General features: G+C 47.1%; 2 protein-coding genes across 3 annotated transcripts; one reads left to right on the top strand and one right to left on the bottom strand.

The window, feature by feature from the left end:
• Positions 1-1649: 1649 nt before the first annotated feature.
• FNTA (farnesyltransferase, CAAX box, subunit alpha) lies at positions 1650-43045 on the bottom strand. Its single transcript, XM_073598064.1, has 9 exons — positions 42781-43045; positions 38223-38308; positions 25795-25909; positions 22294-22398; positions 16820-16946; positions 11595-11743; positions 7606-7668; positions 6032-6203; positions 1650-2682 (listed from the first exon to the last, which is right to left on the bottom strand). Exons 1-9 carry the CDS (start codon positions 42936-42938, stop codon positions 2542-2544), a joined length of 1116 nt encoding a protein of 371 aa, XP_073454165.1. The 5' UTR covers positions 42939-43045; the 3' UTR covers positions 1650-2541.
• On the top strand, positions 32225-73211 carry LOC141107380 (thymosin beta-10-like). Of its 2 annotated transcripts, none has more exons than XM_073598086.1 (3): positions 32225-32377; positions 72807-72921; positions 73016-73211. In XM_073598086.1, the coding sequence occupies exons 2-3, from the start codon at positions 72822-72824 to the stop codon at positions 73045-73047; spliced, it is 132 nt and encodes a 43-aa protein (XP_073454187.1). In that variant the 5' UTR covers positions 32225-32377; positions 72807-72821; the 3' UTR covers positions 73048-73211. The 2 variants fall into 2 exon arrangements, with proteins under 2 accessions (XP_073454187.1, XP_073454179.1); XM_073598078.1 differs by lacking the exon at positions 32225-32377 and adding an exon at positions 72033-72192.
• The last annotated feature ends 46460 nt before the right edge of the window (positions 73212-119671 follow it).

Below are 119671 nucleotides of genomic sequence, written 5' to 3'. Positions count from 1 at the left end.
TCAATGGGCTGAAGTAGGAACAAAAGGTTTTGTTGTTATCTGTTTGTGGCCTTCCAATGCCTCTTACTGCGATAGCCAGCTATAAGTGAGGGTAGTGGCAAGATTTTTGCAATCACATGGGTGTGTGTATTGGTCCAGCAACGCACCAGCACCTTTGTAGCCATTGTGCTACCTGCTGGGTGTTTGGTGTGTCCTGTACCTTTAAGAAGGGGTGGGCTCCCTTCAGTCCACCTGCCCTCACTTATCCATTAGAATGCATGTGCCTCCACTGTGGGGACACCCAAATTTTAGTGTTAGGACCACAGATTACAGGGTGCGGTGACGTGGCTCTGTGGCTTACGCATGCGTTTGCAAATGCGTGCGGACTGAACCCCTGTTTTTAACGCATACTGTTAGACAGGTCAATTGGTTGTCTGCGAGCTGGTGGTAAGTAGGCTTGGAATTTTTTCCTGGGCATTCCCCAGGTTTTGTTGTTATCTAGGAACAAAAGTCAGACCAATGTAGTGCAGGGAGCATTTTCAAAGTCAGACCACTTAAGATGGCTCCCATAGGGAAATTCCGGGTGGGGGCAGCCCTAGCAACCAGTTGCGGCAATGTAGTTAGTAGGGTGGCTGTGTCCACGTTTCCACACGTCATGTAGGACTGGGAAAAAAATCGATTTGAATCGAGTTGAGAGGTCAAATCGATTCAAAATTTAAGCAGATCGTTTTTTTTTTAGATTTTTTTTTTTTTTCACCAGGACCGGTGCTGACACCGCACCGGTCCTGAGGAGCTGCGGGCAGGAGTTTTTAGGCGAGGCCTAGTATAAGTATAAATAATTTTTATATATGCTCTTTATGGTATATGGCCCTTTATGAGGCGTAGTTTTTGATATACAGTACTTAGATTACTTTTATCGGACACTTATATCTCACTGCTATTTTTATCACTCCTATTTTTATCACTTCGATTGTGCTCATTTTGTTTATTTTTGTTTATTTTACAAACACTTATGTATGCATGGTTTCTGCACCATTAGGGGTAATTTTCACATATATACAGTTACATGTGGTATGTACACTTTCACCTGACTTACCCTTACCTGTTAGCCAGTAGGTAGCGCCACTCACCCCATATTTGCATATCATTAATCCTTTTTAGTTTCTTTTTAGGGACCGATTAGGGGAGGCTGCAACCTGATAGTATATTGCTATTATCCTGAGCACAAGCCTTTCTCTATTTTGTACCGGCCAACATTTGACCCGTGTGTACAGGTCCTCGTTTGACAGAAGCTGACCTCACAAATCGGCTTCTGTCAAATGAGCGTGCTGGAAAACCAGCAGGCGATCAGTGCTCACAGGCATGGGTTGAAAGCGCTGACCAGTGTGTTTTGGCGAGGGGACAGTCCCCCTGTCAGAACACAATAGCACAGCAGGGAGATTGCTGTACTAACAATCACATCGTTATTACAGGGACCTCCTTGCAAGCTGCTCGTTTTTTTTTTTCGTTCAGCCTGCTGGGTTGAACGAAAAATAACTTACCATTTGTACCAGACTTTAAACCGATCAATGTCAAAAGGCCCTAAAGCTGCTACCGAGATAACAAAAATTTGAGAGAAAGCGGCATAGATACACAACCGATGGACACAAATAAGTTTATCACAAGACCCAAAATTTTATAATTTAGTTTATTGCAAGAAAATGGCTACATCTTCTTCAACAAATCATTGCAGCGTCTTAATAAAATATTTAGCATCTGTTAAGTACAAGTGGTAGGAGTTCATGTAAGAAGAAACATAACATGAACATACAATAAGTGATTTAGGTTTTTGCTCCAAAAGCCAATGCAGCAACAATTAGGGTTTAGAACAACATCACAACCTGAAAAGAACCAGTCACTTCTGAAAAAAAGACTCCTTACATGGTGAAATTATTATAAGTTTCAGAAACCCAACCAACAGCAGGCGAAGTTTAACTTCAGCCAGGAAAGCTGGAACATTAGAACCACTCCTTCTCCAGCTGACAATGCTCTCTCGCTACAAGTGGCATCATGCTTAATTAATACTAATATGTTACAGGTTGAATCTGCATGCCCTTCACTTATACGATTTCTTCTCATGCCACTGAAAATTATTACTACCTAGCAAAAAAGGGAGGATGACATTTGGTTCTGCTGACCTAAATCAGATTGGATGGAAATCCCGAAACTGAGATAGCTTGTCTGTGCTGTAAAATACACAAAAGACAGGGCTTGGTTTTTTCAGCAAGCCTGTGTAAATTAGCCCCAAAAATAATAGGGAGCTTTGAAACATGCACTTCGCACACTACTATGACTTGAACAGTTAAATTTTCACTTTAAGGGGCTTTAAATACCTTTAGTATTATACCAATATTCTGAGTTTAAATGACTGGTACTCTTTAGGCAACTGAAAGGGTACACATGATGAGTTGGTTATCCTTAAAATTAAAGTCAGTGTATTACAGTATTAATAATAACATCATTTTTCTCTAAGTGAAAAATTGTTAAATACACCATTAAATATGGAGCTACAGTATGTTATAGTTATTGTCCATTATTATCTGCTTGACTAATTTCTTCCTTTTCAGAAATCTTTGAACCATACTTCATCTGTAGTGAGCGTCCAAGATAGCGCCAGTATTCTTTTCTAATTGTATCTTTTTCTGTGGCAAGAAGTTCACAAAGCTGAAAAAGGAGAGACAAAAGCACGTAAAGTGGTTGTAATACATTCTCTGCATTAAGGTAAAAAAACAACCTGTCCCTGTCAGCTCCCCTCTGAAATACTTACCTGATCCAGACCTTGATCCAACACTGCCTGTCTGCAGCAGCAGCAATGCTGTTCTTCCCCCTTTTCTCACAGGAGGCTCAACAGCAGCAGCTGCTGTCAATCAAATCCTATGAACAGAGAGGGGGTGGGGCTGAGTCATGCTGTGTGCATTGATAGATGCACACAGTGCGGCTTGGGAGCAATCACTCAGAGAAAAAGGAAAGAGTCCAGAAGAGGAGGATTGGGGATGCTCTGGGCAAAACTATTGCACACAGCACACAAGTATGTAATGTTTATTAATTATTTTAGAAAAAAAAAAAAAAATTAACTTCTACAATCACTTCTTCCATCAGATGAATTAATTAAAAACACAACCTAATAGAATCCAATGACTCCAGACAAAAACATTTAAATATTTCTGGCTTACCAAGCTGGAGTGTCTGTAACCATAAATAGCCAAATTTTGGGCATTTCAAGAGAAAACAGTCACCATGGTAATGACTGCATACACAAAACACGTCAAGACTTAAATCGGAAAAGAAAACCTTAATTAAAAAGGAAAGAATTGGTTTGTTTAGTTCAAGAATTGCAGTTCTTCCATGGATGATAGCTTTGAGAAGTTCTCTGAAGACTGCTTTTGTAAAAACAGGGTCTTGATGGATATGGAGTTCCGCTTTCCCTTTTTTGCTGTACTACTAGTTTGAGGCTGTTTGGCAACAATTCTTATTCGTGTTCAGCGGCTCCATTTTATTCCACTTTAGTTTTTGGCCACCATTTTTTTTTGCTAGGGAAATTGTGCCATGCCTTTCTAATGCAATCATAACTTTGGAAAGACTGTTGCTCTTTTAAACGCCAAACAATATGGCTATTATGATTGCAGACACTTACTGACCACTCATACCAACCACAATGGGGGAATTTACTAATGTTAGAGTAGAGAGAATTTGCAGCATCTGAAGCTGTAACTAGCTTTTAATTGCATTTTGATCAGTTAAAGCGGAGCTCCACCCAAAAGGGGAAGTTCCGCATGTTCGCACCCCCACATTTGGGAATTTTTTCAGGGGGGGGGGTTTAACAGGAACCCGCTCCCACTTCCTGGCAAGGCGACCTGCGTCATGTCCGACCACACCCCCCCCACCGCCTTCTGGGACCTGTGTCCCAAAAGATGACAGGACCATTCAGAAAGCACAGCGCGACTCACACATGCGTAGTAGGAAACCGACAGAAAACAGCCTGCAGGTTCACAGCTGGTTTCCCTTACTTGCAATGCCGGTGCCTGCACCTGAAGTCGATGGATGAATCTGCTTGGGTGCTGACATCGCGGGATTCCTGGATAGGCAAGTGTCCTTACAGTATTTGTAGCTGCTGACTTTTAATTTTTCTTTTCCAGAGACTGAAACTCCGCTTTAAGGTTTTAAAATTGTAGATCTGGAACAGTAAGCGTTAGGGGCCGCCCAGAAGGTACTGGTCCGGTTTATCCTCTGTTTTTATGCAAAAAAAAGAAATTGCCATCCGTTGGAAGAAATCAGAGCCCCCCCTTAAGCATTGCCCATGTATAAACTTACCTATACTGCCAGAGGTTGTCCAAAACAATTTGATAGAATATGGTCGGAATGGACTTCTAAGGTTTTGGGGGAGATTAAAGTTTAACAAGGCTGGGAGGTACACCCCCCATGAGCTTACAGATAGGTGACCCGTGTTATATCCTCCTTTATGTTTGCATTATTCTGCATTTTGATTGGATTGGGAGGTTTCTTGTCAAAAGCCCTAATTACCAGCTGTTTTGTTACCATGGTGTTATCTGGTAATTGTTTATTCTCTGGGTATACAGATATGTCCTTCTGTCTATATTATTGTCATTTGATATTTCAAACTTAAATGTTATATACCCATTCTTTGTCATGTTTTTAATGCTTATTTGAAAACTAATAAAATACCTTAAAAAAAAAAAATAAACCCCCCTCCTGCCGATACCAATTTTCAGCTTTCAGCGCTGTCGCACTTTGAATGACAATTGCGCGGTCATGCTACACTGTACTCAAATGAAATTTTTATCATTTTTTTCACACAAATGGAGCTTTCTTTTGGTGGTATTTAATCACCACTTGGGTTTTTATTTTTTGCAAAAAAAAAAAACATGTTTCATAGTTTGTTATAAAATTTTGCAAATGGTAATTTTTCTCCTTCATTGATATCCGCTGATGAGGCTGCACCGATGGGCAAAGATAAGGCGGCCCTAATGGGCACTGATGGGTGGCACCGATACGTGGCATTGATAGGCAACACTGGTGATGACGCACTGATTGGCGATTTATAGGAGGCACTGTGGGCACTGGTAGGTGATGCTGGTGACCGATGCGAGAAGGACCGATGTCCCTCTCGCAGCCGCCAGCGTGAGGAGGAGAAATAGCCAATTATCGGCTCTGTTTACATCACATGATCAGCTGTCATTGGCTGACAGCTGATCATGTGGTAAGGGGTCGGGATCGACCCCTTACTCCGATCTGTGATCGGCCGAGTCTCAGACTCGCCGCTCAATCGTCCACAGATGCCCTTCCGGCAAATTAAGTCCGCGCTGCAGCCGTCTTACAACTATAGCGCGGACAGGCAAGAGGTTAAGCTCTATAATACTTGCGTTCACACTATTGTGTTCACCTCTGCACATAACAAATAAAATTCCCACCAGGAGAGTGGGACCTCCCCCTCCAATAATGGTCACTGCACGAATGCAGACCCAGGGACCCAAGCACAGAAATCTCACCAATATATTTCCAGGGAAATATCCAACATCTACAATAAGCTAAAATATACTTTTTCTACTGAATATATTTTGCTGTGCAAGCTTTTTGAAAGTTTTTCCAAAAGCTTACACCTCAAAATATATTCAGTTATCCACATTAAAGATATTCCCTACATTTTTACTTTCCTACTACTACCCATGACCAACATGGTACAATACTATACTCCATGCTACATAGAAAGGTTTGCCTGTTTCAGTGTGATGATTTACAGTGCTATAAAGAATAGAAGGGATACAAGATTACATGACATTGCTGGGGGACAAGCTGATCGAATAAGCAGAAAATTACATTGCTGGGGGAATGCCAAACCATACCAACTGATCTTCAGTGGTCTAGCCTGTGGCAGGCAGTCAGAAAATAAGCTCTTCATTATGGCATAGTATTAGGCAGCTAGAGTGACAGCATGTGCTAGCATAATCAGGCTGTATGTACTCTAAATGTACCTCATTACAATACAATAACTAACCTCTAGCGCTTTCTTCAGTGTATCCTCAGGATCTTTACATTTCTTTTCCAACAGGTCATCGAACAAGTCCACTAAAAAGGCAATGAGAAATGGGGAGCTGTGTGTTTGCTGTATGCTCTGGATTTGCTCAAGAAGGTTTGGGTAGTCAGACATGCCACGGTCTTGTAATATGCTAGTGGGAATAGAACATAAAAACAGATGATATTTTGTTTCAAAAGATTTTATAATTGGTAAACAAACTGAATGCGCATGGACTTACTTCATAAGGCAGCGAAAAATGACATGCTTTAAGTGCAGTAGCCCATTGCAACTAATCAGATTTCACCCTTTACTTACCAATTTAACTGTGAAAAGCAACTGATAATTGTTTTTGGGGGGGGGGGGGGGGATTCATTGTAGCCTTACTAAAAAAGAAAGAAAATAGATTTCTTCCGGGGAAGGGGGGATTTCGAAATTGCTCAGATGAGTAATCTTTTCCATCATGCCTGCCACCAATTATCTCCATCCAAAACAGTTATAAATGTTGGATGGAAGGCTTTTCTCTGAACAAAATTTTTATTTTCCAAACATTTTTCTTAAGGTTATAAACCATACAATACAGTATAGAAAAGTACCGATACATGGTAACCTTATTGACATACATCATTGGTCGTTAAGGAACCGGTATAAAACGCAAATTTTTGGCTATAACTAGAATTCTGAAGAATAGAGGATACATCCTCCGTAGAGGAACTGCATAACCGGGGGCGCTCTCATCCAAGACGAGGGGTCATCTTAGCCATGAATCGATCATGGTAGCTGGTCGTTGTGTTTGAATGCACAGCCCGCAAACAGGGAGGGGGACCAATGGTGGCTGACCAGTAGCCCTACATCATTCCTCAAACTACCAAAGGGTTTAATAAGTAGGGAAAAAAAAAAAAAAAAGAAGGGGGAAGAAAAAGGTGAAAGGGATGAAGGAGGAAGAAAGGGAAAGACAGCAACATCTCCTGGGGCACTAAGAGGTTAGCCTCAGATCTGACGACACTGTCCCTGTCAGGTAGGTGATCCAGGGGGGTCCAAGAGTTTTTTGCTTGTCCTGCAGAGTGGCATTCGTTTATCATCATCTAGGACAATATGTTCTTTAAGAGATCAAAAGATAGCACCGGGGGTTTCCAGGATCTTGCAATAGTTACTCTGAACACAATTTTTAATATTGCAACTGTATTAGGGTTTTTTGTATATTAGATTTATGATATTAAAGCAGTTGTAAAGGATGACTTTTTCTTTTTTTAACTAAACGAATAAAAACTTAGTATACTTACCTGCTCTGTGCAATGGTATTGAACAGAGTGGCCCCAAACCTCCACTTCTGGGCTCCCTCGCCAGCAAGTGAGGACTCAAGTATTTTGGGGGTCCATACAAATACTGAGACATTTTTTACCCTAACACAGGGGATGCATTCAGGTAAAAAATGTCTTGCCTTTACAACTGATGTAAAGCAGATACAATTTGTCGCTGCACAAAAGCAGATCACAGCTGCAAAAATTCTGCTGACATATTAGGTAGTTTTATATTTAAAAATACATTGATCTCACCCTCGAAGATAGTTCCATGCACTTTCATTGTGTGGAGCAACCTTGATCATCTCTATAGCATATCTGGGAAAAAAAAAAAAAAAATGTGATTAGGAAGTTGTAGCATAATGTGTGCTTTACAAAACAATTAACTAAAGAAAAAAATAGCTATAATACAGAAAACAAACTAAATGAATTATACAAGTATTGACAAGTCAGAGTTCATCTGTTAATATCACATTTAAAAGTTAGTCTGTCTACAAAACACCTTCAAACTGATGCAACTGGTAAGTCTCATGAATCCTCAATACACGGTTTACACAGGTCTCAAACAGTTTTGTGATTTATAGCTAGATTTCTGCACTCACCAGATTTAGTAGCTCAGTGGCAGAGCATATATTGGCCACAAAGCTCCTAGCAGGAGTGGGGTTTAGCTTTAAAATTAGAGAAGTTAAAGAGGAGTTCCAGTCAAAAAAAAAAAATTAAAAGTCAGTAGCTACAAATACTGCAGCTGCCGACTTTTAATTGGACACTTACCTGTCCCAGCAATGCGGGGGATCGAAGCCCCGCTCATCTCCCCCTCCGTTCAGCGGCGCCGGCATTCCAACTGTGGGCGCCGGGCTGTGGCTTCACAGCCTGGCACCCACTGCTCATGCGCGAGCGGCGCTGTGTGCCGTGATTGGCCGCTCAGTCACCTGGGACCTGTAATGGGTCCCAGATGATTGACAGGAGGGAGGGAGCAGAGCCAAGCCCTTCCTGTGCCGAGGGGGAAGTGATGTCACCAGCCCAGGCACTGGAAGAGGCAGACTAAGAGGAACCCCCTAGCAACAGGCATTTAGAGGTAAGTAAAAAAATAAATAAATAAATAAAAAAAATATACAAATTTTTTTTTGTATTTTTTTTAGGATTTTTCATGTAGTTTTGTTTTTTTGGGTGGAACCGCACTTTAAGGTCTGTGTAGACCTGGGTGACACAAAACCACCTGGAAGGACCTGGAAGGCCCATTCACACTTGGCTGCTCTGAAAACAGACAGAATGGCATGTTTTTGCCCGCGTTTTCAAAAACATGGCAAAATGCACAAAGTGTTTGCACTACCACTATTTCTTAATGGCATCCCAAATGTGGTGCAATTTTGCTGCATGGCAAAATATGCGGTGAAAAAATGCATTACACTCCATGCCCGAAAAGGTTCTGGGGCTTATTTTAGGGCAGCCTATTCAAGGGAATAGGCTGCCTCATATGTGACCAGCAGAAATGGGGGAAAACTGCATATGAGAAAAAAAAAACAAACAAACAAAAAGAACACAAACTGTGAGCAGGAACGCGCATTTCCACTATGCGAAATGTGAATGTGGCATTAAATACATGCAGCCACCTTTTACTCCTTGTCCTCCAACAATATTGCTAATTGGGATATTTTCTTCATAGAACATTTTAATTTTAAAGTGTTACTAAACCCAGGATCCTGCTTTCACTATATCTGGTCTCCCACAGTACACAGAACATGGAAATGCAATCGTTTTAGTAAATAAAAATGGCTAAATACCTTTTATCATCATCAGTTAGAGCAGTCTTGTGACTTCTATCAGTGTCCAGCAGAGCACTGGTTAAAGCTTGTAGGGGGAGATTTCTCTCTCTCCTGATTGTCCTATGAGGCTGCAGAACCCCCGACCCTCTGTCTGGACAGTGCTGATTGGCCCTGTGCTGACCATATGCACTCTCCCAAGAAAAAAAAAAAAAAAACTCTAGCAATACACACCAAACTGAGCAAGTGTAGCTTGCCTCCAAGGCTCTGTTCTATCAGGAGATGGATTGGGGACTGTGGAAGAAGGGGAGGATCAGAGAAGACAGGATCAAACAACCTTTCTATACAATGCAGAGAATTAACACCTTAGGTTCCATAGTGAGTATAATAAGCATGCTTGATTGCATATAGAGGCTGAATTTAGGGTTGTGGGTTTAGTAACACTCTAATGGTGCTCGACACTTTTCCCTAGACCAGGGGTGTCCAGCCTGCGGCCCACTGGCTGCATGCAGCCCAAGACAGCTATGAATGTGGCCCAACACAAAATTGTAAACCTACTTAAAAATTTTTTTTTTGGTAAAAAATGCATTTACACTTAGCGAACACATGCGGCTGAAGAAAACTGAGTGTGTCTGTTTACTGGAATTTTATGTTTCATCTTCCCAAAGAAAACGACCCACTCTTCACAATCACGCCTTATTCTTGTCATCATTTAACAGACGCCTATATTTGTGAGCAACAAGGATGAAGCACACAAAGGGCAAAACCTGAACCAAAATATCCAATGAGCACCTTGAGAATTCATTGAGAATAGCTACTAGATCCATCAAATCAGATATTGATGTGTTAAGTTTAACAAAAACCGTGTCAAATATCGCACTCGTTTTATGTTGCTATCTTTTACGTTTATAATAAAAAAAATACTAACAAAAATTAAGTTTTATTACTTGGATAGGTACATTATCTATATCAGTGGTTGTTAACTTGCGATCTGCCCAACTTTTTCTGCTCATCAGCTATCCTTATTGTTCGTGGATTTTATGTGTGACCCAATACAATTCCTCTTATTCCAATGTGGTCCAGGAAGGTTAAAAGGTTGGACACCTCAGATATAAAACATGGGTGCATTCCCTTGTTAGCACTGATGCTGTTACTTTATGCTCATTTTAATTCTAAGAAGAACTCTTTTGGATTGAAAAAAAAAAAAGTGTTCAACACTTCAATTTTACATAGGTGATTTAACAAGATTGTGTTAATTTCTAAGAATAAAAGCCGCTTACAGGTATGAATTGTAATTGCCTGCCCAAATCTGCAGCAGCCTTTAGCATTCTCTGCTTTGCCGGAATGCCGTGCCACCAAGCAAAGCTTCAGCATGATCCCATAGTGCTGAAGCTTGCCTACCCTCTCCTATTTCCCAGGCATTTCTTTTGGCTGATGAGGCAGCCCATCAGATATGGACCCACAGGAAGGCATGGGGAGAGAGCTTGGTGTAAAGCTCTGACACAACCCAAAAGTGTTGGAGCTTGGCCCAATCAGAACTGCCCAGCAAAGCAGAGGACATTTAGGCCAACTAAGGAAGTGTGCATGACAAGCTGACAATGCTACTGCTAGCCGCGAGGCAGTGGCTTAGGTTTGGAAGTCTACAACATTAGTGCATTTCCTGGCAGGATCTCCTGAAAGAAAAACTTTGCAATAGATTCACAAAAATGAGTTGGTTAAAGTATAACTAAAAAGGCAATTTTTTTTTTTTTTTTTTAGTTTTGGACAGAGTGGAGAGGGATTAATACACCAGTTTTTATCTCTTGCTCCTGTTAGGGAGACTCCCCCCCTCTCTATTTGTCCCATTTATCATGATCATCAAAAGTGAAAGTAAAAAGAAAATCCTACATTTTGGGTTGTCCCCATAACAGTAATAGAGAGGAATTCTTCTAATAGGGACACTTGTTCTGGTGACCCCAATGTATCCCCTTAATTTGCAGGCATTTCCTCTCATTTCCTGTTTTGGATATGGGACTAGAAGTGAAGGCAAATCTCCCAATTTTGGACACAAATTGCAAAAAATAAACACTGACAGGGGTTATAACGCTCCCCTAATCTATACAGGATTAAAAAAAAAAAAAAAAACACACACACACCACAAAACTTTTGCCTACAGTGTGTGTGTGTGTGTATAATATATATATATATATATATATATATATATATATATATATATATATATATATATATATATATATATATATATATACACATACACACACACACACATATATATATATATACACACACACACACACACAGTGTGGTATAGGTGCCGAAAATCCTGAAAACTAAATTTTGGGTTTATATAAAAATGTTAAATAAATCCCTACTAAGCTGTATAACTGGGTGGCTACTATTATTTTATTATCATTGCACCAAGAATTAGGAGAGGCAATATTATTGTTAATTAATAACGCAAGGTGTAATTATGCAAACACTTACTGGACTTCCCGCTCTAGAATTTGGGGATTGCTGTATCCTGATGTGTTAGAAATAATAAAGTATCTTTGGTTCCAAGCAGAATTGTTTCGCAAGTCTCTTGCCAACAGCAGATCAACATACTGTAACTCGCCATCCCACAAATTAAACTCCTGAAAAGATATTAACATGAGTAAACCAAACAAGATAAAGCAAATGGAAAATTAGAATGTATTATACTATCAAACAAAATCATAAAACAGCACACAAAAAGGTCAGAATCTACAGCATTAATTCATATACAATATATAATATCCAAACTTGAAACTGTGCTTTGATGGCAATACGATCCACAATAAAAAGGGATCAAGTAGCAGCTCTGCTGCGAGATATCTTCCACAGAACACAGAGCCACTCTATAAAACAGTGATAATTAAACATAAATCAGAATTAATCAATACAATAATAATGTAAACAACATACAATCTATTGTATAACACCTGTGCACAATTAAAGCCTCATACACACAATTAGATTTTCTGCAGATTTTGGTCTTCAGAGTTTACCAAAACCATGTAGTGCAAGGCCCTGCCTGATTGCATACAAATTGAAACCCTTATGCCCCGTACACACGGTCGGACATTGATCGGATCATTCCGACAACAAAATCCTAGGATGTTGGCTCAAACTTGTCTTGCATACACACGGTCACACAAAGTTGTGGGAAAATCCGATCGTTCCGAACGTGGTGACGTAAAACACGTATGTCGGGACTCTAAACAGGGCAGTAGCCAATAGCTTTCATCTATTTATTCTGAGCATGCGTGGCACTTTGTGCGTCGGATTTGTGTACACACGATCGGAAATTCCGACAACGGATTTTGTTGTTGGAAAATTTTACAGCCTGCTCTCAAACTTTGTGTGTCAGAAAATCCGATGGAAAATGTGTGATGAAGCCTACACACGGTCGGAATTTCCGACAACAAGGTCCTATCACACATTTTCCATCGGAAAATCCGACCGTGTGTACGGGGCATTAAGGTTTGATCTCATATTATATGACAAAAATCTGCAGAAAATCTAATAGTGTCCAATTCCGGCCATACACTATACGAAAGAAATCGTCCGAAATTCGGTCATTTGGCCAGTTCGTTTTTCGGCAAGTTAATGGGCACAAAATCGATAATCGTTGGGACGTTTTTGAGCCAAAAAAATGAAGGACAAGTTTGGAAATTTTCTGCCAAACGCATGATAAATTGAAAGGTTAATGCGTTTCCCGTCCGAACTGTTTGCACTAGGTTTATGTAAAAAAAAAAAAAAAAAAAAAAAGAAGAACAAAAAATGGATTTATCGGTCATTACATGATGGCACTATCATTTGCTCTCACGGCAGAATGTCCGTTTTTCAAAAATGGGCTCGGCCGATTTTTCGTATAGTGTATGGCCAGCATAAGTCTGAGTGCAAAAGCAGAAATAAAAAGCAAAGAAGTATCCAAAAATTTAGAAACGGAAATATAAAAATAGGAAAATATGAAGTTTGTGAAGATTAGAAGTGATCCTCTTCAGGAATGTCCAATGTCACGTGTGATGAAACGAGAAGGGCGGAGCGACGTGCTGACATCATTGCGTGTTCCAGGAAGCGCAGGACTTTTTTTGCTATTAGCTGGCCGGTGAATTTTAACTAAGCAATTTATAGTACTTCTTGATGCAAGTGCAACTTTTACCTTTCAATAAAGCATTTAGAAGGGTTTTACACTATATGGAGCTTCTTCTTCCATGTTTTAATTACGGTCTTATTGGGATGCCTTTAAGGTGAGCAGTACAGGCCATATCCTTTAACCTCAAGTGGATCTTGTAGGAGAGCCTTGGGAATACTCTGGCCAGGGTGTTTGGCCTCATGCCCATATGACCTCTTTTATTAGAGGGTCCACTAAATTTGGCAAGCCTGAATTTTTACACAATCTGGGAAACCTGAATGGTGGTGGATGCTCACTACCTATATAATTTAATTTGAACATTCCTGAAGAGGATCACTTCTAATCTTCAAACCTAATATTTTGCTATTTTTATATGTCTATTTTTCAATTTTTGTATACTTTTTCATGCACTTTATTGCTGCTTTTGCACAGGTGTTACACAATAGATCATATGTTGTTTACATTATCATTGCATTACTCGATTAATTCCAATTTGTATGTTTAACTATCACAGTTTTATAGCGCAGCTCTTTTTGATGTACAGTATATGACCAACAGTTAGTGAAGGAACACATAAGTAAATTCAAAGTATATTTTATTACACATAGAAACCAAATATTTTTAGCAAAGACCTACAGTCAGTGAACAGAGGATTTGTGTTATCTTGAGTTACAGTGCACTGCTCTTTGCCTTTATTAAAACAGAATTACAGAATTAAAAGGAAATACCAGCTACAGTGAGGTAAAAAAGGTATTTGTTCCCCTGCTGATTTTGTACGTTTGCCCACTGACAAATTATCAGTCTATAATTTTAATGGTTAGTTTATTTTAACAGTGAGAGACAGAATAACAAAAAAAATCCAGAAAACACATTTCAAAAAAGTTAGAAATTGATTTTTAATTTTAAAAATTAGTGAAATAAGTATTTGACCCCTTCGCAAAACATAACTTAGTACTTGGTGGCAAAACCCTTGTTGGCAATCACAGAGATCAGAAGTTTCTTGTGACCAGGTTTGCGCACATCTCAGGAGGAATTTTGTCCCACTCATCTTTGCAGATCCTCTCCAAGTCATTAAGGTTTTGAGGCCGACGTTTGGTAACTCAAATCTTCAGCTCCCTCCACATATTTTCTATGGGATTAAGGTCTGGAGACTAGCTAGACCACTCCAGGACCTTAATGTGTTTCTTCTTGAGCCACTCCTTTGTTGCCTTGGCCGTGTGTTTTGGGTCAATGTCATACTGGATGACCCATCCACAACCCAATTTCAATGCCCTGGCTGAGGGAAAGAGGTTCTCACCCAAGATTTTAAGGTACATTGCCCCATCCATTGTCTCTTTGATGCGGTGACGTCCTGTCCCCTTAGCAGAAAAACACTCCTAAAGCATAATGTTTTCACCTCCATGTTTGACAGTGGGGAAGATGTTCTTGGTGTCATAGGCAGCATTCCTACTCCTCCAAACACCTTGAGTTAATGCCAAAGAGCTTGATTTTGGTCTCATCTGACCACAACACTTTCACCCAGTTCTCCTCTGAATCATTCAGATGTTCATTAGCAAACTTCAGCTGCTTGGCGATAGTCTTGTAGCCCATTCCAGCCTTGTGCAGGTTTACAATCTTGTGCACGACATCCTTGGATAGCTCTTTGGTCTTCGCCATGATGGAGAGAATGGAATCGGATTGATTGCTTCTGTGGACAGGTGTCTTTTATATAGGTAAAAAGCTGAGACTAGGAGCACTCCCTTTAAGAGAGTGCTCCTAATACCTGTATAGAAGACAATTGGGAGCCAGAAATCTTTGTGATTGATAGGAGATCAAATACTTATTTCACTCATTAAAATGCAAATCAATTTATAACTTTTTTGAAATGCGTTTTTCTGGCTATTTTTTGGTGTTATTCTGTCTCTCACTGTTAACCACTTAAAGACCAGCCTTGTTTTGGATTTTAGGTGTTTACATGTTTAAAACAGTTTTTTTTGCTAGAAAATTACTTAGAACCCCCAAACATTATATATTGTTTTTTTTCTAACACCCTAAAGAATAAAATGGCGGTCATTGCAATACTTTTTTTTTTTGCACCGTATTTGCGCAGCGGTCTTATAAGCGCACTTTTGGAAAAAAATCACTTTTTTGAATAAAAAAATTAGACAACAGTAAAGTTAGCCCAATTTTTTTTTTATATTGTGAAATATAACATTACGCCAAGTAAATTGATACCCAACATGTCATGCTTCAAAATTGCACCCGCTCGTGGAATGGCGTCAAACTTTTACCCTTAAAAATCTCCATAGGCAACGTTTAAAAATTTTTACAGGTTGCATGTTTTGCATTACAGAGGAGGTCTAGGGCTAGAATTATTGCTCTCGCTCTACCGGTCGCGGCGACACCTCACGTGTGGTTTGACCACCGTTTTCATATGCGGGCGCTACTCACGTATGTGTTCGCTTCTGCGCGCGAGCTCGTCGGGACAGGGCGCTTTAAAAAAAAAAATTTTTTTTTTTTCTTATTTATTTTACTTTATTTATTTTTTTTCACCGTTTTTTAAAAAAAAAAAAAATTTAATCACTTTTATTCCTATTACAAGGAATGTAAACATCCCTTGTAATAGAAAAAAGCATGACAGGTCCTCTTAAATCAAAAAGTCAAAAAGTCCTCAGATCTCATATTTAGACTTTAATGCAAAAAAAAAAAATAATAGGTAATTTAAAAAAAATGTGCCTTTAAGAGAAGTGGGTGGAGCTGACTTAATGACGTCGCTCCGGCCGTCCTATGGTATGGAGACGGGTGGGCGCCATCTTAGCCTCACTCGTCTCCATACTGAGGAAGTGAGAGGACCCGGCACCTCTCCCACCGCCGATAACGGTGATCTCGCGGCGATCCCGCCGCAGAGACCACCATTATCGTGTACAGAACCGCCGGCCCTAAAGATGGATACCTCGGTTGTGGCAGCAGCTGCTGCCGTTACCAAGATATCCATCTTTAAAAGTAATGACGTATATATACAGTGGCCGGTCGGTAAGTGGTTAAAATAAACCTACCATTAAAATTATAGACTGATCGTTTCTTTGTCAGTGGGCAAATGTACAAAATCAGCAGAGGATCAAAAACTTCTTTCCCCCCTCACTGTAAAATGTTGTCACATAATAAAAATGTCAGGAATACCAATTTGTAAGGAACTTAAGTAAATTAAGCCATAAGGAAACAAAGATACTCCGCCAACCAGGGACACGGTTGTATTATTTTTATTAGTAGCTATCATTCTCCTCCTTTTAACCAGTCTGTTCTAAAGCTATAGCAAAGAAAGTTTCACACAAGGACTAATTCCTGAATTATTGATTATTAATTAATGCCTGAACAGGTCACCTAACACCCAAGCATAAAGTGTATTCTAATTTATATGGCACTTTGAAGTTCAAGAAATGAATGGGTAAACCTATACTTAATGACTTTAATTTATCTGTTACACATCTTTGCTATAGCTTAAAAAAAAAAAAAAAAAAACTTTTTTACACAGAACTCTACAAGTAAAGAGTTGTACTCATAAGAATGGAAATACCTGAATAACCCACTGCCTGTGCTGCCATGCATGGTAGTTTTTAGCATCCTGGTTTAAGATGTCTGCAATAAACTCAAGCTCTTCTGTTGGATCCTTGAGCAACTCAACCAGCACTCTCCTGTGGTGCCTAACGAGTAAAATATTTAGCATTAGAATTCCTATGGCTTCATTTGTCAACACATGCAAAGTTGTGATGTGCAGTAACCACAGGTCACTGAGAAAAAAAAAAACATCCATTTCATTGCAATGGTTCACGAGGGTTTGTTTTCTTTGTCCTGTGTCATCAAGCACAAAAAAAAAAAAAAAAACAAAAAAAAAAAAACAAAGTCAAAATGATACAAAAGTATTACTTAAAAAGCATAAATCCAAACCTTTTTTCTCTAGTTCTGGAAAGACTTGAGTTCCCCTGGATCAACTGTGGGTATAGGATTGTGCAGGGGTAGGCAACATTTTGAGCACAGTGTGCCAAAAAATGTTTTCAAAGAAATGGAGTGTGCCGATTTTCTCAATCACGAAAAGGATTTTTTATAAAGTAAATGCTTTAAAGTACTACAATAGTAGTGAGAAATTAACATTCTGCACTCTCACACCTCAGATCCGCCCCAATTCCTGCACCTTCACACCTACGATTAGCTCCAATTCCTGCACCTTCACACCTCAGATCAGCCCCAATGACCTGCTCATCTGCCCCACCACTGTAACCCCCTGAACATCTGCCCCACCACTGTAACCCCCTGAACATCTGCCCCACCACTGTAACCCCATGTTCTTCTGTCTCACGGCTGAACCATCTTCTAAACTGTCCTAACACTGAGCTTATCTGCTCATCTGCCCCACCACTGTAACCCCCTTTCTCATCTGCCCCACCACTCCACTGTACCTCCTGCCCATCTGTCCCACCTCTGTTCCCCCTGCTCTTCTGCCCCACCACTGTAACCCCCTTTCTCCTCTGCACATCTGCCCCACTTCTGTACCCCCCTGCTCCTCTGCCCCACCCCTGTAACACCAGTGTACCTCCTTTCTCCTCTGCCCCGCCACTGTATCTGCCCCACCTCTGTACCCCCTGCTCATCTGCCCCACCTCTGTAACCCCCTGCTCATCTGTTCCACCAATGCACTTCCTTCCACATCTGCCCCACTGCTGTATCCCCTTGCTCTTCTGTCACACCGCTGAACCCCCTTCTCATCTGCCTCAACAGTGAACCCCCCTGCTCATCTGCCCCATCACTATACCCCCCTGCTTTTCTGTCCCACTGCTGAACCCCATTCTCATCCCTCCCACCACTGTACCTCCTGCACATCTGCCCCACCACTGTAACCCCCCCTGCTCATCTGCCCCACCACTGTAACTCCCCCGCTCATCTGCCCCATCAATGTACCTCCCTGCACATCTGCTCTACCACCATATCCCCATGCTCTTCTGTCTCACTACTGAATCACCTCCTCATCTGTCCTAACACTGAACCCATCTGCTCATCTGCCCCACCAATGTACCTCCTGCATATCTGTCTCACCTCTGTTCCCCCTGCTCTCCTGCCCCACCACTGTAACCCCCTGCTCATCTGTCTCACCAATACACCTCCTTTCACATCTTCCCCACTGCTCTACCCCCCAGCTTCTCTGTCCCAGCATTAAACCCCCTTCTCATCTGGCCCAAGACTGAACTCCCCTACTCATCTGCCCCACCGCTGTACACCCCCTGAACCCCAGCTGCTCATTTTCCCCACCGCTGTCTCCTCCTGCTCATTTGCTCCACCGCTGTAGCCTCTTCTCATCTATGATATGCAGAGTGGTGAAAGGAAGCAGAGATGAGACACATCTACCTGTCCTGGCACACTCATCCTGCTGATCCAACTTTTGCATCCAGTATGTGATGTCACATACAAGCATCTGTAATGGATGCGCAATGATGAGCTCAGGTCAGGGGCATTTTCTGAACGCAGTGGGCCTGTGTGCAGGATCATAAGTTGGACCCCCGCAGCTGAGGAAAAGTGTGGCGCGAAGCGCCGCAGCAAAAGTTGGGTGTGATTTTCATTGCACTGAATACTAACTGTGGCTTAAAGGGACACAGAGTGCCGGGGTTCAGTAGTAAGTGACGCAAAGGTTCAGGAATAATTTCATCAAACTTCCCAGAAGCTCAACAGTAATTACACAAACTGTCACCTGATTGAGAAAACCCCAATCACAGTGAAATCCCTTCTTTCTGAGATTGGTAATGGCAACCAAGCGAATCATCTTCCTCCAGGTGATGGATGGTGCTAGCAGAACTGTGATTGGTTTAGCAGTGGCCAATGACAGTCCTCCTCCTAGAAACAGGGATCGTACCCAGTCTCTTCCCCATCACAAAAGCCAATTATCGCAGCTACAGCAAAGTTAGAGAACCAAACAACGTTTCCCATCTTTTGCAATGTGTGGGGGCACAGTGCCTCCCCTTCAGTGCAGGTGTGGCGTGGGGAATTCTGAAACTGAAATGCATTAGTGTCTCACTGACACTTCCCTGCGCTGTTCTGCTGATAGGGAGGGAGTCGAGTGCTGGCGAAAGTATTCAAGTGTATTCAAGGATTGTGTATACAGAGTTTTTTTTATTTGTGTTTTTCTATTGGTTGATGTAGATGACATTGTGTCTTTTTTCAACCAGACTAAACTATGTAACTATAAAAGAACAGACTGTCAGATTTTAATGATCTGTGTGACCAATGGAGAGAGCCAATCACAGCATCTATAATGAGGACCACTGTCACCAGGAGAGAAAATTAGATGAATTCAAGATTTTACAGCGGTCATCAGAACAGAAAGTGATGGGGGGGGGGTTCAGTAAGAGGAGCTACAAAAAGGTGTCATTTCCCTTTAATTTAAATAGTTTTCCATTCACATAATGCATCTGTATGGACAGGTAGTGCAAAGAAAAATCCCAGCAGGGAAACAGACCACAATAAAATGCCGGCAGAGGCTCTAACCCTTCCCTACACTATACAAAAAAATAAAAAATAAAAATTTAAAACTGCAATATTTATGTTTGGGCTAAACTAAAAGCAAACAGCTGAAACCACCACTGAAATATATTCACCCTCTTAAATGGTTGTAAAGGCTGAAAGTTTTTTTAACTTCATATTTTCTATGCATGAATTTAAATAACCATCAGGGTGCAGCTCACCCTAATACTTACCCAATGCCCAATCTCGATCCAGTGATCTGGACGAGAGCCAAGGCTCTCCCGGTACTTTTCCTCCCGATTGGCGAAGATGCAGCAGAAGCCACTGGCTCCCACTGCAGTCAATCATAGCCAGTGAGGCTAGAGCAGGAGGTGGAGCTTAGCCCCACTTTCTGTCTTATGGACACAGAGCCGGCTCGCTATGTAGGCACCTGGCAAGCGGGAGAGGCCCAGAGCGCCAGGAGGATCGTGGTGGCTCTGTGCAAGACCACTGCGCAGAGCAGGCAAGTATAACATGTTTATTATTTTTTTTTTGTTTGTTTAAATCCTTTACAATCGCTTTAACTGCAAAAAGATTTGTAATTTTTTTGCCAGCCCTGTAATTCAAGCACCCCTGTAATACATGCCCATTTTCCCATGCTTTCTCTCTTCAAAAACACTGCAAGTACAGAAAAATATTTATTGATTGCCCAGTAATCCAGTGAGTTTCTAACTTGCTGTTTGAGCCGATAACACAATGGGGTTATTTACTAAAGGAAATTTACTGTAAAGTACAACATCTGGTACAGCAGTGCATGGTAGCCATTCAGCTTTCAACTTCAGCTTGTTCAATGAAGCTTGGGGGGGGGGGGAGGGGACACCACAAAAACCTGGAAGCTGATTGGATACTATGCAGCGATTCACAGGGTTTTGCACTCTCCAGTTTTAGTAAATCAACTTCTATGCCTCTGCTGCCCTAAAGTTCCAAGCAGTGTTTTCAACCCGGCCTTAGTTCTCATCTGCTGGGCTACAGAACACACCCACCTTTCCTCATTCCCATATCATATGGAAAGGGAAGGAGGGATTCTAAAGTCCAGCAGGAGAGAACCAGGTAAAGGCTTACAATATTGCTTCAGTTTTTAGTCTAGCAGAAGTAACCTGTCACCAGGGGCGGATCCAGAGTCTAATCTCGGGAGGGGCACTGCCACAATTTTTGCGGTCAATTTGTCGAGGCAATGGCTGGTGTTGGCGCTTCAATAATCACGGCACAATGGTTAATATGATTTCAGGATGATTGAAGCGCATTACTTCTATTATTGCATTGTAATATAGTTCAACTCACCACAATGCAGATGGGGATTGTCACTTGCCACAGTTGCCTGTCACCAGATGCAGATTGCCACTGACAGTGTCCCTGTTGTTCGAGAGTGAGGGCGGCAGTAAGAGATTATGTCATCTCTCTGCTGCCCGCACCTGCACAATAATGGCAGTCTTCTTTTAGATGCAGATTTGCAGTGATGCAGGGGGGGGGCGGTGAGAGACAGTGGCGTCTCCAGCTTTCATATTTAGGGGGAGGGGGGCACCGGGACAAAAAGTAGGGGGGCCCCAACTATATAGTGCAAAATTATTTTATATATATATATATATATATATATATATATATATATATATATATATATATATATATATATATATTTATTATGTATGTATATATTTATTTATTACACACACACACACACACACACACACACACAAATACAGTGTCTTGAAAAAGTATTGGTGGTTGCAGCCAGGTGGAGGGGAGGACAGGGTGGGAGCAGCCATTGATAAGGTCCTGTACCTCTATAAAAGCCTGCCCCCCCCCCCATCCCCCCACCTGGAGGCAAGTTCTTACCTTGGGGGATATATAGTAAAATCACTGCCACTTTCTCTCCGGCTCCCTCCACCTGACAGCCTCGTGGTCCCTCTTCTCCTCTCACGGTCCTCCTCTCCCCTCCTCCCGCTCGGCATGTTGGGGGCTGCAGTGCACTCTCAGGGAATCGTCCTGGGCCTGCTGGTATCCAGGACTACATGTCCCATAATCCTGTTGTTGTTGGTTTCCCAGCCATTGGCCCCGAATGTAGCCAATAGGAGCGGGCATTGCTGGGTTAATGAGAGCTGCTTGGCTCAGGAAGGAGGAGGAGGAGGAGAAGGAGGGGTGGAAATCACCCGCAGTTGCTGCTCTGCCTGTGTCCCTTTACAGAGCCTGTCAGTTTTGGCACCGCTACCCTGTGTACTGATGGGGGGGGGGGGGATGGGGGGATGGGGGGTGTTTGTGGGCATCAGCACAGCCTGATCACAATTGACCCGTTGCCACGCCGCCCTGATCCACCCCTACCTGTCACCAGCTCAAACAAAAGTTAGGAGCACACAGGGGAAAATGTGCACATCTCACAGGATGTACCAAATATGTTTATTTTTTATTTGTTTGCCTAGACATACACCAGGGTCAACAAAAGTTTTTTTTAAAACCATCCGTGCACTGTACACTAAGGGAGGTCATAGTTATACGCTTTCATTCTTACCAGACTTGGTAATTTTTTGGCTGGTCTTCAATAATTGCTGAGATATAGTTCATTTCCTCACGCAGATCCTTCTTCAATGACTGCAATAGTACTCTTCTGTAATGCCTAAAACAGGAATGGCGGAGGCATTTTTATTAGTTCATGTTAAGTTTTGCATTGAGTCAATACAAAAAAAGCTTGAGAGATTTACATGAGAGAATAGAAGGCATACAGCAGCATAACACTATAATTTTCACAGTTTCCCATAGTCACAGAGGATTTATTCTATTATATCTTAGAAACAGAAAAGTGACGGCAGACAAAAATAAAAGTAATCCATAGTGTCTGCTCGTTTTTTTTTTTGTTAACTTTTTTTTCTCAGTATAGATCTAGGTTTGTCCCAAGCATGTCTGAAGCCATTTACTGTTGACCGACTCACAACCTCTGCTAGAAGTTTATTCCAAGCATCAACTACCCTTTCAGTAAAATAATAATTTCTGAGATGAGTTTGGAATTTTCCTCCAGTTAGCTAGAGGCTATGTCCCTGTGTTCTTGATATTGGTTTCATATTGAAAAAAACTGCCCCCCTGAACCTTATTTACCCACTTGATGTATTTAACCACTACCGGACCGCCGAACGCTGATATACGTCCTTACTTTGAGGACGGATATCGTTGTTATGGCAGCAGATAGCTGCCATAACCCCGGTATCCTCATGTTCAGCCGGCGGTCCGCTACAAGATAAAAGTGGTCTCTGTAGTGGAGGCGATCCGGTCCTTCTCCTAGCTAAACGTGGAGACAAGTGAGGGGAAGATGGCCCACACCCATCTCCATGACTTTGCAGGGCAGAAGCGACGTCAAAACGTTACTTCCGCCCATAGCTCTTAAAGTGGTTGTAAACCCATTACAACCACTTTAACCTACAGGTAAGCCTAGATTAAGGCTTACCTGTAGGTGCAAGAAATATCTCCCAAACCTAAAAGGTTTGGGAGATATTTGCAGAAATAGCGGCACCAATGTCAACAGCGCATGCGCCGTTGACATTGGGTGCAGGCGCACTGAGCGTAGCGTTTCTAACGGCGATCATACCATTAGTGGCGGCACCAGCGCACATTTCGCAGGAGTGACGCCATCGTGGCTTCGGCCAGTCACAGTGCCGGAGCCGCGATACCCGGGAGTCACTCCTCCGGGATAGATGGCGGCGTCGTCGTAGGAGGCAAACGAGGGCCGAGGCGGGGGCTTCGATCTCAGGTAAGTAATTTATTATGAGCTAGTATGCTTTGCAAACTAGCTCATTATGCCTTTGTCTTGCAGGGTGTATTTTTTTTTTTTTTTATCAGAGGCTTTACTTCCTCTTTAAAAGGGCCATTTTTTTTTTTTTAAATCATTTTTTTTTTTTTTTTTTTTAATTATTTGTATTGCATTAAAGTGTAAATATGAGATCCGAGGTCTTTTTGACCCCAGATCTCATATTTAAGAGGTCCTGTCATGCTTTTTTTATATTACAAGGGATGTTTACATTCCTTGTAATAGGAATAAAAGTGACACTTTTTTTTAAACTGTAAAAAAAATAAAAAATGGTAAAATAAATAAATAGTTTTTTTTTTTTTAACGCACCCCGTCCCGCCGAGCTCGCGTGTAGAAGTGAACGCATACGTGAGTAGCGCCCACATATGAAAACGGTGTTCAAACCACACGTGAGGTATCACTGCTATCGGTAGAGCGAGAGCAATAATTCTAGCCCTAGACCTCCTCTATAACTCAAAACATGAAACGTGTAGAATTTAACCGCTTCCCGATCACCACACGCCGATGTACGTCGGCAGAATGGCATGGGTGCGCAAAAGGGCGTACCCGTACATCCCTTAATGCCGGACTAGCAGGTGCGTGTGCCCGCTGCACACCATGGGAGCGTGCCCACGGGCTCGATGTCTGCAGGTGACCCGTGATCAGCGACGAGGAGAGGCAGAACGGGGAAATGCCATATAAACAAGGCATTTCCCTTTTCTGCTTAGTGACATGTTAGGGATCTACTGCTCCCTGTCATGAGCCCATCCCCCTACAGTTAGAACACGCTGAGGGAACACATTTAACCCCTTGATCACCCCCTAGTGTTTAAGCCCTTCCCTGCCAGTGACAATTTACTCAGTAATCAGTGGCTATTTTTAGCCCTGATCGCTGTATAAGTGTCAAAAGTGTCCGATCTGTCCGCTGCAATGTCGCAGTCCGATAAAAAAAAAAAAAAAATATAAATAAAAATGCCATAAATCTATCCCCTATTTTGTAGAGGCTATAACTTTTGCAAAAAGCAATAAATATAAAAGTTTGTGTTTATTTTTACCAAAAATATGTAGAAGAATATATATTGGCCTAAACCGAGAGATAAAAAAAAAAAAAAAAAAATTTCTATTTTTTTGGGGATATTTATTATAGCAAAACTTAAAAAATATTGCTTTTTTTTTTCAAAATTGTTAGTCTTTGTTTATAGCGCAAAAAATAAAAAAAAATGCAGAGATGATCAAATACCACCAAAAGAAAGCTCTATTTGTGGGAGAAAAAGGACGTCAATCTTGTTTGAGTACAGCATTGCACGACCGCGCAATTGTCAGTTAAAAAGACGCAGTGCCAAATCACAAAAAATGCTCTGGTCATTAAGGGGGTAAAATCTTCGGGGCTGAACGCTGCCTATGGAGATTTTTAAGGGTAAAAGTTTGTCGCCATTCCACGAGCGGGCGCAATTTTGACGCGTAACATGTTGGGTATCAATTTACTCGGCGTAACATTTTTCACAATATAAGAAAAAAAAAATTGAGCTAACTTTACTATTGTCTTATTTAATTCGAAAAAGTGTATTTTTTCAAAAAAAGTGCGCTTGTAAGACCGCTGCGCAAATACGATGTGACAAAGTATTGCAATGATCGCCATTTTATTCTCTAGGTGGTTATAAAAAAAAAAAAAAATGTATAATGTTTGGGGGTTCTAAGTAATTTTCTAGCAAAAAAAAAAAAAAAACCCCAAAAAAACTGTTTTTAACTTGTAAACAACACATCTAAAAAAGAGGCCTGGTCCTTAAGTGGTTAAAGGGTTTCAATCAGGTCTCCCCTTTCCCTTCCAACCCCAGACTGTACATATTAAGTTCCTAAAGAAGTCTCTCTTTTATCCCCCACACCTTTCACCATTTTTGTTACCGGCCTGTGGACTTACTCTAGCTTGTCAATTTATTTGTGTAAGTGAAGTCTCCAGAACTCGACAAAAATCTATTTAGAGGAATCATGACCTGCTTTGTCCTGCTGGGGATCCCGCTAGTGATGCATCCGAGAATTCTATTCGCTTTTCCCACTCTATAGTCACACCGTTTGCACATCTTCTGAGTTATGTTATGACAGAACAACTTTGCTGATATATAAAAAATCCAAAATGTTCAACCATTATAGAACACAGTGCCAGTGGAATAGAATGTTATGCTATATATGATAGGGATGCTGCAAGGATGGCCAGACACTGCTTCAATTTGTTACTCACCATACTGTGTAGTTTGCAGCATTCAGCTCAATGGCATCTCCTGTCAGTTTAAAAGCTCTATCACTTCTCTCATCTCGCTGAAGTACAGCACGGAAATAATCATAAACATCCCGAACTGAAAAGCAATTGTATATTATAAATAATGATGTACTGGAGTCTCAAAACTGAAAAGCAAAATCGCATAAAACTACAAATTCCTTGACAAGTGAAACTATATATGCATTTCAAGTGTGTATATCAGTTTGGTTTCATTTTAGATTTAAAGTGATTGTAATCCCCATTTGGTTATTTTCAGGCACTCACCTGTCTTCCATAATGCAATGTCTCCTGTGTATCTGTTTTTATTTAAAAATACCGTTCTATACTGTATTTCTGAGCGGCGCTCACATGACCGGCTGCCGCTGCCTGTCCCGATCCGAGAGGTACAGCAGGAGGGGCCGAGACTCCCCCGCTGACGTCAATCGGGGTAAGAGAAGGGCAGCCAGTCATGTGAGTGCTACTCGGAAATACGGTATAGAAGGGCATTTTTGGCAGAAACAGGCAGGATCAGCCATGTATTTTGGGTGATACAGGGGGCCAAATGACACAGCACAAGCACTGTTCTGTATAACATGCTTTAAGGGATCAGGATCAACTCCAGCCAAAATGTTTATATTGTTTTGGATAGAACTGTGAATGTTTAGAGTCCTTGTAAGTTTTTTATTGCCATCTGTGTCTCTTTTGGGATGATTCCCCTTATTTCCTCTCAGGGCAAGATGTGGTGGAAAATCTCCTAGATGACAACACAAGTATAAACCAAGGACACATATGCAGCAGAATGTGGAGGTGTTAGAACTTCAGACAATGGGATAGATTACCAAAACTGGAGAGTGCAAAATCTGGTGTAACTCAGCATAGAAACCAATTGGCTTACAGGTTTTTTTTTTTTTTTTTGTCAAAGCTTAATTGAACAAGCTGAAGTTAGAAGCTGATTGGTTTCAATGCACAGCTGCACCAGTATTTGCACTCTAGTTTTTGTAAATCAATCTCAATGTTTTTATTGTTGTCCGTAACTTCTCCTAGTGACAACTAAACCCTAATTTCTTATACAGGCGTCACAATGACGACCTTCCCCCCCCCCCCATATACATAAACCTTTTGTAAAAAATTGTGGCTAGCTTTAAATGTACATCGACTACATGTATAATTGTCATATATTAATCATGTAATGCTACTTTATTTTTGGTACAGATAAGGACTATGTCAGGCATACTTCTTACCTCTTGTCTGCCCCACTACTAAAAATGCAGACTAGAATTCTCAAATATATATATATATAAAAAAAAAAAAAGCCGACAATGTATAAAATGTCTTACCTCTGAGATGCTGAGAGCTTTCCACTAAGTGCTAGTTCTAGACTGGTACATTAACCCAGGGGTGGACAATTTCCAGTAGCCATGCCAACTATAAAAAAACTCTGTTGACCAGATCGATTGAGAGCAGAGTCGGGCCAAGACACTCAACTTGTAAGCAATAATGTGGGGGGCAAATCGGAGGTGGGAGCCTCTCTTGCCTCTGCAGTTGTCGACTGAGCAGTTCTCTCCAAAACCAAAACTCCACTCCACTAACAGTGTGCCACTCGCCCACTCTGTATAAAAAGGACAGCGTCCAGATATCATGGAGCTCCAATGATTACACAGGAAGAGTCACATTTCCCTTGTGTAATTTGCAAGAATGAGTTATCAGTATGACAGCTCAGTTCCTGCTTCACATTAATTTATGAATGAAAGCTACTACTGTACGTGTTACCTGTATGCTGGCTGACTGAGGGGTCCCAGAGGTACCTAACCTTACACGTGTACCTTAGAATCCTGTCCAGTGTCCTCCTGTTGTGTGCTGAAGGAGCCTGAGGTCTTTTTTCATATCAGCATCACGTAGGGCTCCTCCTGTTTGCTGTATGGTCAGATGGGCCCCAGGGAGTCCTAACCCTAAATATTACAATTTGCATCCCATAAAATTAAGGGGGGGTGGTGGATGTTCTACTTGGTGATGGGGTGACCTATGCTGTGTAGTGAGGTCGTGTGGTAACAGAGGGGCTTCTGGTATTCAGATGGGTCATACAGGTTGACTGCTGTACGAAGAAGGGTCCTGTACAGGGATAAAGCAGCCCCTGGTATAAACTTTTTAACTGACAACACAGCTCTTGATATACAGAGGAGTTCCTTGTGGTGATGGAGGGGTCCCTGGTGCAGAGAGGGTCCTGTGTAGTGATGGATGGGCACCTGGTGTGCAGAATGATCCTGTGCAGTGATTATTAATCTATAGTGAACCCTAGTTTTTGTTAAACCCTTTATTTCCTTAATACTTTTTGTTTGCGCTTTTGTTAATCATTTGTATATAAACATTAAAGAAAAAGAACAGCCAAAGCTCATTTGGCTGTACTTCTCCTGTGGATCACAGGAATGCAGTTCGTTCTGCACTCCTGTGACCCATGTTCAGCAGATAGCGGGCTAAAGCCTGCTGTCGGCTGATGCCAGAGCCGATCCAGGCTCGGGAAAGATCGCGACCATATGGTCGGGATCTGCCCACATGCCCAGACCAACACCTGGCTCAGCCTCTCAGAGAGCCCTCTCCACAGCCTAGTGCATCAGTGAGCGAGGAGGGGCAGAGCAGACAGCGGTGACTGACAGTCATCAGCTCTCTGCTCAGGGAGCTCTGAAAACCGAGCGATCAGCAGTGTTTGATCTCTTGTTTCTTAGCCTTAGTGGCGACGGGGGACAGACGCAGCATCGGCCTGATGCTGCTCCACCTAGGCAAGTATGATTCTAAAAACAAAAACAATTCCAATACTTCTCTTTTAAATAAGCGTTTGGCTGCGTTTGTAGCACCGAATAAAGTCCTTTGTACCAGAAACAAGATTCTAGCGCCTTTATAAAAGGAACATACGTGGAATAAATGTAATTTAACCCTTATTATTTTATTAACTCCTTAATTGCCTTACCTTAGCTTTTTCTTTTTACCGAACTGAATTCGTGTTAGCTTTTGTAGCGCCAAATTAGTCAAGGGGGAGACGCACTATGGCAACCTCACCTCAGGTGACAGAGGACCTTGTCCCTGCACTGATTTAGGGCTATCTCAGGTGAAGACACAGGCTGAAATCCCAAGCGATTGTTAGGTAAAGCCAACACTGCATGAGAACATAGCAGCTAATATGGCTGTATTGACAGCTGGCATTGTGCGAGACATACAGAGCAAGTTTGCCTTTCTAACATATGGGTAGGACTTGTCTCAGTCTCTCACACACAACGTTGGCTGTCAATATTGTCACATTATCTGCTACGTTCTCACCCCTATGCCCCCCCCCCTTCCCCTCCCCCCCCTGCAAGGGATAAATTCTTAAATGTTCGCTTTTGCCTAGGGGTAGAGGAATAAAAAGAGAAGACCTTATTCCTAGCTCCAGCAGGTGCGACTGGTCCTCTGCAGCCTAATCTCTAAGGTGCTCCCGGCCATACATTGGTAAAGTAGATGTAAACTCATTTAATTAAATAAAAAAAAATTTAAAAAATGCTGACAGACAGGGCTTTTATGACAGAAGGGACCTTTATTTATATTTTTTTCCCAAAAAGGTTAACTCCTTTAATCAGTTACAGCAGCAGTTTTTTTTTCCCGTTTTGGGATAAGGGTTTTAAATAAATAAAAGCTGATCATTGTGGGCACCTGTCTATGTTAAATGGCTTGTCTCAACCCTGCAACTGCAAGCTGGACAGCTGGTGAGCAAAAGCAAAGATGGCAGTTATTCACAGAATTTCCTAAATGTAACTGTTTTGAGAAAGGGTTACATTGATGGGTTTAGCTCTGTTTTAAAGGAAATTAGAAAAATAACGGACTTACTGGCCAAATTACCCCAATTTTTTTATATAGTGTGAAAGATGATGTTATGCCAAGTAAATAGATACCAAACATGTCACCCTTTATAATTGCACGCACTCGTGGAATGGCGACAAACTACGGTACCTATGAATTTCCATAGGCGACGCATTAAATTTTTTTTACGGTTACCAGGTTTGAGTTACAGAGGAGGTCTAGGGCTAGAATTATTGCTCTTGCTCTGACGATCGCGGCGATACCTCACATGTGTGATTTGAACACCGTTTACATATGCGGGCGCGACTTCCGTATGAGTTTTCTTCGCTGCGCGAGCTCGTGGGGACGGGGCACTTTAAAAAAATTTTTTTTTTTTTTTTATTTATTTTTTTACTTTATAAATTGTGTTTAAAAATTTTTTTTTTTTTTTTTGCTGTCACAAGGAATGTAAACATCCCTTGTGACAGTAATAGGTGGTGACAGGTACTCTTTATGGAGGGATCGGGGGTCTAAAAGACCCCCGATCTCTCCTTTGCACATCAAAGTATTCAGATCGCCGAAAACGGCGATTCTGAATACTGTATTTTTTTAAAAAAAACCGGCGCCATTGGCAGCCGAGTAAACGGGAAGTGACGTCATGACGTCGCTTCCGCGTTTACATTGAGAAGGCTGGAATGAAGCCACCCACAGCTTCGTTCCAGCCCGCCCACAGCCGCCGGAGGCAGCCGATTGGACACCGGGCCTCCCGATCGCACGGGAGGCCCGGTAAGAGCGGCGGGAGGGGGGGGGGGAATGTCCCCTCCCGCTCCTCCGGTATAACAGCCGAGCGGCTTTTAGCCACATCGGTTGTTATACTCTGGTAGCCGATCGCCCGCTGTAAACAACGGTACCGGGATGATGCCTGCAGCTGCGGGCATCATCCCGGTATAACCCCGGAAAGCCGAGTACGCATATCTGCGTACAGTCGGCGGGAAGGGGTTAATACCGCTTTAAGGCTGAACTCTCTCTTTTCACTAGAACTGAATGGAATGATCAGCCCCAGCATAGATACCTCTGTAAAAATGTTGCTCTGTTGTCTGCAGATCCCCTGATATTCTGGGTTTAGTTGTGTTTTTGTACCATGTGACATTCTGTATATCCTGCTGTAGACAGTCTCTTCCACGGCCACTTCCTGCAGAATTTCTAGCCTAAAACACTCCCCTCTGTAGTCTTTTGTGCAAATGATGCAACTTCCTTCACAGCTCTGATGGTGGGTGGAATTGAATACATTCTAATTGCATTCAGTCCAGCCTAGTCATACCCATAGGCAGAGTCCAAATATCCCAAGTCCCACCTCACAGCATTATTCAAATAGGAAACCCCTTCATACATAGCTTGTTCTGAAAGCTAGCTGTGCTGCTGCTGGGCAGGTTTGTATGGATCACAATTAGAATTCAGTCCTGCCCAGATAAATACGCTGACCAGTGTGAACGGGGAGAATCCCACCCCTCAGATCCCACCCTCCCAGAGCCCAGCTCTTTGTGAACTGATACATTTACATATGAAGGAAGCACCTTCAAAATATCCTCCCATAGTCCTTCCTCTACAGTCTTGCTATAGGCCATTATTCATTGGCAAGCTGCAAGACAGGAATGACACAAGAGCAGGTATGATAAATTTCCCCTTTTTCTGGATGACTGAATTCGGATCACTCTTCAGAGTGCATTTGACAGGTGGTGAGAAGGATTTGTATCACCTCCTCATCACCTATTTCAACCCCCTAAATGCTGCAGTACTGCACTGCAAACATGCACATGGTGCACAATTGCAGTGTGGCTCCATTCACTAGAATTGGTTGGGTCTGGCAGGCAGTGGTGCCCACCAAGCACAACAGGAGGTAGAGTTCCCACCACAGCCATGAAGACAAGTACCACAGTCATAGCATGTGTTCACCCCCAGCTGCAGCCTCTTCAGCTAAAGGGGGAGCAGCTGGGGGGCGGTACAACCTTGTGGTTGTGATGCATTTTTACACCAATAATTTAAACAAACCCTAAGACGACAATGATTCCAGTACGGTAGGGAACCCTTGCATCTAAGGCCCCATTCACACTTTGTGTAGAAGGAGTGTGCGTTTATGCTCACAATAATTTGAGTGTGTTTGGTGACTCACACACACTTTACAACAACCAAAAATTTGTGTGTGACTAAATTGAGTCGTGTGTGTGTGTGTAAACACTATATACACACACACACACATTACAAATCAGGCCTGCAAAGACAATTTGCTGTTTCTCTGTTAAAAAGAATGAGATAAAATCAGAAAAAAAAAAAAAAAAAAAAAAAAAAACAACATGATCGTATGATCAGTCTTAGATTTCTGTGCCCTTTATAGCTAGAATAGAACATTTATTGTCCAAGAGATGGTTTCTAAGGCTACACGCCCTGCTGTACAGCACTCTGTTCACTCTAGAGAGGAATAGATTGCTATTGGTGAGAGCTGAATTCCAATACTTTCCTTTCATCACCCATATGAAGGCTCAAAAACCCACGGTAATCCTAGGACCCACCCACATCAACTCCCAGAACTGCTACAAGTGACTCCCATAGCCCAGCCTGAAACCAAAAAGGCTCAAAGCATGATGGGACATGTAGCATCAGGACTGGTAAAGGGAGAAAGCAGGACGTCAGAGAACTTTAAAATAAAGCCAGGAGAAGGAGTGACATCACAGACACAGAAACCTGCTGTATACAGCTAAAGGAGGTAAGTTACACATAAGCTAAAAGTGGGGTTGTGATTCATTTACATGTACAATTCATCTGTTTTGGGGAGAAAAGGCTGAAGTTCTTCTTTAACCACTTCAGCCCCGGAAGGTTTTACCCCCTTCCTGACCAGAGCACTTTTTACAATTCGGCACTGCGTCGCTTTAACTGCTAATTGCGCGGTCATGCAATGCTGTACCCAAACGAAATTTGCGTCCTTTTCTTCCCACAAATAGAGCTTTCTTTTGATAGTATTTGATCACCTCTGCCGTTTTTATTTTTTGCGCTATACACGGAAAAAGACCGAAAATTTTGAAAAAAAATGATATTTTCTACTTTTTGTTCTAAAAAAAATCCAATAAACTCAATTTTAGTCATACATTTAGGCCAAAATGTATTCGGCCACATGTCTTTGGTAAAAAAAATGTCAATAAGTGTATATTTATTGGTTTGCGCAAAAGTTATAGCGTCTACAAACTAGGGTACATTTTCTGGAATTTACACAGCCTTTAATTTATGACTGCCTATGTCGTTTCTTGAGGTGCTAAAATGGCAGGGCAGTACAAAACCCCCACAAATGACCCCATTTTGGAAAGTAGACACCCCAAGGAATTTGCTGAGAGGCATGTTGAGCCCATTGAATATTCATTTTTTTTGTCCCAAGTGATTGAACAATGACAAAAAAAAAAAAAAAAAAAAAAAAATTACAAAAAGTTGTCACTAAATGATATATTGCTCACACAGGCCATGGGCATATGTGGAATTGCACCCCAAAATACATTTAGCTGCTTCTCCTGAGTATGGGGATACCACATGTGTGGGACTTTTTGGGAGCCTAGCCGCGTACGGGGCCCCGAAAACCAATCACTGCCTTCAGGATTTCTAAGGGCGTACATTTTTGATTTTACTCCTCACTACCTATCACAGTTTTGAAGGCCATAAAATGCCCAGATGACATAAAACCCCCCCAAATGACCCCATTTTGGAAAGTAGACACCCCAAGCTATTTGCTTTGAGGCATGTTGAGTCCATGGAATGTTTTATATTTTGACACAAGTTGCGGGAAAGTGACAAATTTTTTTTTTTTTTTTTTTTTTTTGCACAAAGTTGTCACTAAATGATATATTGCTCACACAGGCCATGGGCATATGTGGAATTGCACCCCAAAATACATTTAGCTGCTTCTCCTGAGTATGGGGATACCACATGTGTGGGACTTTTTGGGAGCCTAGCCGCGTACGGGGCCCCGAAAACCAAGCACCGCCTTCAGGATTTCTAAGGGGGTACATTTTTGATTTTACTCCTCACTGCCTATCACAGTTTCGGAGGCCATGGAATGCCCAGGTGGCACAAACCCCCCCCAAATGACCCCATTTTGGAAAGTAGACACCCCAAGCTATTTGCTGAGAGGCATGGTGAGTATTTTGCAGCTCTCATTTGTTTTTGAAAATAAAGAAAGACGAGAAAAAAAATTTTTTTTTTTTCTTTTTTCAATTTTCAAAACTTTGTGACAAAAAGTGAGATCTGCAAAATACTCACTATACCTCTCATCAAATAGCTTGGGGTGTCTACTTTCCAAAATGGGGTCATTTGGGGGGTTTTTTTGCCACCTGGGCATTCCATGGCCTCCGAAACTGTGATAGGCAGTGAAGAGTGAAATCAAAAATTTACGGCCTTAGAAAGCCTGAAGGCGGTGCTTGGTTTTCGGGGTCCCGTACGCGGCTAGGCTCCCAAAAAGTCTCACACATGTGGTATCCCCATACTCAGGAGAAGCAGCAGAATGTATTTTGGGGTGTAATTTCACATATTCCCATGGCATGTTTGAGCAATATATCATTTAGTGACAACTTTGCGCAAAAAAAAATAAAAAAAATAAAAAATTGTCTCTTTCCCGCAACTTGTGTCACAATATAAATTATTCCATGGACTCAACATGACTCTCAGCAAATAGCTTGGGGTGTCTACTTTCCAAAATGGGGTCATTTGGGGGGGTTTTGAACTGTCCTGGCATTTTATGCACAACATCTAGAAGCTTATGTCACACATCACCCACACTTCTAACCACTTGAAGACAAAGCCCTTTCTGACACTTATTGTTTACATAAAAAAATAATTTTTTTTTGCAAGAAAATTACTTTGAACCCCCAAACATTATATATTTTTTTTAAAGCAAATGCCCTACAGATTAAAATGGTGGGTGTTTCATTTTTTTTTTTCACACAGTATTTGCGCAGCGATTTTTCAAACGCATTTTTTGGGGAAAAAACACACTTTTTTACATTTTAATGCACTAAAACACACTATATTGCCCAAATGTTTGATGAAATAAAAAAGATGATCTTAGGCCGAGTACATGGATACCAAACATGACATGCTTTAAAATTGCGCACAAACGTGCAGTGGCGACAAACTAAATACATTTTTAAAAGCCTTTAAAAGCCTTTACAGGTTACCACTTTAGATTTACAGAGGAGGTCTACTGCTAAACTTACTGCCGTCGATCTGACCTTCGCGGCGATACCTCACATGCATGGTGCAATTGCTGTTTACATTTGACGCCAGACCGACGCTTGCGTTCGCCTTAGCGCGAGAGCAGGGGGGACAGGGGTGCTTTTTTTTTTTTTTTTTTTTTTTTTTCTTTATTATTATTATTTTTTTATCTTATTTTTAAACTGTTCCTTTCATTTTTTTTTTTTTAATCATTTTTATTGTTATCTCAGGGAATGTAAATATCCCCTATCATAGCAATAGGTAGTGACAGGTACTCTTTTTTGCAAAAATTGGGGTCTATTAGACCCTAGATTTCTCCTCTGCCCTCAAAGCATCTGACCACACCAAGATCGGTGTGATAAAATGCTTTCCCAATTTCCCAATGGCGCTGTTTACATCCGGCGAAATCTAAGTCATAAAATGCTCGTAGCTTCCGGTTTCTTAGGCCATAGAGATGTTTGGAGCCACTCTGGTCTCTGATCAGCTCTATGGTCAGCTGGCTGAATCACCGGCTGCATTTTCAGGTTCCCTGTTGAGACAGGAGAGCCAGAGAAAAACACGGAAGACGTTGGGGGGGAGGGGCATTCCCTCCCACTGCTTGTAAAAGCAGTCTAGAGGCTAATTAGCCGCTAGGATTGCTTTTACATGAAAGCCGACCGCTGGCTGAAAAGAATGATACCAAGATGATACCTAAACCTGCAGGCATCATTCTGGTATAACCACTCAAAGTCGTGAATGGCGTACCTGAAGACAAAAAAATGGTTAACAATAAAGCACAGTAAACGGTAAGGTATAAAAAATTGCATACCTGAAAAGCAAACATGATAAAACATAATAACAATAAAACATTGCAGAATAGAATACAGTAAAAAAGAGCAGAACAATAGAGAGAGAGAGAACAATAAAACGACAACTATTTTTTTTTATTTTATATTTTTGTATGTGTTTTTTTTTTTTTTTTTTTTTTTTACACTTTTTTTTGTAACTAACTTTTATAACGGTAACCGGTTCCAGGTTCGGGTCTCTCAAAATGCGATGGCATCTTGGGAGACCCTGTGAAAGTGTGCCTAGTCTGTGCAATGCTGTACCCTACGCTAATACTCAACTAGTGAATGGTAGCGTTCAAAACATTCACCAATGCAAAGACCAGGATTGTCAGGACAGGAGGGACAATAACAGAGGGTGTCACGCCTATATCCGCGCTTGCTGCAGACACGACATCTTTTTTGGGGGGGTTCGTTGGGTAGGGGTACTCGGGAGGACATAAAGAAAATGCCTCTCATGCAGCCGACTGCATTTGGTTGGGGATGTGAATGGGGGAAGTACGGGTGCTGCAGAAGCGGTGGGTTCCCAATTAGGATTGGCGAATGCAGCAGGAAGGGCACTATGGGCACGACGGGCCTGTGTTTGTCTTCTTGGTGGCAGCGGGACACTACTTGTGCTTGCCACCTCACCAGCTTGAACTGCACTTATGGGACTCGCCACGTCACCAAGTGTTACTGCAGTGCTGGTTTGACTACGACCGGGGTGTACTAGGCCGCTGGTGCTTGCCAGTTCACCAAAACGCTACCAAAAAAACTGTTAGCGATCGCAAGGATCAGGCCTGACTCTGCGAACGCTGCAGTTATGCGTTTAGTGTTTTGTAAGTGTCAGTGATGGATCGATACTGCACTTGGGTGGGCTGGGCCGGGTGGAGGGGCAAAACGCAGGTGCTAGCAGGTATCTGGGCTGATCCCGCTAACACTGCGTTTGTGGGAACCCTAAACTGCTGGGGACGCTAGTATAGATCTGATCGGATCAGATATTGATCCGATCAGATACTATACCACTAAGGGAGGCGTATGCTGCGTGCGTGGGTGTTAGCGGTACTGGCGCTAACCTGACACTGCTTGGGGCTGGTGCTTGCCAGTTCACCAAAACGCTACCAAAAAAACTGTTAGCGATCGCAGGGATCAGGCCTGACTCTGCGAACGCTGCAGTTATGCGTTTAGTGTTTTGTAAGTGACAGTGATCGATCGATACTGCACTTGGGTGGGCCGGGCAGAGGGGCAAAACGCAGGTGCTAGCGGGTATCTGGGCTGATCCCGCTAACACTGCGTTTTTGGGAACCCTAAACTGCTGGGGACGCTAGTATAGATCTGATCAGATATTGATGCGTTCAGATACTATACCACTAAGGGAGGCGTATGCTGCGTGCGTGGGTGTTAGTGGTACTGGCGCTAATCTGACGCTGCCTGGGGCGACGCATATCACCGCCGGGCGATCAGGGGGCTAAACTTTTATTCGGTAATAAACGGCGGGTGCCCTGACACTATAAAAAATAAACGAACTAACCAGCGTCACCCGTAACAGTTATACGGTGATCAGTGGTGAAAGGGTTAACTAGGGGGCAATCAAGGGGTTAAAACATTTATTAGGTAGTATATGGGGGTCCCTGTCGCTATAAAACGCTGACGGCAAACCTAAATATTTACCTCACTAACTAGCGTCACCAGCGACACTAATACAGCGATCAGAAAAATGATCGCTTAGTGACACTGGTGACAGGGGGTGATCAAGGGGTTAAAACTTTATTAGGGGGTGTTAGGGGGGTATCCTAGACCTACAGGGGGCCTAACACTCACTGCCCTAACACTGTAACTGTCACAAACTGACACTATGCAGTAATCAGAAAAAAAAAAAAAAAAAAAAAAAAAATACTGCTAATGTCAGTTTGTGACAGGGGGGGGGGGTGATTGGGGGGGATCGGGGGGCGATCGGGGGGGGGATCGGGGGTGTAAAGTATGCCTGGCATGTTCTACTGTGTGTGTTTGTGTGTTGTGCACTTACATGTCTTCTCTCCTCGGCGCTGGACGGAAACTGCCAGACCGAGGAGAGATGACATCACATCCTCTGCCTGTGTGAAACTACACACAGGCAGAGGAGGATTCCCATTGGCTGGGAGCGATCGCGAGGGGGGGGCCACGATCGGATGGTCTCCCCCTCGCCTCCCGACGCTCCCAGTCAGATGCCGACCGCCGCTGGCACCGGGGGGGGGTCCGATCGGACCCCCCGCCCGCGGGAGGCAGATCACGTATATATACGTGATTCTGCCTGCCCGTGCCACTCTGCCGACGTATATCTACGTTAGGCGGTCGGCAAGTGGTTAAGCTTGTCTAAAAAACTAAAATTTCTCTCTCTGCAATCCTTTATTTTCTAACTCACACAACTATTTGCATGATTGAAAGTGCATTAGAATTTAAACAGTGGCTTTGTACACCAGGCACTTTTTTGTGACTAAGCTGCAAAGTCTCCCTTTTTCTATATATAAAATATAGCTGTATTATAAACCCAGGCATACCAAAGTATCTACTTACATTTTTCACTATAAACAATCTGAACAACTGGGTTTGGCCCATCATCTTGAGGGACAGGAGTCACATCTGCCCATTCTTTCCTCTCTCTGTGAATAGAAAAGAACACATATACAAGCTGAGTAATATAAACCAATGTAATAATAAGGGATACTTTACCAAATGTTTTAAGTAAATCTTGGACAGTCAATAAAGGTCTCAGTAGCCTCCACTGTTAACATATTTATCTAGAATATGAACAAAATACACACAGGAAAAGTTGATATGGGAGTGAGCCATTCTGTGTCAAACATGTGACTAAATGTAGACACCATTGGTTACAATGGGGATTGATGGATTTCCTTGTGGAACTTAATATTCCATACATACAGCTGCACTCTAAAGTATGGAGAGCATGATGCTAATGCCAGTGCACAACCCTAACAGGCGGGCTCCTCTCCCACCCAATACCCACAACGTGCCCCCCCTTCCACCCAAACAACGGTTCCTTCTACCACCCAAACCCCCCCCCGAACAACAACGGGTCCTTCTCCCACCCAAACCCCCCCGAACAACAACGGGTCCTACTCCCACCCAAACCCCCCCCCCGAACAACAACGGGTCCTTCTCCCACCCAAACAACAACGGGTCCTTCTCCCACCCAACCCCCCCCCCCAAACAACGAGTCCTTCTCCCCCCCAAACAACAAAACAACGAGTCCTTCTCCCACCCAATCCCCCCCCCCAAACAACAACGAGTCCTTCTCCCACCCAATCCCCCCCCCCCAAACAACAACGAGTCCTTCTCCCACCCAATCCCCCCCCCCCCAAACAACAACGAGTCCTTCTCCCACCCAATCCCCCCCCCCCCCCAAACAACAACGAGTCCTTCTCCCACCCAATCCCCCCCCCCCAAACAACAACGAGTCCTTCTCCCACCCAATCCCCCCCCCCCCCCAAACAACAACGAGTCCTTCTCCCACCCAATCCCCCCCCCCCCCCCAAACAACAACGAGTCCTTCTCCCACCCAATCCCCCCCCCCCCCAAACAACGAGTCCTTCTCCCACCCAATCCCCCCCCCCCCCAAACAACGAGTCCTTCTCCCACCCAATCCCCCCCCCCCAAACAACAACGAGTCCTTCTCCCACCCAATCCCCCCCCCCCCAAACAACAACGAGTCCTTCTCCCACCCAATCCCCCCCCCCCCCAAACAACAACGAGTCCTTCTCCCACCCAATCCCCCCCCCCCCCAAACAACAACGAGTCCTTCTCCCACCCAAACCCCCCCGAACAACAACGGGTCCTACTCCCACCCAAACCCCCCCCCCCCCCGAACAACAACGGGTCCTTCTCCCACCCAAACCCCCCCGAACAACAACGGGTCCTACTCCCACCCAAACCCCCCCCCCCCGAACAACAACGGGTCCTTCTCCCACCCAAACAACAACGGGTCCTTCTCCCACCCAACCCCCCCCCCCCAAACAACGAGTCCTTCTCCCCCCCAAACAACGAGTCCTTCTCCCACCCAATCCCCCCCCCCCAAACAACAACGAGTCCTTCTCCCACCCAATCCCCCCCCCCCCAAACAACAACGAGTCCTTCTCCCACCCAATCCCCCCCCCCCCAAACAACAACGAGTCCTTCTCCCACCCAATCCCCCCCCCCAAACAACAACGAGTCCTTCTCCCACCCAATCCCCCCCCCCCCCCAAACAACGAGTCCTTCTCCCACCCAATTCCCCCCCCCCCCCAAACAACGAGTCCTTCTCCCACCCAATCCCCCCCCCCCAAACAACAACGAGTCCTTCTCCCACCCAATCCCCCCCCCCCAAACAACAACGAGTCCTTCTCCCACCCAATCCCCCCCCCCCCCAAACAACGAGTCCTTCTCCCACCCAATCCCCCCCCCCCAAAACAACAACGAGTCCTTCTCCCACCCAATCCCCCCCCCCCAAACAACGAGTCCTTCTCCCACCCAATCCCCCCCCCCCCAAACAACAACGAGTCCTTCTCCCACCCAATCCCCCCCCCCCCCAAACAACAACGAGTCCTTCTCCCACCCAATCCCCCCCCAAACAACAACGAGTCCTTCTCCCACCCAATCCCCCCCCCTCCAAACAACAACGAGTCCTTCTCCCACCCACCCACCCCCCCCCCAAACAACGAGTCCTTCTCCCACCCAATCCCCCCCCCCCTCCAAACAACAACGAGTCCTTCTCCCACCCAATCCCCCCCCCCCTCCAAACAACAACGAGTCCTTCTCCCACCCAATCCCCCCCCCCTCCAAACAACAACGAGTCCTTCTCCCACCCAATCCCCCCCCCCTCCAAACAACAACGAGTCCTTCTCCCACCCAATCCCCCCCCCTCCAAACAACAACGAGTCCTTCTCCCACCCAATCCCCCCCCCCCCCAAACAACAACGAGTCCTTCTCCCACCCAATCCCCCCCCCCCCCAAACAACAACGAGTCCTTCTCCCACCCAATCCCCCCCCCAAACAACAACGAGTCCTTCTCCCACCCACCCCCCCCCAAACAACAACGAGTCCTTCTCCCACCCAACCCCCCCCCCCAAACAACAACGAGTCCTTCTCCCACCCAACCCCCCCCCCCCAAACAACAACGAGTCCTTCTCCCACCCAACCCCCCCCCCCCAAACAACAACGAGTCCTTCTCCCACCCAACCCCCCCCCCCCAAACAACGAGTCCTTCTCCCACCCAACCCCCCCCCCCCAAACAACGAGTCCTTCTCCCACCCAACCCCCCCCCCCAAACAACGAGTCCTTCTCCCACCCAACCCCCCCCCCAAACAACGAGTCCTTCTCCCACCCAACCCCCCCCCCCCCCAAACAACGAGTCCTTCTCCCACCCCACCCCCCCCCCAAACAACGAGTCCTTCTCCCACCCCCCCCCCCAAACAACAACGAGTCCTTCTCCCACCCCCCAAACAACGAGTCCTTCTCCCACCCAACCCCCCCCCCCCCCCAAACAACAACGAGTCCTTCTCCCACCCAACCCCCCCCCCCCCCCAAACAACGAGTCCTTCTCCCACCCAACCCCCCCCCCCCCAAACAACGAGTCCTTCTCCCACCCAACCCCCCCCCCCCCAAACAACGAGTCCTTCTCCCACCCAACCCCCCCCCCCCCCCCCAAACAACGAGTCCTTCTCCCACCCAACCCCCCCCCCCCCAAACAACGAGTCCTTCTCCCACCCAACCCCCCCCCCCCCCAAACAACGAGTCCTTCTCCCACCCAACCCCCCCCCCCCCCAAACAACGAGTCCTTCTCCCACCCAACCCCCCCCCCCCAAACAACGAGTCCTTCTCCCACCCAACCCCCCCCCCCCCAAACAACGAGTCCTTCTCCCACCCAACCCCCCCCAAACAACAACGAGTCCTTCTCCCACCCCCCAAACAACGAGTCCTTCTCCCACCCAACCCCCCCCCCCCCCCAAACAACAACGAGTCCTTCTCCCACCCAACCCCCCCCCCCCCCAAACAACGAGTCCTTCTCCCACCCAACCCCCCCCCCCCCCAAACAACGAGTCCTTCTCCCACCCAACCCCCCCCCCCCCCCCCAAACAACGAGTCCTTCTCCCACCCAACCCCCCCCCCCCCCCCAAACAACGAGTCCTTCTCCCACCCAACCCCCCCCCCCCCCAAACAACGAGTCCTTCTCCCACCCAACCCCCCCCCCCCAACAACGAGTCCTTCTCCCACCCAACCCCCCCCCCCCCCCCAAACAACGAGTCCTTCTCCCACCCAACCCCCCCCCCCAAACAACGAGTCCTTCTCCCACCCAACCCCCCCCCCCCCAACAACGAGTCCTTCTCCCACCCAACCCCCCCCCCCCCCCAAACAACGAGTCCTTCTCCCACCCAACCCCCCCCCCCCCCAAACAACGAGTCCTTCTCCCACCCAACCCCCCCCCCCCCCAAACAACGAGTCCTTCTCCCACCCAACCCCCCCCCCCCCAAACAACGAGTCCTTCTCCCACCCAACCCCCCCCCCCCCCCAAACAACGAGTCCTTCTCCCACCCAACCCCCCCCCCCCAAACAACGAGTCCTTCTCCCACCCAACCCCCCCCAAACAACGAGTCCTTCTCCCACCCAACCCCCCCCAAACAACGAGTCCTTCTCCCACCCAACCCCCCCCAAACAACAACGGGTCCTTCTCCCACCCAACCCCCCCCAAACAACAACGGGTCCTTCTCCCACCCAACCCCCCCCAAACAACAACGGGTCCTTCTCCCACCCAACCCCCCCCCCAAACAACAACGGGTCCTTCTCCCACCCAACCCCCCCCCCAAACAACAACGGGTCCTTCTCCCACCCAAAGCCCACAACAATCGGTCTCACACCAAACACCCACAACAACAGGCCCTTCTCACACACCCTGCACCTACTGCCCACACTGACAGATGCAATATCCTCCACACTCCACCCACCCCCGTCTCTATATATTGTGAGCTCTAATCCTGCCATGTTTCTGCATTAGCTATTTCACATCTTCCAAGCCCAGTGTAAATATTCAGTCAGAATGTCCTCCAATATAATGTGATCTTTCATTCCAGTGTAGCAGTACCTGTAGGGAATATAGCGATCAGACAGGTTGTCATAGTCCATGTCGGAGTCCCCTATCCCTTCCATCTCACAGTTTTTATACTCCAGGTCCTCCAGTGCGGAGTCCACTCCTGTATTCTGACCGGTGAGCTCCCCATTCTCATCCGCCTGGCACTGCATCCTCTCCGCCGGGAACAGAGTGAAAGTTACACGGGAAGAGGAAGATGCGCTCTACCCACGGCGGCCAATGAATGCGCTTCAAGGACACACACGCACGCGCCCTATGTTCTGTCTGCTAGAGGCAGCATCTGTTAATACCGATTAGTGTCTGCCAATGGCGGCCATTTTCCCGGAGACCATTGCTCCCAATGTGCCAGAACAAAGTAGAAACTGCAATTTCCGTGCAGGGTTATCTTTGCAAGTTCCGAGAAGATGTAGCTAGAGCTATAGGACAGTGTATGTGCTCGTGAAAGGTATCATCACTCCCCAATGACCCCACAAGGGTTGCCACATCATCCCTTTAATCCAGGACACCCCGCATCTTACACAACTTTTTACTATCAAGGGTCTTGCAGGTACAAGACATGTCCCACACTAGCAGGACACAAATGCTTGTCCTGTCAGGCTGTCCACATACAGGAAAAGCTGGCCAGCGGGTATGCTGCTTGCAGGATTTCCCTGTGACCACCAATGTTTGTTTTCTTTCTCCCACTGGCCATAGACCCTAACATTTTTTTTTCCTTACCAACTTCAAACACCAGTGTAAGTTTTCCTCCTATTGACCACTGATGAGCAATGTCAGCACTCTTCATAGAGCATTGATGATGGAGCATTCCTCCTGCTACTATTACTAACCACCAAAGCTGAGGCATTCTTCCTCCTCCCACTAACCACCAACGCTGGAGCGTTCTTCCTCCTCCCACTAACCACCAATGCTGAGGCATTCTTCCTCCTCCCACTAACCACCAACGCTGGGGTGTTCTTCCTCCTCCCACTAACCACCAATGCTGAGGCATTCTTCCTCCTCCCACTAACCACCAACGCTGGGGCGTTCTTCCTCCTCCTACTAACCACCAACGCTGGGGCGTTCTTCCTCCTCCCACTAACCACTAACGCTGGGGTGTTCTTCCTCCTTCCATTAACCACCAACGCTGGGGCGTTCTAACTCCTCCCACTAACCACCAACGCTGGGGTGTTCTAACTCCTCCCACTAACCACCAACGCTGGGGCGTTCTTCCTCCTCCCACTAACCACCAACGCTGGGGCGTTCTTCCTCCTCCCACTAACCACCAACGCTGGGGCGTTCTTCCTCCTCCCACTAACCACCAACGCTGGGGCGTTCTTCCTCCTCCCACTAACCACCAACGCTGGGGCGTTCTTCCTCCTCCCACTAACCACCAACGCTGGGGCGTTCTTCCTCCTTCCATTAACCACCAATGCTGAGGCATTCTTCCTCCTCCCGCTAACCACCAACGCTGGGGCGTTCTTCCTCCTGCCACTAACCACCAACGCTGGAGCGTTCTTCCTCCTGCCACTAACCACCAACGTTGGGGCATTCTTCCTCCTGCCACTAACCACCAACGTTTGGGGCATTCTTCCTCCTGCCACTAACCACCAACGTTTGGGGCATTCTTCCTCCTGCCACTAACCACCAACACGGGCATTCTTCCCCCATTAACTACCAACATTGGAGCAATCATGCTCCAACTAACCACCAACATGGGAACATTCTTCCGATATCAGAGCATTCTTCCCCCCACTAACTACCAATGTTTGTAGGGTCCTTCATTCCACTAGCCACCAACACCACTGTGTTCTTCTTCCCACTAGCTACTGATGCCGGGGTATTCTTTCTTCCACTAACCACCAACATTGGGGTATTTTTCCTTCAACTAATTAACAACACTGGGGAATTCTTCCTTTCAACAAACCACCAACGCTAGGTCATTCCTTCTCCCACTAACTACCTACACTGGGATATTCTTCCTTCTACTAACTACAGACACCTGGGTATTTTTCCTTCCACTAAGTACTGACACCAGGGTATTTTTCCTTCCAGTAACCAACAATACTAGGGCATTCTTCCTTTCAGTAACTACCTACATCAAGGTATTCTTCCTTCCACTAACTACTGACACCAGGGTATTTTTCCTTCCACTAACTACCAACACCAGGGTATTCTTTCTTCCACTAACCACCAATGCTAGGACATTCTTTCGCCCACTAACCACCAATGGCAGGGCATTCCTTCTCCCACTAACTACCAACACTGGGATATTCTTCCTTTCACTAACTACCAACATCAGGGTATCCTTCTTCCTTCCACTAACCTCTAACTAACTTCCTCCTGCTAATCACTGAAGCTGGCACACTGAAGCTGTCTTTCTCTTAGTAAGCATTAGTGCTGGGGCATTTTCCTCCCACTGACTTATCTGGCTAATTCTTTCTCCCACTAGTCATCAACAAGAGAGTATTCTTTCACTCATTAGGCAATAATGCCTCCCAACTAATGACTCTGGGGCATTCCTCCTCCCCACTAACCACCAATGCCAGCACATTCTTCTTAAGCGCCAAAGTCAGGGTCATACTTCCTCCACTAACCACCAATGCTAGGAATTCTTCCTCTCAAAACCCACTTGGTTAAGGCACTCTTCCTCCAACTCACCATCAAGGTTGGGGTGCTCTATTTCCCACTCACCATTGGCACACATGGCACCCCCTGCGTGCACACCTGTGATGGTGCACATGATTATTTTGGTTGTGAAATTGTTTTCGTATGAACCTCCCGAGATGCATCTAAAGGACTGAAAAATTACTAGACTACCTATGTTTGAGAAACCATATTTTCATGTTTATGCTCAGAATGGAAGTTTTTGCACTTTCTGTTGCATTTTTGGGTCACCCAAGGGATTTTGCATTCCTAAATCTCAGTGCTGACAATTTCCTCCTTTTCCTCTGCAGACACATACAGCTTTGGCATTGCCAGTAATTGCCTCCACCAGAAGTGCAAGTGACAGAATGACAACACAGGAGTGTTGGGCAGTGTTAATTAACACTATTTTAGTCTACTAAAACACGATTAAAACTAAAACAATTCAGATGACTAAAATGGCATTTTAGATAAAAGACTATGACTAAAACTAAATCGAAATTTGGCATCAAAATTAACACTGGTGTTGGGAGGCAATGACAGAGTGCTGTTCCCCCGTGGGATATGTCCATGACAGCCTTTGGCTCACAATCAATGGGTTTAATGATGCTCATTTAACCCAGAAGAGGACGAGGGCTAGACCTTGGGTGTTAAAAATAAGTGTTAAACACGTCACCATTTTTTTAGGTAAATATACTTCTGAAGGTGCTATTGACATGACATTTTCACCATGTCAGAAACAGCCCATGCAATCCATACATACAAAGAAATCAAAACAAATAAGTTTGGAGATGAAGTTATATCTAATAAAAATGGAATGACACAGGCAAAAAGTATTGAACATGCTAAATGAAATGTATTTAAAGTGGAAGTAAACTCTTTTTTGGCACTTGTACCTACAGGTAATCCTATAATAAGCCTTACCTGTTGGTACAGTGAATATCTCCTAAACCTACATGGTTTAGGAAATATTAACACTGCATGTAGCCGGTTGTGTAACCGGCGCATGCGCTCTGAGGGGACAGTATACCCCCCATCACTCGGTCGATCGGCGAACAAACCCCCCCGCCCGTTGCTCACCCATCAACCCCGCACTTACCCCATCTAGGCCACGGGCAGCTTCAGCGGCTTTCCCCTGTGTCTCCTCCTCAGCACCTCCCCCCTGCTCCTGGCCAATACGATCAATTCTCCTCTCGGCCAAGCGGGTCTTAAGACCCGCTTCCTGATTGGCCGGGAGGAGAAGCAGGAATACAATAGCAAATATTAATTCGCTATTGTCACACAACGGGGTGGGCTCAGGACGCAGTGCTCTGCGCCCTGAGCCCACCTTTTTTTTAAGTCAATTAGAGCCCCAGGATCTAATCATGTGCTTCAAAAAAAAAGAATGTCAATAGCACCTTTAGAAATATATTTGCCTAGAAAAAATGTGACATTTAAAAAAATGGTGGTAAAAAAAAGTAAGTATACTCTTTCGTCCATGGGGACAAAATTCATCTGCACTTTTAGCTTGGTCACATGCTTCTTTAACTGTAGCAGAGTTCTTTTTTATTTGAATGTGATGAATGAATTCAAATGATCAAAGCATAACCTTTGGAAAACATAAAAAATATTACTATTTTTATTTGGTGTAATTGCTTTAAAATATAGTAATACCTACTGTTGTTCTTTTTGTTCTAAACAAGGGAAACTGCATTAGCACATTGTTATAAAGATAAGTGCATTTGCGGTAAATGGATACAGTAATACTGCTGGTGGGTGAAGGCTCTGCTTTGTACTAATTATATATGTTCCGTTTTGTTGCTGAGTTTCCACATTTGTCTTTGCCATCAATACTATTATTCCACTTCACCAGAAATGGCACTGGTCCATGTAGTATTTATTAGTATTTATTAAAGCTGAACTCCAGGCAGATATAAAATACAATTCGTTTAATAAATGGAAAATGCGTACCCCATGATTAATCAATAGAGAAGCACAGGCAAAAGAGCAATAAACAGGTGCTGTAAATAGAAAGGCGACTTCCTCACAAAGCCTCTGTATAACTATAGTTTAAGTAAATGAATCAGCTTAACAAGGCAAATAATATTTTCACAGTGGAATATATTCTATTCTCTAATAGCAAATATACACAAATTGTATAGCACAGGATGTCACACTGCTAAGCAGTAATGGCTGGTGCCATTTTTTAATCTTCTTTTCTTTTTTTTTGGGGGGGGGGTTTGTTTGCCGCCATTACTGTTCGTTCGGTCAAGCCCCCCCATCCGTCTCTCGGTCGATCGGCAAACAAACTCCCCCCCGACGCTTGCCCACCCCCCCCAAACTTACCCCATCTAGGTCGCGGGCAGCTTCGGCTTCCCCTGCGTCTCCTCCTCAGTGCCTCCCCCTGTTCCCGGCCAATATGGTTGCTTCTCTTCTTGGCCAATCGGGTCTTAAGACCCGCTTTCTGATTGGCCGGGTGGAGAAGCAGGAAGACAGTAGCGAATATTAATTTGCTATTGTCACACAACTGGGTGGGCTCAGGGCACAGTGCTCTGCACTCCGAGCACACCCCTTTTTGAAGCCTCAGGCTCTAATCACGTGCTTTAAAAAAAAAAACCCCAATAAAATCCATGTATCAAGTGCCTTGCACGTAGATTAGAGGCCGTGTGCATGGATTGGGGGGGCCCTGCTCCCCCCAATGGAGCGGCCGCCACTGCTGCTAAGCTATACAACTGTATATAAAAGACAGTGTATATGGGTGCCCCCACCACCAAGCGCTTGAGGGCACAGTTAAAATAAGCACTTATTAAACCCAAATCAATAAAATTAATATTGAAATAAAATTGTAACCAGTCTGTGGACAGCTATTTAAAAAAACCTTCGAACAAAGATCCTAGCAATATAAGTGACAAACAGAAACAGCGCTCCTACATCTCCCCTTAATCAATGTAACATGCAAATAAATGCAGTGCTGGTTATTAATAAATAAATAGTTCCACAAGGGGGATCAAAGGAATGGTGCTCTGCTGTGCCATAGACTCTCTGGCACCCGCTCGCACTCCGCATACGAATTCCACTTCCTATGAAGTGCACACTTACCAGACCTCAGCAAGTGAAGAGCCTGAATGGATAGTCTCATCAATCCTCCCCGTGGGCTGTTAGTAACGCTGTTGGAGGATTCTGGGTTAGGTGTATCTGGACATCAGGGAATAATTGGCTCGTCCCGCTGATCAATCCGTCTGTAGTATCCACCACCCGATCGTCCTTACACAGAAATCCCAAAGATGATGCTGTGAACTCATTAAACAAATTGCAGCCCCATAGCGTGATTTCGAAAAGTGATTTATTGATACTAAACTTTTAAAATCACATATGCTATGTGCAGAGGTTAAAAACTTAGATAGTTACAACAACTGTCAGCACAAACACCGGATGATAGGGTATTAGCTATGCGCTCTTTTATTTCCAGATAATAGCTGTTTAAAAACCCCTTCTCATCTCTCCGGCAGCCTAGCTGACCCTAATTTAAATGCTGTGTGCTCAATCCCGAACATGATTAATCGAACTGACTTCATCTTCATATTGATGACCTTTTTTTAATTTTGGGAGAGGACATTATTATCTTTAGAAAAATTCATGGAGGCATTAAATATTACACTACCTGCCTGGAGTTTGCATGTTCTCCCTGTGCCTGTGTGGGTTTCCTCCGGGTACTCCGGTTTCCTCCCACACTCCAAAGACATGCTGGTAGGTTAATTGGATCCTGTCTAAATTGTCCCTAGTATGTATGAATGTGAGTTAGGGACCTTAGATTGTAAGCTCCTTGAGAGTAGGGACTGATGTGAATGTACAATGTATATGTAAAGCGCTGCGTAAATTGACAGCGCTATATAAGTACCTGAAATAAATAAATAATATATTAGACTAGACTTTTCTTGGAGCAGGGATCAAATTCATTACTTGGATGTTAATGTCTTCACAAAGGGAGACAGTTTAGGGACTAATGTTTATTTCAACCCCACGAACCATTACAGTTATTTACCATTACACAGTGGCCACCACCCCCTTTGGCTAAAAAATATACCAAAAGGACAAATTACTAGAGTAAGGAGAAATTGCACTGAAGATGACGATTTTTTGGCACAGACCAACATATCGAAAGAGAGATTAATACAGAAGGGTTATGATGGCAATAATTTAGAAAATTTGATTCAGTAAATTAAAGCGGTACCCTGACATTTCATACTCATAGATAAGGAAAGGGATATTAACACCAATCAAGAATTGGGAATTATCTCTAATTTTCATTCTCAGTTTAAGGAGGTCGAGACCATTTTAAAAAAACTCTGGCACATTTTATGTTTGGATAAAGTGTTAAACAAAGCTCTACCGGAAAAACCCACGTTTATATACCGTAAAACCCCCAATTTGGTTGATAAAGTAGTAAAAAAAGTACTTGACCCCCCCCCCCCCCCCCCCCCCCCCAAAAAAAAGCCACAATCTTTTTGAGCTAAAGCTGTTTATTTCGCCTGCAGAAGGTGCAAAGCCTGCTGGCAAATATCTACGTCCAACAACAGAGTATTTGATATTAAAGAATTTATCACCTTTAATACAGACCATGTTGTCTATGTACTGGTGTTGCCCATGTGTTTTAATGTATGTCGGTCGAACCAAATTAATTTTAAGAACACGCATTGCAGAACATATAAACAATATAATTATTGGATTTAAAGCAGAGTTCCACCCAAAATTGGAACTTCCACTTTAAGAGAAGGTGACCCCCTGACATGCCACATTTGGCATGTCATTTTTTTTGGGGGGGGGGATACCCTCTTTTCAGAAGGTCCCAGCTCCCACTTCCTTCTGGTGTACCCTCGGCGCGGGAAAGAAGATCACCTCTTCCCCCTCCCTCTCGGCAATCATCTGGGATACATCACAGGTCCCAGATGATTGCGTGGCCAATCACAGTGCGCAGTGCGGCTCGCGCATGCGCAGCCCCAGCCGGGCACCCACAGTTGCGATGCCGGCGCTGCAGAGCGGAGGGGGAGATGAGAGGGGCTTCGATCCCCAGCACCACTGGACCCTGGGACAGGTAAGTGTCTGATTATTAAAAGTCAGCAGCTGCAGTATTTGTAGCTGCTGACTTTTAATCTATTTATTTATTTTTTAAGCGGAACTCCGCCTTAAGCATCATAGTGTGTCATTACATTTCAAACTATGTCATAACCAGGATCCATCCGGGCTAAAATTTTGGGGAGTTGATAGAACCTTCCCAGCATGGAGGGGTGCAAATAGAGTAAGGGGACTATCAAAAAAGTAATATTCCTAATGAATACTTTATTCCCAAAGGGGATTAAGGTAGATTTAGATATTAATAGCTTTATAAGTGATGCATAGTAGCCCATTATGCTTTACCTTATGGGAAATATGCTTTACCTTTGGGAAATAAAGAGGAAGTAAAACCCATCAGATGGGTGGGGTCCATCTTCCCCTCACTCATCTCCATACCAAGCCAGGGAGAGGACCCGATCGCCTCAGCCGCTACCAACAGCTCCGGTAAGCGGCGGAGGGCACCGGAGAGCGGCGGGAGGGGGGGCCCTCTCCCGCCACCGATAAATGTGATCTTGCGATGAATCCGCCACAGAGACCACTTTTATCTGAAACCGGACCGCTCACCGAAGAAGAGGATACCGGGGTTATGGTAGCTAGCTGCTGCCATAACAACGATATCCCTCTTCAAAGTGCCGATGTCTGGCTGTGTGTCTCTAACCTCAGATGAAGTCAGTTCGACGAAACATGTTCGGGATTGAGCACACAGCGTTTAATTAGGGTCAGGTAGGCTGCCGGAGAGATGAGAAGGGGTTTTTAAACAGCTATTATCTGAAAAAAAAAAAATGAGCGCATAGCTAATACCCTATCATGCGGTGTCTGTGCTGACAGTTGTTGTAATTATCTAAGTTTTTAACCTATGCACATAGCATATGTGATTTTAAAAGTTTTGCATCAGTAAATCACTTTTAGGAATCACACTATGGGGCTGCAATTTGTTCTATGAGATCACAGCATCATCTTTGGGATCTCTGTGTGAGGATGATCGGGCGGTGAATACTACAGACGGAACGATCAGCGGGAGGAGCCAATCATTCCCTGATGTGCAGATACACCAAACCCAGAATCATCCAGCAGCGTTACTAATGCCCTGTACACACGACTGGTTTTGCCGTCAGAATAAACTCTGAAGGTTTTTCCGATGGCGTTCCGACGGAATTCCGCTCAAGCTGTCTTGCATACACATGGTCACACCAAATTCCGACCGTCCAGAACGTGGTGACGTGCAACACGTATGGCGGGACTAGAAAATGGAAGTTCAATAACCAGTAGCCAATAGCTTCCGTCTCGTACTTGCTTCAGAGCATGCGTCGTTTTTGGTGCGTCGGAACAACATACAGACGAGCGGTTATTCCGATAGTAATTTGTTCCATTGGAAAAATACAGAACGTGTTCTCTATCTAAGTCCGTCTGAATTTTCTACGGAAAAAGTCAGATGGGGCATACACACGGTTGGAATATACGATGAAAAGCTCCCATTGGACTCTTTCTGTCCGAAACTCCGCTCGTGTGTACGCGGCATAACAGCCCACGGGGAGGATTGATGAGACTATCCATTCAGGCTCTTCACTTGCCGAGGTCTGGTAAGTGTGCACTTCATAGGAAGTGGAATTCGTATGCAGAGTGAGAGCGGGTGCCAGAGAGTCTATTGCACAGCAGAGCACCATTCCTTTGATCCCCCTTGTGGAACTATTTATTTATTAATAACCAGCACTGCATTTATTTGCATGTTACATTGATTAAGGGAAAATGTAGGAGCGCTGTTTCTGTTTGTCACATATAATTAGGTAGCTTAGAATGCATGGAAATAATATAGATAACGATCAGAAGACATCCAGCACGTAATAATATTAATACAGCAAAAAATACAATACCATAAAGCACAGAGAAAAGTTAAACACCCAATGGCAGGTATAGGTAGAAGGAACAGAGCGTTTTAGGAAGTTAAATCCTTTATCATGTCCAGTCCCACTTATGAGCATAGGAAACCCACTTATAGAAGCCATCAAACACTCCCTAGCCCCGCCTCTTCCTCTTAGCTGGTCAACATGTCGGAGGTGCTGAAAGTGATGTCACTTCCCAACCATGTTGCCTCCAACGCTGTAATCAAACCCTTGGCAGGAGGCAGATATAATATACAGAAATTAATGCAATACTGTAATCATGAATACATAATTAACCATACAATCATTTAATGTATGTTTTTAAATGCAAACAGTTTAAGTACCAGAATTTGAATTGATATCAGTCTCTTGTAGTTTTTGTACAGCAGAGCTTAAAATTGGCGAAGCTGAAGCAGCACAAAAAAGCCAGTCAGTTCATGTAGCAAAAGAATCATGCCGATAGGCAGGGCCAGATTTCCCATTGGGCTTGACGGGGCTCAAGCCCATGGGCCCCGGCCAATAGGGGGCCCCGCAAGCCACCGAGAGCCGCTGAAAGCCGCTGAGAGTGGCCGAAAGCCGGCTCTGTATCTCGGCGGTGCCATTTTTAAACTGAAAGGCTGCAATGACAAGGCAGTAGTGACACTGGAGCAAGGCTACACTGACAAGTCTGCAAATGACACTGCGGCAAGGCTACACTGACAAGGCTGCAATGACACTGACAAGGCTGCAATGACACTGCCAAGGCTGCAGATGGACACTGATAAGGCTGCACTGATGGGCATTTAAATGTAAGTAATGTTTCCTTAACCACTTCAGCCCCGGAAGGATTTACCCCCTTCCTGACCAGAGCACTTTTTACAATTTGGCACTGCGTCGCTTTAACTGCTGATTGCGCGGTCATGGAATGCTGTACCCAAATGAAATTTGCGTCCTTTTCTTCCCACAAATAGAGCTTTCTATTGATGGTATTTGATCACCTCTGCGGTTTTTATTTTTTGCGCTATAAACGGAAAAAGACCTAAAATTTAAAAAAAAAATGATATTTTCAACTTTTTGTTATAAAAAAAATCCAATAAACTCAATTTTAGTCATACATTTAGGCCAAAATGTATTCGGCCACATGTCCTTGGTAAAAAAAATGTCAATATGCGTATATTTATTGGTTTGCGCAAGGAAACACCCCAAGGAAATTGCTGAGAGGCATGTTAAGCCCATTGAATATTAATTTTTTTTGTCCCAAGTGATTGAATAATGATAAAAAAAATAAAAATAAAAACATTTTTACAAAAAGTTGTCAATAAATGATATATTGCTCACAAATGCCATGGTTATATGTAGAATTGCGCCCCAAAATACATTTAGCTGCTTCTCCTGAGTATGGGGATACCACATGTATGGGACTTTTTGGGAGCCTAGCTGCGTACGGGGCCCCGAAATGGTATTTGATCACCTCTGCGATTTTTATTTTTTGCGCTATAAACGGAAAAAGACCGAAAATTTTGAAAAAAAAATGATATTTTCAACTTTTTGTTATAAAAAAAAATCCAATAAACTCAATTTTAGTCATACATTTAGGCCAAAATGTATTCGGCTGCTTCTCCTGAGTACGGGGATACCACATGTGTGGGACTTTTTGGGAGCCTACCGCATACGGGGCCCCGAAAACCAAGCACCGCCTTCAGGATTTCGAAGGTCGTAAATTTTTGATTTCACTCCTCACTACCTATCACAGTTTTGAAGGCCATAAAATGCCAAGATGGCACAACCCCCCCCCCCCCCCCCCCCAAATGACCCCATTTTGGAAAGTAGACATTCCAAGCTATTTGCTTTGAGGCATGTTGAGTCCATGGAATATTTTATATTTTGACATAAGTTGCGGGAAAATGACAAACCTTTTTTTTTTTTTTTTTTTTTTTTTGCACAAAGTTGTCACTAAATGATATATTGCTCAAACATGCCATGGGCATATGTGGAATTACACCCCAAAATACATTCTGCTGCTTCTCCTGAGTACAGGGATACCACATGTGTGGGACTTTTTGGGAGCCTAGCCGCGTACGGGACCCCGAAAACCAAGCACCGCCTTCAGGATTTCTAAGGGCGTACATTTTTTATTTCACTCCTCACTACCTATCACAGTTTTGAAGGCCATAAAATGCCAAGATGGCACAAAACCCCCCCAAATGACCCCATTTTGGAAAGTAGACACCCCAAGCTATTTGCTGAGAGGCATGGTGAGTATTTTGCAGCTCTCATTTGTTTTCGAAAATGAAGAAAGACAAGAAAAATGTTTTTTTTTTCTTTTTTCAATCTTCAAAACTTTGTGACAAAAAGTGAGGTCTGCAAAATACTCACTATACCTCTCAGCAAATAGCTTGGGGTGTCTACTTTCCAAAATGGGGTCATTTGGGGGGGTTTGTGCCATCTGGGCATTCCATGGCCTTCGAAACTGTGATAGGCAGTGAAGAGTGAAATCAAAAATTTACACCCTTAGAAAGCCTTTACAGGTTACCACTTTAGATTTACAGAGGAGGTCTACTGCTAAAATTACTGCCCTCGATCTGACCTTTGCGGTGATACCTCACATGCATGGTGCAATTGCTGTTTACATTTGACGCCAGACCGACGCTTGCGTTCGCCTTTGCGCGAGAGCGGGGGGGACAGGGGTGCTTTTTTTTTTTTTCTTTCTTATTGTTTTTGCTTTTTTATCTTATTTTTAAACTGTTCTTTTCATATATTTTTTTTTTTTTTTTTTTTTAGCATTTTTATTGTTATCTCATGGAATGTAAATATCTCCTATGGTAGCAATAGGTAGTGACAGGTACTCTTTTTTGAAAAAATTGGGGTCTATTAGACCCTAGATCTCTCCTCTGCCCTCAAAGCATCTGACCACACCAAGATCGGTGTGATAAAATGCTTTCCCAATTTCCCAATGGCGCTGTTTACATCCGGCGAAATCTAAGTCATAAAATGCTCGTAGCTTCAGGTTTCTTAGGCCATAGAGATGATTGGAGCCATTTTGGTCTCTGATCAGCTCTATGGTCAGCTGGCCAAATCAACGGCTGCATTCTCAGGTTCCCTGTTGGGACAGGAGAGCCAGAGAAAAACATGGAAGACGGTAGGGGGGGGGGTCATTCCCTCCCACTGCTTGTAAAAGCAGTCTAGAGGCTAATTAGCTGCTAGGATTGCTTTTACATAAAAGCCGACCGCTGGCTGAAAAGAATGGTACCAAGATGATACCTAAACCTGTAGGCATCATTCTGGTATAACCACTTAAAGTCCAGCAACATACCAGTACCTTGCTGGTCCATGTTGGGCATATATTGTAAACTTTTTTTTCATGCAGCCTGTGGGCTGAACGAAAAAAAGAGATTGATCGGTGGGTATGCCCACCATTAGACTACCTCCCTTCATCCACCCACTTCTAATGATGGGCATATATGCACTGTTTATATATGCCGAAGCATGGGGGCATCCTCCCACAAAAGGTAGGAGCAAATCGCTCCTCCGCCCACTGCTGCCCCCACGCTTCGGCATATATGCTGAAGTATGTAACTGTGGTGGTGAAATCACCTCCGACAGCGCTGGAGTCACGGCTTTATGTATCGTGGGAGCAAACGCTGTTGCTGTCAAGATAAATAAATCCGCGCTGCAACTGAATGGCGTACCTGCTAAGCAAATGATGGTTAACAATAAAACAAAGTAATATTACAATATAACAGTAAGACTTACCATACCTGCAAAGCAAATACAAAAAACAATAGTAAAAATAAAACATTTAACGCAACCTGTGCCTAAAATATATATATGCCGAAGCATGGGGGCATCCTCCCGCAAAAGGTTGGAACAAATCGCTCCTCCGCCCACTGCTGCCCCCACGCTTCGGCATATATGCTGAAGTATGTAACTGTGGTGGTGAAATCACCTCCGACAGCGCTGGAGTCACGGCTATGTATAGTGGGAGCAAACGCTGTTGCTGTCAAGATACATAAATCCGCGCTGCAGCTGAATGGCGTACCTGAAAACAAAAAAATGGTTAACAATAAAACACAGTAAACTATAAAAAAATTACATACCTGAAAAGAAAACATGATAAAACATAACAACAATAAAACATTGCAGCATAGAATACAGTAAAAAAGAGAACAATAGAGAGAGAATAGAGAGAGAGAGAACAATAAAACGACAACTATTTTTGTTTTTTTTATTTTATATTTTTTTGTGTATTTTTTTTTTTTACATTTTTTTAATAACTGTAACTTTTTTAACTGTAACTGGTACCAGGTTCGGGTCTCTCAAAATGCGATGGCATCTTGGAAGACCCTGTGAAAGTGTGTCCTAGTCTGTGCAATGCTGTACCCTACGCTAAACCTCAACTAGTGTATGGTAGCGCTCAAAACATTCACCAATGCATAGACCAGGATTGTCAGGAGAGAAGGGGCAATAATACCGGATGTCACGCCTATATCCGCGCTTTCTGCAGACACAACATTTTCTTTGGGGGGCTCGTTGGGTAGGGGTACTCGGGAGGACATAAGGAAAATGCCTCTCATGCAGCTGGCTTACTGCATTTGGTTGGGGAAGGTGAGGTGGAGCACCGTCTGGATACAGAAGGGCTCTGACGATCTCTTCCCGGAATTTAAGGAAGGATCCAGTCTGTCCTGAAGCTCTGTATAGCACATGAGCGTTCAGCAAAGCCAATTGAAATAAGTATACAGACACTTTTTTATACCAGCGTCTGGCCTTATGGGCAACTAGGTATGGCGCCAACAACTGGTTGTTGAGGTCCACCCCTCCCATATTTTGGTTATATCCGTGGACACAGAGGGGTTTCTCCACAACACCAGTCGCCGTAGTAATTTGGACCGTCGTGTCTGCAGGGTAAGAACGAAAACATTCTTATTGTCCCTCCACTTCATAGCGAGCAAATTAGCGAGCAAATTATTACACCGCAAGCAGGCTCTCTCCCCTAGCCTAAGACGGGAATCTACAAGCTGCTGGGGAAAGCCCCGGCGATTAGGTCGCACGGTGCCACATGCTCCAATTTGATGATCAAAAAGGTGACTAAAAAGTGGCACGTAATAATTGTCCACATATGCATGGTACCCCTTTCCGAATAAGGGTGACACCAAGTCCCACACAATCTTGCCAGCGCTTCCTATGTAGTCAGGGCAGTTTGTCGGCTCTATGTGACTATCTTTGCCCTCGTAAACCATAAAACTACATGTATAGCCTGTGGCCCTGTCACAGAGCTTATACATCTTGACCCCGTATCTGGCACGCTTGCTGGGAAGGTACTGTTTGAATGACAAGAAAACTTAATCAGGGACTCATCAACGCAGACAACTTGATGGGGAGTAAACAAGTCTGCAAAACGTTGGTTGAAGTGGTTTACGAGGGGCCGAATTTTGTAGAGCCAATCGTATTCAGGGTCTTCACGAGGACAACAGAGTTCATTGTTGTTGAAGTGCATGAACCGCAAGATCTGCTCGTATCGTGCCCTGGTCATGGAGGCAGAGAACAAGGGCATATGGTGAATTGGGTCAGTGGACCAATATGACCGCAACTCACTCTTTTTCGTTATGCCCATGTTGAGGGAAAGGCCCAGAAAGATCTTAAATTCGGAGACCGTAATTGGTCTCCAATCTCTGGCAAGGGAGGACTGGGGAATAGTGGCGATGTGTTGACCAGCGTATAAATTGCTTTGGTCCACAATAGATCTATAGAGATCTTCGGTGAAAAACCGCAAATAAAAATCCAGTGGCGTAAAATCAACTGTTTCCACCTGAATTCCGGGTTGGCCAGTGAATGGGGGAAGTACGGGTGCTGCAGAAGTGGTGGGTTCCCAATTCGGATTGGCGAATGCAGCAGGAAGGGCACTATGGGCACTACGGGCCTGTGTTCGTCTTCTTGGTGGCAGCGGGACACTACTTGTGCTTGCCACCTCGCCAGCTTGAACTGCACTTATGGGACTCGCCACGTCACCAAGTGTTACTGCAGTGCTGGATGTACGACCAGGGTGTACTAGGCCGCTGGTGCTTGCCAGTTCACCAGAAGGAATAGCGGCGCTAGTACTGCTCTGCTCCATACGAGAGCCCTGCGGTTCTTGCACTTCAAGGACAGAAGAAGAAGTTTGGGGTCTGGTACGCCTGACCTTGGCAGGGACCACAACTCCATCGTCAGAGCTATCTGTCATGGAGCCGCTGTCGTCTACAGGATCATATTCTGAGCCTGAATCTGACAGATGAGTGACTTCCTCTTCACTATCTGTCATGCTCAGAAACGTGTAGGCCTCTTCGCTAGTGTACCTTTGATTTGCCATTTTGGGCTCTAAATTTAGGGGTACCCTAGTGAGACTCACAGGCAAAAAAGCTCCTGACTGTCAGCAACTGTATCAAAACGCTACCAAAAAACTGTTCGCGATCGCAGGGATCAGGCCTGACTCTGCGAACGCTGCAGTTATGTGTGCTTAGTGTTTTGTAAGTGTCAGTGATCGATCGATACTGCACTTGGGTGGGCTGGGCTGGGCTGGGCCGAGGGGCAAAATGCAGGTGCTAGCAGGTATCTGGGCTGATCCCGCTAACACTGCGTTTTTGGGGACCCTAAACTGCTGGGGACGCTAGTATAGATCTGATCGGATCAGATATTGATCCGTTCAGATACTATAGCACTAAGGGAGGTGTATGCTGCGTGCGTGGGTGTTAGCGGTACTGGCACTAACCTAACGCTGCCTGGGGCGACGCAAACCTTATCTGACCCTAAAAACTTAACTTATATCACCGCCGGGCAATTAGGGGGTTAAACCTTTATAAGGTAATAAACGGCGGGTGCCCTAAAACTATTATAAACTATAATAAACAAACTAACTAACCAGCGTCACCTGTAACACTTATACGGTGATCGCTGGTGAAAGGGTTAACTAGGGGGCAATCAAGGGGTTAAAACCTTTATTAGGTAGTATATGGGGGTCCCTGTCGCTATGAAACACTGATGGCAAACCTATATACTTACCTCCCTAACTAGCGTCACCAGTGACACTTATACAGCGATCAGAAAAACGATCGCTTAGTGAGACTGGCGACGAGGGGTGATCAAGGGGTTAACCTTTATTAGGGGGGGTTAGGGGGGTACCCTAGACCTAAAGGGGGCTAACCCTAACTGCCCTAACACTTATAACTGTCACAAACTGACACCAATGCAAAAAAAAAACTGCTATTGGTGTCACTGTGACAGGGGGTACAGGGGGGTGATTGGGGGGTGAAAAGTGTGCCTGCGTATTCTACTGTAAGTGTAGTGTTGTGCAAACTCACATTGATGTCTTCTCTCCTCGGCGCCGGAACGAAAAGACCGGCTCGAGGAGAGATGACATCGCTTCCTCCGCTTCTGTTTACATTACAAAAGCCGAGGAAGCTTGTCATTCGCCAGAAGCGATCGCGAGGGGGGAGCCACGAATGAGTGGCCTCCCCCTCACCTCTGATCGCCCCTGACGATAATCCGACCGCCACAGGCACCGGGGGGGGTCTGATCAGATGACGGGGGTGGGGCTTAGCACGGCGTTGACGTCCTCCAACGCCCAGCGCGGGAAAGGTGTGTTTTAAAGGCACCATTGTTGCTGTTGCAAGCTGTGGAAGGACACAAGAGCAAAGGTGGCATGCAAGAGGATTTTGGTAACACAGGCATTCCTTTTTACTACTGCATCAGGCTGAGCATTAAAAGCAGCAGCAGGGCTGGACTATTGCTCAAGCAGTGAATGCATTGCTTCTGATAGTACCTTTGCTTTGTGCATCGGGCTATATTTGCAAGGGGGGTTAAAAACACCTCAAAAAAGGGCTCTAGAAGGACTATAGTCACACGGCAGCCTAGAACCATCTCAAAAAAGATGGCATCCTCCCCTGAGAGTGATATGGCTGGTCAGAGTGAGCCATCAGCAGGGGCAAGTGTTGCAGTTGCTCTTAACACTGCAGCCCCTGTGTATATTACTAAGGAGATTTTTTCTTCAACCATTTTAAGTTTGGAGCAAAAAATTGATGCTTTGATCGCATCAATGGGACTAAGTGTAGCAGATCCCCGTCCATTGCTCAGGACCCTCATGCTGAGGAACAAGGGGAGAGAGATGACGAATTTCTCTCAAAGGACCAGGAAGAGGCTGATGTCTCCTCTTCCGAAGAACCTAATATGGAAGGATCAGGTTTGCAGAAAAGATTGTTGGTACAATCTCTCACTGAATTGGTCCGCTCCACATTTTTACTGCCAGTAACGCAGTCAGTCGATGAGCGCACCTCTGGTTTGGGTTCACTAAAGCCTCCCCAATCTGTTCATGCCTTTCCTATCCATTCATGGCTAAGAAAGCTAATGTATTCTGAGTGGGAGCACCCAGATAAACAGTTTTTCCCTTCAAAAAAAGTTTTCAATACTTTATCCTATGGAGGAAGAGTTCTATAAGAAATGGGGAATTCCAGCAATTGATGCTGCTATATCCTCTGTAAACAAAAACCTAACTTGTCCAGTAGACAATGCTCATATACTAAAGGATCCAACAGATAAGAATTCATTTTTAAAAACTATATTTCGCTCGCAGGTTCAGTCATTCAGCCTGCGCTGGCAGCCATCGGAGTATCTCAGTCTTTAAAGGACCAGTTTATGGAGGTACTCAAGGTTATTCCTGATCAGCAAGCCCAGGATTTGGCCGGTATATCAGAAGAGTTGTGTTTTACAGTAGACGCTATGAAAGATTCTATTCTCCAGGCCTCACGGCTCATGCTAGGGCTGGTACATGTGCGTAGAATCCTATGGTTGAAAAATTGGTCAGTCAAAGCATCATGCAAAAAGCTCTTAGCCAGTTTTCCATTTCATGGTGAATGGTTATTTGGAGACGATCTGGATAAGTATATCCAAAGAATTTCTAATGGGAAAAGTTCCCTTTTACCGGTTAAGAAGTTTAAGCATTTTTCTTTTAAACATGCTTCTTCTCCAGTGCCAGGGGCATCAGCCTCCAGGCAGTCACGACGGCCTCCACCATCAGGTTCAAGAGGTTCAAGAGGTAAACCTCAGGGTCAGTCCCAGGGCCAAAAGAGGACCTGGGGGAGGAAACCCACAAAACAAAATACTAACGTCTCCTTATGAAGGGGAGCCCCCACTCGCTCGAGTGGGGGGAAGGCTTCTACAGTTTTCAAGGGTATGGCAGGAATAATGTTGTCACGGAACGTCCCACACTCCGCTTGAGTGCTTCCGTCATATACCGCTTCCTAAGTTCTGGAACACAAGTCCAATGGATCTGGCTATAGGAACCCCAAGAACTAGACAACACCAGTCTTGGAGTACATCAGAACTCCTTTATTTTGAGATCTCACAGACCTTTATACAGCAGGGATGACTCAAAGCTAACCTAATTAACATGACCTAATTTACTACAAAATGTACCCAGACCAGATGACAGTCTTGTGGGCACCGAGCTTCACACATTAATACAATTAACAATACAAACAACAATCTCCCCCCTCCTCAGCCTAGACCATTCGTCTATTAGCCAGGGCTGGTGGCTAATGTGATCAGCTCTCTCAATTAACATAAACACACGTTGATAACACCAGCATCTCCTCACAGGATGTGTCCCAGCAGAATGAATCAGTCTTATCAGCAGGGGGCTGCTGGAGGAATCCCCCCTCCCTCTTCAGGGACACAAATATACAGTAAGGAGTCCCCATACAATATATACATGACTGAGTCCGATTAATACAGTTCAGACTGGATTTCTCATTCACCTCAAATGCTAGGGCCCATAATCGGTGGGCAACAGGCTTGCACACAGTCCTCTCCAACAGCCTCCGCTCTGGCCATGCCCGTGACATTTCTCCCCTTTCGGCAGGAGACTAACACAGGAGGAGACCCCAGACGGGTTGACTCCGAAGTTAGTAAACAGCTCCAGTCCTCTACTGCCTGTACCCACACAGTACCCCAAACAAATCATCCCAAACAGTGCATTACTCACCCAGCCATCCTCTGCCTCTCTCAGAGAACATATCTGCCGCTGGAGAGAAGACAGGGTGACTGGGCTCACTCTGTCATGCTGTTGGGGATCTGGGCCCACTGCCCAGCATCCCTGGGGTATACAGGTGGAGACTGAAGTTCCATCCACCGTCACAGGAAATCCATCCTCTGTTAGTTGAGGGCACAGTCCAGCAGTCCTCGGCCCTGTTGCCAGCCCTTCTGCTGGAAACCCCACACCATCTGTTCCGGCTAACTGTTGGAGAGGGAGGCCGACTGCCCCGCCTCCCTGGAACTCTGTAGTTGTTGCCGGTGCTGGGCAGAGGTTGGTAGCACTCTGCCCTGTTGCCAGCACTTCTGCTGGGGACTCCGCATCCTCTGCTCCGGCTAACTGTTGGGGCAGGCAGCTGGCTTCCTCCACTCCCAAACTGTGTAGCTGCCATTGGGGAGGTGAGCCGGCTGCTTCCTTTTCCATTCCCTCATCTGGCTGCTGGGACGACATGTCGATGGTACTGTCTCCCAGGTACACGGATCTTTGCTGGGGAGGAAAGCCCACTTCCTCCACCCTGGCCAACTGTTGGGGAGGGACAACACACACCTCCTCTCCCTTCTCCCCCTGTATCTGCTGCTGGGAAGTGATTGCCATCTTCTCACCCTGAGCCTCCACAATTGCTGCAGGTGTGGGGCAGAGGTCTTGGACCCTCTGTCCGGTTGCCAGCACTTCTGCTGGGGGTTTGCTAGGTGGTTCCTCCTCTACAGAAATGTCTATTAAATCCCCAGTCTCTGGAAGTGGTAAAAGTGTGGGACAGAGGTCTTGGACCCTCTGTTCAGTTACCAGATCTTCAGCTGGAGAAGTTTGTTTTAACTCCATAGATGCTGCTGGCAGAAAATCACATGTCCCTGTCAGTGTTGTGGGAGAAAGGCCGACTACCTCTTCTCTCAGGAAGGCCGAAGCCACTGTTGGTGCTGGGCAGAACACAGTGAACTTTGGCCCTGATAGCAGCTCTTCTGCTGGAGGCTCATCAGGTTGTTCTTCCTCAGCAGAAAAGTCTATCAAATCCCATGTCTCTGCAACTGATGTCGGGGAATAGGGGTTCACCATCTCCTGTCCATGGAACCCAGAAGATGTTATCATTTCTGGACAGAGGTTAGCAGAGCTCTGCCCTGTTGTCAGCACTTCAGGTTTGGGGACGGCAATCTCCGGATTTTCCACTGCCGATTCTCTGGCATGCTGCTGAACTTGTTCTAGCAGTTTCCTGTATGCCCTTTCCAGATGCTGCTCCTTCCTTAGCAAATGGTCCAGATCAGGTTTGAGCTCTGAGACCCCTGCAAGACCGAGCATAGACTCTCTATAGTCTCTCATGTCCTCAAGGTCAGGTTCCCCTTCATCGCCAAACATAAAAAGATCTGTAAGGTTCTCCCACAGCAATCCAGGGCCGCCAAAGTCATATCCCTCCGGAGAGCATTCTGTTGTCTCCCCTAAATATCCCTCCTCTGCGTGCCATTGCAGAGCCCGATATCGATTGTCCAGCTCTATCTCCTGCTGGACCAACCTGTCCAACTCAGTCACCCATTGCTCCTGGGGCTGCTCTCCCAGGAATGCCATCCGCAATGCCCGTTGGTCACTGGCCCGTTGCTCTTGGGTTGGAAAGCACTTGCCCTGTTTTATACCAGCGAGACGGAGGGCTGCAATCCAGAGCTCCACCCGAATCAGCTGCCTGAGCTCCAGGTATTCATCCTCAGACACAGTCCTGGTGTACGTTGAAAGGATGATCCGCAGCAGCCCCGGGAATTCTGATGCCAGGTCCATATCTCCGCTGGGGTGACTGAAGTCTGCTATGCTGATCTTGGATCCAGTTGGAGGTTTGGATGTCCCAGACTTCAGACTTCAGGAAGCTTTCCCGCTGCTTACCACCAATGTCACGGAACGTCCCACACTCCGCTTGAGTGCTTCCGTCATATACCGCTTCCTAAGTTCTGGAACACAAGTCCAATGGATCTGGCTATAGGAACCCCAAGAACTAGACAACACCAGTCTTGGAGTACATCAGAACTCCTTTATTTTGAGATCTCACAGACCTTTATACAGCAGGGATGACTCAAAGCTAACCTAATTAACATGACCTAATTTACTACAAAATGTACCCAGACCAGATGACAGTCTTGTGGGCACCGAGCTTCACACATTAATACAATTAACAATACAAACAACAATCTCCCCCCTCCTCAGCCTAGACCATTCGTCTATTAGCCAGGGCTGGTGGCTAATGTGATCAGCTCTCTCAATTAACATAAACACATGTTGATAACACCAGCATCTCCTCACAGGATGTGTCCCAGCAGAATGAATCAGTCTTATCAGCAGGGGGCTGCTGGAGGAATCCCCCCTCCCTCTTCAGGGACACAAATATACAGTAAGGAGTCCCCATACAATATATACATGACTGAGTCCGATTAATACAGTTCAGACTGGATTTCTCATTCACCTCAAATGCTAGGGCCCATAATCGGTGGGCAACAGGCTTGCACACAGTCCTCTCCAACAGCCTCCGCTCTGGCCATGCCCGTGACAAATGTCAAGACAGATGGGTGGCTTCCTCAATTTCTCTAGGTTACAAACTAGAGTTCCGAGAATTCCCGTCTCCTCGTTTTCTCAGATCAAACGTTCCCAGAGATCCAGTGAAAAAGAAGTCTCTCTTTCTAGCTTTGGATCATCTCTTGTCTCAAAGAGTGATATTGGTGGTCCCCATGGAAGAGCAAGAATTAGGGTTTTATTCAAACCTTTTCACGTTTCCAAAACCAAACGGGGATGTCAGACCCATTTTAGATCTCAAAGATCTAAACCAGTTTTTTAATAACCATTCCTTTCGCATGGAGTCAGTCTGATCAGTAGTCCCCATCCTACAAGGGGGAGAATTTCTGGTATCAATGGACATCAGAGATGCTTATCTCCATGTGCCAATTTTCCCCGCTCACCAGAAATTTCTACGCTTCGTTTTCAGTTTGTAGCTCTGCCTTTCGGTCTAGCTACTGCACCTCAAGTGTTTACAAAGGTCCTGGCTCCTCCTTTAGCCAGGTTAAGGGCTCAAGGTATAACAATACTAGCCTACTTAGACGATTTACTCTTGATATCAGTAACCTGCTTAAACCAAAGTTTGGTCACTGCAGTCAGCTACCTAGAATACCTAGGTTGGATTCTCAACCTAGAGAAATCCTCCTTAAAACCATCAAGTTGATTGCAGGACTTAGGGCTGATCATAGTTACAGTTCAGAAGAAGGTGTTTTTTCCCAGGAAATGATCGGTTTTATAAAGGAACTGATTCAGTTGGTCAAAACAAAGAAGAGTCCTTCTACCTTGACTTTGCATGAAGTTATTGGGAAAGATGGTGGCTTCTTTCGAGGCCATTCCTTATGTGCAGTTTCATTCAAGACTGCTGAAAACAGTATTCTGTCAACTTGGAACAAGAAGGTCCAAGCTCTGGACTTCCCAATGCGTTTATCCCCCGAAGTGCGTCAGAGCCTCAATTGGTGGTTGATATCCAGGAATCTTCAAAAAGGAACATTCTTTCTACCAGTCACCTGGAAGGTGGTAACAGATGCCAGACTTCTGGGCTGGGGAGCAGTCCTGGAAGAAGTGTCTGTCCAAGGGAAATGGTCCAAATCAGAGAGGACCTTGCCCATCAATATTCTAGAGATTCGGGCAGTACGCCTGGCCCTAGAGGCCTGGAGGCTCAGACTACAGAATTGTACTGTCAGGATCCAATCCGACAATGCCACAGCAGTGGCCTATATCAATCACCAAGGAGGCACAAGAAGTCGTGCAGCCCAGAGAGAGGTGAATCATATTCTATCTTGGGCAGAAAACAACATTTCTTGCCTATCAGCAATTTTCATTCCAGGAATAGAGAATTGGCAGGCAGACTACTTGAGTCGCCAACAATTGTTTCCGGGAGAATGGTCCTTTCACCCCGACATCTTTCTGTGAGTATGTCAAAGATGAGGAGTTCCAGAAGTTGATCTGTTTGCATCCAGGTTCAACAACAAGATTGACAACTTTGTGTCAAGGACAAGGGATCAGTTGGCATATGGAACAGATGCCTTGGTTTTTCCAAGGGATTAGTTTTCACTGATCTATGCGTTCCTGTTCTTTTGCTTCCGTGCTTTCTTCACAGGATCAATCAAGAAGGGAAGGAGGTGATTCTTGTGGCCCCAGCGTGGCCCAGGAGATCTTGGTTTGCTGAGATCATAAAGATGGCGGTAGGAAACCCTTGGACCCTACCACTGTGGCCAGACCTTCTCTCGCAAGGTCTGGTATTCCATCCTACCTTACAAACGCTAAATTTAACGGTTTGGCTATTGAGACCCACATTCTGAAAGACCGTGGGCTGTCAGCTTCAGTAGTTTTTACTTTGGTTAATGCTAGGAAGCTGGCCTCCAGAGTCATATACTATAGAGTCTGGAAGGCATATGTCTCCTGGTGTGAATCCAGGGGTTGGCACCCCAGAAAATATGTCATAGGTAGGGTCCTTGAATTTCTGCAGATGGGATTGGAAAAGAAGCTGGTCTTGAGTACTATCAAAGGCCAGGTGTCGGCCTTATCGGTGTTTTTTCAACGACCACTTGCAGCTCACTCTGGTTCGTAACTTTATTCAGGGGGTAATGCGGATTAATCCTCCAGTTAGGTCACCCCTGAACCCTTGGGACGTGAATTTAGTCCTGTCGGCATTACAGAAAAAGCCTTTTGAGCCAATACGAGATATTTCCTTACAAGGAAATTAATTTTCTTGGTTGGCATATCTTCTGCAAGAAGAGTATCAGAGTTGGCTGCTCTTTCTTGTAAAGAGCCATATTTGATTATTCATAAGGATAAGGTTGTATTGCGGCCTTATCCTAAATTACTACAGAAGGTAGTATCAGGTTTTCATTTAAACCAGGATATTGTTCTGCCTTCATTTTTTCCAGAACCTTGTTCTGTGGAAGAAAGGTCACTACATTCTCTTGATATGGTGAGAGCAGTCAAAGTCTATTTGAAGGTGACCACTCAGATTCGTAAAACGGATGTTTTGTTTGTGTTGCCAGACGGTCCTAAAAGAGGACAGGCAGAGTTGAAATCTACTATTCCTAAATGGATTCGTCAAGTGATTGTTCAAGCTTATGGTTTAAAGAGGAAAATTCCTCCTTTTTATATTAAAGCGCAGTCCACCAGAGATGTTAGTGCTTCTTGGGTAGTGCATCACCAAGCCTCCATGGCTCAGATCTGCAAGGCCGCAACTTGGTCTTCAGTCCATACTTTTACCAGATTCTATGGAATAGATGTAAAAGGTCATGAGGATATCGCCTTTGGGTGCAGAGTACTGCAGGCTGCAATATAAGTCCTCTTGTCTCTTGGTGCCCTACTTTTGTTGTGTCTCCCTCCCTTCAGTTGGCATTGCTATGGGACATCTCACATAGTAACTACTATGGCTCTGTGTCCCGTGATGTACGATGAGAAAATAGGATTTTTATAACAGCTTACCTGTAAAATCCTTTTCTTTGAAGTACATCACGGGACACAGAGGTCCCTCCCTTCTTTGGTATATATGTGTATTGCAAGATTGTGGCGGACAAATCTGACACTAAAAAGTGACACTTTTTGGAGACCTGTGACATTATTACATTGATCAGTGCTAACAAAATGCACTGATCAATGTATAAATGACACTGGCAGGGAAGGGGTTAACACTAGGGGGCGATCAAGGGGTTAACAGTGTTCCCTGGGTGTGTTCTAACTGTGTGGGCTTAATGGAAAACCACAGAGATCGCTGTTCCTGATATCTGGGAACAGCAGATCTCCATGATGTCTCCTGTCAGAATGGGGATCCACCTTTTTTACATAGGCAGATCCCCATTCTGCCTCTGTGTAGCGTGATTGCAGGTCGCCAGCGGACATTGAGTCCACGGCCACGCTCCTGTGGCGTGCGTCGGTCCCGCAGTGTCACATGCACGGACCTCCTGATTGGCTGAGACACAGCAGCGGGAGAAGAGAGAGAGGTGGAGGGGCCGAACCACATCTCCGTGTCTGAATGGACACACGGAGCTGTGACTCGGCTTGGGTGCCCCCATAGCAAACTGCTTGCTGTGGGGCGTTTGACAGGAGGGAGGGGCCAGGAGCACAGAAGAGGCACCTGAGAAGAGGAGGATCTGGGCTGCTCTGTGCAAATCCACTGTAACAAAGCACGTAAATATAACATGTTTGTTATTTTTATAGAAAAAAAAGAGACTTTACAATCACTTTAAGTCTGACCATAGACTGCAAGATAAAAAGAAATCCATCTCGCCAATTATTAGAGTATTGAAATTTTTTTCAGACTAAAAACAGGGTGGAGTAGGACTTTGAGTGTGCCTTGGTGGGGTTGAAATAACAATCTATACCACAGATTAAAAATGTAGAGAATCTTTATTCACCATCCATGGAAGGAAACCTTAAAAGCAGATTACAATCTGAAATAGATTACAGTTTTACTGTTTCTTTTGGTCCAGGGTGTGCAAATTCTGGTAGAGAGTGTCAGAAATGTGGTCTACGCGTTTCGCGGGAGACCGTGCTTCGTCGGGGCCTTATAAATAGCACAAAAAATATAGAAATATTACAGTGTTAAAGAGTAATCGAGAAATACAGTTCCAACAACATTTGTGAAATGATGTTTAGTGAACATTGTCATTACAAAAACAGTATATGAAAAATCACATTTTATATATCATGAAAGTATTATGACCTTATAGGGTGTTTGTAATTGCCCACTAGTAAAGCTCCAACATATCAGCCTAGAGCTTTAACCAAAAACGTCTGATGTTCAGCTGTGTCTCACGAATGCAAGACTAATTGAAAGGATAAAATGAATTACATAAACATAAAAAAGTAAAATGGTTTTATTTGGGTACAACGTTCATAGAATGAAAACAGTTGATGCATATAAATACATACAAAAAAAGAGATATTTCCATGAAATTGGTATTTTATACCACATATATGACCTTAGACACCACTTAATACAATACATAGATAAGACAGTGCATCCAAGAACGAACAGAAAACAGAATTCCTATAGAGGTGTTCCATTTGAGAATATGAATTGGCAGATTTGTGGGTCAGGTTGTGGGTCCGGGTATGTGTATTCCTTTTTAATAGCTCGACATGCTGCGCGTATAAATACGCTTCTTCAGTAGCATAGGAAATTCATATAACGGTCAGACGCGGAATAAAGGCTATGATGTATTTGCTGGTAAGCATAGGCGTGCGCAGACCATGGCATTAGGGTGTGCACCCAAAGCTCAAACACACATGTGTATATATATATTTTTATTATTTTTCTAAAAAAATATTTTGTTCATTTTTTTTTTATTATTTAGATTTTTTATTTTTTATGTATATTATTTTTATATTATTTTTTTATCATACATTTTTTTAAAATTTTTGTATTTTTTACAATTTTATTTAGTAATATATTATTACTATTATTATTATACAATTTTTTAGGAGCTCCATTGGGGGGCTTTGGTTTGATATCAGAGGTCTACACAGACCCCTGATATCTCACTTTTAAGACAGAAATTCCCGTCCCTTCTTCTGCAGCCAAACAGCAGGGGGATTCTGTGCAGCACAGCATGATTAGGGTGTGCCACGCCTATGCTGGTAAGCAAAAGTATCTAATTGTATTAGGAAACCACAAATGTGGGGACAGTGCTGGAGAGGCACCACTACTAGCCCGTACCCCAATGTTTGAGTAATAATAGAGTCTATTATAGATATTCGTAGATAAGGATAGACTGGTAGCTCCAGGAAGTAACTACCTCAAGCCTTGTAGGGACAGGCCGTCTATGTAGGGTACATCTCCCAATGGCTAGTCAGCGTCAGCTTTAGGGCTGATTCACAGCAGATGCAGTCCAGTGTGTTTTTAATCACTTCAGTACTAGGCACTTTCACCCCCTTCCTGCCCAGGCCAATTTTCACCTTTCAGTGCTGCCGCACTTTGCATGACAATTGCACGGTCATGCAACACTGTACCTATATGAAATTTTTATCAAAAAGACAAATAGAGCTTTCATTTGGTGGTATTTAATAACCACTGGGTTTTTTATTGTTTTCTACAAAACTGAAAAAGACCAAACATTTTGAAAAAAAAAGTTTTTTTCTTTGTTTCTGTTATGAAATTTTGCAAATAAGTATTTTTTTTTTTCCTTCACTGATGGGGCTGCACTGATGGGCACTGGTGAGGCTGCACTGATGAGGCCTCGCTGATGGGCGATGGTGAGGCTGAACTGATGAGCACTGATGGGGCCTCACTGATGGGCACTGGTGAGGCTGCACTGATGGGGCCTCACTGATGGGTACTGGTAAGGCTGCACTGTTGAGGCCTCACTGATGAGGCTGCACTGATGGGCACTGGTAAGGCTGCACTGTTAAGGCCTTACTGATGGGCACTGGTGAGGCTGAACTGATAAAGCCTCACTGATGGGCACTGGTGAGGCTGCAATGATGGGCATTGGTGAGGCTGCACTGTTGAGGCCTCACTGATGGGCACTGGTGGGGCTTCACTGATGGGCACTGGTGAGGCTGCACTAATAGGCAATGATGAGGCTGCAATGATGGACACCGATTATCAGTGTAAACAATGTGCTGACAGGCTTGCTGGTTATCAGCTCTCCTTTCCTCACACAGACAGTGAGGAAGGGACTGCCAATAATGGGCAAGTCTGGACACAGCTGATCACATGGTGTGATTGGCCCTTTACCTCTATCTGTGATCAGCTGTGTGCTAAAGACACAGTGGTCACAGAGCATACCCGGTGTGCCCGCAGGGGGCGGGGTTCTAGGAGTATGTCTATGGATGCCCTCCCCGAACTATAGTACAGTGCTGTAGCCATCGGTACTAAAGTGGTTAATCTGCATCAAAAACGCATGGACGGCATCTCCAAAGATTCCAAGGGCTTAGTTCACACCAGTGCAACATGCTACATTTGCTACAAAGTATAACATGCTACATTTTGTATTTTCTCCATGGAATGTGGCAAAACGCATTGGAAATCACACGTTAATGGAGATGAAGGGGAAAAAAAAGGGGGGATGCACCAAAAAAACGCATGTGCAGAAATACATCCATACTGCCTACAATGTAGGCTGCATGAAAACGAAGTGCGCTGATACTTTTTAGGCGTGATTCTCAACGAGGCATTTTCAGGGCTTTTTGCAGATTTGCACTACAGAACGTGTTCCATAGGAAACCATGTTAAATGGACTGTGGTGCAAATCTGCAAAATGCAAAAAAAAAAAAAAAAAAAAGCAGTAAAAATACATAGGTGTGAATCAAGCCTAATGCAACGCATGGCAGCACACGTCACACCAGCAGGGTACATAGATGGACTTGAATGGTGTATCAGTTGGTGACAGACACCCCACTGTGCAATATACACCCTAATGATAAGAATTGTGGAAACACCCGCTGTGTATTGTGTATAAGCCGGGAACCTCAGACTTTTGTCATTCCAATGCCGGGGCGTGCCGTCTGGAAGCCGCTAGCATACAGAACGTGGTCCCGTTATATGAACCCTCACTCTTCCTGCTTCCTTCATTGTTCTGCACACACCCACGTGCCGGTTCCGATCTATCACTGGGCGTGACACTAGGCGGCACCACGTGACCCCGCTCTGCCGACAGCTTCGTTAGCGCTCGTCCAATGGGGTGAAGCTATGACGAAGTCATAGGGCTGGGCTCGCCCTATAAATAGGGGGGGCTGGGGGTCTGTACCCATTGTTCCTCTTGTGAAGTGGTTATCGTTGCTGAGAGCTGCTGCTGGGTAAGTACCCGGGATGGGCTCAGCATGGGGATCGCTAGATTGTATGTCTGCTCAATGGTTATATAATATATCTGTCTGCTAACTCTGTATCCCTTTCACACCACGAGGTCTGGTTTAAGCTATTTAAAATCTGATTGGATTCAGCTAGAAAGAAGTGTTTTAGCTTTACAAAAAAGGATTTTAGCTGTGAATGGAGAAAACTTGTATAGGAAGCATTACAAGAGGCCACCATTTAGGCCTGATTAACATCTATGCAGTTTTAGTGCTTTTTGCAGATTTGCACTACAGTCCATTTAACGTGGTTTCCTATGGAACACGTTCTGTAGTACAGACCTGCAAAAAGCACTAAAAATGCATAGGTGTAAATCCAGCCTTATACATTTAGGAGCATGCAAAAAAAAAAATTACACATTTTCCATGTAACTAATCCATCATCAGCTGTGGCCTCTTGTAAACTGTTTTCATGCATTGATATCTGTGATCTGCCTTTGATGTGGGAGCCTGATAAGACATGTGGGTGGGTGCTCATTCATTCTGTACAGAGATGAGGCTTCTGTGGGTGCCATGTCCATCCGTCTGTCCTGACAGCACCTCCATCTGCTTCCTTTTTACAGACAAGAGCAATAAAGATGGCAGACAAACCGGACCTGAAAGAGATCGACAGTTTCGACAAGTCAAAGCTGAAGAAAACCGAGACACAAGAGAAGAACCCCCTGCCTACAAAAGAGGGTAAGTCTTCTGGACACCCCCCTGTTATGTGTTCTCATGCCTGATTGCTGATTATTATCCAGCATGTGTTCTAATAAAATGTCATACCTTCCAGAAATTGAACAGGAAAAGCAAGGCTTTAATTAGCACCTGGACCCTCTACGGGATTTGGTGAAATCGTGCACTGTGAATGAAGATGTGACCTGCCAGTCCTAATGAAGGATCATAGAATGCCAAAAAAGGGAATTTTCTGTCTGAACTTGTCTTCCCTCTATGTATTTGAATGGAATAAACATTTTGTGCAATAAAAAGTCATCTCTGCATTTATTGCTTTTTATCGTATCAGTTTTGCATAGTGTATATGTGGAACTTGATTTTTAAATTGGTGGGGGGAGGGGTTCCACTTTCCAAGCCAAACTGTGATAACGCCCACCCTGTCATATTTTTCTTCACATATTGTGGGGGTTTTTAGTCTTCTTCCCAACCCGATAGCTAGATTTCTTTTTAGCTGCTGATTTGATGACTTTGCATTTTTTTAATCGCTGCCTATGTTAACGTTGGTGTTATGACCGCCCAAGGCTTCCTCTTTTCAAGGTGGTTCCTTCTCTTGCTGCATCCAATAAGGCTACTTTCACACTGTAGCTGTGCTGCGTTGGCATTAAAACTCCTCCTTCAGTTTGAAAGTGGCCTAAAGCCACCCTTCCAGTTAGGGACTGGAGTAGGGCTGGGAGATTTTCTAAAAAACCTGCAATTTTCTTAACTCTATTCACGATTCTAATCGAGGGGTGTGTTTTTGGGTCCCCCCCCCCCCCAAGCCCTAGACTATAGAACATAAAAGGCATTCTCCTCAACCCCACACCACACAGACTGGCTTGGGTGCATTAACTACTGTTTAACTCTATTGTAAGTGCTATGTTTGAATTTTAACAAATGGTTTACTGGGGTGATATTTTATTTCGCTTGTTGAGGGCTTAATACTCTATATATCCTATAGAACAGACTAATTTTTGCTCAAATGTACGAGGCCTTCTCGTGGTGGTGGTGATGGATGGGGGGGGGGGGGTGCTGTGGAATAATGTAATTTAGTGTGGAAATTCACTTTAAGCCTAACTCCATGGTTTAACCTCACCACCCTTTTTTTTTTTTTTTTTTTTTTTTTTTTTTTTATGGCTTGTTTGGGCATATGAGTTACTCCCCTAATAGGTGAGCTTGATGGATGTGCTAATAGTACAGTATGTAGCCTCAGCTGTATTTAGCAGTTGGCTGAGGACAAACTCACAGAATCGCATGATTTCAAAGCTGCATGTCAGTGTGACTGAGCTGACATCTGTGATTTCATGCACAGATATCTAGGCCGGTCGCAGCTGAAATCACCAAAAGTAGTGCAGCACCACCAAGTTGGTGTTGTACTGATTTTGAGCAGTTCCATTGCCAACAATAGGGTGCGACTTGTCATGAGATTTGATCTGTCAAGTTGCACTGGTGTGAGCATGGGACAGTCTAGACTCCTCCCAACAGAAAGCTGCTTGCCCTTGGTGCACTGCTGCATTCTTGCTCCCGTGGGACTGCTCGATGCATAGAGTCCGGCTGCCTGGGTTCACACTAAAAATGCATGTGGCTCACAACAGGGGATCACCATTTGACCCAGGTAACTAGTGGTTTCTAAATGAAAACAGCAGCAACTTTTTTTTTTTTTATATACAGTGTGCATTTTGTTTAGTTAAGAATTGAGGCCAAGCACCTGGCATTTTCAGGTGATCAGTAACAGCTACCATATTCCTTCTGATACAATTTCTTTTTAAATAAAACCTGTATTTAGACAGCCATTACTGTTATAAGCCGAAGACATCTATGCTTTGGGTCAATCACATCAGAGCAAAGCATGCTATAATTAGGGTTATGTTTTGTGTGTTCTGGCCTAGTGAATAGGAGGGTGGAGAGGAAAGAGAAAACAAACTGAAAAGGATGGCAACAGCAGCCTCTGGATTTCCCCTAAGTGAGTGTGTAGCTAGATGTTTCTTTGCTCTGATAAACATACTATTGTAAGCACTTTACATCTGCATAAGTGCAAAAAAAAAAAAAGTAGTTAACATTTTGTTCCCTGTTATCACTGCATTATGAAATGCCTCACCCACTTATAGAGAACAGGGAGGTGGTATGCAGTCCTTATTTACTCTATTTCCTATGGAGGCAAGGCTATGGTCATCACCTGAGTATATGATGTGTGGACAAGGTAGGGTTACCAGTTTAAAATAAATGGGTAGAGGAGTGAAAGCGAATGCAGCCACCTCAGCCAAGAACAGGTAAGCAAATTTTTTTTTTTTTTTTTTGTTCTTTGCTTTAGATAGCGTACCGCCATGTCTATTAAGATAAACCTGTAATAAGATTATATTTGTATTGCAAAAGTTGTTACCTCTTTTTCAGCGTTTCTGCTGAAATTGCGTAAAACACATCCATAATTTTATTGTTCTGACATTTTCTATAAGTGTTAAGGTCCATTGTAGCTTCCCTCCAGACCTGTCCTGTGAAACCTTGGATAATCTACCTAAACCGTCTGCAGATCACTCAAGCGGTCCCTGCTTCCAGTAGGACTGGTGACTTTGAGCCTAAGGAGCATCAGGATAGAACAAATCTGACACTTCTGTAAAAAAAAAACTTGAGGGATGATGTATATTTTGCATATTCACACAGAGACAGTCTGGCACAAATACATATGTGGTATTCAATCAGCCTCTGCATATGTTTTAAATCACTATTAGCCTAAGCTACTACAGTGGCCATGATCCTTCGGGTGCTGTACTAAGCAGCTGCCCTTCTGTATAGTAACCACAGGGAGTTGCTCATTTGGCATAGCTGCCATTAAAAAAAAAAAACAAACAAACATTATGCCAAATGTATCATTCTTGGTGTTCACATTTTAAGGCTGGACTTGCATCTAACCCTTGTGGTAGACTGACATTACCATAACTGACTGGTGCCATATGTTTGACAGTGTAGCACACAATGCACATGCATTATGGTACTCAGCAATGCGCAGATGTGATGCATTAAAGAGTGCAGATGTACTAAAAATGTGTGTTGAATGGACCGCAATGCATGTACCACAATTGTATGAATTCAACCATAAACTCCTGCCAAGGTTAGTGAATGGTACCTTTCACACTAAAGGAAGTCTTTCAAGCAAAAAAAAAAAAAAAAAAAACACGGAAGCTGACATAAGAAAAATAGCATATAATATGCTTAATTTTCTTCAAAATACTTTAAAGCTGACTATACATGACTGCTCACTCATCATCTGGCGTGCTGACTTGCTCCTGCGCCTCCAGGAAGGTGTGTTGTAGAGAGTTCCTACAGCACCTGAGCCCAAGGCCCATGGTCACCCCTTCCAGACTAGGGGGCACCCTCAAGGGCCACCAACAGTCTCATCAGTACTCCTCTATCTTCCATCCAAATGCCCCTGCTGGCATGACCCATGAGTATTTATGAGATATCTGCCCCCTGCCAGCACATAATGCTGGGGATTGACTGGGGCCCTCATCAATACTCCAAGCAGCTCCTCTTAGACTCCACCCTCTACTGGAAGCTTCTCCAAGGTTCCAGAGCACAGGGGGAGTTATCCGAGGTGCTGCTTGCTGAGTCATCCAGCCTCCCTGAGTTACTCAGGCTTGACCCAGATGGAAGCCAGGCCAAATTTCCCTACACTAATGCCCTGTACACAGACGGAAAAGGTGCGATCGGATTGTGTTGTTGGAAATTCTGATCGTGTGTGGGCTCCATCTGACTTTTTCGTCGGAATTTCCAACACACAAAGTTTGAGAGCAGGATATAAAATTTTCCAACACAATCCGATCGTTTAAATTCCGATCGTGTGTACACAAATCCGACGCACAAAGTGCCATGCATGCTCAGAATAAATCAAGAGACGAAAGCTATTGGCTACTGCCCCATTTATAGTCCCGACGTACATGTTTTACGTCATTGCGTTCAGAACGATCGGATTTTACAACAACTTTGTGCGACCGTGTGTATGCAAGACAAGTTTGAGCCAACATCCGTCGGAAAAAAATCCATGGATTTTGTTGTCGGAATGTCCGATCAATGTCCGATCGTCTGTACAGGGCATAACAATTATATACACTAGCATCTAGCTAGAGGGTGCTGCATAGATGTAGTCTTCGACGTTCAGGATGAGCTGAGCAGTTCTTTACAGCAGTGGTTAAACAGCAGGTTGCTGATGCACTGACAGCTGTGGTGGATTATGCTGAGAAAGGCTGTAAGAATAGCTGGATAGCAGAGAGTGGTTATGACCACTTCGTGTGATGATTTGTGGTGCAGCTACAGGGATGAATGAGCTGTGTGTCGCTTCCTAAGGATGCACAGACGTGCAAAATGCATAGAGGCTGAGCTGCTGACATCACTATGGATGCACACTTCCTGCGGCCATAAAACCCCCCATCCCTGCTGTCACAGCAGACCGGGGATCTTCTCATTGTGTCTGCTGCTACAATTCAAAAAACAGGACAGTAGTGTCCTCTGCTCCCCTTCGCATCACCCCCCACAGCAGTGTCCTCTGCCTCCCTTCACATCACCCCCCACAGCAGTGTCCTCTGCCTCCCTTCACATCACCCCCCACAGCAATGTCCTCTGCCTCCCTTGACATTACCCCCCACAGTGTGTCCTGTGCTCCCCTTCACTTCACCCCCCACAGCAGTGGCCTCTGCTCCCCCTTCACATCACCCCCCACAGGAGTGTCCTCTGCCTCCCTTCACATCACCCCCTACAGCAGTGTCCTCTGCCTCCCTTCACATCACCCCCCCTACAGTATTATCCCCTGCCACCTTCACATCACCCCCTACAGTAGTGTCCTCTGCTCCCCCTTCACATCATCCCCTACAGTAGTGTCCTCTGCCTCCCTTCACATCACCCCCTACAGTAGTGTCCTCTGCTCCCCTTCACATCACCCCCTACAGTAGTGTCCTCTGCCTCCCTTTACATCACCCCCCACAGCAATGTCCTCTGCCTCCCTTGACATCACCCCCCACAGTAGTGTCCTGTGCTCCCCTTCACTTCACCCCCCCCCCACAGCAGTGGCCTCTGCTCCCCCTTCACATCACCCACCACAGGAGTGTCCTCTGCCTCCCTTCACATCACCCCCTACAGTATTATCCCCTGCCCCCTTCACATAACCCCCTACAGTAGTGTCCTCTGCTCCCCCTTCACATCACCCCCTACAGTAGTGTCCTCTGCTCCCCCTTCACATCACCCCCTACAGTAGTGTCCTCTGCTCCCCCTTCACATCACCCCTACAGTAGTGTCCTCTGCTCCCCCTTCACATCACCCCCTACAGTAGTGTCCTCTACTTCCCCTTCACATCACCCCCTACAGTAGTGTCCTCTGCTTTCCCTTCACATCACCCCTCACAGTAGTGTCGTCTGATCCCCCTTCACATCACCCCTACAGTAGTGTCCTCTGCTCCCCCTTCACATCACCCCTACAGTAGTGTCCTCTGCTCCCCCTTCACATCACCCCCTACAGTAGTGTCCTCTGCTCCCCCTTCACATCACCACCCACAGTATTGTCCTCTGCTCCACCTTCACATTACCCCCCCCACAGCAGTGTCCTCTGCCCCATTCACATCACCCCCCCTGCCCCCTTCACATCACCCCCCCCCCCCACAGCAGTGTCCTCTGCTTGCCCTTCACATTATCCCCACACAGTAGTGTCCTCTGCCCATCACACACGCACCACAGTGTCCTCTGCTCCCCCTTCACATCACCCCCTACAGGAGTGTCCTCTGCCTCCCTTCACCACACTCCTTACAGCAGTGTCCTCTGCCTCCCTTCACATCACCCCCTACAGTAGTGTCCTCTGCTCCCCCTTCACATCACCCCTCACAGTAGTGTCCTCTGCTCCCCCTTCACATCACCCCCTACAGTAGTGTCCTCTGCTCCCCCTTCACATCACCCCCTACAGTACTGTCCTCCGCTTCCCCTTCACATCACCCCTCACAGTAGTGTCCTCTGCTCCCCCTTCACATCACCCCCTACAATAGTGTCCTCTGCTTCCCCTTCACATCACCCCCTACAGTAGTGTCCTCTGCTTCCCTTTCACATCACCCCCTACAGTAGAGTCCTCTGCTCCCCCTTCACATCACCCCCTACAGTATTGTCCTCTGCTCCCCCTTCACATCGCCCCCTACAGTAGTGTCCTCTGCTCCCCCTTCACATCACCCCCTACAGTAGTGTCCTCTGCTTCCCCTTCACATCACCCCCTACAGTAGTGTCCTCTGCTCCCCCGTCACATCACCCCCTACAGTAGTGTCCTCTGCTCCCCCTTCACATCACCCCCTACAGTAGTGTCCTCTGCTCTCCTTTCACATCACCCCCCACAGTAGTGTCCTCTGCTCCACCTTCACATTACCCCCCCACAGCAGTGTCCTCTGCCCCATTCACATCACCCCCCCTGCAGTAGTATCCCCTGCCCCTTTACATCACCCCCCCACAGCAGTGTCCTCTGCTTGCCCTTCACATCATCCCCACACAGTAGTGTCCTCTGCCCATCACACACGCACCACAGTGTCCTCTGCTCCCCCTTCACATCACCCCCTACAGTAGTGTCCTCTGCCTCCCTTCACATCACCCCCTACAGTAGTGTCCTCTGCTCCCCCTTCACATCACCCCTACAGTAGTGTCCTCTACTCCCCCTTCACATCATCCCCCACAGCAGTGTCCTCTGCTCCCCCTTCACATTACCCCCCACAGTATTGTCCTCTGCTCCACCTTCACATTACCCCCCCCCCACAGCAGTGTCCTCTGCCCCCTTCACATCACCCCCCACAGCAGTGTCCTCTGCTTGCCCTTCACATCATCCCCACACAGTAGTGTCCTCTGCCCATCACACACGCACAACAGTGTCCTCTGCTCCCCCTTCACATCACCCCCTACAGGAGTGCCCTCTGCCTCCCTTCACATCACCCCCTACAGTAGTGTCCTCTGCTCCCCCTTCACATCACCCTTCATTTCACCCCTCACAGTAGTGTCCTCTGCTCCCCCTTCACATCACCCCCTACAGTAGTGTCCTCTGCTCCCCCTTCACATCACCCCCTACAGTAGTGTCCTCCGCTTCCCCTTCACATCACCCCTCACAGTAGTGTCCTCTGCTCCCCCTTCACATCACCCCCTACAGTAGTGTCCTCTGCTCCCCCTTCACATCACCCCCTACAGTAGTGTCCTCTGCTTCCCTTTCACATCACCCCCTACAGTAGTGTCCTCTGCTCCTCCTTCAGATCACCCCCTACAGTATTGTCCTCTGCTCCCCCTTCACATCACCCCCCACAGTATTGTCCTCTGCTCCACCTTCACATTACCCCCCCCACAGCAGTGTCCTCTGCCCCATTCACATCACCCCCCTGCCCCCTTCACATCACCCCCCCCCCCCCCCCCCACAGCAGTGTCCTCTGCTTGCCCTTCACATCATCCCCACACAGTAGTGTCCTCTGCCCATCACACACGCACAACAGTGTCCTCTGCTCCCCCTTCACATCACCCCCTACAGGAGTGTCCTCTGCCTCCCTTCACATCACCCCTTACAGCAGTGTCCTCTGCCTCCCTTCACATCACCCCCTACAGTAGTGTCCTCTGCTCCCCCTTCACATCACCCCTCACAGTAGTGTCCTCTGCTCCCCCTTCACATCATCCCCTACAGTAGTGTCCTCTGCTCCCCCTTCACATCACCCCCTACAGTAGTGTCCTCTGCTCCCCCTTCACATCACCCCCTACAGTAGTGTCCTCTGCTCCCCCTTCACATCACCCCCTACAGTAGTGTCCTCTGCTCCCCCTTCACATCACCCCCTACAGTAGTGTCCTCTGCTTCCCTTTCACATCACCCCCTACAGTAGTGTCCTCTGCTCCCCCTTCAGATCACCCCCTACAGTATTGTCCTCTGCTCCCCCTTCACATCACCCCCCACAGTATAGTCCTCTGCTCCACCTTCACATTACCCCCCCCACAGCAGTGTCCTCTGCCCCATTCACATCACCCCCCCTGCCCCCTTCACATCACCCCCCCCCCCCCCACAGCAGTGTCCTCTGCTTGCCCTTCACATCATCCCCACACAGTAGTGTCCTCTGCCCATCACACACGCACAACAGTGTCCTCTGCTCCCCCTTCACATCACCCCCTACAGGAGTGTCCTCTGCCTCCCTTCACATCACCCCTTACAGCAGTGTCCTCTGCCTCCCTTCACATCACCCCCTACAGTAGTGTCCTCTGCTCCCCCTTCACATCACCCCTCACAGTAGTGTCCTCTGCTCCCCCTTCACATCATCCCCTACAGTAGTGTCCTCTGCTCCCCCTTCACATCACCCCCTACAGTAGTGTCCTCCGCTTCCCCTTCACATCACCCCTCACAGTAGTGTCCTCTGCTCCCCCTTCACATCACCCCCTACAGTAGTGTCCTCTGCTCCCCCTTCACATCACCCCCTACAGTAGTGTCTTCTGCTTCCCTTTCACATCACCCCCTACAGTAGTGTCCTCTGCTCCCCCTTCAGATCACCCCCTACAGTATTGTCCTCTGCTCCCCCTTCACATCACCCCCTACAGTATTGTCCTCTGCTCCCCCTTCACATCGCCCCCTACAGTAGTGTCCTCTGCTTCCCCTTCACATCACCCCCTACAGTAGTGTCCTCTGCTCCCCCGTCACATCACCCCCTACAGTAGTGTCCTCTGCTCCCCCGTCACATCACCCCCTACAGTAGTGTCCTCTGCTCCCCCGTCACATCACCCCCTACAGTAGTGTCCTCTGCTCCCCCTTCACATCACCCCCTACAGTAGTGTCCTCTGCTCTCCCTTCACATCACCCCCCCACAGTAGTGTCCTCTGCTCCACCTTCACATTACCCCCCCACAGCAGTGTCCTCTGCCCCATTCACATCACCCCCCCTGCAGTAGTATCCCCTGCCCCTTTACATAACCCCCCACAGCAGTGTCCTCTGCTTGCCCTTCACATCATCCCCACACAGTAGTGTCCTCTGCCCATCACACATGCACCACAGTGTCCTCTGCCCCCCCTTCACATCACCCCCTACAGTAGTGTCCTCTGCCTCCCTTCACATCACCCCCTACAGTAGTGTCCTCTGCTCCCCCTTCACATCACCCCTACAGTAGTGTCCTCTACTCCCCCTTCACATCATCCCCCACAGCAGTGTCCTCTGCTCCCCCTTCACATCACCTCCCACAGTATTGTCCTCTGCTCCACCTTCACATTACCCCCCCACAGCAGTGTCCTCTGCCCCATTCACATCACCCCCCCCCCCACAGCAGTGTCCTCTGCTTGCCCTTCACATCATCCCCACACAGTAGTGTCCTCTGCCCATCACACACGCACCACAGTGTCCTCTGCCTCCCTTCACATCACCCCCTACAGTAGTGTCCTCTGCTCCCCCTTCACATCACCCCCTACAGTAGTGTCCTCTGCTCCCCCTTCACATCACCCCCTACAGTAGTGTCCTCTGCTCCCCCTTCACATCACCCCCTACAGTAATGTCCTCTGCTCCCCCTTCACATCACCCCCTACAGGAGTGTCCTCTGCTTCCCCTTCACATCATCCCCTACAGTAGTGTCCTCTGCTCCCCCTTCAGATCACCCCCTACAGTATTGTCCTCTGCTCCCCCTTCACATCACCCCCTACAGTATTGTCCTCTGCTCCCCCTTCACATCGCCCCCTACAGTAGTGTCCTCTGCTTCCCCTTCACATCACCCCCTACAGTAGTGTCCTCTGCTCCCCCGTCACATCACCCCCTACAGTAGTGTCCTCTGCTCGCCCTTCACATCACCTCCTACAGTAGTGTCCTCTGCTCTCCCTTCACATCACCCCCCCACAGTAGTGTCCTCTGCTCCACCTTCACATTACCCCCCCACAGCAGTGTCCTCTGCTCTCCCTTCACATCACCCCCCACAGTAGTGTCCTCTGCTCCACCTTCACATTACCCCCCTACAGCAGTGTCCTCTGTCCCCTTACATCACCCCCCCACAGCAGTGTCCTCTGCTTGCCCTTCACATCATCCCCACACAGTAGTGTCCTCTGCCCATCACACACGCACCACAGTGTCCTCTGCTCCCCCTTCACATCACCCCCTACAGTAGTGTCCTCTGCCTCCCTTCACATCACCCCCTACAGTAGTGTCCTCTGCTCCCCCTTCACATCACCCCCTACAGGAGTGTCCTCTGCCTCCCTTCACATCACCCCCTACAGTAGTGTCCTCTGCCTCCCTTCACATCACCCCCCCTACAGTAGTATCCCCTGCCCCCTTCACATCACCCCCCCTACAGTAGTATCCCCTGCCCCCTTCACATCACCCCCCCACAGCAGTGTCCTCTGATCCCCCTTCACATCACCCCCTACAGAAGTGATCTCTGCTCCCCCTTCACATCACCCCCCACAGTAGTGTCCTCTACTCCCCTTTCACATCACCCCCTACAGTCGTGTCCTCTGCTCCACCTTCACATTACCCCCTACAGCAGTGTCCTCTGCCCCATTCACATCGCCCCCCCTGCAGTAGTATCCCCTGCCCCCTTCACATCACCCCCCCCCCCACAGCAGTGTCCTCTGCTTGCCCTTCACATCACCCCCACACAGTAGTGTCCTCTGCCCATCACACACGTACCACAGTTTCCTCTGTTCCCCCTTCACATCACCTCCCACAGGAGTGTCCTCTGCCTCCCTTCACATCACCCCCTACAGCAGTGTCCTCTGCCTCCCTTCACATCACCCCCCCTACAGTAGTATCCCCTGCCCCCTTCACATCACCCCCACCCCCCCCACAGCAGTGTCCTCTGCTCCCCCTTTACATCACCCCCTACAGTAGTGTCCTCTGCTTCCCCTTCACATCACCCCCTACAGTAGTGTCCTCTACTCCCCCTTCACATCACCCCCTACAGTAGTATCCCCTGCCCCCTTCACATCACCCCCCCCCCCCACAGCAGTGTCCTCTACTCCCCCTTCACATCACCCCCCACAGCAGTGTCCTCTACTCCCCCGTCACATCACCCCCTACAGCAGTGTCCTCTGCCTCCCTTCACATCACCCCCCCCTACAGTAGTATCCCCTGCCCCCTTCACATCACCCCCCCTCCCCACAGCAGTGTCCTCTACTCCCCCTTCACATCACCCCCTACAGTAGTGTCCTCTGCTCCCCCTTCACATCGCCCCCTACAGTAGTGTCCTCTGCTTCCCCTTCACATCACCCCCTACAGTAGTGTCCTCTGCTCCCCCGTCACATCACCCCCTACAGTAGTGTCCTCTGCTCCCCCGTCACATCACCCCCTACAGTAGTGTCCTCTGCTCCCCCTTCACATCACCCCCTACAGTAGTGTCCTCTGCTCTCCCTTCACATCACCCCCCCACAGTAGTGTCCTCTGCTCCACCTTCACATTACCCCCCCACAGCAGTGTCCTCTGCCCCATTCACATCACCCCCCCTGCAGTAGTATCCCCTGCCCCTTTACATCACCCCCCCACAGCAGTGTCCTCTGTTTGCCCTTCACATCATCCCCACACAGTAGTGTCCTCTGCCCATCACACATGCACCACAGTGTCCTCTGCCCCCCCTTCACATCACCCCCTACAGTAGTGTCCTCTTCCTCCCTTCACATCACCCCCTACAGTAGTGTCCTCTGCTCCCCCTTCACATCACCCCTACAGTAGTGTCCTCTACTCCCCCTTCACATCATCCCCCACAGCAGTGTCCTCTGCTCCCCCTTCACATCACCCCCCACAGTATTGTCCTCTGCTCCACCTTCACATTACCCCCCCACAGCAGTGTCCTCTGCCCCATTCACATCACCCCCCCCCCCCCACAGCAGTGTCCTCTGCTTGCCCTTCACATCATCCCCACACAGTAGTGTCCTCTGCCCATCACACACGCACCACAGTGTCCTCTGCCTCCCTTCACATCACCCCCTACAGTAGTGTCCTCTGCTCCCCCTTCACATCACCCCCTACAGTAGTGTCCTCTGCTCCCCCTTCACATCACCCCCTACAGTAGTGTCCTCTGCTCCCCCTTCACATCACCCCCTACAGTAGTGTCCTCTGCTCCCCCTTCACATCACCCCCTACAGGAGTGTCCTCTGCTTCCCCTTCACATCACCCCCTACAGTAGTGTCCTCTGCTCCCCCTTCAGATCACCCCCTACAGTATTGTCCTCTGCTCCCCCTTCACATCACCCCCTACAGTATTGTCCTCTGCTCCCCCTTCACATCGCCCCCTACAGTAGTGTCCTCTGCTTCCCCTTCACATCACCCCCTACAGTAGTGTCCTCTGCTCCCCCTTCACATCACCCCCTACAGTAGTATCCCCTGCCCCCTTCACATCACCCCCCCCCCACAGCAGTGTCCTCTACTCCCCCTTCACATCACCCCCCACAGCAGTGTCCTCTACTCCTCCGTCACATCACCCCCTACAGCAGTGTCCTCTGCCTCCCTTCAAATCACCCCCCCTACAGTAGTATCCCCTGCCCCTTCACATCACCCCCCCTCCCCACAGCAGTGTCCTCTACTCCCCCTTCACATCACCCCCTACAGTAGTGTCCTCTGCTCCCCCTTCACATCGCCCCCTACAGTAGTGTCCTCTGCTTCCCCTTCACATCACCCCCTACAGTAGTGTCCTCTGCTCCCCCGTCACATCACCCCCTACAGTAGTGTCCTCTGCTCCCCCGTCACATCACCCCCTACAGTAGTGTCCTCTGCTCCCCCTTCACATCACCCCCTACAGTAGTGTCCTCTGCTCTCCCTTCACATCACCCCCCCACAGTAGTGTCCTCTGCTCCACCTTCACATTACCCCCCCACAGCAGTGTCCTCTGCCCCATTCACATCCCCCCCCTGCAGTAGTATCCCCTGCCCCTTTACATCACCCCCCCACAGCAGTGTCCTCTGCTTGCCCTTCACATCATCCCCACACAGTAGTGTCCTCTGCCCATCACACATGCACCACAGTGTCCTCTGCCCCCCCTTCACATCACCCCCTACAGTAGTGTCCTCTGCCTCCCTTCACATCACCCCCTACAGTAGTGTCCTCTGCTCCCCCTTCACATCACCCCTACAGTAGTGTCCTCTACTCCCCCTTCACATCATCCCCCCCAGCAGTGTCCTCTGCTCCCCCTTCACATCACCCCCCACAGCAGTGTCCTCTGCTCCCCCTTCACATCACCCCCCACAGTATTGTCCTCTGCTCCACCTTCACATTACCCCCCCACAGCAGTGTCCTCTGCCCCATTCACATCACCCCCCCCCCCCCACAGCAGTGTCCTCTGCTTGCCCTTCACATCATCCCCACACAGTAGTGTCCTCTGCCCATCACACACGCACCACAGTGTCCTCTGCCTCCCTTCACATCACCCCCTACAGTAGTGTCCTCTGCTCCCCCTTCACATCACCCCCTACAGTAGTGTCCTCTGCTCCCCCTTCACATCACCCCCTACAGTAGTGTCCTCTGCTCCCCCTTCACATCACCCCCTACAGTAGTGTCCTCTGCTCCCCCTTCACATCACCCCCTACAGGAGTGTCCTCTGCTTCCCCTTCACATCACCCCCTACAGTAGTGTCCTCTGCTCCCCCTTCAGATCACCCCCTACAGTATTGTCCTCTGCTCCCCCTTCACATCACCCCCTACAGTATTGTCCTCTGCTCCCCCTTCACATCGCCCCCTACAGTAGTGTCCTCTGCTTCCCCTTCACATCACCCCCTACAGTAGTGACCTCTGCTCCCCCGTCACATCACCCCCTACAGTAGTGTCCTCTGCTCCCCCTTCACATCACCCCCTACAGTAGTGTCCTCTGCTCTCCCTTCACATCACCCCCCACAGTAGTGTCCTCTGCTCCACCTTCACATTACCCCCCTACAGCAGTGTCCTCTGCCCCATTCACATCACCCCCCTGCAGTAGTATCCCCTGTCCCCTTACATCACCCCCCCACAGCAGTGTCCTCTGCTTGCCCTTCACATCATCCCCACACAGTAGTGTCCTCTGCCCATCACACACGCACCACAGTGTCCTCTGCTCCCCCTTCACATCACCCCCTACAGTAGTGTCCTCTGCCTCCCTTCACATCACCCCCTACAGGAGTGTCCTCTGCCTCCCTTCACATCACCCCCTACAGTAGTGTCCTCTGCCTCCCTTCACATCACCCCCCCCTACAGTAGTATCCCCTGCCCCCTTCACATCACCCCCCCACAGCAGTGTCCTCTGATCCCCCTTCACATCACCCCCTACAGAAGTGATCTCTGCTCCCCCTTCACATCACCCCCCACAGTAGTGTCCTCTGCTCCCCCTCCACATCACCCCCCACAGTAGTGTCCTCTACTCCCCTTTCACATCACCCCCTACAGTCGTGTCCTCTGCTCCACCTTCACATTACCCCCTACAGCAGTATCCTCTGCCCCATTCACATCGCCCCCCCTGCAGTAGTATCCCCTGCCCCTTTCACATCACCCCCCCCCCCCCCCCCCCACAGCAGTGTCCTCTGCTTGCCCTTCACATCACCCCCACACAGTAGTGTCCTCTGCCCATCACACACGCACCACAGTTTCCTCTGTTCCCCCTTCACATCACCTCCCACAGGAGTGTCCTCTGCCTCCCTTCACATCACCCCCTACAGCAGTGTCCTCTGCCTCCCTTCACATCACCCCCCCCCTACAGTAGTATCCCCTGCCCCCTTCACATCACCCCCACCCCCCCCCCACAGCAGTGTCCTCTGCTCCCCCTTTACATTACCCCCTACAGTAGTGTCCTCTGCTTCCCCTTCACATCACCCCCTACAGTAGTGTCCTCTACTCCCCCTTCACATCACCCCCTACAGTAGTATCCTCTGCCTCCCTTCACATCACCCCCCCCTACAGTAGTATCCCCTGCCCCCTTCACATCACCCCCCCTCCCCACAGCAGTGTCCTCTACTCCCCCTTCACATCACCCCCTACAGTAGTGTCCTCTGCTCCCCCGTCACATCACCCCCTACAGTAGTGCCCTCTGCTCCCCCTTCACATCACCCCATACAGTAGTGTCCTCTGCTCCCCCTTCACATCACCCCCTACAATAGTGTCCTCTGCTTCCCCTTCACATCACCCCCTACAGTAGTGTCCTCTGCTCCCCCTTCACATCACCCCCTACAGTCGTGTCCTCTGCTCCCCCTTCACAACACCCCTTACAGTCGTGTCCTCTGCTTCCCCTTCACATCACCCCCTACAGTAGTGTCCTCTGCTCCCCCTTCACATCACCCCTTACAGTCGTGTCGTCTGCTCCCCCTTCACATCACCCCCTACAGCAGTGTCCTCTGCCTCCCTTCACATCACCCTCCCCTACAGTAGTATCCCCTGCCCCCTTCACATCACCCCCCCCTCCCCACAGCAGTGTCCTCTACTCCCCCTTCACATCACCCCCTACAGTAGTGTCCTCTGCTCCCCCTTCACATCACCCCCTACAGTAGTGTCCTCTACTCCCCCTTCACATCACCCCTTACAGTCGTGTCCTCTGCCTCCCTTCACATCATCCCCTACAGTAGTGTCCTCTGCTCCCCCTTCACATCACCCCCTACAGTAGTGTCCTCTGCTTCCCCTTCACATCACCCCCTACAGTAGTGTCCTCTGCTCCCCCTTCACATCACCTCCTACAGTCGTGTCCTCTGCTCCCCCTTCACAACACCCCTTACAGTCGTGTCCTCTTCTTCCCCTTCACATCACCCCCTACAGTCGTGTCGTCTGCTCCCCCTTCACATCACCCCCTACAGTAGTGTCCTCTGCTCCCCATTCACATCACCCCCCACAGTAGTGTCCTCTGCTCCCCCTTCACATCACCCCCTACAGTAGTGTCCTCTGCTCCACCTTCACATCACCCCCTACAGTAGTGTCCTCTGCTCCACCTTCACATCACCCCCTACAGTAGTGTCCTCTGCTCCACCTTCACATCACCCCCTACAGTAGTGTCCTCTGCTCCACCTTCACATTACCCCATAAAGTAGTGTCCTCTGCCCATCACACACGCACCACAGTTTCCTCTGTTCCCCCTTCACATCACCTCCCACAGGAGTGTCCTCTGCCTCCCTTCACATCACCCCCTACAGCAGTGTCCTCTGCCCCCCTTCACATCACCCCCCCTACAGTAGTATCCCCTGCCCCCTTCACATCACCCCCCCCCACAGCAGTGTCCTCTGCTCCCCCTTTACATCACCCCCTACAGTAGTGTCCTCTGCTTCCCCTTCACATCATCCCCTACAGTAGTGTCCTCTACTCCCCCTTCACATCACCCCCTACAGCAGTGTCCTCTGCCCCCCTTCACATCACCCCCCCCCTACAGTAGTATCCCCTGCCCCCTTCACATCACCCCCCCTCCCCCCACAGCAGTGTCCTCTACTCCCCCTTCACATCACCCCCCACAGCAGTGTCCTCTACTCCCCCGTCACATCACCCCCTACAGCAGTGTCCTCTGCCTCCCTTCACATCACCCCCCCTACAGTAGTATCCCCTGCCCCCTTCACATCACCCCCCCTCCCCACAGCAGTGTCCTCTACTCCCCCTTCACATCACCCCCTACAGTAGTGTCCTCTGCTCCCCCGTCACATCACCCCCTACAGTAGTGTCCTCTGCTCCCCCTTCACATCACCCCCTACAGTAGTGTCCTCTGCTCCCCCTTCACATCACCCCCTACAATAGCGTCCTCTGCTCCCCTTCACATCACCCCCTACAGTAGTGTCCTCTGCTCCCCCTTCACATCACCCCCTACAGTCGTGTCCTCTGCTCCCCCTTCACAACACCCCTTACAGTCGTGTCCTCTGCTTCCCCTTCACATCACCCCCTACAGTAGTGTCCTCTGCTCCCCCTTCACATCACCCCTTACAGTCGTGTCGTCTGCTCCCCCTTCACATCACCCCCTACAGCAGTGTCCTCTGCCTCCCTTCACATCACCCCCCCCCTACAGTAGTATCCCCTACCCCCTTCACATCACCCCCCCTCCCCACAGCAGTGTCCTCTACTCCCCCTTCACATCACCCCCTACAGTAGTGTCCTCTGCTCCCCCTTCACATCACCCCCTACAGTAGTGTCCTCTACTCCCCCTTCACATCACCCCTTACAGTCGTGTCCTCTGCCTCCCTTCACATCATCCCCTACAGTAGTGTCCTCTGCTCCCCCTTCACATCACCCCCTACAGTAGTGTCCTCTGCTCCCCCTTCACATCACCCCCTACAGTAGTGTCCTCTGCTTCCCCTTCACATCACCCCCTACAGTAGTGTCCTCTGCTCCCCCCTTCACATCACCCCCTACAGTCGTGTCCTCTGCTCCCCCTTCACAACACCCCTTACAGTCGTGTCCTCTGCCTCCCTTCACATCATCCCCTACAGTAGTGTCCTCTGCTCCCCCTTCACATCACCCCCTACAGTAGTGTCCTCTGCTCCCCCTTCACATCACCCCCTACAGTAGTGTCCTCTGCTTCCCCTTCACATCACCCCCTACAGTAGTGTCCTCTGATCCCCCTTCACATCACCCCCTACAGTCGTGTCCTCTGCTCCCCCTTCACAACACCCCTTACAGTCGTGTCCTCTGCTTCCCCTTCACATCACCCCCTACAGTAGTGTCCTCTGCTCCCCCTTCACATCACCCCCTACAGTAGTGTCCTCTGCTCCCCCTTCACATCACCCCCTACAGTAGTGTCCTCTGCTCCACCTTCACATCACCCCCTACAGTAGTGTCCTCTGCTCCACCTTCACATCACCCCCTACAGTAGTGTCCTCTGCTCCACCTTCACATCACCCCCTACAGTAGTGTCCTCTGCCTCCCTTCACATCACCCCCCCCTACAGTAGTATCCCCTTCCCCCTTCACATCACACCCCCCCCCCACAGCAGTGTCCTCTACTCCCCCTTCACATCACCCCCTACAGTAGTGTCCTCTGCTCCCCCTTCACATCACCCCCTACAGTAGTGTCCTCTGCTCCCCCTTCACATCACCCCTTACAGTCGTGTCGTCTGCTCCCCCTTCACATCACCCCCTACAGCAATGTCCTCTGCCTCCCTTCACATCACCCCCCCCTACAGTAGTATCCCCTGCCCCCTTCACATCACCCCCCCTCCCCACAGCAGTGTCCTCTACTCCCCCTTCACATCACCCCCTACAGTAGTGTCCTCTGCTCCCCCTTCACATCACCCCCTACAGTAGTGTCCTCTACTCCCCCTTCACATCACCCCCTACAGTAGTGTCCTCTGCTCCCCCTTCACATCACCCCCTACAGTAGTGTCCTCTGCTCCCCCTTCACATCACCCCCTACAGTAGTGTCCTCTACTCCCCCTTCACATCAACCCTTACAGTCGTGTCCTCTGCCTCCCTTCACATCACCCCCTACAGTAGTGTCCTCTACTCCCCCTTCACATCACCCCTTACAGTCGTGTCCTCTGCCTCCCTTCACATCATCCCCTACAGTAGTGTCCTCTGCTCCCCCTTCACATCACCCCCTACAGTAGTGTCCTCTGCTTCCCCTTCACATCACCCCCTACAGTAGTGTCCTCTGCTCCCCCTTCACATCACCCCCTACAGTCGTGTCCTCTGCTCCCCCTTCACAACACCCCTTACAGTCGTGTCCTCTGCTTCCCCTTCACATCACCCCCTACAGTAGTGTCCTCTGCTCCCCCTTCACATCACCCCCTACAGTAGTGTCCTCTGCTCCCCCTTCACATCACCCCCTACAGTAGTGTCCTCTGCTCCCCCTTCACATCACCCCCTACAGTAGTGTCCTGTGCTCCCCCTTCACATCACCCCCTACAGTAGTGTCCTCTGCTCCACCTTCACATCACCCCCTACAGTAGTGTCCTCTGCTCCACCTTCACATCACCCCCTACAGTAGTGTCCTCTGCTCCACCTTCACATCACCCCCTACAGTAGTGTCCTCTGCTCCACCTTCACATTACCCCATACAGTTGTGTCGTCTGCTCCCCTGCACATCACCCCCTATAAGTAGTGTCCTCTGCCTCCCTTCACATCACCCCCTTACAGTAGTATCCCCTGCCCCCTTCACATCACCCCCCCCCCCCCCACAGCAGTGTCCTCTACTCCCCCTTCACATCACCCCCTACAGTAGTGTCCTCTGCTCCCCCTTCACATCACCCCCTACAGTCGTGTCCTCTGCTCCCCCTTCACAACACCCCTTACAGTCGTGTCCTCTGCTTCCCCTTCACATCACCCCCTACAGTAGTGTCCTCTGCTCCCCCTTCACATCACCCCTTACAGTCGTGTCGTCTGCTCCCCCTTCACATCACCCCCTACAGCAGTGTCCTCTGCCTCCCTTCACATCACCGTCCCTACAGTAGTATCCCCTGCCCCCTTCACATCACCCCCCCTCCCCACAGCAGTGTCCTCTACTCCCCCTTCACATCACCCCCTACAGTAGTGTCCTCTGCTCCCCCTTCACATCACCCCCTACAGTAGTGTCCTCTTCTCCCCCTTCACATCACCCCTTACAGTCGTGTCCTCTGCCTCCCTTCACATCACCCCCTACAGTAGTGTCCTCTACTCCCCCTTCACATCACCCCTTACAGTCGTGTCCTCTGCCTCCCTTCACATCATCCCCTACAGTAGTGTCCTCTGCTCCCCCTTCACATCACCCCCTACAGTAGTGTCCTCTGCTCCCCCTTCACATCACCCCCTACAGTAGTGTCCTCTGCTCCCCCTTCACATCACCCCCTACAGTAGTGTCCTCTGCTTCCCCTTCACATCACCCCCTACAGTAGTGTCCTCTGCTCCCCCTTCACATCACCCCCTACAGTCGTGTCCTCTGCTCCCCCTTCACAACACCCCTTACAGTCGTGTCCTCTGCTTCCCCTTCACATCACCCCCTACAGTAGTGTCCTCTGCTCCCCCTTCACATCACCCCTTACAGTCGTGTCGTCTGCTCCCCCTTCACATCACCCCCTACAGTAATGTCCTCTGCTCCCCATTCACATCACCCCCTACAGTAGTGTCCTCTGCTCCCCCTTCACATCACCCCCTACAGTAGTGTCCTCTGCTCCACCTTCACATCACCCCCTACAGTAGTGTCCTCTGCTCCACCTTCACATCACCCCCTACAGTAGTGTCCTCTGCTCCACCTTCACATTACCCCATACAGTTGTGTCGTCTGCTCCCCTGCACATCACCCCCTATAAGTAGTGTCCTCTGCCTCCCTTCACATCACCCCCCCCTACAGTAGTATCCCCTGCCCCCTTCACATCACCCCCCCCCCCACAGCAGTGTCCTCTACTCCCCCTTCACATCACCCCCTACAGTAGTGTCCTCTGCTCCCCCTTCACATCACCCCCTACAGTAGTGTCCTCTGCTCCCCTTTCACATCACCCCTTACAGTCGTGTCCTCTGCTTCCCCTTCACATCACCCCCTACAGTCGTGTCGTCTGCTCCCCCTTCACATCACCCCCTACAGTAGTGTCCTCTGCTCCCCCTTCACATCACCCCCTACAGCAGTGTCCTCTGCTCCCCCTTCACATCACCCCTTACAGTAGTGTCCTCTGCTCCCCCTTCACATCATCCCCCACAAAAGTGTCCTCTGCTCCCCCTTCACATCACCCCCCACAGTAGTGTTGTCTGCTCCCCCTTCACATCACCCCCCACAGTAGTGTCCTCTGCTCCCCCTTCACATCACCCCCTACAGTATTGTCCTCTGCTCCCCCTTCACATCACCCCCTACAGTAGTGTCCTCTGCTCCACCTTCACATTACCCCATACAGTTGTGTCGTCTGCTCCCCTGCACATCACCCCCTATAAGTAGTGTCCTCTGCCTCCCTTCACATCACCCCCCCCTACAGTAGTATCCCCTGCCCCCTTCACATCACCCCCCCCCCCACAGCAGTGTCCTCTACTCCCCCTTCACATCACCCCCTACAGTAGTGTCCTCTGCTCCCCCTTCACATCACCCCCTACAGTAGTGTCCTCTGCTCCCCTTTCACATCACCCCTTACAGTCGTGTCCTCTGCTTCCCCTTCACATCACCCCCTACAGTCGTGTCGTCTGCTCCCCCTTCACATCACCCCCTACAGTAGTGTCCTCTGCTCCCCCTTCACATCACCCCCTACAGCAGTGTCCTCTGCTCCCCCTTCACATCACCCCTTACAGTAGTGTCCTCTGCTCCCCCTTCACATCATCCCCCACAAAAGTGTCCTCTGCTCCCCCTTCACATCACCCCCCACAGTAGTGTTGTCTGCTCCCCCTTCACATCACCCCCCACAGTAGTGTCCTCTGCTCCCCCTTCACATCACCCCCTACAGTATTGTCCTCTGCTCCCCCTTCACATCACCCCCTACAGCAGTGCCCTCTGCTCCATTCACATCACCCCCCCTGCAGTAGTATCCCCTGCCCCCTTCACATCACCCCCTACAGCAGTGTCCTCTGCCCCATTCACATCACCCCCCCCTGCAGTAGTATCCCCTGCCCCTTTACATCACCCCCCCACAGCAGTGTCCTCTGCCCCATTCACATCACCCCCCCCCCCGCAGTAGTATCCCCTGCCCCCTTCACATCACCCCCCCACAGCAGTGTCCTCTGCTCCCCCTTCACATCACCCCCTACAGTAGTGTCATCTGCTCCCCCTTCACATCACCCCCTACAGCAGTGCCCTGTGCTCCCCCTTCACATCATCCCCCACAATAGTGTCTTCTGCCCCCCACACACACACAGCGGTGTCCTCTGCTCTCCCTTCACATCACCTCCTACAGTAGTGTCCTGTGCTCCCCCTTCACATCACCCCCTACAGTAGTGTCCTCTGCTCCCCCTTCACATCACCCCCTACAGTAGTGTCCTCTGCTCCCCCTTCACATCACCCCCTACAGTAGTGTCCTCTGATCCCCCTTCACATCACCCCCTACAGTAGTGTCCTCTGCTCCCCCCGTCACATCACCCCCTACAGTAGTGTCCTCTGCTCCCCCCGTCACATCACCCCCTACAGTAGTGTCCTCTGCTCCCTCTTCACATTACCCCCGAAAGCGGTGTCCTCTGCTCCCCTTCACATTACCCCGGAAAGCGGGGTCCTCTGCTCCCCCTTCACATCATCCCCCACAATAGTGTTCTCTGCCCCCTTCATATCACTCCCCACAGTAGTGTCCTCTGTCCCTCTGCCCCCCAGAGCAATGTCCTCAGCCCCTTTACATCACCCCTCTACAGCAGTGTCCTCTGCCATATTCACATCCCCCCCCTCACTGTAGTGTCCTCTGTATCCTTCTCCCACAGTAGTGTCCTGTACCCCTCAACGCGGTGTCCTCTGCTCCCTTCAAATCACCCCCCCCCAATGTGTCCTCTGCCCCCCATACTGCAGTGTCCTCTGTCCCCCCTCACATCACCCTCACCCCGTAATGTCCTTTTCCCTCTTCCACCCCCAAAAAGTGTCCTGTCCACCCCCCCAATAAACATTGTACTCTGCCCCCTTCATATCATTCCCCCCTCCCCCCGTAGTGTCCTCTAGTCATGCAAAGCAGTGTCCTCTGCCCACCACAACGTGTCCTCTGCCTCGTTAAAGCAGTGTCCTCTGCCCACCACAACGTGTCCTCTGCCTCCCCATCCCTAGAAGCAGTTTCCTCTCTCCATTTCTCAACACAATCCACCCCCCCCCCCCGTTGTGTCCTCTGTCCCCCCTCCAACAGTGCCTCCTCTGTCCCATTCAAATTAGCCCCCCCAACATACATTCCTACCTGACAGTGTTTATTTGGGGATGCCACCCTTTCTTCAAGCCAAACCCGAAAACTTTACTGGTGCACTGCATTTTTTTTTAGTATACACCATAGACAATAGGACTGTTAAAGACCTTGGAGTGGGAGTGGACAGGGGGATATTGAGATGGACAATGCTTCTAAACTTTTTTAAAGGAATACTTTGCAAACAATCTGTTTTAAATGTTAGGTTAAATCAGCCCAGGAGTGGAGTATTGTGTACCTTATGGGGTTGGTGGTCGTTGTGGATGGCTTGGGTATAACACAGAGGTGTTGCTAGAACTATACAAGACCTGAGGCACCTTTGGGCACCCAACCTGGAGCAGTAATGTGGCGCGCACAGCACGTCGCTGCGAACACTGGGTGTTGGCCCAATTGCGGTGAACAATGAATGGGCTTAAAGGAGTATGGTTTAATAAATCAAACCTTTGTGAACTCATAAAATAGGCTTTGATTGTTGTGCCCAAGAATATGCATTTTAAAAAAATGAAACACTTCCATTACATATGATTTCATGCGCACTGAAAATAAACGGACAGCTAACTCTTTGTCTGAGCCTAACTTTAAAGAAGACTGTCACTAAAATAGTCAGGGACTGATTAGCAACCAGCAACTGCAGACAATGATCACTTTGGTCAGAAGTATGTAATGTACAATAGTGTGAATAGTGCTGGAGGCTGTTAACCACCTCAATACAGTGCATTTTCACCCCCTTCCTGCCCAAGCCATTTTTCAGCTTTCAGCGCTGTCACACTTTGAATGACAATTGCGCGGTCATACAACACTGTACCCAGATGAAATTGTTATCATTTTTTTCCCCACAAATAGAGTTTGCTTTTGGTGGTATTTGATCGCAACTGCGGTTTTTATTTTTTGCGCTATAAACAAAAGAAGATTGACAAGTTCGAAAAAGAAACACATTTTTTACTTTTTGCTATAATAAATATCCATTTTTTTTTCTTTAAAACAATTTTTTTTCAGTTTAGGCCAATATGTATTCTTCTACATATTTTTGGTAAAAAAAAAAAAATCGCAATAAGCGTATATTGATTGGTTTGTGCAAAAGTTATAGCATCTACAAAATAGGGGATAGATTTATAGCATTTTTATTATTATTTATTTATTTATTTATTTTTTACTAGTAATGGCGGCAATCTGCGATTTTTATCGTGACTGCGATATTACGGCGGACATATCGGACACTTTTGACACATTTTTGGGACCAATCACATTTATACAGCGATCCGTGCTATAAAAATGCATTGATTACTGTGTAAATGTGACTGGCAGGGAAGGGGTTAATTATGTTTCTACGGAGTGTTTCTAACTGTAGGGGGAGGGGACTCACAAGGGGAGGAGACCGAGCGGTGTTCCTCTGTACTGGGAACACACCATCGGTCTCCTCTCACCTGACAGGACGTGGATCTGTGTGTTTACACACACAGATCCACGGTCCTGCTGTGTTACCGGGTGATCGCGGGTGCCCGGCGGACATCGCGGCCACCGGGCATGCGCACCGGGTGCCCAGTGACACGGCGGGCGCACGCGATTGCCGTCGGCGGCGCGTGCACACCCCCTGGTGGGCTGGGAAAGCGAGGGCATCATATGACGCCCTCCCGCAACGAGAGCCGCGCCGCCTGGCCATCAATTGACAGCCGGCGGTCGGCAAGCAGTTAAGCTGGCCATACACAGTTACTTTTCATTGCCCAATAATTACATTTTTCAAATGTTATGTTCGTTCTCATAATCCCCATGCGCCATGTTCAGTCTTTCCAAAGCGGAATTTGACCAGTTGGGGGTGGTTGTGCGGTTATGCGATTTCGATTGTTATTATCCTATATGTATGTAGGTGGTGCGTTGTCTATGCTCATAGGCACATTTTGTGAATAATTTATGAAATTGTGTGTAATTGTCTTGATTTTATATTTTGTAATAAATATATTTTTAATGTGCTATGCCTATAAAGTCCATCATCCAATAATTGATTTTCTAACAATCTAAATTATCGGGACGTGGCAATTTTTACAAAAGTGTTGTATCCACAGTACCATGCTGTGGTGATACAAATATATTTAATCAACTTTACCATAGAGAGGATCCTGCGATTATCCACCACTGTTGTCTTCTGGGGACGTCCAGGCCTTTTTATGTTGCTGAGCTCAACAGTGCATTCTTATTTCCCTCTTTCGTCTTTCAGGACAGCACACTTGAGAGACCTCGGCTCCTCCCTTCTTAGGAAACACTGCCTCCACCAGACTTTTAAGTCGCCCCTTCCCTTTAGCCCGTCAGTTTTTGGTGTTTCCTCCAGAAGGGAGACATCGCTAGGAACCTGGGCCATATCAGCTGGTGAGGCTGAGGCCGGTACGATCGTTAGTAAGGAGAGACAGAGGTCTCTCATTCACAGCAGTTCGGATGGGGAGTCTGGTTACCTGCTGTGGCATTGCGCTCCCTCTCCTCCCTTGGGGAATGCGAAGGCCTGGGAGTTCGTTTTTTCCGCTGCCTGGGGAAGGCGATACGAAGGTGTCCAGATTCCCCTCATCTTGAGAGTCAGCATGGAGCAACGCTGAGTCGGATGACGGGCGACGTCATTTCCGACGGGAAGGGTACTTCCGTTCGACCGCGGCTTCCGGTTTCGGCCGCGGGACGGATAAACGAACGGCGCAAAGGCTGGTGCAGACTCCATTAAAGCTGAAGTGTCAGACAGAGGAGCATTTTGAGGCAGACCACTCCACTGGCCAGAGGGATGTCAGAGACAGATGGTTACCGTTCTGTGCCGGGTGACGCCAGCACCAGCCACACTAAGGTAAGTGGAACTCTGGGGTGGTGTTCCCTTACCTTATTCCCACTTAGCTCCACGGGATAAACCCCCCTCTTAGTGGTCAGAGGGGAGGAGAGGCACGTCTGGGACCCTGGTGGTGGTTGGTCCTGGGGGGGGTGCACTCCTGGTGTTGGTTCTTTGTTAAAGACTGTTGCTGATGCCGACGCTTGTTTTGTCATTACAGGACAAACCTGCAGAAAAGACCAAGCCCTTACATGTGTCCAAAAGAAAGTGCCCATCATGTAGAAGTACTTTGGGAGAGTCCTGGGGGAAGGTTTTGTGCAAGAAATGCATTGAAGACTTAGTTAAGGAACACTCTATGGAACAGAGCTCTGACCTGGCAGCTTCTGTTAAAGAGCTTTCCAGCACTTTTCAATCTTTCAAAACATTGTTTGAAAATTTTCAGCCTATACAGCCCCCAGCAGGTCCTCTACCAGCACAGCAGGATGTTGCACCTGGTCCTTCAGGTCCCTCAGTCAGTGAGGAGTTACCGGGGGTTTCCAGAGAGGCCTTAGAGGATGAATCAGAGGGTGCATCCTCACATTCCTCAAGCGAATCTGATGGAGAGAAGGTGGATGGCGAGTCCTCCAGAACCTCCTGATATAAGCTCTCCTTAGAGGAGGTGGAGGAGCTCCTGGGAGCAATCCACACCACCCTAGGTATCCAGGAGGAGAAAAAAATCTCTGTCTCTACATGACCGAATGTACGTGGGTCTTGGAGAGCAGAAGAAAAGGGTCTTCCCGGTGCATGAGGTCCTAGTAGATACCGTTAAAAGGGAATGGTGGGACCCAGAAAGGAAACCCTTCTTTTCCAGAGCATTAAAGCGCAGATTCCCTTTTTCAGAGGGTGAAGCTGCTGTATGGAACAAGTCACCTAAACTGGATGCAGCCTTCTCTCAGGTATCCAGAAAGACAGACTTGGCGTTTGAAGATATGGGGGTATTAACAGATCCCATTGACAAATGGATGGATTCTCTACTTAGAAAATCCTGGGATTCCTCTTTAGGCAACCTTAAGCTGGCCATGGCCGTCACAGTGGTGGCACGGAACATGGAGCACTGGCTAACACATATAAAAGCTCATATTGAAGCTGGAACCGCTAAGGAGACGATTCTCTCCTCCTTCCCAATGCTCTTGAAGGGAATCGCATACATTGCTGACGCCTCGGCGGAGTCAGTCCGCATGTCTGCTAGATCTTCTGCCTTGGCCAACTCAGCCAGGAGAGCCCTTTGGTTAAAGACCTGGCAGGGGAACAACGCTTCAAAAATAAAGCTTTGCGGGGTCCCTTTCACTGGGGACTTGCTGTTCGGTCCGGATCAGGAGGCGGTTCTTGATCGAATGGCCGATAAAAAGAAGGCCTTCCCCTTGAAGAAAAAGTTGGGGGAACAGCCTAGAAAGAAGACTCGTTCGCAAAGGAAGTTTAATTTTCCTAGAGCAGAGTCTCAGAAAAGAGTCTGGACCAACAAGGGCAGAGGGCGCGGGGGAGCGATTTTTCACCCTCCTGAACAGCCCCGAAAGCCCCAATGATGGGCTAACCCCAGTGGGAGGAAGACTGGGGGCCTTCCTCCCACAGTGGGAGTCAGTTACCTCCAATCGGTTTATTCTGGGGATCGTAAGGAGGGGTTACAGACTAGAATTCTCAAGTCCCCCCCCACACAGGCGGCTGGTTACGGACTTGCCAAAGTGTGCGGAGAAGGCAGCGGCACTAATAGCCTCACTGGAGGATCTAGAGCGGCAAGATGTGATATCACGTGTCCCATCCGGAGAAATAGGCAGGTGTTGCTACTCCCACATCTTTGTGGTTCGGAAGCCTTCAGGGAAATTCAGGCTCATCCTGAACTTAAAGCCCCTGAACCTATCAATCTCCTACAAGAAGTTTCGGATGGATTCAATTTTTTCTGTAAAAACACTACTCCCTCCGAATTGCTACATGGCGTCCATAGATCTAAGGGATGCCTATCTGCACATTCCGATTGCAGAGGACAGTCAGAAGTTCCTCAGGCTGGCAGTAAGGTCCGGGGAGGAAGTAGTACATCTTCAGTTCCAGGCCCTCCCCTTTGGGCTCTCCTCTTCGCCCCGAATATTCACCAAAGTTTTGGCGGAAGTTCTGGCCTTTATGCGCCTTCGGGGAATTTCGGTAGTCGCATACCTGGACGACCTGCTCCTTTTTGCTCCCTCCCCAGAGCAGCTGGTCTAGGACCTGCAAGTAGCGAGAGGTATACTGGAACACCTGGGATGGCTCCTAAACTTGGTGAAATCCAGCCTCGTTCCATCCCAGAGGATTACATTCCTAGGTTACATCTTGGACTCAACCCAACGGAGAGTTTTTCTTCCCGAGGAGAAAATTGCCAAAATAGACAGAGCCTTGGCAGTTCTGCAAGGCAATCACCAAATTACCATAAGAAGGGCCATGTCAGCCTTGGGATTGCTGACAGCTGCCCTCCCAGCAGTAAGGTGGGCAGGAGTGCACTTCCGCCCTTTACAGTGGCTCATTCTAAAAGTTTGGGACCACACTCAGAAGTCCTTGGACTCGGCAGTCGTCATTCCTGTACGAGTGAAGAGGTCCCTGTGGTGGTGGAGAAAGGCAGCAAACCTATCGCAGGGTCTGGAGTGGGTTCTGCCTGTGTCCAAAATTGTGACAACGGATGCAAGTGGCACCGGTTGGGGTGCACACCTGGGGACGAGTCTGGCACAAGGTTCCTGGGGGGTCGAGGACGCAGTACAGTCCTCGAACTGGAGAGAGCTAAGGACCATTTTTCTGGCTCTCAGAGCCTTCCAACAGGATCTCCGGGGACATCATGTACAGATCCGTTCAGACAATTCCTCAGCGGTTGCTTATGTGAACCGACAGGGGGGCACCAGGAGCAGTTCCCTTTGGGGTCTGACGGAGATAATTTTCAGTTGGGCCGAGGTCACGATACTCTCATTATCGGTGGTCCACCTGAAAGGGGAGTTAAACCAGAGAGCAGACTTCCTCATCCGGAGGAAGTTGAAGGAAGGCGATTGGGTCCTCAATCAGATCATTTACAAGATGATTATCGAAAAGTGGGGGATCCCATGTGTGGACCTTTTCGCTTCAGATGAAAACACGAAGGCCCCTCTATTTTTCTCCCTGAACCGCTGGGACGGGGCGATAGGGGTGGATGCTCTGTCTCAGAGCTGGCATTTCGCCAAATGCTATGCCTTCCCCCCTCCGGTTCTGTTGCCTGCGGTCTTGAGAAAATTCCAGTTAGAGGACACGACCCTAATCCTGATAGCTCCACACTGGCCATGGTTCTCGGTCCTAAGGAAACTGGCGGTGGAACCACCCTGGATTCTACCAGTCAGGGAGGATCTGCTCTATCAAGGCCCAGTCTGCTGCCCTCAGGTGGAGAGGTGGAATCTGGCTGCCTGGCTACTGAAGAGGACTTGCTGAGAAGTAAGGGGTTTTCCGAAAGACTGATAACAACTCTTCTGAATTCTAGAAAAGAGGAGACGCGCAGAATCTATTTGAAGGTATGGAAGAAATTCAGTTCCTGGTGCGCAGAGAGCTCCTTTAATGTTCGCAGTCCAGTAGCAGTGCTAGAGTTCCTACAGAGTGGGGCAGATAAGGGATTGGCACTTAATACCCTTAAGAGTCAGGTGTCAGCTTTAAGTGTATTCCTTGAACAACAGCTAGCAGTGAATCCCTGGATATCCAGGTTCTTTAGAGCTTTAAGAAGACAGAGACCAGTCAGCTCTCGCCCTTTTCCGGTATGGGACTTATCCCTAGTACTACAGGCCCTCACAGAGGGTCCTTTTGAACCTATTGAGTCTTGCGCGGTGAAGTTTTTAACCCTCAAGACGGTTTTCTTAGTAGCCATCACTACTGCAAGGAGGGTTAGTGAGCTACAAGCCCTCTCTAGGAGGGCACCTTTCTTTCAAGTTTTTCCGGATAGGATTATTTTTAAGACCGATCCGGCCTTTTTTCCAAAGGTGGTTTCGGAATTTCATAGAAGCCAGGAAATTTGTTTACCCACTTTTTGTTCAAATCCTGTAAGGGAACAGGAGCAAGTCTTCCACAAGTTAGATGTCAGAAGATGTGCACTAAGGTACCTGGAGGTTACGGAGCAGTTTAAGAAATCCGATTCCTTTTTTGTTTCTTTTTCAGGGGCAAGGATGGGTTACAAAGCCTCTAGACCAGGGGTCTCAAACTGGCGGCCCTCCAGCTGTTGTGAAACTACAAGTCCCATCATGCCTCTGCCTGTGGGAGTCATGCTTGTAACTGTCAGCCTTGCAATGCCTCATGGGACTTGTAGTTTCGCAACAGCTGGAGGGCCGCCAGTTTGAGACCCCTGCTCTAGACACACTATAGCCAGATGGCTAAGATTGGCTATTGGTCAGGCCTATATAGCAAAGGGGGTGGAAGTCCCGGAAGGTATTAGGGCTCATTCCACTAGGGCTATGGCTACGTCACAGGCAGAGTGGGCTGGTGCTACACCCGATCAGATCTGCAGAGCAGCAACATGGTCAAGTTTTAAGACTTTCGTTAAGCACTACAGACTGGACTTATTGTCTACCCAGGACCAGGCTTTTGGGCGAAAGGTTCTGCAGGCAGTAGTCCCACCCTAGAGTAAGTGCTCGCTTATCCTCTCAAGTGTGCTGTCCTGAAAGACGAAAGAGGGAAAATCGAATTTACTTACCGGTAACGTTTTTTCCAGGAGTCTTTCAGGACAGCACCGGTACCCACCCAGATATGGTCTTGCCACTAGGACGTGAGAGCATCAGGAATATAAATGTTGTTATGATGTTTTCTTATGTCTCCCTAGACTGTCCGGAGGTTCTCGTGCAAAAACTGACGGGCTAAAGGGAAGGGGCAAATTAAAAGTCTGGTGGAACCGGTGTTTCCTAAGAAGGGAGGAGCCGAGGTCTCTCAAGTGTGCTGTCCTGAAAGACTCCTGGAAAAAACGTTACTGGTAAGTAACTTCGATTTTCCTCAGAATGTACCAGACTGTTGATTTGGCCACTCCTAATGTTGCTACTATCTCTCTGATGGATTTGTTTCATTTTTGAAGCCTTACAATGGCCTGCTTCACTTGCATGGGCAGCTCCTTTGAACGCATGATGTAGGTTCACAGCCATAGATTCCAAATGCAAATACCAAACTTACAATCAACTCCAGACCTTTTACCTGCTTGAGGCCTCTTTCACACGGCCGATCCATTCAGGTCCGCCTGTCAGTTTTTTAGGCGGACCAGAACGGATGCTCCATAGACCTCTATGGAGCGTCGGATTTCAGCTGTGACATATCCGCCGACATCCGACCCGCTCCGATCCGAAAAACCTACTTTTCCATCCGTCTGCAGAGCGGATCGGGTGACGACGGACTCTACGGTCCGTCGTCATCCGATCCCCCATAGGGGAAAGCGGTGCTGACAGGTCCGTTGCTGCACAGTGTGCCTGCTCGGTGGGGTTCGACGGAGAGATCCCCCGCTGAGCAGAGCGGGCTCCGTACAAGGACACGTCCGTGTGAAGGAGCCCTAATTGATGAAGAAATAATGAAGGAGAAGCCCACACCTGGCCATGAAACAGCTTTTGATTCAATTGTCCAATTACTTTTGAGAAAGGGAGGATGGCTATTCTTAAGAGCTATAATTCCTAATCCCTTTCTCTGATTTGGATGTACATACCCTCAAATTAAACATGAGAGTGTGCACTTTCAGCCCATATCCATTATATAACTATAGCTTGAATATGTTTTGGTAAATACCTGAAAAAAAACTAAAATTATGCCTGTGTCCAAATACAGTGGGGACAGAAAGTATTCAGACCCCCTTACGTTTTTCACTCTTTGTTATATTGCAGCCATTTGCTAAAATCACTTAAGTTCATTTTTTTCCTCATTAATGTACACACAGCACCCCATATTGACAGAAAAACACAGAATTGTTGACATTTTTGCAGATTTATTAAAAAAGAAAAACTGAAATATCACAGGGTCCTAAGTATTCAGACCCTTTGCTCAGTATTTAGTAGAAGTACCCTTTTGATCTAATACAGCCATGAGTCTTTTTGGGAAAGATGCAACAAGTTTTTCACACCTGGATTTGGGGATCCCCTGCCATTCCTCCTTGCAGATCCTCTCCAGTTCTGTCAGGTTGGATGGTAAACGTTGATGGACAGTCATTTTTAGGTCTCTCCAGAGATGCTCAATTGGGTTTAAGTCAGGGCTCTGGCTGGGCCATTCAAGAACAGTCACGGAGTTGTTGTGAAGCCACTCCTTCGTTATTTTAGCTGTATGCTTAGGATCATTGTCTTGTTGGAAGGTAAAACTTCGGCCCAGTCTGCGGTCCTGAGCACTCTGGAGAAGGTGTGGTGGGACTGTGTTGGGTGGCTATTCCAGCACAGTCCCACCTCATGACAAGGCCAAATACATTGCCTCTGGTATGTCCAGTTCACACCGCTGTGTTCACACCACTGCATTCACAGCACTGTGGCCAATTGAGCTTTATGAAATGTTGTGGTTACATTTCAATAAAGTTTAAAAAAAAAAAAAAAAAAGAAAGCAGAGCATGTATAATAAACCCTTAGGGCCCTTTCACACTTGTGTGACTTGTCCTGTGACCTGGGACTGCAAAGTCGCATGACAGGTCTTACCCCATGATTCCCAATGAGTACCTTTCATATCTGTGCGACTTCAAGTGGCAGCGACTTCAAAGTAGTCCCTGCACTACTTTGGTTCGACTTTGATGCGACTTGATGTCCATAGACACAGGCATTGCTTCAAGTCACAGTAAAATCGCATGACTTTCAGGTCGCACAAGTGTGAAAGGAGCCTAAGCTGACAAGGCATCAGCTGGGGGTGTACACATGCTGCAGACACAATGCTTCACTTCATGACTGCGGCAAGAATTATATCCCCAGTTGCATTTGGCAGGCACTACCACTCACCAAATGCAACCCAATCAATTAAAAGGGTCCGTGCTGCAACTTCCACACAACCGTGTGCAATGCACATGATTGTGGTGGGGGTGATGCAGCATTTAGGGGGTTAAAACAGGCGGTGAGGAGGCAACATATCACCTCACCGCCTGTCAAACACCTCTGAAAAGCAATATTTGTGTGTATTGCTTTTCAGAGGAGTGGCAGTGTTTTTCAGTCAGAGACTTATAATAGGAGAGGTGAGGGACATACATATGCATTTGTCAAGTTGAGGGTGGGTTTTCAAACATAGAATAAAATTAAAGTGATTGTAAAGGTTCGTGTTTAAAAAAAATAAAATAACAAACATATTATACTTGCCTCCACTGTGCAGTTCGTTTTGCACAGAGTGGCCCCGAACCTCGTCTTCTGGGGTCCCTCGGCGGCTCTCGTGGCTCCTCCTCTTATCAGATAACCCCCTAGGACAAGTGCACTCACCGGGGGTTACCTTGCGGGTGCACTCCCAAGTCAAGCATTTGGGAAGCCGGTCACTGCCAGGTGTTTTTTCACATTAATGCATAGGATGCAGGCCTGGACTGGCCATAGGGCACACCGGGCTTGTGCCCGGTGTGCCGCTGCCCGTGGGCCACATTTTTTAAAAAGAGCGGCTTCTTGAGGACTGGGCCACTCAGCTGGAGGTAAGCAGCGACCGCAGTCTGGACAGGGTTAACACAGGCATGGGCTTCTCCTTCATTATTTCTTCATCAATTAGGGCTCCTTCACACGGACGTGTCCTTAACCACGGCCGCCACTCTCCTCCCGCTATACGTGCATTCCTACAGCAGGGCCAGCACCAGCACACTTACGAGGTGCAGAAGGAGGTGGGAGAGAAGACTCCTGTGACATGCAGGAAGCGCCTGCACTGGACAGACACCTTGTGGGCTGGCCGCGCTGGAGCTTTAGCTGCACTCAAGGAGATGGCGGCAGCCGCTCTCCTAACACCGGCCGGGACACTGATGGCTGCACAGTGAGGAAGGTGAGCACACTGAAAAAAAAAACATGTTCCAGTGTGTTACATCCCGCTCTGTAGTAGCGGGGAAAGGGAGTGGATTGGGGCTTTCTACTTTACTGGTCTGGAGCTGTCTATTACTGGTCTGGAGCTGTCTATTACTGGTCTGGGGCTGTCTATTACTGGTCTGGGGCTGTCTGTGTACTGGTCTGGGGCTGTTTGTGTACTGGTCTGGGGCTGTCTGTGTACTGGTCTGGGGCTGTCTGTGTACTGGTCTGGGGCTGTCTGTGTACTGGACTGGGGCTGTCTGTGTACTGGACTGGGGCTGTCTGTGTACTGGTCTGGGGCTGTCTGTGTACTGGTCTGGGGCTGTCTGTGTACTGGACTGGGGCTGTCTGTGTACTGGTCTGGGGCTGTCTGTGTACTGGACTGGGGCTGTCTGTGTACTGGTCTGGGGCTGTCTGTGCACTGGTCTGGGGTTGTCTGTGCACTGGTCTGGGGCTGTCTGTGTACTGGTCTGGGGCTGTCTGTGCACTGGTCTGGGGCTGTCTGTGCACTGGTCTGGGGCTGTCTGTGTACTGGTATGGGGCTGTCTGTGTACTGGTATGGGGCTGTCTATATATTGGTCTAGGGCCGTCTCTTTACTGGTTTGGGGCCGTCTGTTTGCTGGTCTGGGGCCGTCTGTTTGCTGGTCTGGGGCCGTCTGTTTGCTGGTCTGGGGCCGTCTGTTTGCTGGTCTGGGGCCGTCTGTTTGCTGGTCTGAGGCCGTTATCCTTGCTGGTCTGGGGCCGTCATCTTTGCTGGTCTGGGGCCGTCATCTTTGCTGGTCTGGGGCCGTCATCTTTGCTGGTCTGGGGCCGTCATCTTTGCTGGTCTGGGGCCGTCATCTTTGCTGGTCTGGGGCCGTCATCTTTGCTGGTCTGGGGCCGTCATCCTTGCTGGTCTGGGGCCATCATCCTTGCTGGTCTGGGGCCATCATCCTTGCTGGTCTGGGGCCATCATCCTTGCTGGTCTGGGGCCATTATCTTTGCTGGTCTGGGACCGTCTCAACAATGTATTGTTAAATTAACGTACCTTCAATAGGTCTATACCAGAATGTATTATTTAGGACATCCAAACACATGGTTTGGTATTGAGGGTGCGTACTATATTGCCACCCTTATCAGATGGCTTTATCACCAACTCTGTGCGTTTCTGAAGTTTAGTCACTGCACAGATTTGTTTTGGGGTCAGGTTGGAAGGCAGGTCAAGCCATTGTTGCCCTTTAAGCACCTTAATTGTTCCATGTAGAAAAACCCATATTGCTGCACAGGTCATAAGGTCCATAAATGTATGCGATTTTAAAGATATTAATAGGTTCAAGGGGGCAAAAACCTAGGCCCAGTTGTAATATAATCTTCTCTTCAGTAGTCAAAGTAAAAGGGGTGAGGTTAATAATGTTCAAAGAAGGTGAAGCATTAGTGGCCTCTAGTGTAGGATTGGCAGATTGGTTTGGTAATGGAGTTTTTAGAACAAACGTATCCAGATTGCCCTGTCGAGTGGGTTCTGGTGTCGTTGGAAACAAAAAATCTGGATTGGTGACAAGTGCTTTAGTGTTGGACTGAAGAATTCTAGGAATAATATTGTGCAAAGTAGGGTTAGGTATACCACTGCCTTGGGCCTGTGCCCCCAGTCAGATGGGTTGCAGTGGTTTGTGAGTTTTACCGTGTTTTTTCCCTTTCTTATGGTCCTTCAAAGGGTGCCCATCACCAGTGAGTGCTCTCTTACATGAAGTGCTTGGTAGGTGCGCATTAGTAGGACGTGATAAAGCCTGTGAAGACAAAGAAGAAACAGAGGAGTCAGATTCAGTTAAGTCCATTAGGTTAGGCATATCCTGTGGTATTTGTACCCGTGTTCTACCTCTCCTAGCGGGGAATTTTCCCGTCCATCTATAGCCATAGCCTTCTGAGAAAGCTAATTTATCTTTCGTAATTTGCCCTGTTTCTTAACTATGATCTCTTTGTTAAGTTCCTCAAGGCATTCCTTAACATTTTTACATTTAGCAGCAATTGTGGTAGAGTCTATAATGTATTGAAATTGTGCATATAGTCGCTCAATCTCAGCATCGAGGACCACCATGTCCTGGTACTGGGAGATTATTTGCGTCAATAATTCTCTACTGCATTTAGTAAGGTAATCTTTGTTCCCAAGATTTTTTTAAATCTGGGGATGGGTCTTTAATAGTTGGAAAGATTTAGACACGCAATCCCAGGGATTTCAAAATATTGGATATGCCAATGGAGATGAGATTTCCTTTCAAAGAGATTGAACATCCTATCTATAAAGGTCTTAGATTCATCCTCAAATTTCTGACCTGTTATGCAACTCGCTTGAATAGTGGACATGAATCCCATCCATGCTGTACCGTGAAAATCAATGATAACAGCAGATGTAGTCAACAGTGTTAATTTTGGCAGCAAATTTCGATTCAGTTTTAGTCTTAGGACTAAAATGGCATTTTAGTTTTAGTCCCATTTTAGTCTTCTGCAATTGTTTTAGTTTTAGTCGTATTTAGCCGACTACATCTCCGGTATATTTTAGTCGACTAAAATGTCCTACGTTTTAGTCGACTAAAATCTCCAGTATATTTTAGTCGACTAAAACTAATTTTAGTCGTCTAAAATCTAATGGATGTAATTCAGTTGTAATGCATTAGTTGACAATTCTCTACAATTTGCAAACTCATTATATACTGCTGGAGTGAAACATCTAATATGTTATTTATTATTACATTGAGGTATGAACATGCACAACAGACCAGTGTTAATTTTGAAGTCAAATTTCAATTTAGTTTTAGTCTTTGTCTTTTGACTAAAATGGCATTTTAGTTTTAGTCCCATTTTAGACTTTTGACTAAAATGCCATTTTAGTTTTAGTCGTATTTTAGTCATTTCAGTTGTTTTAGTTTTAGTCGTATTTTAGTAGACTAAAATAATATTTATTATTTCGACTAAGATGTTTTAGTTGACGAAATTAACACTGGTAGTCAATCTGTTAGATTTGACTAACAATTGGATAGATTGCAGAGATTAAATGATTGGAAAATACTAAAAAGATATATTTATTAATCAATGTACAAATGTATATAAAAAAAGAGGCTGAGAAGGGAAGAGATGATCCAAAGATCAGGGTGCATTGTCCACCCAATATGATAGTAAATGAAGCCTCATTCAAGGTGATATGGGGATAGGGGTGGGTACCATCATCCCTAAGTATGGATATTGGAATAAGGGAAAGTGCCTGGAGCTGCTCCAAACATACACTATAGCACTAAAGAGTCAAGTACTATCTCGGTATCCAAGGATTGAACCAGTTAAAAGAAAAATTAAACAATTTATTAGAAAATAGACATGGTTAAAAATAATTGGTACAAAAGTACATACACTGTGCACACAATACCTACTTGTGAAAACAAGTAATGGACACGTAGGTCCTAATACAGGGAAACTTGGATGTGTATCCTGACGAGGTCCTCTACATGTTTTGCGGTATCCACCACTTCTTCAGGAGGGGTCAGTCAAAAACATCTACAAGAATGAATATAGTTTCATAAATTGAACAGTTATAAACAGATTTCAAGGATTGGTAACTTTAGGCGTGGCCAAATTGGCACAGATCTCTACCGTAAGCCCACAGCAGGCAATACATTGCGTCCTGCCTCCAGTGCCCATCCCCGCTCTCTAGTACGCAGCATTCCGTATGCCCAATACCTTAGGCTACGCCATAACTGCACAGAGGACAGGGATTTTTACATCCAGGCTGCTGCCCTACAAGAGCTGCTCCTGGCACAGGGGTATACCCGGACCAATCTCAGGAAGACCTTTAACAAGGCCTCTGCAAGGACTAGATCGTCCCTACTCTATGGCCCCCTTGTGTAAAGCAACCAGCAACCTAGTTACCAAATTCTCTGCTCACCACAGTGTACTACGGAGCCTCCTCTCGGATCACTGGCACCTTTTAACTGACCATCACATTTTGGGGAAGTATGTCAGGCCCCAACCGGAACTGGTGTTCCGTAGCCCTCCCTTCGTGACAGACTCACCAGTAGCCACTATTGGCGGAACGCCCGGCCGTCATGGGCCCCCGGGTACTTTCTGCTGTGGCCACTGCCCACGGTGTCCCTGGATTCTAGAGGGCACTACATTTGTGCCCCCCAACGGAGAACTCTTTTCATCCCCTAAACATGCCAATTACGGCACCAGGGGAGTTATCTACTTCATAGTATGTGCCTGCAATGCATTTTATGTAGGCAAAACTATTAGAGAGCTGAGACAAAGAATGGGAGACCATCTGTACTACTCATCCCGTGGTAAATTTACCACTGTGGGACGCCACATAGGCCTACACCATAGATTCGAGCCCAAAGTGGTTACGTTTATGGTCCAAGAGGTGGTCCCAAAGGACACGCAGGGGGCAATTGGGATCGATCGATCCTTAGATGGGAGACAGCGTGGATAGAACGATTAAACGCTCTTATACCACCAGGCCTGAATGAAGCTCTCTCATACAAACCCTTTTTATGAAGTAATATTTTGCATAAATCCCAACTTCCCATTCCTATTAACTAACCCATCCCCCCCCCCTTTTCCCTTTCCCCCTATTGCTTTATCCATCCTCATCCATCTTCATGTGCAACAATTATTGCTGAGTAGTCTTTCTTGATTAGTTTACTGTTCAATTTTCTGTACAGGATCCGTATGACCATTGTATGTGATCCCTGTGGTGAGATTTTTTGATTGAGAATTAATTATCATGAAAATTAATGGTATGGATATTAAGGGGAACCCTGTACCAAAATGTATATATATGCATATACTCTTCAGAAAAGCTGGGCCTTAGATGTTGACGGTACCAGAACACTGTAACCCCTCACAGTTACTCTTGTTGGAGGCAGGAACAAGCCCTGCTGTGAAATATTATATCAAAAATTGAAATGACATTGCCCTCTTAAACAGGGGCAAAAAAAATGGGCATTTGGTTTTGATGGTGCCAACACACTGTAACCCCACACAGTTACTCTTGGGCGCAGGAACAGGCCCTGCTTAACTATTATTTCAAAAATAGTAATTACATGCACCTGTTAAACAGGGGCAGAAAAATTGGGCCTTTGGTTTTGGTGGCGCCAGAACATTATAAGCCCTCACAGTTATTCTTGTTGGGCGTAGGAAAGGGCCCTGCTGTGAAATATTATATCAAAAATTGTAATTACATGCCCCTGTAAAACAGGGGCAGAAAAATTGGGCCTTTGGTTTTGGTGGCGCCAGAACACTGTAACCCAGTGGCTCTCAACCTTCTAGTGCCGTGACCCCTTGATAAACGTGATGACCGTGGGAGACTCCAGCGGCGCAGCGCTCGCCGGCTGTTATCTCTTCCCCGGTCACGTGTCTTAGACACGTGGAATGCAAGTCCCGTCATCACTGTGGGGCTTGGAACGCAAGCCGAGTCAGTGATTCGATATTTAAGACCCCCCTTTACTGTGGACACCTCGGTTTAACCCCTGAACCATTGTACACTCTAGGCCTGGTGTGGTGTGTCAATATACAAGGGAATCATTTATGTTTAAGCTAATTTTTAGTGTCTCTAACATCAAACCTTGCACTTCCGGTTCCGCCATGATAGGGGCGGACCTAATTATTTGGCATGGTGTTTTTAATCTATATATATATATGGGCAATGTTGGGTTGCTGTTTTATGCCCCAGTTGAAGGCTTTTTAGTCGAAACGCGTACGGCGTTTTAGCTTCCCACATTGCCACTAACTTTTATCTAGTGATCACTTTTTTATTTGTAAGGTTTTTTATTCAATAAATCCCTTAATTTTTTTGACCTACACCATGTGGAGCCCCTTTCTTTCTTTTTCCTCCATGATTTCATCCATGATGGGTTGTTTTTAACCTCTTGAACCTGCCTGGAATCGGAGAGTGTGTGAGTGAGCTGAGAACCCCCACTGGCAACTGTCCTGGTTATCGGGGACCGTGACCCAAGATTAACTTCATCTATTGGAGATCGTGACCGTAGCGAGAACCTTTGGGGAGAGTTCATGGGAGGCCATCTCCACAAGCTCGGATAGACGTACTGTCGTATGGCAGATATGTCTCACTGGATCAGGTAAGAGTATTTAACTCTAGATGTTTATGACGTATTGCCTCTGATTGCCGTGTTATCCAGTCTTCAGTCAATATCTTGTGTCCAAAGACCTCCCTTGTTTGAGAAGACCCTTTTTATGCACACTGATTGACTTTGGTCTTTTGGCTCTAGTCTGCAGAGCTTAAATATTGCCTCTGGACATTCCTACACTTAGTGTATTTCTTTTGGACAGTTTTATACACTTCACAGCCTTGTTTTGTGTGGAGTAACATTATTTACAGTTACTTTCAAATCACTGATTTATTTTCTTTATATTTGATGTATTTTTTCACATTTTTCTTGGTTAGCGCTGCACGTATATTTTTTATGTATTGGATGCAACTTGATTTGTTTGTGTGCTAGCTGCTATTTATCACATTATTTTTATTTCTGGTCAGCGCAGCTTCTTATTTATACCTTGATAAAATTTCCCAAGTTGTGGGGACCCCTTACAGTAAAATTATTTTCGTAGCATGGGTTGTCAGCACGCAAGACAAGTAATTTGCACCCCTAAACCACAGACATTTAGCGCTCCCTGAGTCCCTTCCACTCGTACAGTATTAAAACCCCTTATGGTACATTTTAGGATGTACCACTCTTTCTCTTTGTTCTCCTTTCTTTCCCTTTTATCTCGCTCTGTGCTAATTTCTTGTTTTTTCCCCCATCCCCCTCTCTAGCCATCTTTCTTTTTCTTATTCTCTCTCTCCCTTTTTCATTGTTCCTCCCCATCTTTTCCTCTCCCTTCCATGTATTCTCTATTTTTATTCCTTCTCTTACTCCTTGGTGGGGGGAATGGGATGAGTGTCAGTGCTAGAGGGAGTTCTGATCAGCCAACCTAGGTGCTCTTGATCAGGTCATCAGGTCATCTCGATCAAGGTCATCTGCTGATCTGAGAACTGTAGTGGGGACTTTTAATGGCAACTATAATCACAGGTAGTGTTACTCACTGTGTCTCCGTCTTCACTATGTCTCTGACTTTGTGGTGTCTCGTAGCAGTGACACCTATGACAAAATCAGGAGTTAGGGTCTCCTCCAGCCCCTCCCACTTCACATTCCTCACTAGTCAGCTGACCTCTAGTCTCTGCCCCCCAGCCATGCCGTGAACTAAATAGGCGGCTGCAAAGAGGCTGAGTGGGCCGCCGCGGGCTCCAGGGACAGCCCAGCTGGGCGCCCGCGAAAAGGCTGGGAGAGCAGCGCAGGCTTCAGGAACAGCCCAGGATTTGGTGACCCCTGGCAAATTGTCATTCGACCCCCAAAGGGGTCCTGACCACCGCTGCAAACCCCTCACAGTTACTCTTATTGGGCGAAGGAACGGGCCCTGCTTAACTATTATTTTAAAAATTGTAATTACATGCCCCTGTTAAACAAGGGCAGAGAAATTGGGCATTTGGTGATGGTGGTGCCACAACACTGTAACTCCTCACAGATACTCTTTTTGGGCGCAGGAATGGGCCCTGCTGTGAAATATTAGATCAAAAATTTTAATTACATGCCCCTGTTAAACAGGGCTCTCTGCGAAGGCAGGATGAGTTCTGAAACTTTACCCTTGTAGTGTGGATCTAGAAGGGGTTGCCAGCCAGTAATGATCCCTCTCCTTGACGAGAGTGATCATTACAATCCCACAAATCCTAGGGTCCTTTCACAGGCTTTGCAGAATCAGGGAGGCCATGCAATGTAAGTTTGCAGAGGCATTTGATTCTGAGTCCTCTGGGTCACTAAGGATCACATGATCCCTAACAACCTTCTCCCAGCCACGTACAACTCCTTGGGTTTCTGGGGACTGAAAACCATCCCTTGAAGACTGCTGCTGAGTGTTATCCTCTACATCCATACTGACACTATCCTCCTCCTCTTCCTGTGTGTTTGGCAGGCCCACAGGAACGCTATCTGGATAAAGGGGGCCTTGAGAGGAAAGGAAGTCCTCCTCTTCCTCACGCTGTTCTGCCTCAGGTGCCCTGTCCATGATTCCACGAAGTGTGTGCTCCAGAAGGAAGACTCAAGGGACAGTGTCACTGATGCATGCATTGTCGCTGCTCACCATCCTTGTGGCCACCTCAAATGGTGACATGACAGTGCATGCATCCTTGATCAGTAGCCACTGGAGTGGCGAAAAGAAGCCAAGCTTCCCTGACCCTGTCCTGGTGCCATACTCACACAGGTACTCATTGATGTTCCTCTGCTGTGTGTGCAGCCACTGCAGCATTGCCAACATTGAGATCCACTTGTTGAGCATGTCACAAATGAGGCGGTTGGTGTGCAGGTTGCCTTCCCTTTGAATGTCAGCCAGCCGAACACTGGAATTGTATGACCGGCGGAAATGACCACAGACTTTTCTGGCCTGCCTCAGGAGATCTTGTAAGCCTGGGTAACTGCTCAAGATCCACTGCACCACCAATTTCAGGATGAGTGCCAAACATGGAAGATGGGTCAAGTGTCCCTGTCGGAGGGTAGAGAGGAGGTTGGTGCCATTGTCACACATAACCATTCCTGGCTGAAGCTGGTGTGGCGTCAACCACCTCTGAGCCTGCCCCTGAAGAGCTGACAGAATCTCTGCCCCAGTGTGGTTCCTGTCCCCTAGGCAGACCAACTCAAGCACCGCATGGCATCTGTTAGCCTGACCTTAAACGTTTACGGAAAGAAGGAGAAGGAGAAGAAGAAGGAGAAGAGGAAGGAGAAGGAGAAGAAAGAGGAGAAGGAGAAGAAGACTGTGGCAGAATCACCACTAGCATTTTGGAGGCGTGGTGGCGGAACAAGCTCCAACAACACTGAACCCTGTCCTGCATCCTTCTCAGCTGCCAGTGCGCCGTGAAGGAAAGGGAACGTCCCTGCCCATGCCTGCTGGACCATGAGTCAGCGGTAATATGAACCTTACTGCTGACCGTCCTGTCCAACAAGGCCAAAACATTGCCTTCCACATGGCAGTAGAGAGCCGGAATGGCCTTCCATGAAAAGAAATGGCGTTTTGGAACCTGCCACTGAGATACATTCCAAAAATTCACGTAAGGGGGCAGAGTCTACCAGCTGAAAAGGCAGCAGTTGCAGTGCTAGCAATTTGGCCAGGCTAGCATTTAGACGCTGAGAATGTGGATGGCTGGGACCAAATTTCTTTTTACAGTTCAGCACCTGGGGTAGTGAAATTTGCCTGCTAAAATCAGTTGGTGGTGTACTGCTAGCAGGTTGGCTGCAAGTACTTGGGACACCTTTTGCTATACCTTCATTCCTCTCAGTGCAGGTTTTTGAGAGGACTGGAAGTATAGTAGGGTTGGAGATCCCAGATGAGGAGCAAGGAGAAGCCCCCCTTTTTCTTTGATGTTGATCTTCAAGTACTGTTGCCAACGGATTGCATGGCAGGTCGTCATATGTCTGGTCAAGCATGTGGTGCCCAAGTGGCTGCTGTTCTGGCCACGCTTGATCCGCTTAAGACATAGGTTGCAAACAGCAACGGTGCGATCTGCTGCACACGTGTTGAAAAAGGCCCCCACCAAGGAACCTTTAAAAGTCAGTCGGGAGTCAGCAGCGCCCTGCACCTGCAGAGCTCTGCGGTGTGATGCAATAGGGTGGCTGCCCTTAAGCTGCCCCCTAGAGGACATCCTGCCTCGTTGGAGTTGTGCCTCCTCCTCCTCACTTTCCTCCTCTCTTCTCTCAGGCACCCAAGTACAGTCATTGACCTCATCATCCCCTCCCTCCTTGTCACTGGAGCAAACTTGGCAGTAGGCTGCAGCTGGGGGAATAAGACTGCCAGTTTCTTGTCCTTCTGTGGCACCCCCTCTCTCTAGGCTCATGTTACTCCCTTCCTCAACCTAGGAATCAACATCCGAGCCTTCAGATCGCTGCGCATCCTCCAGCAGCATGTACCTGATACTGGGTTGAATAATTCTGGGGATTCCTCCATGCATGATGGTGGGGCTAAGGAAGGAGTGACTGTGGACAAGGAGCCAGTGGAATAGGTCGCTTTGGCAGCTGCGTTGAAAGTCAATCTACACTGAGCCTGGGTGACAGAGGATGAGAAGGATGAGGATGGCTTCGTTATCCACCAACTCTTCTGCATGTTGTGGCTCAATAACACGGTCAGCAGCAAAAAAGGACAAGCGTGCCCCACGGCCACCTGCAGAGGATGCACTGACCACCGACCACCACTGTTGACTGTAGACACAGAGGATGCTTGCCCTCTTTTAGTGGCCTGTGAGCGTCTGCCTCTCCTTGGTGGCCTTCTGGACATGATGTATTTTTTGTTTTTTAACACCACACTACACTGTATTATATACTGTGTACACCACCTGAAGTGTATTAGAAACTATACACCACTGAATGCACTGTATATATGGGCTACACTGAATGCAGAGTATATATATATATATATATATATATATATATATATATATATATATATATATATATATATATATATATACACACACATACATATATATATATATATATATATATATATAAATATATACACACACATACGGATGTTGGCTCAAACTTGTCTTGCATACACACGGTCACACAAAGTTGTCGGAAAATCCGATCGTTCTGAATGCGGTGACATAAAACACGTACATCGAGACTATAAACGGGGCAGTAGCCAATAGCTTTAATCTCTTAATTTATTCTGAGCATGCGTGGCACTTTGTGCGTCGGATTTGTGTACACACGATTGGAATTTCCAACAACGGATTTTGTTGTCGGAAAATTTTATAGCAAGCCCTCAAACTTTGTGTGTCAGAAATTCCGATGGAAAATGTGTGATGGAGCCCACACATGGTCAGAATTTCCGACAACAAGGTCCTATCACACGTTTTCTGTCGGAAAATCCGACCGTGTGTACTGGGCATTAGACTTAACATAAAACTCACAACATGAAATGGACCTGAAATGTGCCCTGGTCTGATGGACAGTATATACCAAAATAAGGGGGCATACCCAAGATTAGAAATGAATATTGTGAAGAGAAATGAGTTTGAGAAATGCCCTCAAAAGGGGATGGAAGGGTGGGTATCACACACAGGAAACCGACAAAGACCACAGGCGAGCGGGCTGGTTAAATACCCCCCGGGCTCCTCCCATAAATTCAGATCACCATACTGGCCTTCTTACTTATGGTTGAAGCCCTATGGCTGATACGGATATGAACAACATTTAGACTTAACAAAAAAATTAACAACATGAAATGGATCTGAAGTGTGCCCTGGTCTGATGGATGGTATACCAAAATAAGGGGGCAAAAACATTCAGGTAGGGGTGTAGCTTTTATTAGCTTCAGTTTATTCATTAAGCAAGTTTGGTGAATGCCTGTGCCATCTCCACCTGAGGATTGGGGATGTACCGGGTGAAGCAGGCAGACTTCCACTTGCCTAGTCTCTTAATGACATGATCGGGGACCCCATGGCGGGATGCAGCCGAGGCTGATCCAATGCGGAAGGAGTGGCCGGAGTACTGGCTGGGGTTGAGGTGTAGGTTGCGAAGAAGAATCCTCACGTGTTTCACAAACTGGCAGGCACTCAAGGGTTTGACCGGAAAAGGTAGAAGGGGGCTAGAGTCCGACTGTTCAGGCAGGAGTGATAAAAGGCGATCGAGTACAGCAACTGGACACCAGATATTGTTAGTTTTATAGAGGTGGATGTCTACCCCGTGGCCTGATTGCTGGGTTTTAGATACTGCAAGGTGGAGGATGAAAGGGTGTTGGTAGCGAGCCAAGTGACGTCTACGCAGAACTTGGCCGGCGGGGTTGCTGCAGGTAAACTTACTAGGCCGCAAGAAACCCACAGTAGGCCAGGTAGATGGCCGCTTGTATGACCAGGCTAGGGAGAAGGCCAAATGGAGAACTAACAAGGATAGTAGACATATCCCTGAAGATGGCACTTGTTATAGGTAGGTGGGATGCGAACTAGGATGGTTTTGGGGATCTCGTAGAGCCAGAAAGTGTTGGATGCCGGCTAAGTATAGGCGGATAGTATTATGGGATAGAGCTAGCTGAGTATGGCAATATGAGATAAAAGCCAGTATATGCTTGGAGTCTGTTGTTGTTCCCGCGGAGCAGGATACGAGGAATTTGTTGAATACGTTCCAAGCTGTATGCTAAGCTTTAAGCGTGTTGTGGGACAGAGACTGGTTGATGAGCTGGGTCACTCCGTGCAGATGCTTTTCTAGTCCAGGGTCAGCTGAGACCAAGCAGGGATAAGGGCTGATATTGGAATGGCTCCGTGAATCTGCTGGAAAAAGAGGTGTAATTAAAGCGTAAAAAGTGCGTCTGCTGCGAGGTTGCACTTGCCTGGAATGAATGCACAGTGGACATTAAATTGATGCTGTAAAGATAGCTGTACCAGCCTGCGTAGGAAGGATACAACCGAGAGTGACTTGGACCTGCCTTTATTAATAATATCGTCCGTGGCCTGGTTGTCAGTGGTGAAAGCCACGGTTTGTCCTGTCCAGATATGACCCCAGAGCTGGGCGGACACCATGATTGGGTAAAGCTCGAAGAGGGCGGAAGTCCGGGTAAAGCCGGGGATTGAAAGTATCTCTGAAGGCCAGGGTCGTGCAAACCAATGGTGGCCACAAATTGCAGCGAAGCCTGTGGAGGCTGCGGCATCTGTCACTACCTGCGGTGATAGGGGCGATATTGAAGGTATAAACATGGATATACCATTCCAGGTGGAAAGGAACTCCTCCCACATCGATAGGTCCGCTACTGCCGCGGTGTCCAAGTTGAGGATCTGATCGGGGTCCTGTGTCTGTGAGAGAAAGACCAGGAGGCGTGACACAAAGGATCGACCCTGAGGAAAAATCCGCATAGCGAAATTGAGCATTCCCAACAGAGATTGAAGCTGCTTCTTGGTACACCCCCTTGTATGGGAGAAATCTTGGAGAACTGACCTGATGCGGGTCAGTTTGTCGGGGGGAAGGCTGGCCTGCATGGAACAAGTGTCTAGGTTTACTCCGAGGAAGGTGATGGAGTGTGCTGGTCCGTCAACCTTGTGTTCAGCAATGGGGACATTGAGATTCCTAAAGACGAGTCTCAATTTGTTGAGGTCTGCTGGGGGCACGCTGGGCTGTTCGATTAACAAGAAGTCATCCAGGTAATGGATGACTTCTTGACACTGAGCTTTATGCAACAGTATCCAGGTAAGGGACTGTGCAAAAGTATCAAAGAGCCAGGGGCTACTCTTCGAGCCAAAGGTCAGT

Source organism: Aquarana catesbeiana, linkage group LG01 (assembly GCF_042186555.1).
Source record: "Aquarana catesbeiana isolate 2022-GZ linkage group LG01, ASM4218655v1, whole genome shotgun sequence".
NCBI classification, from domain to species: domain Eukaryota; kingdom Metazoa; phylum Chordata; class Amphibia; order Anura; family Ranidae; genus Aquarana; species Aquarana catesbeiana.
The sequence above is the reverse complement of the archived record's forward strand: the minus strand, read 5'-3'. Positions and strand labels throughout refer to the sequence as shown.

What these genes read in the sequence shown, in the direction of transcription:
- FNTA (XM_073598064.1), bottom strand. Translation starts at nt 42,938, where the DNA reads ATGCAGTGCCAGGCGGATGAGAATGGGGAGCTCACCGGTCAGAATACA. An exon ending in ACAGGCAGTGGGTTATTCAG is followed by an intron (nt 11,744 to 16,819) that starts GTATTTCCATTC and finishes ATATCTTTTCAG; the next exon opens with GAGTTTAATTTGTGGGATGG. An exon ending in ATTCTAGAGCGGGAAGTCCA is followed by an intron (nt 7,669 to 11,594) that starts GTAAGTGTTTGC and finishes TTTTTTTCCCAG; the next exon opens with ATATGCTATAGAGATGATCA.
- LOC141107380 (XM_073598086.1), top strand. Translation starts at nt 72,822, where the DNA reads ATGGCAGACAAACCGGACCTGAAAGAGATCGACAGTTTCGACAAGTCA. An exon ending in CCCCCTGCCTACAAAAGAGG is followed by an intron (nt 72,922 to 73,015) that starts GTAAGTCTTCTG and finishes CATACCTTCCAG; the next exon opens with AAATTGAACAGGAAAAGCAA.